Genomic DNA, 135,585 nt, shown 5'->3' on the forward strand with positions numbered 1-135,585 from the left:
CATTTATAACATCTCTGCTCCCTCACAAGGAGACACGGGACTGGAAAAATATCAAATCCTTTCAAATAAGCAGTATCAAATATAACTGGGAACAAAGACATATATGGAAAAATCTACGTCATAGCAACACTGTCACATCCCATAATATCCGTGAAAGCCTTGAGCTTTGATTAGATTGTGCGATGCTGGTGCATGAATCAAATAGGACCTTGAGCCTCCTCTCCCAGAACACAGGGTTCGGGTTGGTTCCCTAAAACCTCATCGAGATGCCCTTTCGGCTGCAACTTCATGCTTCACCAGGAACTTTTATCAGCGCTGGTTCCTGGAGAAATTCCAACACTTTTGAAGTTCAGTTCCTGCATCATTCATGCACCAGGGAAAAAGAGCACACTTTAAAGGGCGCCTGTACAGGTGGAGCAGGCGGACACATTTGCCTAAATGGAACAGATCCCAGCATCCCAGGCTCTCTCCGCCTCTCTTTGTAATTACGCGACATAATGGCGGCGCGGCGGCCTGTTATCTCCTGTTGTAATCAGTCTCGGCTGCCTCCCCTCGCTCCCCGCTGCAGCATCTAATTCAATATAAATGTAAATGACTGGGGGGGGGGGGGGGGGGGGGGTGGGGGGGGGGGGGGGGGGCAGAGCGGTGCGGGGGTGTGGAGCTGCTCCACGCACGGATCTGTGTTTGTGTGTTCGTGGCCGGGACGGACGCCGAACCACCGGGCCGTTGGGCTGCCTAGCACCGGAGGGGGCGGGGCCACGCACGCTGCTGTCTGCTGATTGGTCCACCCAGTCATCCGGTCACTGCGTCACGAACGCTTGTGTTAATTACGTTTAAGTCATTAATGCCAGTGCTCACGCTAAGATTTGGTGTGGTTTTCAGTAGGTCCGTTTTTTTGTGTTGTTGGATGAAAACACAAATGAAATGTGTTAACAAAGCTGAAAATAGTCCAGAAATGTGACGACTGCACTTTTGGTACAAAATCCAGCCAAACAAATAATTTGGTGCGTTATTTTTTTTAAATACATGATGGCGAAAACAAGACTTCGTTTAAAGCCGGAAAACAAGAAAGATTTGACATGAAACTATTTAATAATTACATAGAACCTGTAACGAAGTTAGTCTTGCTGCTAAATGACAAATATTATCTCAACAAATATCCCCCAGATAATTAGTTTACATAATTAATTGAGATAATGTGATTTTAGAATTAAACTCTTCTTCTGTGGTGTGGCTCTTACAGATCACATCACCTTCATATTAAATTCAACTCTCCAGAGATCCCACTGAAAATGACACCCCTCACACCTGCAACGTAACCATGGAAACCACCGATGGCTCCAGTCAGAGGTGAGAAATGACCCAATATGCTACCAAACAATTCATAATTCAAACCCCAGAGTAATTAACTTTCTTCTCTGGAGCCTAAAAGTGACACCAAATTAAAGAGGTGGACACACACACACACACACACACACACACACAGATGTTGTGATGCTGATCCAACGTTCAGGTCGAACTGGGTCCAGACCAGAACGTCTGCGGACGGGAAAAGAGGAAAATGGAAAATGACGGAGACACGGGGAGGAAAAGGGACGAAATGTTCCACTTTTGAACTGGTTCCTGATGGATCAGTCAGAACCACAGAGACCGGTCCGTCCTCAGGCTCAGCAGCGCCCCCCTGAGGTGGTGACGATGAAGATGCTGAGTGTGAATCTGGGCACAGATTAGTGCCACGAAAGAGTAAAGTCCAACTTTAGTGTCTGTCTCCAGCCAGGCTGTGACTGGGAGGCAGTTTCTGCTGCCCTTCCTCCCCCTCCTCCCCCTCCTCCCCTCCTCCTCCTCCCCTTCCTCCCCCTCCTCCCCCTCCTCCTCCTCCCCTTCCTCCCCCTCCCCCCCTCCTCCTCCTCCCCCTCCTCCTCCTCCCTCCTCCCCCTCCTCCTCCTCCTGCTCCCCCTCCTCCCCTCCTCCTCCTCCCCCTCCTCTTCCTCCTCCCCCTCTCCTCCTCCCCCTCCTCCTCCTCCTCCTCCCCCTCCTCCTCCTCCTCCCCCTCCTCCCCTCCTCCTCCTCCTCCTCCTCCCCCTCCTCCCCCTCCTCCTCCCCCTCCTCCCCTCCTCCTCCTCCCCCTCCTCCCCCTCCTCCTCCTCCCCCTCCTCTCCCTCCTCCCCCCTCCTCCCCCCTCCTCCTCCCCCTCCTCTCCTCCCCCTCCTCCTCCTCCTCCCCCTCCTCCTCCTCCTCCTCCCCCTCCTCCCCTCCTCCCCCTCCTCCTCCTCCTCCCCTCCTCCCCCCTCCTCTCCTCCTCCTCCTCCTCCTCCTCCTCCCCCTCCCCCTCCTCCTCCTCATGTTGAATGAAGAATGAGCTGCGTCAGTCTCACCCAGGCAGGTGAGTTAAGCTCCAGCTTCCATTCTTCCATTTAAACCGCGGGAATGAATCTCCTGATAAAACTCCCACCTTTGGCCCCGGGAATTGAAAAGCCCCCGTGTGGCAGCAGAATGAGGCCGTATTAGATTGGGGGGGGGGGGGGGGGCAGACGCCATTACAGCTCATTTAAAGTTAAAGATGGAGCTTTCTCCGTCTTCTCTGCCCTGGAGTGTGAGGAGCTGATATGAGAGCCCCAACAGATAAGAGTCTTTTGTTGTCCTGCAGGGACAAACACAGGGACGGACGTCCCCCTTCATCCTGCTGGAGCCTTCAGACACATGGTCCTGCTCCTGGTTCTGATCCAGGATCAGGGACGGACGTCCCCCTTCATCCTGCTGGAGCCTTCAGACACATGGTCCTGCTCCTGGTCCTGCTCCAGGATCAGGGACGGACGTCCCCCTTCATCCTGCTGGAGCCTTCAGACACATGGTCCTGCTCCTGGTTCTGATCCAGGATCTGAGAGATGTTGCAGGAATTTACCCGAATTTAGGAAGCTGATCGACCTTTAAAATGACCTGAAAAGACTGGTTTAATCCTCTTATTAATTTATCATTATCATATCACCATCCATCATCCATCCATCCATCATCCATCATCCATCCATCCATCCATCATCCATCCATCATCCATCCACCATCCATCCATCCATCCATCCATCCATCCATCCATCAATCATCCATCCATCCATCATCCATCCATCCATCATCCATCCATCCATCCATCCATCATCCATCCATCAATCATCCATCCATCCATCCATCCATCCATCCATCCATCATCCATCCATCCATCCACCCATCCATCCATCCATCCATCCATCCATCCATCCACCCATCCCTCCATCCATCCATCCATCCATCCCTCCATCCATCCATCCATCCATCCATCATCCATCCATCATCCATCATCCATCATCCATCCATCCATCCATCCATCCATCCATCCATCCACCCATCCATCCATCCATCCATCCATCCATCCATCCACCCATCCATGTTAACCAAAAGTGTGAATGCGTTTGTGTGTGTGTGCACACGTGTGTTTGTGTGTGTGTGCACATGTGTGTGTGTGCGTGCACATGTGTGTGTGTGTGTGTCCCCTTCACACTCTCTGACTCGTCCTGTCTCCTGATTGGCTGCTGCACAGACACGCTGCCCCATCATTTTCCCGCCAACAAGAAGGTGACAATTTGTTGCTGTTGCTATGGTCCTGTTGCCATAGGTTACCTGCTGTTGCTAGGAGACATGTGATCCATTATGGATGACTGGATTTCTGGTATTTGAAAGGCTGGTGACTGGAACCTTCCCTGCTGTAGTGGACACGCTTCCATCTGTGGTGTTAATAAATATAAAATACATAATAGAATAATAAATGCAGGGAAAATAAAATAATTAGAGGTTCAAAGTGTCTAAATATTTATTTATGACAAACTGACGATTGACAAGCTCCTGATTGGTTCTCACGGGCTAAAATTAACGATGCACATTTTCTAAAGATAAGCTGTTGCAGGGAAGCATCACCCCCCCCCCCCCCCCACCCACCCCCCACCCCCCCCCCCACCACCCTCAATTAGCTGCAGACTTACTTTTGAAACCTCTCTTGAGATCTTCCACTATGATTACGCTAAATTAGACAGAAAATCCTGGGTGAAGCAGTTTCTCATCAGAGCATGCACACACACACACACACACACACACACACACACACACACACACACACACACACACCCACACCCACACACACACACACACACACACACACACACACCCCCACACACACACACCACACACACACCACACACACACACACACACACCACACACACACACATATATATATATATAATATATATATATATATATATATATATATATATATATATATATATATATATCTATATATATATATATATATATATATATATAACTCTTTACATTTCTTTAAATTAGTTGAGCAGCTCCAAAAGCACTTTCAAAAACTCCTCCTCCTCTTTCTTCCCTCTTTAAATTGCACCTCGTTGGCAGCCTGCAGTTACCTCGACATTACTGGAGGACGGTCCCGTCTCCGCCTGTCTGCTTTGAAGGTGTGTCGCTTTGTTCTGCATCAAAGCTCTCACGGGCTCATCAAAGATTTTTCTGTTGGCTTCCTGACAAAGCCCCCCCCCCCCCCCCCCCCCCACACACACACACAATCTCCACTGTCCCACGTTTGCTCATGTTGGACAACTGTAATGTCCACTAAAATAACCACCCCTGAGATTATGGGATGTTACCGATCGTGCTAGGGTAGGTTTACGATGGCAATTCGCACCGAGCTAACGAGCGATGGCGGTGCTTCCGTGTGAGTACTCTGATCCTGTCCTGTTTGATGGGTAGATCACATGTCCGCGAATGTCTTGGTACCAGTTCAACAATCACAACCGTTTCAAGCGTCGGCTCTTGAGCGCCGAAACACTCGAGTTCGGCGACAGAATTCTGGCAGCGTTTGGTGCCGAGTGGCGTCAGTGGGGGAAACGTTACAAATGCCCTCTGAAGAGCTCTTTCAGCAGATGTAATGAAACAACAGAGCCTCTGGGGTCCAAAGGCACCAACACAAAAAAGCCCTTCAAGATGCCCTTCCAGAGGACGAATGAACTGCACCGCTGAAATAAAGCGCCCCCTTCTGGTGCCTCTCCCAGCCTCAGCAGGTGTCACCATGTGACCCGCCCCCCCCTGGGACGCATTTCCAACAGATACATTGAGATAAACTGTGTTCAACGGCTGCTTCTAGCTACTGAGTGGCCACATTTGAGGCACTTTAGGACAGATGTTAATACCCTCGTACCACAGCTGCGATTCCAGCCTGTAAAACGTGCAGCTGACAGCGTTTTACATTTAGCTGACGCCCGACTTCTGGAGCACTTGAAAGCGTAGGTGGGATGTTACAGACGCACCAAGAAAACTGTTATCTTAATTAGTCCCCAAACCTTGGTTCCATTAATTATAGCCTGATAGGTTTTTGCTGTTTTGTGGAGCTAAATCGCTCTCTTTTACCCCCCCGAGGGCAGATGAACACGTCAGGACGGAGACGATTCCAAGGAGAAAGTTTGGACTGTAGATGTTCAGCGTACCTGCCCAAATCCGCCCCTTCACAAGTGCAACACACACACACACACACACACACCACACACACACACACACACACACACACCACAGGCACCTCTGAGAAGGTAAACAAGCTGCTCATTCTCAGCTCTTATCTTTGAAAAGTCAGACCAATGAAATTACCTGCAGTGTGTGCATGTTGGCATTGTGTGTGTGTGTGTGTGTGTGTGTGTGAGACAGAGAGAGAGATAGTCCTATACAGACACGTAGGAAGTGTGTCTGAACTTGATTGTTTGAGTGGAGACTAAATCAGTGTGTGGATCCCTGTGAGAACAGGAACTCTGTGTGTGTGTGTGTGTGTGAGAGATCCATGACAAGCCAAGTGTGACAGGCTCTAATAGCTCTCAAACACAGCGGAGCACGTCGAGCTCGTCACGTGCGCCTTCCTCCGCTGTCGGTGCGTCTGTTATCGCTGCGAGCCTCCAGCTCGCGCCTCCACCGCCGGCGTCAGCAGAGCGAGACAGATCGAGGAGGAAGTTGGCCGAGACGACTCCGCCTGGCCGTGGATCTTTGGCACGCGCGGCACGTCTGCGTGTCCCGCGCGCCGCGGCGCGTCTGTGGAGCATCACCTGACACCTGAGCAGGTCGCTAACAGCAACCCTCAGCTGTTATCTGGGGGGGGGGGTGCAGCAGGTCACACACCCTCAAAGACCCAACGCACTGTTCAGCCTCCTCCAGGTCTACAGGATACAGGATCAGGGTCCGTGCTGGTGTTCCAGGACCATCTTCTGTATTTTGCTCTGCATCAGGCCTGCTGGCTCCTCCCGTGGGGGCTGATTAGTGCTGCTGAAGACGTTTTACCGGTCGTTCCATTATGGATGTCCCAGCATGTCAGAGCGCTGCTGGAGCTGCTTCAAAGCACCAAATCCAAAGCCAACACTAAATTTCCCATTCGGCACAAAGAGTCCAGCCCGAGTTCTTGTTGCTGCTGCACCCACCGGACACTGAGAGAGGAAAGGCACAACGCCACCCCCCCCCCCCCCCAGGAGAAACGCTCATCAGGATGTGGAATGACTGGCATGCAACCAGACTCTGGAAGTCAGACCTCACTTCATGGATTCAGGAATGTGTGTCAGGGAGGAGCTGCTGGCGTGAAATAAGACGGAGCAGCTTCCGCATCAGGGGTTTGTCAGACCAGAGGTCAGATGAGTGGAAGGACTGGACTCCAGGTTCAAACCCGATATTTTCCCACAGCCACTGAGGTCCTGGGTGGGAATCCCCATTCAGTGAGTTTAAGCTGATCCAGGACCAGTCCCTGCACCAGTGAGGAGCAGGAATATTCCCCATGGGAAGGGATGTGAAAGGTCCCAGACCCCGAAGCTTCCCCGCATGAAACCCAATTTCACATCCGTGATCGTCCTTCATGTCCACCTGATCCCCATCACAGCCCCGTTCTCCTAATTCTCAGCACACGTGTCAGTCTGGTCGGCAGCATCATTTGCAATTATGCAAAAGAGTCTGTCCTCCGTGCGCGGAGGAAAGCAATTTTTTTATGCAAATGGTCGAATTCCCCGCGAGGGCCGCCGCTGACTGGCTGCTTATGAAGCAGCTAACGAAGAGTGACGGCGGCCGGTGACGGGGCGCCGCACGCACGACACCATGGCGGTGATCAACTCAACACCAGCAGCTTCCGCTCAGCTCAGAGGGGATCGACGGGTTGCCAGGAGATGATGGAGGCCAAATCTACCTGCAGTAAAGCCAAGCCGCTCCGGTTCAGACTGGTCACGACCGGCCGAGCGCGTGCACTTCAGGAGCTGCGTGGAAAAACAAGCGTCATGTGGGGAAACGCATGAAAAAGGACGTTTCAGTGGAAGCTGGGAGGCAGGAGCTGCCGCCTGGGACCGGCGAGGTCATGCTAACCCAGGTGGTGCGGAGGTGAACAGGAAGTGGCGCTCGGTGAGAGCGTGCACGTTGAACGTCATCATAGGTGTGTGTGTGTGTGTGTTTCAGAGATGCTGAGTCACAACTGAAGAGATTCTGATCTCCTCTGTTTGCTGCAGGAGTCTCATTGTGGAACCAAACAGATGCCTGAATGGGAATGAGCCTGCCCCCCCATAGACCAGCACCCCCCCCCCATAGACCAGCCCCCCCCCATAGACCAGCACCCCCCCCCCATAGACCAGCCCCCCCCCATAGACCAGCACCCCCCCATAGACCAGCAGCAGACTTTCAGGGAAGCTCATTAGTGATCAGAGAAGCGGAGGCGATATTTCTGATGGCCTCTGTGATATTGGATCTGTGCTCGCCATCCTGTTTACTTTCAAAACGCAGCATTTATTTTCAGCTTTTGTTCAGTGTCACTATGATTTATTTGTCTTTATTTTGGATTCTCTCAGGCTTTAAAGCTTCCACGTACAACGGCGCTCAGCTCAGATCATCGGGTTTAAACCTTTTTCCGTTTTTTCTCCTCCGATGACACCAAAAACTTCTGAAACCTGATATTTTCTGCTGATCATTTCTGACCAGGAAATGACCGGCTCGAGTTCTGGAAACAACCTGAAGGGGGAGCTGTGACACCTGCTCCCAAACTGGATACCAAAAGATTTATGTTCCAATCTCCCTTTGTCAGCTTCTGTGTGGAAAAGCAAGACTTTGAGACGCTGGCACGGCTCATCATGGCAGAGAAGCAGCTCCCTGCATCGATTTTCACACTTCCTGCTGTCCGAGGCGACGCCATCAACGCCCAGAGCCTTTTTTCCTCCTGCGGATCAATACGGAGCTGCAGTTTCACCTGAATGAGCTCTCTGAAAACGCTCTTCATCCACTCGGCTCCCTCCAAAAGACGCAGTTTTAACACCAACGCTCTTCTTCTGCTGTGAAAACGCGCGAATCTCCAGCAGAACAGCCTCAGACAGCACAACCATCACATGAGCTGAACCAACAGGAAGTCCCTGGACCCCATCTTTACGGGGGCTGAGGCCTGACCTCATGCGCACCATGACCTGCATGAGCAGCCACACATCCAACCTCCTCAAGAGAAGAAGAAGATCCTCGGAGGTGAGGGTGAAGAAGAGGCTGCAGACAGTCTGTTGTTGCTCCAGATGCCCCCCCCCCCCCCCCCCACAGAAACAACCGTGTGTGAGATTTATAAACGCAGAATAAAGAGCCCAAGCACACTCGACTGCGTGACAACACAGCATCAACAAGAGAACTTTATTCACAACTTGTTCACAGACCGAACGATCTCATCGTTTATGTACAAAATAATGAGTCTTGGGGGTCTTCACAGGGGAACAGGACTGTTAGCAGGTTTAGTCTAAAAGACGGATGAGTTTAAAGCAAAGAGGAGAGTTCCTGTCTCAACCTGAGAGCTCGTCCAGGCAGACGGAGCCTCCTGCAGCCTGTTGGGGCTCTGCCATGAGAGACGGAGGCTTGCTTTTGCTCTCTTGCTGCAGTGTTACATCAGGCTGGTGTGTCACCAGCTCTGATCTGCACACAAGAGATAATCCTTGATTCTCAGATCCCTGGATCCTTTCTTGGTCCGATCCTCCCGCTGCACAAAGCAAAACACAAATCTGGATCAATGCAAATGAGGAAATGTGCTAAATGTTGCTTCTGGTGAAAACTGCAGCGTCACCTTTAACGGGTGTTCGACGCAACCCAGGTTTAGCTAATGAATGAATCCGGTAATGCTGCAGAATTATGAAGGAAAATAAACTGGGAGAAGCTGATTTTTAATGGACTGGTTCCTGCCGTGTGTTGCTCTCATCAGCCCAACGTTTCTGCTGATTCACAAACTAACTTCTGCACAAGTCCTGCACGTCCTTCAGCTTCTAATCTTTCGTTAAACTGCAGCAGAGCAGAACTTTAATCCACAGGTTAATCCGCTGGAATAAGGCCATTTTACTGCCGCCTCACATCCAGGAAGCCCTCAACACTGCAGCTCCTCGGAGGAGCTTCGCACCAAAGAGAATCAGCACCAAGAATCCAGCTGATCAAGAGAAAATTACAGATGTTTCCTGCAACCGAGAGAAACGTCTGCTCTCAAGGCTTCAGAAATATGACAGGAAATGATGTCACCCCCCTACCACACACACACACACACACACACACACACACACACAAAACAAAGACTAATTAACGGAACACAACGTCACAATGAATAGCAAATATGAAGTTATTTTAAATGATCCATATCTGGTTATTATTTGACTAGCACGCATCATATTTAATAATCTAGGGAACATCATTAAAATCTATAATTCATGACCTGTTATCAGAATCACTCAAACTTAAACAGTGATGATGATGTTTAGGATGAAGCAGGAACATCTATATTGTTCTATAGTGGTTGTAAATATTTATAATTGTCATTAATCTGGCTTATTTATCATCTTCATGGTGATGTCATCTCTGGAGGACAAATAGTATTTATCAAACATGTTCAAAGGTTGCCGCGGAGATCAGCACAGGGAAGCTAGAGGATGGGTTGAGATGAGAGGAGGAGACACAGAGGGAGAGAGGTGAGGAGGGAGGAGGTCCGTCCGCCGCTTCCTACTGGGGAAGAGCTTTCAGGATGGCGTTCACCTCCTCCGCCACGGCCGTCAACGCAAACTCAAACTGGTCCTGCAGCAAGACACAAGAAGAAGAGCAGAAAAAGAGGCGTGTGTGTTTGAGCTGCTGGGATTTAAGAAGAGGTTCTGGTGCCAACACAACAACAACAACAACAACAACAAAGGGGCCTTTCCACTCTTACAGGCCATAAATAGGAGATCTATTCCAGGTCTGGAAAATGTAAGCCTTCCATTTAGATCAGCACTGGTGGCGGCTCGTTTGTGCTGATCCAAAATGTTGAAACAAACACGTATGCGGTGGAGATCAGACACGTCGACAGGATCCTTCTTGGTAACGATGTCAGGCAGGAGAAAAACAAGCCGCAGTCGACGTTTTCATCATTAGGAGGTTCAAACATACAACTTTGACCTTTTAACCTTCCCTTTATTGTGTCGTTCCAGGAAGCTTCAGCGTCTTTCTTCATAAAGCGTGAGTGCACGTGTGTGTGTGTGTGTGTGTGTGTGACACTTGCTTGCCCAGGATTCATGGTTTAATAAAAGCCGAATCGATACCACAAATGTTTCACACTCACTTGTTTTTCTCTCTAATTATGTTCTGAATGAGTCGGTAATTGAAGTTGCCCTGAAAGACGGACTGATGGACGGCGCCTTCGCCGCCAGCTTTGCTTCCGCGGGCTCATTTTGTCGATTTAAAAACATCGTTTCCTTCGGTTGAAGATGGCTTCAGTCAAAGGTCTGCTCCTCTCCCTGTGATTTCATCATTACAGCAGCGCGTGGTGCTCTGATCCCGTTTGGAATTCTGCCGCTCTTCCTCTGTCTGGAGCTGTCGGGAAGAGCTGGCGTGCAGGTGTGAAGGTGACGGAGCTGCCGCAGCTTCAGTTCAAGTGGTTCTGTGGCTGAGGTTTCCATCCAGTTCAGCAAATGATTCTTTTGGACGTCGGAGCCTTCTGAGCTAAAAGCACGAGGATGCTGTTTTGGTTCTGACATATTCTGGACTCATAAATGTGAAGGACGTCTAAAACACTTGTGAGACCAGCGACAACAGGATCCATTTACTGATCCGCTGGGTCGCCACAACCTTTCAAACTTTTTACTCAAATAAATACAGAAAAGATGTATTTTCGCTGTTTTTCAGATATATTAGGCCATTATTCCAGTATATTCTCATCATCATTATCATCACCATCATCAGAGGCCACGCCCACCACATGTTTGGAGCAAAGGCAAACCGCTAGCTAGCAACAGAAATGTTCCTGTTTATATAGTGTCGCTTATATACAGACACATGCCGGCGTGTGTGTGTGTGTGTGTGTGTGTGTGTGGTACCTTCGTCTGAACCATTCCAGGCCTCTGGTCCCTCAGGTGCTCCAAAGTTGCTGCGATATCAATCTCTTTGCCACCTGTCACACACAAATGAAGTGGTGTTGCTGTGTGTTCAGGCTGCCAGAGGGATAATCCAGGGAACATCTGTCAATCTGCTGCTGTATAGCGACTCCCTTCAGAAGGGCCAAAGGCGATTACATTCATCCTCTTTGCACACACAAACACACGCCGACGCTGGTGGTGACGCCTCGCTGTTGGGGTGAGAGCAGGGGAAGGAGCTGCCGCCGAGGATTTGGCGAGGAGACGTCTGAGTCGGGCTTTAGGGGCGCTGCTGCAGCCCAAAGCTCGGCCAGCACGGGACACAATAGCAACACCCCAAAGCCAGAGCTTTGGTGCTCACAAGCGTTCCCTGCTCAACTGGGTGCGTCTTCCTTTTCTGAGCCCGTAATGACCCCCTGTGGCTTCAGAACCATCCCAGAACCAGAAACAAGTGTAAGAAGGAGACGTTGAAAGACATCCAGACACATCGACTGTTTCTCCAATCAAGGGGGACCGAATGACAAAAATGGTTTCTGCCCATTTCTTCTTCCTCCCGCTGCTGCGGCTCTTTTAGAACAAACACAGAAGAAAGAAAAAGCGCCCGAATTCTCTGGGTGTGGAACCTCTTTTTCACGGCTGTGAATGCTGGGAGAGCTGCTCATTCACACCATTTTCTTCTTCTGTTTTACAGTTTCTGTGAGCACAATAGGCCCTCCGCTCGCGAGGGAAGCTGCAGTTTTGTTTTGTTTTTAGAAAGAGAAGAGGACTTAACCGGCTGAGAACCATTGAGGAGATTCTGATAAACCTCAAAATGGATGTCGTTTAAAAAAAGAGCTTTTCTTAAAGCGGGAGAACGTTAGAAACGAGACTCATTTTCAACTTTCCTCCTCTGTGAGACCCCTGCTTTGGGTTAGAGGTCGCACAGTAGGAATGAGGAGGTAGGGAGTGGAGACAAGGAGGAGGAGGAGATGAAGAAGAAAGACAGGACCCTTGAAGGGGCTGCACCAAAAAGGCCCCTGAAAGCCGGAGACGAGGGCCAGGATCAGCAGCTGGACACTGGGGAGAATAAAAAAACCAGAGATGCTGAAAAGCTCTACAGCACTCGACAGGTTTCATTGGATTCTTAAGATGAAGAGGAGGAGGAGGAGGGGTGGGGGTGGGGGGGTGGGGGGGGCAAAACAAAAACGTGAGAACCGGAGCAATATCTCCTCAACCCTGCAACGCTGCTGAAACACTTGGATGGATTTACAATTCATTCGCTGGGAGAGAAAGAAAAGGAGAGGTGGCGGAGGGCGGGTGTGTGTGTGTGGGTGTGTGTGTGTGTGTCGGGGGTGGGGGGGTCTTTGATCAGGACGGGAGGGGGGCACAGCCAAACCTGGAGGCCTCCAGCTTCTCAGAACAGACAAAAAACCTCCAATTTACGGGTGGGCTGAGAGCGAAGCCCGTTCCTCTGAGCTGGACTTTAGTTCTACATAACTGGTTCTGGACTGTGGGACGTGGGGAACCAGCAGAGACCCGAGCAAACAAAGCTGGGACTCAAACCCACAACCTTTCAGTACAAATGCTTGGCATGTTGGTCTTCAAAGCCACAGAAAACAGCTTTGATGTTGAGACGGATCTGCTTCCTTCTGAACCAGCTGTCTGTAAATATTCTGCTCTGGTTGCCATGGCGAAAGTGTCCCGCTGCGGCTGCATCCCATGGAAAACCAGCCTCAGCATCTTTGGAAACTGGAACGTTCTCCGGCTGGACTCAGACGGGCCGCGGACCACAACACCCACCTTTAGCCATCTTGTTGAGGACCATGTCAATCAAGATGTAGGTTCCGGTCCTTCCTGCTCCATCACTGCGATGAAGACATGGACAAAGAGAGAAGAAGAGAGACAAGTGAGACCTGAACCTGTCTCCCTGCTTTTCCTCCTGTCTGCGGCTGTGCTGGTGTGAGACAGGTGAGCTGCCAGACAGGTTACCTGGCGAGGATTAGGAGGCCTTTTTTAAAGGGATAAACCACTTCAAAGGACACAATTATGGAACAAACCAGCTGAGGAAATATTTATAAACACGTAACCAGCAAAGATGATGGATGATTTCTGGCATCCATAAATATTCTCTGATGGAATATTTTGTTCCAGAGTTATTTCCAGAGTTGATGCCTGATCCTCCACCCGTGTGTGTGTAAGTGTGTCGTACAGGTTATTACAAGCTGGTTTAATCTGTCATATTGCTGCCAACATCATTACAAGGTGATGAAGATATGTGTGTGTGTGTGTGTGTGTGTGTGTGTGTGTGTGTGTGTGTGTGTTTTCCTGCACATGCACACAGTGAGGACCAAAATACCCCTTTTACCAGCAAGGTGAGGACATTTCTGGGGACATTTTGTCAGATCCTTCCAACCACACAGGTGTGTCTGAGGGCCCAGAGCTGATTTCAGGTTCAGCTTATTATGGTTTGTTGCATTTATTCAGCGACGTCCAAGACATGGAACCCTGACAGCTGTAGCCCCGCCCACTGCCAATGACCCCAGCCCTGACTCTGAGCCGTTGGTTTCCAATTAAAAGTTCTCCTCTCCTCTACGGACAGTTTGGCAAAGGGAATTACAACTTTTCTTCTGAAGGAGTTTGTCATTTTTTAATGTTTGCCTTCTCCTACTGTGGCTCACATGAGCTGGACACGTCGGCAGGGAGGAGAGAAGAGCCGCCAGCCCAGTTCAGCGTCTGCTCCTTTGAGCAAACAGCAGTGAAACCTTATTAACGTGCTTTTAAGTCTCCTCTCAACTGTGAACAGTCTGGAAGGGAGCGAGCCGGCGCTTCTGTACTCGCCTGCAGTGGACGATGACCGGACACGAGCGTCCTCGGTAGCACTTGTTAACCTTCCTGCAAGAAGCAGAAAAGAGAAACAAGCCCAGCGTTAAATCACAGAATCAGCGGAGGTCGTCATCGTCATCTTCATCTTCCTGCTTTTCCAAACATCCGACAGACCGACGAGCAGAAGGAACCTTCCTGAAGGTAATGATGCAAATGAGGGAAGGTTGCTGTAAGGTCGCACGGGAGGAGGCTGAAGCCGTCGGAGACCTTCCCGAGGAGCTAAAACTGCTCCGACATGCAGCCCAGAGCCTCTGAACTGGACCGCCATCGCCTGGCAACGCTCGGAGGCGACACGATGTGACGGGTACCGAGGAACAAAAGGATTTGTTTTTGGTAATAAACGTGTTATTAAACCCTCCTTCCTGGTAAAGCCGCCTGCGTGCCTCAACTCCCAAAATAAAGTTGCACTTTGTGCGGGGAAAAAAAGGCGGCGAGAGCAACTTTAAAGTGTTGGAAATGGCAGGTGCGCCCCTTTCAAAGACTCCGAGCTCGCGCGTCAAAATGCACAGCAGCCGGAGAATCGGCAGCCACGGAGGCGGTTTGATCTCGGCTGGAGATCATCTCCGATTCCATTTGATGGCGATGACGCCAGCTCACAAATGCTCGGCACAAACGCACAGAGGTCTGATTCTGCGGTCTGACCGCACCCTCGGGCAGCTTTCAGACGGCTGACCTTTGACCCTGAACTTTGGGAGGGCTGCAAGATGCGACATTAGAGATTAGATTAGAACGGACCCCTCTTTGATACATAAACAGGCGACAGAAGCTGGAGAGTTAAAGGAAAAACACACCAATTTTCAGCCCGCAGAACTGAAAAGTCAGAGCTCACCGCAGACAATTGAGCGTTACCATGGAAACAGCAGCAGAGACTCACAAACGGGCAGGGTTGGGAGGGTTGGGGTGGGGGCGTACAGAGAAGCGCGGAGGTTTAGAGACGAGACTCCAGCTTCAGAGACACAGGTACAGAGAGAGAAAAAGGGGCTTTTGAACCGCACGAGTGCTCAATCATCCATTTTAGTTCTTCTCAGTCGGGTTTGGCTGAGTTATTTGATGCCTTCAGAACAGACGCAGCTGAATATTTACGCTACAGTCGCAGTTTTGCAGTCCCTTTTACCCCTATAGAACAGTTGCTACATGCTATCGGTGGGTGGTGATACCCCCCCACGGGGCCGTTGACGTGGTTACCCCCTCTACCCGTCTCGTGTCCTCAAACATGGAGGTTACTCGGCCCTGTGCAGGTGTGGGTGCGGTAAAGGGGCTCAGTGCACATCTCTGCTGAAAGCAGAACTTAAAAAAAACACAAGAAAGACAGCAGGTGGGTGGGTGGGTGGGGGTGGGGGGGGTGCGGGAGGGGGGCGGATAAGGGATAAAAGTGACCAAATGGGAGGAGATCACAGGAAGTCAAGCAAACCATGAGCAAGCAGAAAGGCGAGAGATCATCTCAGGTGACCGGGCACAGCAAGGAGGAGAGGGAGGAAGAGAGAGGAATAAAGGGTGGGGGTGGGGGTGGGGGTGGGGGTGGGGGGGCCCCTGAGGCCCCTTGGTTGCAGAGTCACAGTCTCCAATGATCACTTTTGTGACTATGCAACTTGGCTTATATTACTAGCTGCAACATCACAAAAATGACACTGGCAACCGCTAGTTAGCTGGTAAAACAGGGGGAACGAGGGCGGAGAGATTTGGGAAGCGATGCTGCAGCTCAGCAGTCGGATGTGAGTGGAGTTAAAACAAGGAAACACATGCCAGCAGCAGTATGCAGGGAGGAGAACCAACACCAGAACCAGCGCCAGGCAAATCTCTGCTAATAAAGTGGAAAAAGATGCTCTCTTCAGCGCGTTCTCACCCCGCTGACCTGTGAGCAAAGGCAATATTTCCTAACTGATGGAGGCTGGCGACGCCCCCAGACCCCTTCATAAGCGCCATGACCGCACACTCACTCCTGATACCCCCCCTAATTGATGGTTTCACTGCTCCAGTGACACCAGCCTTATTTATATGGTGGATGTGAAACCGAGTTGGGGCCAACCTGCGGAGAGACTCCCCAGTGATTCAGGCAAACGTGGCCGCGGTGGCTGCTGGCTAATAGCTAATACAGTATATCAGCTTAGAAAAGGTCAAAGGGACGGAGAGAGGGCAGCGGCTATAAAAGTGCCGAAGATAAAGGACCAGTCCGCTGGAGTTACCTCAACACACCCTCAATTAGGCCGTTATCGACTGGAAAAGGCAGACGATTGTTGAGGATGAAGGGATATTACCCTCAGGAGCACCAGAAGAATGAGCGGGCCGAGGGTACTGGGCCATGAGCGACCCAGACCTTCACATTATTCCAGCTCTGCCTCCTACGAGGACGGGGAGCCTTGTCTCCTTCCTCGAGGCCCGACAGCACGTTCAGACACCGACAACTGAGCCAGACGTGATGAGGAGAACCATACCTGCGGAAGTCCAGGAGAGTCCGGCTGGACTCTGGGACGTTCTGGTTCAGCCAGGTCAGGAAGTGGAACTGAGTGACAGTTCGCGTCTCGTTGGTCTGCATGTTCTTCAGGTAGAAGCTTCGGACGAGGAAGTCGTCGCACCAGATGTGTTCGGACACCAGGTTCACCTGCAGGGACACAAACGTGAGCGCCGCGGTCCGAGACGGCCGCCGGACCCGTCTGACCTCCGGGTCTCTGCGGGGCACGTTACCTCGTAGATGTGGTAGAGGTTGGATCCCTCGTCAGGCCAGTAGTGGTAGCACTGCTTCACCCCGCCCTCCGCCAGGGGCGTCAGCATGACGATCACCACGCAGCCGTTCTCCCACACCATCTGCAGAGAGGAGCGGCCTCGCCTCAGCAGCAGCGGGATCAAACGGGGTTTTCAAAAGAGGAAAAAGCTATTTTGTTGCAGGAGATGTAATTAAAGTCAAGGTGGCCTCAGCTCTGATGCAGCTCTCCTGCCGGCCGCCGTGTAAACACACTCTGGAGATCCCGATCAGTAGCGCGGACCCGTAATAGGAGCCATAAAACATTCCCGCTCCCATGAAGCACCGCTAGAAAACCAAGATGGCGGCAGCGGAGGTTTAATCACCGCAGGTCCGTAACGACTTCCTGTCAGAACCTCCTCAGGTTCGGCTCGGCGGACTTCCAACAGAAACGCAGCTCACGGGCTTCAGGGCGAGAACTCCGCCGGAAACATTTGCTCTGCTGCCGCGTGTCTGTGTTGCTAAAAAGCTAATTTAATTACCCGGGAAGAGTTCAGACTATTTTGTGCCGCATGAGGTCACACGCTGTATTTTAACCAGGCGCCCTCGGTTCTTTGCTCAAGAGCACCTCAGCGGAACCCTCAGGAGGATGAGTGTGTAATGTGATAAATGTGGTGTAATAACCTTGGCAGCTCCTGATTAAGGTGCCCTATCAGAGCGTGATGAAGCTGGCTGGGCCGCCGCACGCCACTGACTTTGGTGGCGTTTAAAGCTCGGAGATAAACAAACGCGAGCCGCAGAAACAGAAGGTTCAAACGCCTCCGTCCTCTCGTCCTGGAGGACAATCGGAGAGACAGATGGAGCGAGTGAGGACGACCAAGTCAATGCGTTCTGCTCATCAACCTGAGCCGGCCTCACGCGGCGGCGCTCCTGTGGGCGTGAACATCCCCAGAAGAGCTGCTCTTGAGAGTGTGTGTGTGTGTGTGTGTGTGTGTGTGTGTGTGTGTGGTGTGTGTGTGTGTGTGTGTGTGTGTGTGTGCGCGTTACCTGCCAGAAATCGGCCACGGTGGAGGGCAGAGGGCCTTGGGTGGCGATGTAGGCTGGATTCCTGGGATCATGATCCATCTGGGGGAAGAAAGGTCAGTGGGAAGCTTTGATGTCTGCCTCAGGTTCCTTCTGTTCAGAGTTTCTGAACAAAGACCTCGAAATATCAAACTATTTTAAACATTTGAAATATCTTAAATTCCAAATTATTTTTTTTGTAATGAATATTTAAACATAAGTGACACAAATGTAGTTTTTTTATTCAGAAAACCTTTAAATCAACATTAAATGTTCATAACCTTTAAACATCATTAGCATAAGTCTGTTAGATTTTGGATTTTTTGTGTGTTGAGTTGTGTTGATTTTGACAATAAATTTGTGGTTGTTTTTAACACAATTATAAAGAAAATAAGAGCGGGAGCAGAAAAAACCTGTTTGAATTCCTCCTTTCTTAAAAAATAAAATAAAAATGAAAACAGGGGCACATGAAAGTGGGGAAGCGGCAGAGTTTTCCGTCTTTAACCTGATGGAAATTGCAGGCTGGCGTCGCTGCCGAGGACAGACGGAACGTGAGGTGAATATGTGAGGAAGCGAGTGACGCCCCTGCTGCTTATCATGCAAATTATACCCTAAATGTAATAATTGGAAAGACCAATTTAGCCGGAGGCAATTACAGAGGGAGGGCAGATAATTTCTGGGGCTTTTCTGCACACAAAAATCATCTTAAATGGCTCCGTTCTCCTCCTGAATGGCCAATAATGATGCACCTCTGATGAACTTCAGATGTGGCGAAGAGAGAAAAGGTGACGCTGAAGTTTATTAGAGCTCACTGCTGCGTCGGGAAGAATGCTCCCAAATCTGTCGGCGATGCAAATGCAGCCGAGCGCTCGGCCTCGGCAGCAGCCAGAGTTCCCTTTTAACACGTGCAACGTGAGAAGGGGGCAGAAATCAAAGAATAAGACGTGGGTGAGTGTTTGTCATCCTTATGATTTCCTTATGTCCTTATTAGGAATCATCTCGGAATCTGGACGCAGGAATATTGATGTGCACCCACATAGGAACGCAGCAGAAATGGGAAAACCAAGGAATAAACTTGACATCAAGCATGTCAGTGTCTTAAAACTGAGCTGTGCGGGTGTGTGTGGGGGTGTGTGTGTGTGTGGGGGTGTGAGACCTTCTCGACTGAAGTGTGTGACAAGCGTAATTATCCCGTTTCTTTTTGCTCTTTTCTTGCCTTTCTGCTCTCGTGTGTATGAATTATTTATAGCCGAATCCATTGGGTGTTTTTATGGGATCCTCTAATATCGGGCTTGTCATCAATATTGATTCCCTATCAATTGTTAACAGGGAGGTCCTTTTGTTCCAGCTGCTTTTGTGTTCGCTGTGATCCTTCAGACGGATGACGACCGCAACAGAAGAAATCTGAGCAACCTGGTTGGGATGAAGGCTGACAAAGTTCTTCCTGCTTTGGTGAAATCGCTGCCGCTCATGCATTCATCCATTCATCCATTCATTTGTTCACGGAGCGGCACTGAGGCTCACTGCAGGGTTCTGCTGCATCACGGTCGTGGAAAACGGACAGAAATGACGAGCGGTCTTCATTTTCTGGTGTTTGACTTCATCAGAGGCAGAAAGTCGATGCGGCCGTCAATAAAGGCTGTGAGGCTGGTTTAGCCCCGCGCACGACAGACACTAAAATGGCCGATATCGAGTGATTGATCCTGTCCCCGGAACTGTGTGTGCGTGTGTGTGTGTGTGTGTGTGTGTGAGTGTGTGTGTTTTACTAGCAATGCGAGGATACTTTTGTGAGTTCGAGGACCTATTTTTCTGCTCCTCACAACTTCAAAGGTGTTCAACGGTTCAGGTGAGGTTAAAGTTAAGCTTGAGTTGGTTCTGATGCTCCGGGTGAGTGTGAGCAGCTGGGGAACGGACTGTGTGTATGAGATAGAAACCCACACATACATGTGTGTGTGCACGGGTCTGTGTCGCTGCGGATGTTGTACATCTGTGGCTTTTGACACGGCGGCTGTGTTTGTTGCTGCTTCAGATTAACACACACACACACACACACACACACCACACCCACACACACACACACACACAGTTCTTGGTGTGATGCCCAGGTTTGGAATGCATAGCATTTCTGTTGCTTTTAATGGAATAGCAGTGTATCTGCCTCCAGGGAAGCATAAACCTACTATTCCAACACAGCTTTCCAAATTGATACACTCACTTACTGCTTTCCTCTGCGGCCGTTCCCCGTCCAACAGGCTGTTTTCTGCCTGAAACTTGTACAGCACCAACTAAAGTGTCCAAGCGAGCTGAACGCTAAACGCAAACTGGTGTCAAATTAGCGAAACCCAAGGTCATAAACACTTATTTCCCTGGACGCTGCTGATCAATTCTAAAGGAGGAGCCCGTCAGAGCGCAGCACCAGCGTCCGTTCCCACGCCTTCCCGGGCCGTTTGCAGAACGTACACAGCAGCATAAGCGAGCGTTGCATCAAAATTCCGATTTTACGACGACAGGTTGTGAGGGATTGTGGGAGCTGAGCGTGGCGACGGCGCCAGAATGCTGAGGAGCTACTCACGATGGGGCTGGCGTTGATGTAATCAGAGTTGCTCTGGCTGTTCTCCACCTTCAAGGTGATCCGGGAGTGATCGTCTGAAACACAAAGGGAGACTTGAAACGTGGGCCGTGGATCCGCCGCCTGGTTTGGCTGCTGAGAAGAATCCAAGTGGCAGCCTTGAAAAGGCCGAGTCACTGGCAGCAGGTCAACAGAAATGGGCTCCATAGCAACCGTTCGCTCCAACGTTGGTCTTCTTTACGACACTTATCTGCCTCTATCAGCTGGCCAAATTGTAAATTGTAAAGAGCCGAGATTCCTTTCCGGCTGGGCGAGACGTGTCTCTTCTGGATCAGAACCTCTCTGCTCTCTATTGGTACTGACAAACCACTTCTGATTTCTTCACAGAGAATCCAGGAAAGTGCAATTTACCCCAACAAACCGCCCCCCCTCTCTGGCAACCTGGCTTTGATTAAAGCTCTGGCTGCTGCAGCAACGGGACAACATTCTTTTTTTCTCTTCTAGACGGGCTTTTTCCTCGGAAGCTGAGCTTTTTTAATCATTGATGAGGCCGGAGCAGGACGACTTTAATAGAAAACTAATTTACATCCCTCCTGCTCCTGCATCTGCTGCTGCTGCTGATAATGGGAGACTGGGCTGAGAACCCCCCAGGACTGTTGAGGACAGGTACTGCTGTCTGGGGGGGAGTACCGCTGTCTGGGGGGGAGTACTGCTGTCTGAGGGGGGAGTACTGCTGTCTGAGGGGGGAGTACCGCTGTCTGAGGGGGGGAGTACTGCTGTCTGGGGGGGGGGGGGGGGGGGGGGTACTGCTGTCTGAGGGGGGAGTACTGCTGTCTGAGGGGGGAGTACCGCTGTCTGAGGGGGGAGTACTGCTGTCTGAGGGGGGAGTACCGCTGTCTGGGGGGGGTACTGCTGTCTGAGGGGGGGGGGGGGGGGGTACTGCAGTCTGGGGGGGAGTACTGCAGTCTGGGGGGGAGTACTGCAGTCTGCCCCCCTTTTTGGGTTTTGGGTGCACCCCCCTTCAGCCCCCCCCCTTTCCTCCGAGCTTCTTTCACCACTGGAAGTTTTTATCTGCTTGTTTTTTAACTTTTTGGTATTTTGCCGTCAAAAATGCCGAATAAAGTGATGATTTACTTTCCACTCTAATTGAATTTTAGTTTTGTACAATAGTAATAACAATAAATGAAAAGGATAGAATTTCCCTTTCTTTCCCAAACGAAGGGTGCCCCCCCCCCAGTTCAGGTTGTGCCCCCCCCAGTTCAGGTTCAATGATGTCATCGTTTATAGGAGCTGGTGGTGGTTCTAGAGGGTGCAGCGATGGATCCAGCCAGATGAATCCTCAGTTCAGTGTTCTTGACTTGAGGAATTCCCAATATGTGAAGTGAGGAAGTAGAGGAAAGGAATGACGACTCACAGGCGACGGCAGCGGCGGAGCGGTTCTTCCTGGCGTTGCCGTCCTTCGTGCCGACGGTGCTAGCGTTGGGTTCTGCCTGGTAGGCGCACAGAGCCTCCCACTCCTTCTCCAGGCGGTCTTTGTTCTTCATGTGATCCTCCATGTAGGACTGGAAAAAGAAAAGAACTCATTATCTAACGCGAATCAACTGAATTCTGGGGGTTTTGATCAGAATCCCGTTATTTTTATTTGTCTCGGCACTGGGAACGAAACTGGGTCGGTTTAATCAGAGGAATCTGCTCCGGTTCTGTTCAGCTGCCCTCCGGATCAGGGCGGTCCTTACCGCTCAAACAATGCTCGGGATGAAAGAAGACCCGTGTGGCTTTGATCAACTGCCTGAAAAACCAGTCTGGACCCATCAGAACAACTGTGGTGCTCAGGCTGCAGCTAACATGTTAGCCACCATCTGCTGGTTTCCAGGGTAACCTTGATTGTTGTTCCCGAGGAGCCTGGAAAGTCACCGACCCGTGGACCAGAACATGGACGGCTGGTAATGGATGATCCCCTGAAATGAGCTGGTGCGGGTCTTTAAATGGCTGCGCGGTGATTTATGGTGGCAGTTACAAATGGGCTTGATGTTAATCAGAATTAGCTTTCCCAAAAAAGGGCGCTAATGGCTTTCTGCTAAAATGAGGAAAGTTTGTTGAGGAATGGACGGCGGCGCGGCCGGACGACCCACTTCCTGACGACACGTCGTCATCTGAACGTGGGGGCGCGCTGCCATTGCCATGGAAACACACGTTTGCATCATGGCGACGCTACAGGAAGCAGCAACCCGGGGGCACCTGCCACTTTTCCTCAGCAGGGGGTCCAGGTCTACAGCCTACAGCCCTCCCACACACACACACACACACACACACACACACACACACACACACACACACCTGACAAACACCTAAAGCTGCTCTCAGAGCATCTGAACACCAACTTTGTACAGACATGAATGGAAGAAATACAGATTCCTGTAGAAGACACTCATGAACACACCGTCCACCATCAAATGTCCCAGCCAACACCCTGAACCCCCCCCCCCCCCCCACCCCCCACCCCCCCACTAATGCCAGAGTAATAGGGTTTTGTGGCTGTGTAAAGGGATTACTGCAATCCAATCAGGAGGTGCTGAGATCACCATGTGTCGGCCAAACACTAAATAATCCCCTTACAGTCTGTGTGTGTGTGTGTTGGGGGGAGGGGGGGTGTAAGGTGCTCAATAAAAGCCTCCATGCAATAAGACTCTGACCAAGCCGCCATTGTGCACCTGGAGGGCAGGTGATGACGTCATACCGCCGCTATTTCAGAGGAAAAGCTGAAAACAAATAACCAAAGTAGCAAAGCTGGGAGCTCATTAAGAGTCAGCACAAGGCTTTCCAGAATGCTAACAGACATGCTAACAGACATGCTAACTCTCCGATGTTCTCCTGATGGTGCAGCAGAAGGTTCTACTGAGGCAGATTCTCCTGTCCTAAAAACCGGGACAGGAAGTGGTGCAGCGGTGACTGAAGATGGGTTGGAACGAAAACGCCACGATTGTTCTGCTCTCCTGACGTTATTAGAGCAGACGGCGGGGACATGATGAAATTTGAAACCCATAACGTTTCCAGTAAATTGGATTTTTGAGGAGGTACAACGATGAATTTAAATGTTCTGCGACATTTAATAAATCAACATGTGAAACATTCCTCTCCAGAACATCAATCTGGCAATAACACACAACTGCAACTCCTGTCTGATGCGATTACGCCGTCAGCATTTGTTGCTGGAACCAATTCGGGTGCCTCATGAATTCCTCCATCACGGTGTGATCGATCACTCTGGATCCGTCCATCGCCTCGGATTCTTAGTTACCGGATGATGTCATCGGCACAGCGGTGGAGCTGGGCCTCGCTGGTCCCTCCTCCTCCACTGACCACATTAGGAGCCATCTAAGGGCCACTTGTTGGGGCCCGTTTCTGCTCCAGCTGTCGCCCTAACCCTAACCCAGCGGTGGGTCGGGGGGGGGGCAGGAAGTTAATCTGGGTGGAGGCGCTGGGGTATAATCTATAACACTTACCTGGCCAACAAAAGACAAGATAATGTGCTTTATATAGAGAGTTGGCTAATCCTCTTAAGACACAAGTAAAGAGGATTGTGGGGGGGTGGGGGGGGGGGGGGGGCTCCTGTCAGTTGGGAACTAATAATAGATTAACTTTGATAAGATGGTGAAAACCATTTTCTTCATGTTAAAATCAGTGGGTGGATGATGACACTGAATTGGAGGTTTTACGAGAGGCAATTATTTTTTGGAAGGGGGAAGAATCATCATCATCATCATCATTATCATCATCATTATCATCATCATCTTCATCATCACCCTCATCATCATCATCGCTTTCTCTGTCACCCTGGCTCATCATACAGTTGCTGTGGTGATTGGAATCCTGCTGATGTGATCAGCAGATCAATGCCCATTTAACACACACACACACACACACACACACACACACACACAGTCTGAGGACAGCCTCAGTCATTATGTGAGAAAAGTCGGCAGAAGGATTTTGTGTCAAAGAAAACAGGGACAGAGGTCAGAGGTCAGAGAGGAAGTGTGATGGAAGGCTGACACACTGTGTGTGTGTGTGTGTGTGTGTGTGTGTGTGTGCGCGCGCGTGTGTGTGTGTGCGTGTCTCTGGACCAATCAGAGCTGTCCGTGGTGCTGAAAGTTTTCCACGCGTCAGCCGTCTCCGTGTCTCCTGGACACCTGCAGATCTCTCATTGTGTGTTTTCTACCTTATATATTATTATAATATTTTGGTCTGTTCTCACCAAAACAGTGGAATGATGAGTGTGTTTAGACTCATTCACATTAATCTCTGGTGGATTAAAGGAAGAATAAATTCTCTTCACTGCAAAAATCAGAACATATCAGAGGACATCTGAGTATTCCCTCCCAACATAATCATATTAGCTGATAATGTTTACATCACTTAACCTGACAGCCGGAAGCTAATCTCCGCTGTTCCCGTATTGATCCTAATCACTGATGCAGGTTCAGCTCAAGGTCTCGTGATTCTCACTCGATTTCCAGGAGAAACCACAAAGTAAACATGTAGTTCTGCACCAAGAATCACCACCGTTTTCACTCGGTTACAGTTACTCTCGATCACATGACTATGACGTCATGCAGGGAGACTCCTCCCCCAACCCCGCCCCCTGAAGATACCCAATCAGAGCAGGGTGGTCAGAGACGGGGGGGAGCTCACCCTGGTCTGGTCTGGAGAAGGACCTCTGTGAGGAGGTCATGGGACTGATGTTAACGGACTTTTACAGGTTTCTCAATGACAGGGAGGAATTTGTGTAAAATCTCAATTCTAAAATCTCAAAAAGCTTCAATTCTGCCGATGAATGCAAATCCAGATGATGTTCACCGAGCTTAAATTAAAACAGATTTCCATATCTGAAAGGCTTCGGTATGTGCATGAGTAGAACAGATCTGCTGGAACCCGGAGGTGTATTTCTGGGGGATGGAAGTGGAATTATCCAGATCGAAGGGGAAGTTCATCATCCTGCATTATGGGATGTGCTCTCACACACAGATGCAGCAGATCCATCAGCGCTACATGAAATCGCGTCTAACTGGGAATGTTTGCTCGTGTTCTTCTCACCAGAATCATGTGACCTGTGGAGATGTCCATGTGCGAGTGGGCGGGCTCCTCGCTCCAGGACGAGACGCTGCTCCGGGCCGAGGGGCTGACGGCCGGACCGGCATCGCTGAACTGGGATGACACACTGTTGATCCTGGAGGAGATCGGCTCCGGACGCTCGGTGGGGGGTTTGACCGCCATGCGCTGCCGGCACAGCTCCTGCAGGAGAGAGGGGGGGGTGTCAGAGCTGCCGCTAGCCTTAGCATGTTGCTAACACTGCAAAGACAGTTTTAGCTTTCAAAAACATGAGGCCAAACCTCAGGTGAAGAGATCTAATGGCTCTACTGACGGAGGGGAAGGTTCTCTCACAGAAGTTGGACCCAGTTTCAACGTTATTTAGCGGTGATCGTCCTCGTTATCCACGGTGTGTTTTCTGTGTCAACTGGACTGTTTTTCTTCTCCTTTGAAGACGTTCCAGAAGGCGAAACGTCTTCAGAAAACGTACCTTGGATGACTACGACCTGGATTATTGCGAATCTGCCCAAACATCGATCATCATCCTCGGCGTTTCCACTGTTTTTCTGCCCTCTGGAGTCAAATGTTTGCTTCATGAGCAATTGGGTGGATTCAGGCTTCAATCCGTTTTGACCTTCACGCTTTAAACTGGCATCACAACCTCACAAAAATGTCGTCTAAACTAAGGGAACGGCTGAACATCCTGACACGTGCTTTTAAACAACCACATTGAATAAAAGTGCTTTTGTTTTGGAGACGCAGACAATAAAGTAATTATAGCTAACCTGATGACACGAGGCTCCGCAGCAGCGCGATCAGCTACAGGGCTTCATCTCCGTGGGTATCTGTGCTCCTTAATGGGAGCGATGCTGCTGATTAACTAATGGCCTGTTTGATTGACGGTGGAGGTAATGCGAGCAGGCCTTCATTAGGCCGTATCTGATCTGCCTGATATTCTCATAGGTCGGCGCGCTGACACTGATCTATGAGACGCAGACTCATAAATGTGTGCAGATTATTAAAGCTGAGGCTGAGGCGCACCCACTAAATACCGGCGTTGGCTTCTGCAGGACGTTTATCGGGCCACGCCGAACGGTTCCGCAAGAGGCTTTTGGAAGAAAACGTTGAACAGAAAAGCATTTTCTCCCTCCAGCAACAACAATTCGGAGACTCTGCTGAAGCCGCCGTTTCCGTGGCGCCCGGCTCTGATCACATTATGTTAAAATGTGTTTCTCAATTAAATAACGCGTGGCCCTCAGCCGCCTGACTGCTGACACAGAGCCGCTGGTGGCCACTATCAAACAACACTTTTGATGCAATCTAATTCTGTCAGATTCATTGTTGATAGTTAGAAGCTAAATAGATTCATTGTTTTTGGTGATTTCATTCATTTCCAGGTTCCAGGCAGGTTGACCCTCTCGTAACTGAGCAAGTTTGGCTCAAATTCATTGTGAAATCACTTCTTTAACTTGCTTTAAAACCTGTTGGGTGATTAAATAATGACGCTTATGAATTAGCACGTTCATGAAGGTGGTCTGAGAGCTTCACCAAAGCAGCAGCTGGGAGCAGGAGACCCAGCAGGAAGTCCCCAGTAAGGAAAACACACACCTGATTGATTTGGTTTTCAAATTACGGCTCAAATAATTCTTGTTTTTTACCGTTTGGTACTAAAACTTTAAAGCCTCAAATACCATTAAAGGATTTTGCTGGAGCATCACTTGCAGAATCTTCCAGCCAGCGTTTTTATTTTAAATGATTACACGTTTCAGCGCTACTATAAAGAAGCCATGAATCGGTTTAATCAGCCCTGCTGCTAAAATACACTCCTTCGTCTGTGTTCTTGTCATTCTTGTCAGCGTAATTCTCTCTGGAGCCGTATGAGCTGCTGCGCTCAGGTTGTTTTGTCTGGGAAGGAAGCTCAGGATCAACAACGTTCATATTTCAGCGAGCCGTGAACTTCTGCCGCTGCAGCAATTTCCTTTATGATGTAATTAAACCCAATCCAAAATGGCTCCGGCCCCCTGAGAGCCAATTAGAGGACAAAAGGCAAAAGTTTGAAGGGAGCAAATGGTTTTAAAGTCAAAAGTGTTTAAATTTACAGCACCGCTGAACGCCCAGCCTCGGCGCCGCTGTATCTTTATTTACAGTCGATTGACTTTCACCAGACACACGTTTGAGGGCGGCGGATTGGTCACTGATTTATGGTCTGTGCATGTTTACCAGCTCTCAACCTTCCTCTTTAGCAACGAGTCTAGGAGACAAACTGGTTAATAATGTGAAATTAGAGGGTTTATTAGAGGTCGTGACAGCAGCTCGACTGAGCAGACTGACAAAATCGGTTCAGGAACGACAATAAAAGGACAAACGAATGTAACCTCTTCCTATAACTTTACTGTCTCACATTGTGTCTTCAATGATGACCGACTGTTTTAGGAAATTTAATCTTCTGTGTTCTGGTTTAAGATGGAAATCAGAGGCAGCTGATTCCTCCAAGACTTAATAATAAATATGAAGGGATTCATCTGATGGATTTATCATGCTGGGAGTGTCGTAACGCTGATGCAAAGCAAGTGAAACCACTCAGTCTGGGAGATCTTGGCGCTTTATTACAGCGCGTGTGCACATCGGCCGTCCCTCCTGTAGAAGACTGAACCAACCCTGGTAGCCCCCCATCAATGGCGGCATGCCAGGAAATCCACATGACCGTGTTGAATCAAACCCGGGCAACGGTGGGCGCGTGCCACCCTAAACACCCCTCTACATAAAGCCTTGTTTTGGGGTTGGGTGTGTCGCCCTCGGGGGCGCCTCCGTTTACACGCCCTCCACACCAAAACAAATGGGCCAAATGGCCTCGTGGCGAAGGGCAAAAATGATACAATATGGTGGAGCCGAGGGAGGCGGGGCCTCGAGACGCGCCGCAGGAAGTACTAAAAGCAGGTCACATGAGGCACACAGGTCAGACTGGAGCCGTGCACGTGCTCCATCCAGGCTTTTGCACGTATACAGAGGGAGGAGAGCAAAATGGAGGCCGACTAAAGAATTAAGGAATGAGGAACAGTTATTGTCGGCTTTTTTCCTCTCAATTTGAGGCGCACCGCGAAATGTGCTTGACGTTTCTTATTTGGCAGCGAAATGGAGATCGTATCACGACTGGAGGTTCCTCCAAATGTTTCTGGAGGAGAGCGAAAAGTGTTCGTGGCCAATCGCGTGAAGCCGTGGCTAAAAACTGGAGAAATGTCTCGTGGAGATATCTCGAGTTTGTTTTACGGGATTTCACGGCGGAGATCCAGACACGATACGGAGGGAACGGATCTGACCGAGCCGCAGTGTACTTCTCTCCACAAAACAAAGACGTGCAGATTAAACTTTGAATCTGATGGGAAGATAAACTGAAGGCGGTGACGTCGTCGCCCGTATCAGCGGCGCAGGAACCCAGGGAGCCGCTGACAAGCATCATCCGCCATCTCCCTACACACAACTCTGTCACGGTGCACGCACCCCTCTGTCGACGCCTGTCAATCAAATCCTCCTTTGTTGTTGTCGGCCAATCCCAAGTCTCGGTTTGGGGACCGCTTGATTGACAAGCTGCGGGAGTGGAGAGCTGAAGGTGGGGAGTTAATGGCACGGCGACGGGCACGGGAACGGCAGAACCAAAGAGTGTGCGAACGTGTGTGTAGCGAGGCCTGAAACAAACGCGCCAAGGGCAAAAATCATTAACATGCAGTGGCTGCCGTGTGTGCACGCGTGCATGCGCATGTGTGTGTGCGTCTGTGTGTGTATGAACGCCTGCGTGAATGTGTGTTTGACAGCCAGCGTGAAGGAGCTGCAGCAGTAAGTCCATCAGGCAGCCTGCCGCTTCCTGCCTGCTTTAATTGCATGTAGCCCTGGAGACTACACACACACACACACACACACACACACACACACACACACACACAGGGAACCCCTCTACACACCAGCTCTGACAAAAGAACGAGGCTTACACAGCTAAGATGGGGGCTGAACACTGAAGTCTTTCAGAGAGGAGACTCGATAGAGACGACAGAAGAAAGAAAACCAACTGGAAGAGCTTTGGGAGTGAAGCAGGACTGAGTAACCCTCTGAAGAATGGGCAACATGGATGTTTTTGTTCTCTATTAATCTGATAAATAATGCATGGCCACGGTGCCATGTTGGAATTTTAATTAGGAGCTAATCTTGTAGGAGGGTCACATTAAAGATTGGCTTCCTTCACCGAGGTGAAATGTCACTTTTAACCACCAAACTCTTCATTTCGGCAATTACTGCAAGAAAGCTCGTCAGAGAGCGAATCCGTGATAAAGCTAAAATATGCTGTCCCAGGAGTGGAGGTGAAGCTAAAGCGCTGCTGCACGATCCATCTCTGGAGTTTCAAATCCCAGGAGAATAAAGCAAATATAAGCACTTAGAGGAGGGCTCATTATAAAAGCAACGCGCACTCATTCAAAAACAGGGCGGAAAAGGTCAGACAGACAGAGATGGGAAATAATTCTCAATCTAATTCTTTGCTCAAAAAGCCACTTAATATTGGATTGTGTAAATTAAATTTCACACTGTTCTGGCCAAAGGATAATTACAGCAAGCAGAGGGGGGGAGGGGGGTGACTCGAGGGGGAGAAACCTGTTGGGCCGCTGACACGGACTCGTTCTCAACAGCAAATTAAAGGTGAGGACGGGTCAGTGTGAAAATGTATAAAAAGAAAGAGGGAGTGAGGACAAATGAAAGGAACAGTGGCGGAAGAAAAGCTAAATCAGCTCCTATAGATTCTAGATTTACATCTAGGAATGCAAAAATATATGAGCAATGCTAATTTTGGGGGCGCGTAATTCTGTTAAGGTTTGATCTGGTCACGGCCGACATAATTCCCGCCCCCCAGTGTATAGACACGGGCTTTCAGCCTCTCGTGCAGTAGCACCTCCTACCTGATAGGTGGCGGTAGCATCGCTGGACGTGTCCGTTCCCAGGTTGGTGAGCTTCTCCTTCAGCTTGTGGTGTGAGCGGTGGCGGAGGCAGTACACCACAGTGGACGCCAGCAGCACGGCGACGATGCACAGGAGGGAGACGACGGTGAGGACCAGATACTTGGTGGACTCGGCCCGGCTGTACTTGGACAGGATCTGGTTGAGCTGGTTCCCCTGCAGGAGAAGCGGGAGATGGGATTAGAACCCTGTAAGACTGGCCCCTTTCATCCACCACACCTGATCCCAAACCTTCTTATCTTCTGATTACTTATGTCCTTAACGACGTTCTTCATCAAAAGTGTAAATCAGCACATTTTCCCCTCCTGTTCTGTTCACAAAGACATAAATATGCATACGTCTGTACACGGTGAAGAGCATAATCACAGCATTTGTTCCACCATCTGCGCCCAGGAGTGTACAGAATGCATAAATTCCCGTTTCGCGGTGCGTTCCGAGGGCGCCGCGACAGCCCGCCGCTGTGATAATCTCCTGCCCGCGTGGACGGAGGCAGCAGACGAGGCCTCTCCCGTGTCCGACCCCGGCGTCACCTTAATGGCAGCGCGGGAGGACGGGATCTGTGCGCCCACAACTGCAGATGAAAGATCTCTCTCCGAGATTAGACAGCGGCGACTCTCCTCGTACGATCCGCCTCTTGAGCGGCGGTGGGAAGCGAGTGTGGGAGAACCGGACCGGCTCCGACAGCTGCTCGCTCCCAGACAGAAGGGAGCGCCACATAATGGGCCAGTTGCTTTTTAACGGAGGAGCCGGAGTTAACAATGGGCCGCATGATTCCCCGTTATTACGCGCTATGGAATGATTCTGACAACAAAGACGGCACAGCTACAAATTGCACAGTCGGCGGCGAGATCGACAGTTCCTGCCGACAAGGGACGGTCGCAAGAAATCGATAGAGAGAAAAAGGCGGGAAAAGAAAGTTGTCGCTTCTTGGATTCGATTCTTTCGGACTTCCTGTTGCAGAAAAACAAGCACGTCGTCTTTTCATGACAGCGAGGGTGGGTCGGGGGGGGGGCAAGGAACCCGGTGCCAGAGGTCACGGGGATTAGCAGAGGTGCAGCGTGGTGAGTTAATGGAGGGGAGACTTTGAAGGACAGGATGGGGGGGTCCTGTCCGGCTGAGCACCTCTGAATCCCTGAGCAGTGGGATAAAACAGAGAGCTCCGGAATCTGGAATCCTTGTGAGGTTTCGGAGAGCACCCCCCCCCACCCCGACAGAACCACTCTCCCCTGTTGATGATGACCACCCCCGCCTCCACGCTGCCCCCACCCCCATGATTTCATTCATGGCCTCTGCTGTTGCATTCAGCACCTGATAAAGAGTGGCCGCAGAAAGGACCCACGGTGGGGGGGCAACAGTTGTGCCGTGCTTTGTGGGGTGTCCAATTTGCTCGGGGAGCCCTGAGCCGTACTGTAAAAGCTGGCTGCATAGTAATGTGACGGCGCTGAAAGGGAGCGGTGGGCGTCGCTGACGGGGGCCACGCAAAGAAGGACGGAGCGAGAGACGGGGGGCGATTCATGGAGCGGCGCGAGCAGCCCCCCCACCGAGGCCGTCCCTCAATCCCCGCTGGACCAAACCAGGGCCATCGGGCCCCTTCCACCGCTTTAGAAACGGCCCGTTTCCTTCATCTCTGGATATTAAACGCAAAAGTAGCCGAGCTGCGGCGGCCGTGGGCTCGCCGACGCCATAAATAATTCATTAGTGCTGATTCGACATGATTCCGCTGCTATCAGCTTTAGAAAATGTCACCCCCCCACCCCCCCCCCCTTTACTCCACGCATCAAATAACGTCATCTGTTATTTCACTCCTCCATTTGTCTCATTGTTTTGTCTAATTAAGTTTCATGGAGAGGGGTTGCATCTCGCTCGGGTGGTAATGGCCCATAATTCAACACTCTAACTGTAACAGCTCAGTCATGTTTCACGGCACAGATGCTGTGCTTCCACAGCCCCCAACACACACACACACACACACACAACACACACACACACACACACACACACACACACACACACACACACACACACACACACACTCGGTCTCTTACTCACGGTAGCTTTGAATGCCTGGCCATCGATTCAAACCGATGCAGCCTGACCCCGCCTGCTTAATCAGGTCAGGTCACCGTTATTAGCGGCGGCGAGGAGGCGGGCGAGTGTCGTGATGAGGCGGATAATTCCAGGGAGTTTCATTCGAACGGGAGATGGAAGCTTCATGTGCGGGGACTCCGACGGCCGGATCTGCATAGCAACTCTCGCTCCCTCTCCTACGCTCCAACGGAGGTTATCGGCCTGCTTGGCGGCGCCGAGGCCCGACTCCCCCGCCTCAACACTCCCCAACGCTGGTTCTACCTGATTCAGTGGCTAAAAGAACGTAAAAACTGCACAATCGGGACAGGAAGCTGAAGGAGGTGTCTCCTCAGGCAGAAGGTGAAGGGAGCTCCTCCATTGTCCATCTGCGCTGCCACGGAACAATCGGAGCAGATTTCTCATCCCACCAGGAACATCTGACAGACAGTGTTCCTCCACACTGAGCATGAAAAGCATTGAGACGGCCTGTCAGGGCCGCTGGCGGCCTGTGCTCGCCACCGGCTTCAGCCCTTTTCACAAAATATCGGACACACTTTCAACAGGGAGACAGGTGGGGGGGGGGGGGGGGCAGAATAAAACTCAAAGAAAGGGAGGAGAAAGCAGATTTGAGGCAGGTCACGGGACTCTTCTCCTCACCGGCAGCATTCACACGCGCTCTAATAATCGGCCGCCCGGGCCGCAAATGTAACGTTACCTCGTAGACGGCGTCGCCAGCCTGTGGCTCGGATGGAAGCGTGACTTCAGATGGGAGCTGTGTGGCAGTGGAGGAGGTTACGTTCTCCTGGTGTGTGTGTGTGCCAAGTGTTGGGGGGGGGGGAGCGGCTGGATTAGCCGGGCTTCCGTAGACAAAAGGCAGATGGATTTGCACGGCCCTGGTTTATTCAGAGTGGCTGAATAAAGGTCAGAGGGAGAGCGGCGGCGGGCTATTGTCTTCCTCAGCCACCACCGCTGCAGGAAACAAAGATCCACCCCTCACCTCCGATCCATTCTGGGCCTTTCAAAAAGTTTAGAGTCTGAACAAAACCCCACAGCTGCACACGCACGCAAGTGCACGCATGGACATGGACGACACACACGCGGAGGTGTAGGAGAGGCGATGCACTCCCGTCCTCCAACACACACACACACACACACACCACACACACACACACACAACACACACACACACACACACACACACACCACACACACACACCACACACACACACACACACACACAACACACACACACACTCGGTCTCTTACTCACGGTAGCTTTGAATGCCTGGCCATCGATTCAAACCGATGCAGCCTGACCCCGCCTGCTTAATCAGGTCAGGTCACCGTTATTAGCGGCGGCGAGGAGGCGGGCGAGTGTCGTGATGAGGCGGATAATTCCAGGGAGTTTCATTCGAACGGGAGATGGAAGCTTCATGTGCGGGGACTCCGACGGCCGGATCTGCATAGCAACTCTCGCTCCCTCTCCTACGCTCCAACGGAGGTTATCGGCCTGCTTGGCGGCGCCGAGGCCCGACTCCCCCGCCTCAACACTCCCCAACGCTGGTTCTACCTCAGCCGGTGATTCAGTGGCTAAAAGAACGTAAAAACTACACAATCGGGACAGGAAGCTGAAGGAGGTGTCTCCTCAGGCAGAAGGTGAAGGGAGCTCCTCCATTGTCCATCTGCGCTGCCACGGAACAATCGGAGCAGATTTCTCATCCCACCAGGAACATCTGACAGACAGTGTTCCTCCACACTGAGCATGAAAAGCATTGAGACGGCCTGTCAGGGCCGCTGGCGGCCTGTGCTCGCCACCGGCTTCAGCCCTTTTCACAAAATATCGGACACACTTTCAACAGGGAGACAGGTGGGGGGGGGGGGGGGCAGAATAAAACTCAAAGAAAGGGAGGAGAAAGCAGATTTGAGGCAGGTCACGGGACTCTTCTCCTCACCGGCAGCATTCACACGCGCTCTAATAATCGGCCGCCCGGGCCGCAAATGTAACGTTACCTCGTAGACGGCGTCGCCAGCCTGTGGCTCGGATGGAAGCGTGACTTCAGATGGGAGCTGTGTGGCGGTGGAGGAGGTTACGTTCTCCTGGTGTGTGTGTGTGCCAAGTGTTGGGGGGGGGGGAGCGGCTGGATTAGCCGGGCTTCCGTAGACAAAAGGCAGATGGATTTGCACGGCCCTGGTTTATTCAGAGTGGCTGAATAAAGGTCAGAGGGAGAGCGGCGGCGGGCTATTGTCTTCCTCAGCCACCACCGCTGCAGGAAACAAAGATCCACCCCTCACCTCCGATCCATTCTGGGCCTTTCAAAAAGTTTAGAGTCTGAACAAAACCCCACAGCTGCACACGCACGCAAGTGCACGCATGGACATGGACGACACACACGCGGATGTGTAGGAGAGGCGACGCACTCCCGTCCTCCAACACACACACACACACGCACACACACACACACACACACACAAACACACACACACACACACGCAAGTCAAAAATCCCCATTTCCTGCTCCTGCCACCACTCGCTGCATCTCTACCGACGCTCCTCCAACTTCACCCTCCCAGAAGGTCTGGAACAGGTGATGGAACGTTCTGCGCTTCGCTCGTGCACGCGGAGCGGAGCAGCGAACAGCGGCGCATCCCGTCAAAAGAAATGTTATTGCAGCGTATCGCTGAGGTGCAGCTGCGACGGGGCGCGCCACCGCGCAGCGTCGGAACTCTGGAGCCGCCAACGCTGGCGCTTCGCTCATTTACGGAGGCAATTTCTAAACACAATAGTCCCAAAAGCAACTTAAATATTGAAGAAACTATTTAGGAAAGGGAGAGCGGAGCGGCAGGATGGAACCCCTTTAACATGCAGAACAACAGTTTAATCCTACCGAACATCCGCGGCGAGGCGGCGGAACAGAAGCCTCCGCCTGCGTCTAGTTCCCATTCCAGTCTGGATGCAGCCGAGCAGGAGGACGAGGATGGAGAGAGCAAGTGGGAAAAGGAGGGATTTTCACCTCCCAACATGCTCGCCCACTCCTTTGAGAAAAAAGTTTCCAGCGTCCTCTCCTCTTCCACCTCCTTCCTTCCGTCATTCCCACCTCATCCACTGGAAAAACTGGGAAAAACCTACGTAGGAGTGATGCAGCTCGGCAGAGGAGAAGAGGAGGAGACGGGAGGAGCAGCGGCATCGAGGCGGAGGAACGAGATGCTGTTCTGTCCTCCTGAGTGGGAGTGAGCGACTACAAAGTGCACGGTGGGGCTCCTCCTTATATTCCTCCCATCCCTCCCTCCCATCGCACTGCCTGTCTACAGCACATGTCACCTCCCATCGTTGCCATGGCAACGCCTCCACATGTTGCCGACAGGATGAGGGAGAAGAGAGGAAGAGGAGGTGAGAACACCACAGAGGGGAAAGGCAGGGTGGGTGAGGAGGAGATGGAGGAATAGAAGAAGAGTGTGGAGGCAAGAGGAGGAAGATGGAAGAGAAAACGAGGGGAAAACAACATTTAAGCGTCTCCTGACTCACACTGAGCCGGCAAATCCAACGTTTCTCCTTTGGTAAAATAAGCTGCAGGCCGCCGGAAACTTGGGCAACTTACTCCCTACACCCCCCCCCCCCCCACACACACACACACACACACACAGTGGGTCCCTAATCAACAAATTACTTTACTTATTAGTTCTGAAATCTGAGAAGTGAAGGAGCTGCTGCGATGGAGCGACAACAGCTGCAACAAACACGGGAAAATTAGGACAGGGGGGTGTGGGTGTGCATGTGTGTGCGCACGTGTGTGTGTGTATGTGTGCATGCGTGTGTGTGTGATGCGCTGCCTAATGCAGATGACAAGGTTCTTCCTAAGCAGTGCCTGTGAGTGTGTATATGTGTTAGATGTGCGTGTGGTGTGTGTGTGTAGGGGGGGGGGGGGCTCTTCAGTTTATCTTTCTATTCAAAATTCCCTCCCTCCAACTACTTCAGACACCCCCACACCTCCTTTTGTTCCCTTTGGCGACAGCTGGAGGTGGCAGCCAGCAAGGATCCCGCTCCGCACGGACAGCATGGTGCATTGGAGGGGGGGGGTGAGGGGGTGAGGGGGGTGGGGGGGAGGTGGGGGTGAAGACTGTGAAGTAGGGGGGTGTCCAACCCTTTTTGGTTTCTCCACTTCATGCTTCTGGAAACCTCCACCGTCCTGCATGGACGTCCTCCAAACACCAGCCAACGCGGACGATTCAGCTGCACCCTCGGAGCGCCTCGTCCTTTCCACTTCCTTTTATTCTCTCTTCACACACGTGCACACGCACGCTCGCGTGCGCGCGCACGGTCCCGTCTCTGGTTCTGATTCTTCTTATTTCCCTGATTTCTTAATGGAATTTCACGGCAGTTGTTGCGCTAAAGGTTCCACCCGCGCCGACTCGGGGGAGATGATGGGATGTTGCATCATCAGCGCGCACGTCGGGCTGCATCCATGCGTCGCACTAGCAAACGTGCACATCCTCCCCTTTAGCGGGTGGATCTCACACCTCAGAACGAGCATTTGTTTACTGGAAACTTCACATTTGTGACATTTGTATTTGTGTGTTTTCAGCTCTGCTGTTTTGACCGTATTGATTCTCCTCGTTAAAAGTGTCCTTGAGAGCTGTGAAAGGCGCTTTTAACTAAAACCTTTAATCACGACGACGGACGGCCGCCGAAACTCACCGCCGATGAATGAAGCTACAGGTTGATTAAAAAACCAGGAATCTGCAACTCTCGCCGCTGGAATACGAGCGTAGAACCCAATAAAGGCGGTTCACAGAGACTGTAAGTTCGTTATTTATCCGTCAAAAATCTATTCAATTAAGGGAGCCTTGAAACCCAAGTCCACAGCCTCAAGCGCCTCTCGGTATTTGTTGGAGGTAATTGTGAGTCTGTGACCCAGAGCGCGTTACTGCCGAAGAGCGTCAGCGGACGCCGTCGTGCCTCCGTCTTTATGCTGCTGCGCACATTGAGCAGGGCGACGAAGGCCGTCGTCCTCGGGCCTGAAACACTTCGCAGTCCTTCAAACTGCGTTTCACTTTTCAGAAGCTGGAGGCTGGAGAAAACGAGAGGCGCAGCTTTGTCAGCTGAGGCTCGTGTGGAGACGCGCGCCGTCGGAGGAGTTCTCGGAGTTCCAGGAGCTGCACATGCAACACTGGGAATTCTTTTATTCCCAAAAAACACAGCAATCCTTAATCTTCCCGACCAGAACGGGACGGTAAAACGGTGCTAAGTCACATTGACACACCTGAGGTGCTTCAGCCTCTAACGATGCAGGTCAACGAGGAAGAGATGGAAACATCTGAGTGGGTCTACGCTGCTACACAACACACAGATGTGTTTCTACCCCAGAACCTGGATTCAGTCCACTGGTGCTGGCTGAACCAGGATTCATGCGTTCGGGCCTTGACGTGTTAAGATCTTCATGCTCTTCTGTTGGAGGAAAAGCCGCAGAACTCCCAGAGAGACGGAGGATCTCCCCTCATTAACGCTGACGGACAGACGACTTTAGAGCCTCATAATGAGCTTGGAAAGCATCAGTCATCTCACAACCTTAAAAGTGGACGCGTCTCCTTTGTCTGGCGCCTTCAGAGCGACTCCAGCGCCGCCGCCAGCCTTGTCAGATGGAAACGACATCAGAGGCCACGGTTGGCCATCGCCTGGATACCCGCAAACAGCTTGTGTGATTTTCAAACGGTCATCGGAGGAGACGAGACCAACGGGCCGCTCTTGTGTTCCACCGACGTGACGGCTCATTCAGCGCCGGACCACCAAACTGATGGCCTTTGTGTCGCCCACAATGTTTCAGATTCCTGTGACCCATCATCCTGCTCCCGCTTGCCTTGTCTTCTGGGATGGCACCCAAGACAAAAGAGCCATCATTCCCATGATATGGTAGCCCCTCTGGCCTGACGCCCCCCGGGACATAAATCTCCCACATACAGTGGGCCAGCAGCCGGACTGACTGACACGCTGTGACCACGGAGAGAACGCAGAACTAACGGGGCTGTTGAAGCCTGAGAACCTTCCTTCGATTCCTACTGTCAAACACAGCAACAGATCCAGGGTTTAACAGGGTTTATGCAGTAAAATGGAGCTCCAGTGTATAAAATAAAGCTGATAACGAGCATCCAGGCTACAGAAAACTGTCTCCTCACTGCTGCATCTTTACAGCACTGAAGGAACACGAGAAGCTAACGGGATATAAAAATGTAATGCTGCGGTTTTCGTGATGAAATGATCAGAAATCAACCCACAGAAATCACCCCGTCTGTCTCTGTCCTGCTGGAGGACTGAGCCTGAACCCTGGAGGCTCCAGCAGCAGCTCCATCAGCATCAGCTGCAGTCCTGTGGTCCATCACAGCCCGGGAGGGGCACCGGGGGCCGACTGCTGCCCCCCGCTGGGAGACGACACCCACCAGGGAGACCGAAGCCGCTCCTTTTTTAAAAACACGAGGCGGCTCGGGGACAGCTGACCTCTGGGGGCTTCAGCAGAGCTGGTTTCTACAGCGTAGATGGTTAAATGGTTCATCAACTGCACAAAGACTTTGATGACCTTTACCATGACATAGGCAACACCAGGCCAACCTGCTGCGTTCACACACACAACCTTTGCTAAGAGAAGGGATCAAACTGTGTGTGCAGCGGTTACACGTAAAGGCGCAGGAGCCTGAGAATAAAGGTCAAACAAAGCTAAGCTAACCCAAGCTAAGCTAGGCTAAACTAACCTAACCCTGGTGAGGGTCAGGTGACACACTGGGGTTGTATCCAGTTACCAGGAACTGGTCCTTCCTGTAGCAACGGGGGGAACCCTTCATCACCTTTATCAGCCTCCATCGTGAGGAGCACCTCTCAATGCAATCAAGGCGGTGGCCATTAACCAGGTAAACTACCGCCCGCCTCGTGGCGCGGGAGCAGGAGAGGCTGAAACCACCGCACAGGTCAGACGGACGAGACATAAACTCCATAAACACGCGCAGCAACGTGTTGACTTTGCCCGGATTAGCTCGTTAAAAGAGAGCAAAAGCGTTAGCATGTGACACGCTTCAGAGCAGAGAAAAGCTGTTGATCAAGGTGAATGCTACGCTTGTCGCCTTGCCTCTCACTCACATTCAACCTCCAACACGTCTGCCTGCGTGTGTGTGTGTGTGTGTGTGGTGTGTGTGGTGTGTGTGTCTTGAAAGAACCCGCTTGTCTGCCTTCCATTTGCATACATGTGTGTTTTCATGCACAGAATTTTCTTTTCAACATTCAGCTCAGTTTAACTCTCCAAAAAGAGACGGGGAAACGGGAAGAGAGCAGCGAGGCCGGCGCTGATGAAAGGGGAGGAGTTCAGAAGTTCTTTCAGGAAGCTTTCTGAGGGATCGGGGCATCAGAAGTGAAAGGAAGCAAAACCTTGAGGTTAAATTAGCAGGAAAGGAGACAGCTGCTGGTAACATCATGGCGGTTTGAGAGGAGCAGGATGCTCCGTTTGAGTCCTGTTTTAGCTCAAATCTTAACCAAACGATCTAACTAACAGATCCTATTTATTAAATGTAGCAATATGGGTCCGATTTCCCTGGTGTTGGAGTGACATTTTCAATGTTGTGCATCTTTCATAGATTCTGACACTATAGTGACTTTATGGCTGATTATAAAGCATCACATGTAAACTCAGTAACCCGTTTAGCCGCCGGGTGCTAGCTCGCGTCAGTAACCTGGTGGCGTGAGGGTTTACTTTAACCACAACCTCACCGCTACAGCTCAGGCTGGGCTCAGCCTTTAATGCACTTGGCAAGGCTGAGGAATATTAAACACAGATAACCCAGGGAGCACAAATTACAAAATGGCTGCAACCCTGCCCGAGGGGAGCGCGTTTCCACGGCGAACGCGCTCCTTTAGGGCGCCGTTTAGCCGCCATTCATCAAAGTCATTTCTTGTTTTTCCAAACACCACAAAATCAGAGGCGAGGTCACAATTCCCACAGCAGGAGGGGGTCAACAATATAAGGAAAACTTGCATAATTATTCATCATTAGCTGCACCCCATCAGACAAGTGTCATTGTCATGGCAACCCCCCCTCCCCTCCCGGGCCTGAACTGGCTTAGACCTCCCCCCCTTTTTACCTTCGACAATATCCCACCCGCTCCCCCAACATCAGTCCTGCTTCTCCTCCTCACCTGGACCGAGGCCCAGCAGAGTGGCCTCCGTCGGCCGTGTCGGTGGAACACGGTGGAACACGGTGGATCACGGTGGAACACGGTGGTGGAACACGGTGGATCACGGTGGAACACGGTGGAACACGGTGGAACACTAAACAGGGTAAACACTGCGTTTGTTGTCCATCTCCCCACTCGTCTACAGCTTCTGTCTCGCTGTCCCACTTTAAAGTGGACACAAAATGACCGCGTGGAAAAGAGAAAAGCGACGCACACACAAAATGCAGTCAAGTCAACACTATATATTTGTTCAACGCAAACACTCGCTGGGGAAGAGAGAAAAGGTGGTTGCACAGACATTTCATCATGGAGGGAAAGTTGGACTGGAAGGCAACATTTCCTGGGAAACCTGATGATGTCATAAGCAAAAACCAATTAATTAGGGCCAGATGTTCATAGATGACCCTCCTGGTGGACGTGATATTGGAAGTTAGGAGAGTTTGGGTGGATCCCAGAGAACAGAGGAGAGGAGAGGAGAGGAGAGGAGAGGAGAGGAGAGGAGAGGAGAGGAGAGGAGAGGAGAGGAGAGGAGGGGAGAGGAGAGGAGGGGAGGGGAGAGGAGAGGAGGGGAGGGGAGAGGAGAGGAGAGGAGAGGAGAGGAGAGGAGGAGAGGAGAGGAGAGGAGAGGAGAGGAGAGGAGAGGAGAGGAGAGCTCCTCTGGTTTGAAACATTGGCTGATGATGTGGTGATTGCGTATGACGCTAAACTTCCCCTGGCAGGAGACACGCTGACCACAGAGCCCGGGAACCCCTGTTTCACTGCTTCCAGAGAGGATGACCGATGGCAGCGCGCCAGGAAGCCCCTCCCACCATCATCCTCCCTGTGTCCAGTCCAAAGGTAACAGCTCTAATTTCACACTTTAATTACGGCTAATCTGTGGAAACGGAGCCAATGCTAATGAGGTGGCGCTGGCGCTGGCAGCCAGGACGCTCTGGGTAGGGTGATGAGGAAGGTGGGGCGATCTGTTGGGGGGGGGGGCAGGGAAGACGGCGAGGAAGGATTGACAGTAGTGATGGACAGTAGGCCCGCTACACTGGCTGCCATCGCCTGGAACACACCATGAGGTGACCCCACCAAAGAGAGCTTTTCTCTCTTCCGATGGAACAGATGAAATTTCATCAACATTCACATCCCCCCCCCCCCCCCGGGGGGACGGCCCAAAAGATCAATTTGCTGAAATCTACAATCAGGCCTCTTTCTCTTCCACTTTGACTGGGAGAGGATGGCAGCTTCGGGAGCTGCGTCTGAAAGGAGGCGGCGTTGTCCTGACAAACAGGGCAATCTCTTCAACGTATTCATCAGCTGATAGAAGCTGCCAAGGTCAGACCTACGGGAGGGAGATCGCTAGATTGAAAACATTATCTGTGCAGATGCTTTTTCGGCTCAGCGGCACTTTATAAAGAAGCAGCTCTGCTCATGAACAACCCTGGTTATTGTTAAAGTGTGAGGACGCCTGTTAGACTTGAGCTTCTTTCACTGTTCACCATAAAATCACATATTTATCAACGATTTTCCTGACTATTGTATTCACTCTGAACTCTTCTCCTGAAGGTTCTTGATTTCCATTTAATTAAACCTCCATCAGTGCTGAATGACGCTCCAGAACACAGCGTAGCTGTAAACTAGCGCGCTAACTATGCTGCACAAATGCACGTTCCATCACAGGGGTCTATAGGTTCAAATAAAGATGACGTTCACATTTGCAGACACATCCTGTCGTTGTTAGCTCCGACAGCTCGGGGTAGCCCCCCCCCACCCCTTCCCCACCAGCATTCTGACGGTGGATCAAATCTAAAAATCAAAGCCGCCGCGGTGACTCGCTGTCATCATCAGCATAGAAATGTTTTCCTACTGTTTGTGATCAGCACAGAAAACAGAGGTGGTGTGATAATGGAGGACATAATTCCTGCTAATTGCCAACCACATGGTTCATGCTGTGACTGAGGGCGGCTACATTAGCCAACAGGAAGGAGACAAACAGCATTACCGAGCCCATCACATACACGCGGAACAAGCTAACGCTACCCAGCGAATCAGAACGGAGGTCAGAGGCTGTCGCCACGTAGCCAGCGGAGCAGAGAGAGTGGCTTCTGATGCTTCTACCACCCTTTCTTTATGCTTTATTGTTTCTGTCGACGATGGCGATGGTGCACTCCCCCCCCCCCCCACGGCCACCACTGCTGAGATGGGCAACATGAACTTTTGGCATCACTGATGATTCAAGCAGGGTTCAACGGCAGCATGTGGGAGACTTTTACTGGGCCCTGCTGCTATGTGAGTGCCCGTGAGCTGCTTGGTAACATGGAGGATTAGGTAATGGCATTCTGTACACACACACACACACACACCACACACACACACACACACACACACACACACACACCACAGCTGTACAAACAGATCAGCAACCGTCACACATTCCCTCTGTCATCTGCAGGACTGCAGTGGGCATCAGCCAGATGCATCCTGACGCATCCAGATCACCTCACGGAGGGAGGGGGGCGTTCTCACACCGGCTGGTGGTGCACCAGGGGGTAATTATGGCCGAGGCTCCGGGCCCCGGCAGTGCCCTCTGCACCCACCTGGAGAGTGCGGTGCCTGGGCAGCAGCCTGTCAGAGGCTGCCTGTCAGTGTCTCCCAGCTAACAGAAACCTTTGGCTGCAGATGTCACCCAGTGTGGTGCTGCTGCTTCCATCGCCGCGAGGAGACGCAGCAGCACACCAACACCCCCCCCCCCAAAAAAAAAGCTGCATAAATTCCTCTATTCCATGATAATTGACAACGTGACAGCAGCTTGTCTCGGCGGAGCTTCAAACTTCCATCATATCCGTTTTCTTCATTAGCTCTGACAAAAGAGCCATCAGTTATGGAAAATGTGACAGTATTGATCTATTTACTGTCCGTGGGTGAATCATTTAACAGAGACGCCGTGCAGACGCCACTGAATGTGACCAATTTCTAACATCATCAAATTAGCAGATAGTTTGATTTTCACAGGAACGATTGTGGTGGATAACTGGGCCCTAATTGAATTGCTAAATGTCTTAAAACTACCGATGAGGGAGGGCAGACAAACGCTAAGTGGTGCTCACGAGCAGCGCGGAGACACCCAGAAGATCCGAACCGTCCAAATCAACCAGTCGAGCAGAAGACATTAAACAGAGATGAAGCAACATGTAGTCGTGGAAACGGCTGTGATTTGTGGGCGCGCGCTGCAGTCGTTTTGATAGAGGGAGCCGTTTGCTCTAAATTACAGCTCAGCAGCCAGGACGTTGACGCCGGTCCGCAGGTACGAGTGATGGATGAGCGGAACCTCACGTTGTCTCCGAATGTGATGGACCGAGACGTCCAGGCCTCCGTTCTCCAGCCTGGACCTCCCAACATACCAGACTGGTGCCGTCCTGACGCGGGAGGGCCCCAGGATGAGTGGGAGGAGCCAGGAAAAGGCGCTCCATACGTAACTATAATGCACCTAGGTAGACCACACACTGGCAACAGCACCTGGGACACATCCCAGCATCCATCTGTCTCTCAGGGTCCCCACAGCGAGCCCTCATTACCATATCAAAGACGATTCGGGCGCCGCGCCTGGACCACAGAGAGAAAGAAGAGCCAGCACTTCAGCAGCCTCTTGATTCAATTTTTCACATGGAGCGATTTGAATATCTATGGCAGGAGATGCAGATAAGTGCACACACACACACACACACACACACACACACACACACACACACAGACGGCCTTACACACTCAGGTGCATCACACACACCACTTACTGTACCCACACGTGTATACAAGCTCCCACGTGCTTTTTGTTCTCATCTCCCGTGATTTATTTTCCTCTTTGTGATGAAAATTAACAGCAGAACAGGGCGAAGACAAAACCTTGATCCAGTGTGTGTGTGCACGTGCGCGCGTGTGTGCACGTGTGCTTCGTTAATATTCTCTTTCAAATAAAGCTCTTTCCACGCAGGCACCTGGGCAGACAGCACGCACCGACAATAGCGGGTGTCATTACCAGCGATGCTATCGCTCCTCTCTCCTCCAAATGGAAACCGCTGTGGGCGCCATTAGCGGCGGCGGTCACGGCGGCTCGGCGGGCGGAGCGAGGCGACACGCAGCCCAGGGAGAGGAGCTCTGTCACGCAACACCTCCAGCAGCACGGCCAAATGAGCACTGTTGACGTGGCGAGAAGATCAGCGGACAGTTTGGATTCAGAGTTCTGGTTTCAGTCCAGTTTGAGATGTTGCTGTTCCAGATTTCGGAACATCTGTAGAAGGTTCCCCCGGGAATACAAGGATTTCTTGTGATTCCAACAAGAATCACTTCAATGATCAACGTTGTGATGTTGAGGGGGGGAAGAACCAAATCATGGGTCCTGGGCTCTGGTCCTGGAGAAGGGACAGAACTGAGGCCAGGTTCCAACCACTACAGGGACAGAACCACAGGGACCAGGTGGGACATCAGACGGCCAGATGGTTGTTGCTTCCAGCCCCGGCAAGATGGATGAAGACACCAGGCCCAACCAATGGCTCCATCCATCCATCCATCATCCATCCATCCATCATCCAGCATCCATTCATCCATCCAGCCATCCATCCATCCACCATCATCCATCCATCATCATCCTCCTCCATCCATCCATCCATCCATCATCCATCCTCCATCCATCCATCCAGCCATCCATCATCCATCCAGCCATCCACCCACCCACCCATCCACCAACCCACCCACCCATCCATCCATCCACCCACCCCCCCATCCACCATCCATCCATCCATCCATCCATCCATCCATCCCACACCCACCCACCCATCCACCCATCCTCAATCATCCACCCACCCACCCATCACCACCCACCCATCCATCCATCCATCCACCCACCACCCACCATCCATCCATCATCCATCCATCCATCCATCCACCCACCCATCATCATCCATCCACCATCCATCCATCCATCCATCCATTAATGTGAACATCTCTCCATCAAACCTCATCAGACTGAAAGCAGCCAGCTTTCCCGGTGGCAGCCATTGTTGGGCCTGGACAGAGGATCTTCTAGAGCTCCTCTGTCTCTCTCTCTCTTTCATTAGCTCGTCTCTCCCAGCGTCCTCTTTGTGAAATCGCTCTCCCAGACAAATATGGAGGCGCCTTGATTCGCTGTGAACAAACGAGCTGGCAGGATTGGAGGAGGATTAGTGCCACTCCAGGACAATCATAATCTGGTTGCTGCCACGGCAACCTTATCTTCTACCTCCCTCGCAACAAACACATTCTCTTAATTGGACCCGAGTCTGAGTGTGTAATAAAACAGGACAGAGATCTCGGGGCCTCGACTGGGCGTCGGTGGATTGTGGAAATGGTCAGACTGGCCAAACAGCAGCAGGGGGCCTGGAACCACTTCGCTGAGGATGTTTGAACTTTTGATGGAGGTTTTTAATCCGTCTGAGCTGCTGAGAAGCTGTTTGACAACAGAAAAGCAGCTCAGAACGTCCTGCTCCTCTGCAGCGACGCATCAGGCTCCACAAGGTCCTGAGTTCGCTGCTCAGGTGACCTGTTGCACCTGTAACGTCACGCTAAACGGCTGATCTGCTCCATCCCTGAAGTCCACCAGTGTTGCGCCCACTTGGCGAGCTCGCAGGGTTTATTTGTAGCTGTGCTTCAGAGCGCCACCAGTCTTCCTGGGTCCACATTTAAAGAGGAGGAAGCTGCATCCGGCCTCTGAGCGAACGCACCAGCCTCGTGTTGCCTGTCTGGGTGGGCTTGAGCTGATCCTATTGGTATAATGGAGGGGTGGAATTTGATATTTTCCATACTGGAAGCTATAACGTGGCTTGGCCATTGCAGACAGGCGTGCATGTTGAAACAAGGCGTGCACGTGCTGTGCAGCAGCTGCAGTTCAAAGGTGGTGGAGTAGCTGTTGCAGAGAGGAGACCACCTGAACACTGACCCTCGTTGATGTGTTTCACCCCAAGAGCTTGTTGCTACAGAGACATCTCCCAGGGCCAACTCTTACTCACCCCACCGAGTTCTAACACGTGCACGTTTGTCCAACGTGGACGTCCTCCTGTCTGACCTTCTGCAGACAACACTTGGTTTGACTTTGGACACTTGCTACTGCGACTACATCACGGTCGCTACAGGCTGGCTCTGATTGGGCGTTAAAATATGTTGAAAAGTTTCTCTTCATTGGTTTTTCTCAATCAATCTAAAGACAACAATGATTGTTTGGCGTGTGGAGTGTGAATCTGTTTCAGCCATGCATTAACCATCAGCGGCTCATTCTCCGGCTGACTGGCTGCCAGCTAACTGCTAACGCTCAATCATGCTCGTTTGGGCTTTCATAGCACCCTTTATTACCGACACTCCTCGCGACGGGTTGTGTTGCTGTTGGCCCGACAAGTATTGCTCATAGGGGGATTTGTTCTCCAGGAAAATTGCCGCTCATAATTTTTGAGAGCTTCATTAAGCAGCAGAGCCGTTCTCTCTTAAACTGTGTGTGAATATTGGAGATATATGGCGGCTTCCTTTGTGTATGTGCATCTGTCTGCAGCAGCCAATAGACAGACAGCTTTTCTGTCCTTGTCTTTATACCATGATGAGCCCTGGAAGACATAATTGGATATAAATTCCTAGTTAAGCTGTATTTTAGAACCATTATTATTATTTAGTCTTGTGTTAAATGTTGCTTTTTTCAAATCGTGGTCGTGGGGAGTGCTGGAGCTGCCTCTCCAGAGGGAACACACCAGGGGCCGGACCTGTAATGGTCCTCCTAATGGGCTGCAGGACGACCCTGGACAACCCGGAGAAAACCCTAGAAACAATCCTGAGCCTCCCGGCTGTGGGACGACAGCGCTAACAAAACAAGGACGGCCGGCTAAAAACATCAATCCCAGCAAACAGAAACACGGAAGCGAATTCCATTTAAATTGCATTTCATATGCTGGATCATCAGGCACTTGAACACGTGCATGGACACAATCATTTATGTTGCTTTACTGCGCTGGTGTTTTGCTTTTATTGGTTTTCTTCCTTCCATTTGCTTTGCTGCAGCAACAAGCTAATTTCCCCACAGGGATCAATACACTTCCATGTTCTCTTGATGTCAAATATAAACAGGCGTCAGTGAGAAAATGAGAATTCATTTCTCTGCATGCAAAAATAAAACACCTGCAAACCTGCTGGCAGCATAAATGTACTTACAGAGGAGAAAATAGTTTCTTTTTTCATTCAGGGAACTTCTTTTATGGTATTTCTAAAGCTGCTGGCTGTAATGCAGTCTGCTAATATTCTATTTTTACAGTGTATGATAAAGGATAATCCAGGCTGATGATGGATGTTGCTCTGCCAGTTGCAGCTCCAAGACTTTTTCCTCTGTTATTCCTCTCAGGCAGCCGGTGATGGAGAGATTTTCTCTCCCTCTCTCTCTTTTATGGGGGGGATTCGATTGGCCATAATTGGCTGCTGTTTGAAACTAGGTATTGATCACCTCGACGGGCCCTTCACTCCGTCCTCCCCCACCGTCTCCCGTTCTCCTTATGTCCAATCTCCCCCACGCGCCCCACTCTGCCGTCGCTCTCTGGATCTGGCGGGTGCCACGTTTGATAAGCATGCTGGATGGTTTGCTGTCATTGGTGCAGACTAACTCTTGAATCAATACGCCTTGCAGATGCTCAGCAGTCTATTTCCTGCACAGATGGTGCAGAATAGCAATGATATGAGATGAAACCCACGAGCGAGCGAGGCTGAGACGGGGCAGAGGCAGCAGGCAGCACAAATGATATTCTGATGCTGTTGTTCCAAAACTTATTTTGGATCTGTTGCTTTGGAGTTTCTGGAAGTGTGGCTGTGAATGCGGGATGGGAGGAAAGGAATGGAGAAGTGAGCCTGAGTGAATCTCGGTCAGCGAATTAATGAGAACCTAATTGACCTTTTTTACTTCTTGACAGCCTTTTCATCGATCCAGCAAAAGAGCACGCCAGTTCTTCAAACATCTCCATGAGGGGACGGAACAGCAGAGGTGGTCGACGGCCCTCAGGACACCTCCCAGGAGGTCCAAAAACCACCGGCAAGTGTTGCTCATTTTGTTTCCCAGAGCAAAAAGACTGAACACACGCCAGAGAAGTGACCTCCACGCAGCTCTGAGCACAGCAGCAGCCAGCATTCTGCTGAGGGAACCAACGCAGATGCTGATGTCTGACAGACCCGTGCACACATTTACCTCCTCTGAGGCCCAGGAGACAGCAGAGTCCAGTCTTCATGATAAAAAAGGAAGGTGAAAGGGGAAAAAAAGATGTGCTTACGTCAGCGAATCCGGCCTCCAGGATGATGAGCTTGGATTCTTTCTCCAAAGCTGCTTTCTTCTGAACTGCCGAAAGACAAACACAAACCCCATAAATCTCATGAAACCGTACGTAGGAGTGCAGAAACAAACAGTGGTGTCGCGGCCGCTCGAGTGGTGTTTGGGTCGTTTACGTCGCTCGTCCTGAAGTCCTCACTAATTAACGTGGACATCTGGTGTCAGAAGGTGGAGCAAAAAGTGAAGAAACGCTGACCAAACCTTCTTAATGAGCTCTGCTGTTCCACAACCAAACGAGCTATTACAAGAGAATTTATGAAAAATGCTGCACGACGATGACGATTATGGAGCGCACGGCTCTTCTTGCTGCCCCAAAGAGAAACAAATGAGGGGCGGCAACTGAGACGAATCAGAGAACCAATTAAAGCCTGAACAAAATGTTTTAACAGCGGAAAGAGAGGACGCATAATTGCATTGGCTTTACTTTGCATGTGAAGGAGACACAGAGCGACTCTTTGTTGACACACCTGGCAGATGAAGAACATGCAGATAGCTTTGACTCTGTTATTCGTCCTCCATATTCACCCACAGCTTTTAGAATCGCTCTTTTAAATCTGCCAGAGCAATTCCCAAGTGTTCCCAAGTGTTGTGTAACTACACGCCTCAACCTTAAACAGCTGAGTGGCCCTTCACACTCTGCAGGACCACATCCGTCGCCCATGAGGCCGCAGAAATCCTCCGGTGATGAAGAGGGTCGACGTCTGATGCTGCTTAAAATATACATTTCGAGTGCAGCCGTTAAGTGAGTCCACTTCCTGGTGCGGGCGGGACCCGGCGGTCGGAAAAGTTCAGAAAACACACTCAGCCAAGTTTTGTATTGTGCTGCGAAGCCTCGGACGCGGTGGGATGGTGGAGCTGAGCAGAGCAGCTCTGAAGGCTGCTGCCACCTTCCTGCAGGGCCACAAGCACCCAAACAGTTGCACGGGTGGATTTCAGCTTGAATTCCCTCGCCGCTGCCGCTCGTTGGGCACTGGAGCTTGCCTCCCATGTCAGGGGCTTGATTTGACTCCAGTCCAGAACTCCGACACCTCCTAACTGTGACCAGTCGGAACCAGGCACGGATCTCCAAAACGCTGCACTGTCTTTCTTATTGCTTTGTGACCCAGCGATGTTATCGGGTGTCAGATATCGCAGCTCAGTAATCAGAGTTTCATTTCCGAGGTGATAAGCAGGAAAATGTCAGCACCGGTTTGTTTACAGGTATGTTTTGCAGCCTCGGGAGCCAAAATGTTCCGACCTCTACGGTACAGCAGATATTAGCGCAGCTCCAACACGTCCGATGACATCTTTCTCTCCTGCCGTCTGCTGCCATCAGCCGCTTATTCTGGGCTGCATTGATGTGTCCAAATGGTTTTTAAAGGATTAAGAGGGTTCAGATGGAACAGAGGTGGAGACAGAGTGGAGAGAGCATTTCCTAAAGTGTGTCTGGTAATTGGTTAGGCAAAACCTATTTGACTTGCATCTGCTGGGAAGCCTAATTGGCATCCACGGGAGCGCCTCCACACACACACACACACACACACCACACACACACACACACACAACACACACACACACACACACACATTTAATCCCCTACGCAAAATCAGAGTAAAACAAGTCAGATATATGCAAATACAATCAAACATGAAAGCTCTCAACGTGATGTGCGTTGGGTGGTGATCACAAGCGCCCGCTGGCACCCCCGCGGAGTCTCGCCACGTGGCCAGGAAGCATGACAACATCACAGCTCGCGTCTGTGGACCTCCCGACGCCGTTGGTACGTTCCTCCTCTGCACTGCCCGAGTGGAGGGGCTTCATTTGGAGCCCAGCGAGCTTTCGCTCCAAAACCCAGATTGGAATCATTTTTAAGGAGCTGCAATGGGTCGGTTTGTCGTGCTCAGACTGACTGGCGCATTTTCTTTTAGCCTGGCAGGCAGGCGGTGTGAAAATAAGCCATAATGTGACAAAATGGGGGCCAAGCACAAATGGACAGAGAGGACGCTGATGGAAAATGATTTACACTCGGATTATTCTCTTTTTTCCATTTCGACAATATTCCATCTTTCTTCGTAGCTCTGAGATACATTTGGATTGCAAAGAAACAAGAAATAGGCCTGAAGGAAGCAAGGAGGAGCAGATCTCATTTTGACAAAAGGGGCCCCTCTATTTTCCCTCCCAAACACATGCGGGCCCTTCATCTGTCACCCGGGATGCCCCCTGTCCTGAATTCTGCTTTATGTTAAGTTAACGTAGCTGAGGCGCCCAGAGGGGAACACAGCGAGCGCCACGGATTCAGAAATGCTTCATTTTTCACTGCTGACAAAAGGGAAAGGCCCGAGCCGGCTCCACGGTCCCGGAGCCACAGAATAGATGGTCTCCCACCACCGAGATGGTTGTTTCAGCCATTAGCCAACCCCCCACCGGCCCGACCACCACACCTCTCACTCACTCTCTTGGGTCCATTTCAGGATGTGTATAATGAGAAGAAAACAACAGCCATCGCTCAAAAGCAGGGGCAGGAAGAGGAGTGGGGCCTGTCGCTGCAGCCCCGGAACAGGGCCCTAATCACATTACAGGATCGCGAGGGCCACCATTCCTGGGCTAATTAAAATATATCGCCCCCCATTTTTCCCCCTTTGTGCCTGGGGAAGCTCTGGTAAAGTCTGGTAAAGACAGGACTAGATGTCTTTGAGGGAGAAAACCCACAGGAGGAATGTGGTTAATATCTGAACTAGAAGAAGGGAACATAGGAGGTGGTCAGGTGAAGGCCGAAAGCCATCAGAGGAGCTCGGTGCTGAGAGAAAATGTCTCTGATCCTAAATAAATACACTATTCACTTATGATTACAAGGTAGAACAAGGTGGAGTTCTTCCACCTTGATTAAATGTGACCACCTCATGGTCCACCTGCTGGGTGTGATTATTCTGGTCTGACCCAGACCGGAACGCTGTTGGACCAACAATGAGATGGTCAGTAGTGCCCAACGAAAGGGTACGCTAATGGACAAAAGCAAATGTGCTTCTAAAACCAAGTGTGTCAATTGACCAACTCTTCAGAAGGCGCGAGTCACTGGAACATCTGCCAGAACAGATTATTCTGATTCAAAATCATCTTGGAGGTTACGGTTTCCCCCTCACTTCCATAATTTAATTCCTGATATTAACTTTTCAGTCATCAATCTGCTCCTGTTTACCCCATCGCAGCACCTCCGCTGTGTGTGTGTGTGTGTGTGTGTGTGTGTGTGTGTGTGTGTGAGAGAGAGAGATGAAGACAAAGCTATGTGTAATTAAATTCTAGAGCAGGGGGCCAAAATGCCATCTAAGGCCACCTGGGGGTTGAGAGACCATTAAGGAAGCAGAGAGAGAGAGAGAGAGAGAGAGAGAGAGAGAGGGGAGACAAGAAAAGAAAAGAGTGTGATGGACAGATGGAGAGACTAAATGAGAAGTGAGAAACTGAATAAAGGGATGTGAGAAGGATTTCTTGAAGTGCAATAAACAGTGTTGAGACGCAGTTAATGTGAAACCAGGTCAACAGTTTTCGATTCAGCGGCATTAAAACAACGTCTACGCTCTTGTTCTTTACGTTGGCAGGATGGGATGAGATGAAGCAGCGTTCCTGTACGCGTGTAATGATGCAGCTGTTTGCAGAACTGAGCTTTAGCTTCTCATTATGAGGCAGAACTACAGTATATTACACAATCTAAGAAAAACCAGCAGAGAGAGGGTTTATTCTCTTTGATCTTCAGCATGTAGCTCATTTCTCCGCAAGCCTTTGTGGAAAATGAGGGTTTGATTTAAGACATCAGTCACCGCGGAGCTGAAGAAGGAAGCAGCTTCTTTGCTTATTAAGCAGCGTTAACAGGCAGAATAAAGGTGAAACTAAAAAACAATTAGCCCTGAGGTTCATTCTCCCCAAGGAAAAAGTAATCAGGTACTCTGGAACAGAGGATTCTGCTTCCTGTGGAGCGGCTTGAAAGATGCGTTTTGTCTCTCACCCAAACAATAGTTGGTCATGGAAACTGGGCTCTGGCTCATTTATGGAAATAATGGAATCATTGAAAAATGACCATCCAGCTGTGTCTGTGCACCCTAATGACTCGCATTTTAATTTCTACTCATTTTTAATTAAATTTGCTGGTATTCCCTCTGGTTTCTGAGTCCTAACGTCTGGAAGCTCTGGTGGATGACAGCAGTTATCCCTCCTGAGGGGCAGGGGGCGCTCTCAGCTGCAGTTACTGCCACGAATGTATAAAATGAATTAATTCTTTCTGAGTTTAAAGGCCAAAGGGATCAAAAATAGCCACAGACTTGTGTATGGAAGACCTCTCTTCCATCAAGCTGATGTCCCACCGGGGACCTGGGCGGGTAAACGCCCCACCGCCCACGACAGGTAACGACCTACAGGTAACTACCGCGCATCAGCCGCCGCCTCGCTGGAGCCGCTGGCCATACAGGAAGTAATGCTGGATTGACGGCGTTCACACGTACGGCTGCTCTCCGTCTGGAGCTGTCGGGAAGGGTGTAAAACTGGCTTCATTTCATGGGGAATCGTCATAAAAGCTAATATTACCCAAGTGGGGGCGACCTTTGAGGGAGGGGCGCTTGAGTCATAAAGTCCAATACTTCACAAATGGAGCTGACCTTAACTCTTTGATGTGAAACGAGATGAAAGCATCTCCCAGCGACCACAATGTGACCATAACCTGGGTTTCTGCGCATTTTGCCTCGAGTCTCCGGTGAAGTTGCTCTTTCAATCACACTTCAAGAGTCAAGAGATGAAGCATTCAGTTCCAAAGGGCGGATGGTGGACGACGCAAACAAACAAACAAACAAACAAACAAACAAACGCCAACTATGCATTTGAGGACAACTCATCCACACCCCTTCTACTGGAGCCAGCTGTCATGAAATGAACCTTCTCTCCTTCATTTGACCCTCTGACTGCCTCCTCCTCCTCTTTATTCACCTCCTCCTTCCTTCCTGCCGTTCCTTCCTCTGGGTGCGAGTTCCCTCGCTCTGCTGGGTGTGTGGGCGGTGGCGTTTCGAGGGCTGATAAGTGGCAGATGACGATCAGCTGGCAGGGCCGGAGATAAGGCTGCCAACGTTGGGGAGGAGCCCGGCATCACCCAGCCGAGCAGCAGCCGGGGGGGGGGGGGGGGGGCAGATAATGTTAAAATACCAACTTCATCTTCAGCCATCAACTCTATGTCGCAACAGACTCCTCCCCCTGTAGGCTCCTCCCCTTTTACCATAGATGTTTGATGGTTTGAGGACAAAGTGGAGACAGGAACCAAGAGAAGAACACATTTATGAAAGGGTTTGGTTGGCAGCTACTTCTCTAGATTTCTGACTCAACGTCATCATCAAACCTCATCATTTTAAAACGTTCCTCATTAAACGGACGCAGGAAGCGACGTTTGTACCGCGCACAGGTGAGCTGTGTGCGGACTAAATGAAAAAGCTGTTCATCTGTTGAGCGATGATGTCTGGACTCAGACCGTCCTGCTGTCAGAGGTGAGTATCAGTAGAAGAAGAAAGCCCCACTTAGAGCTCCTGACAGCAGCACTGACGTGGAAAGCCAACACTTAACGCCTCCCTCCTCCATCACTCTCCCTCCCTCCCTCAGCGACTCTGATGGACGACCTTTGCAGCGCACATGACTCATCTTCTTGGTTGGAGAGTGAGAGAAAGCCTCCGGCCCTCCTCCCCCGGTCTGATCAGCAGCTGCTGCAGGACGCGTCGGCTCCGGTAGTAAAGCGCTCAATTCCAAACTGAGCACAAGAGCAAACGAGCGTCAATCCTGGACCTGCGTCCATCGTTTCCAGCTTCTCGTCCGTTAGTGTCCAACCACGACGGCGACACAGACGGAGACTTTCAGACCTTCTTTCAGGAACACAAATCCATTCAAATCAAAGCGGGACATCAGGAAAACCTGATTTTAGAGTCTCCAACAACTGGCAACAAATCAGCACAAAGCATCGATTGGCTGTTTGTTTTGGACGCGGTTTTATCGGGCGTTTAGAAACCTCACTAGCATGAAACGCTGCGCTTTATCCGCCGGCTGAACGCCGCCGCCCGGCCTCGGCAGCAGCCTCTCACTGGGGGAACGGCGCAGGCTTCTCCTACACAACTAATCTACTTTGGGGAAATATTCTCCACCATCACTGGGGGGAGGACAAACAGTCCAACAGCTGCAGGAGAAATCCTTGAGCCTTCAATGGTTCTGGCCGCCCACGCGCTCCGCCAGCACAACTCTGCAAGACGCTCGAGGTTGGCTTGTTCATAACGTGGCCGTGTTTCAGAGATCTGTATTGACATCAAAAGCACGTAGGAAATATTAATAAAACCCGCAGCAAAACCGTCCTTGACACACGAAGGTCAACACAAGAAAACAAGGAGCCTCTCTAAAGTTACTGAGAAGACTTTCTTACACCACCTGATCGGTGACGCCATTATCCGTCGCAAAAGCGCAGAAAGCTAACATGCTAACAACGCACGTCTCCCGTTCAGCCCTGCTCAGTCCCAATGAGGGTCTGGAGGGTCTGGAGGCTGGTGGGGAGTATACCCTCTATGGGGGTCCCTTTGGGAGCCAAAGAACCATCAAGGCGCCCAGGATCAGGTGCTGAGAGGTGGCCCAAGTCATTAGAACACAGGTTGTAGCTTTAAAAAGGCTGCAAAGCAACTAAACGAGACCAGTGTGGTTTAAAGCCTGAGAGGTTAAACACATGGAACGTCTAACGAGTTCCTGTCAGTGTGGAAGCTCTTTCATTCAAAGTGACACCTGCCTGTTGGAGCGTGTGGGCAGCGTTCCAGCACGACCCTGGAGAGAAGAGCCTGACCTCAACCAGCTACTGAAAAGCATGTTGGACACGTATTAGCGATCACTTCACTTGGCTTCACATGGACGAGCAGAAGGGTGGTGCCGCCTCATCGTTCCTGAACACGCACTGTTTCTGACTCTGTGTAGATGGAAACACTAAAGATGCCGCTCTCCAGCCGCGGCCTCGCTGCAGAGCGGCATTCTGAGGACAGAGCAGCCTGGTGGGGAGATCTGTGATAAGAGAAGCTTTCACATGAAGATGGTATCCTGCCAGACCAGCCACCTTCTCCCACAGCTCCATTAATCAACCTTTCAATGACACAGGAGGGAAGATTTAAAGACATTTTCAGATAAAACAGCTGTGAAATGACATAATTACCTAAAAGCAAAAACAGCCATTGCAAACGTATTACTCGAATTAACCTTTCACTGATCCTCTGTGACCTTTTATTGATGATTTGTAACCTGATTAGGTTTAATTAGGTTTTTCTTCAGTCCCACCTTGACAAAATATAATGACCCGGTTATCAGCAGGAAGTCATCGTGGTGAGTTTGTATGTTGGAAGGAGGGAGGGAGGGAGGAAGGGAGGGAGGGAGGGAGGGAAGAAGGGAGGGGGAGGGAGGGAGGGGAGGAAGGGAGGAGGGAGGGAGGGAGGGAGGGAAGAAGGGGGGAGGGAAGAAGGGAGGGAGGGGGAGGAGGGAGGGAGGGAGGGAGGAGGGAGGGAGGGAGGGAGGGAGGGGGGGGGGGGGGGAGGGAGGGAGGGGAGGGAGGGAGGAGGAAGGGAGGGAGGTGTGGGAGGAAGGGAGGGAGGGAGGTGTGGGAGGAAGGGAGGGAGGGAGGAGGGAGGAGGGCTCCCTTCCTTGGAAGGTCTTCCTTTACTTTCTCCAGGAACTATTCTTTCTTGGAGGTCTGGAAGGGCCCTAGGGTGCCCGGAAGGAAGGAAGGAAGGAGGACCTTCCGTCCTTGAGTGTTCGGGAAGTGAGGTTCGGGGGTGAGGGGGAGGGGGGGGGCTTTCGGAGGAGTAGGGGGAAGGGAGGAGTGGTGGGAGCAGTGGCCCCTCTCAGGAGTCCATCTAGGTGTAAACAAAGGGAGGCCTCGGGCTGAAGGATAAATAAATAAATAAAAAGGTGCCAAAGCCGGAGCTGCGCTCCAGCAGCCAGAGACGGGGCTGCTGGGTAAACTGGTGTTCAGCTGCCAGGACCTGTTCACAGCCTCACACCTGCGAGCTGATTCCCCAGGATAAGTGGGGGATCCTGCTCCTCTCTGGGGGCGCGGCTGTACCCGGGGCCCTTCCCCCGCAGGGCCACAGTTCCTGAGCTCCAGCAACGCACCAGGATGGAAAAGGTTGAGCTCTTCAGGTGGAAAAGGAAGCCAGTGAAGGCTGATCCAGACATGAGATGGTCAGTTAGCACCAGAGGAGAAGCCACACACACACACACACACACACACACACACACACAGATGCTCGATTGCGTTGTTTCCTCTGATCAGAAGTGCCTTGAACGCCACACGACCACCGTTGGAGCCAAACCAAACAGCAGAAATATAAAATCCACGTAAAATTCAGGGGACGATAAAAAAAAAACAACTTCTTGACACTTTTCAAACACAAACTCTTTGCTCATCGGGTCAGAAATGGAAACCTGCAAAGAACATTTTCAACTTTCAACAGACTTGATGCTGCTATAAAGAATAAATCTTCCTCAGGTGGGAAGATGCTGCATCTCAACATCTCATTTTTCCCTCTAAAATCTTGTGCGCACACACACACACACCTGTTTGTATGTGTGTGTGTGTGTGTGTGTGTGCGCGTGGCCCAGAGGTTGGCCTTGAAAGTCCGACACAGACCTGCAGCCCAAGGTGACCTCATTACCGACATTTGTTCCGCTTGTCACTGCAAATCACACGCCGTGTCCATCAAGATGGTGGAACGGCGAGCAGCCTGGTCAGCCGCCAACCCGCCCGTCCCCAACGTGAGGAGAAAACAGAGATGAGGCTTCCAGATCTGTGACCCCGCAGAACCTCAGTAAGATGGACGGAGATGTGCAGATGTGACCCCGGGGCAGAGCTCATCTAACAGCGCCGGTCTGCAGGTATTAAAGAACTTTATGTAGCAGGTAGGCGGTGCTCCTTGACCTGCTGACCTCTAAAACGTCTGCCGGGCAGAATTTAGACGCAGGTTTCCATTTCTGACCCGATGAGCGCCGAGGATAACCTGGTGGTTACACCTCCTGGCCACCACCAGAACTTCCAGGAGGCATCAGGACTCTTGGAAGCTGTCGTCAGGACAATTCTGGCCTGGATGAGTCCTCCCAAGTTCCCAGGGAAAAGCTTCATTCTGGCCATTTTTGCTGTATTTCTTCAGATTCGACTGAACATAAAAAACATGAAGGTAAAATATGCAAATTCTGAATGGAAGTTAAAAAAAAAAGGCAAAAAGCCAAAAAAACGATGTTTATACCGTACATCTGTGACCTGATGCCTCGGCGGAGGATCCCGACTGATGAAAGACTCACCAGAGAGGTGTTTTTATGGTCTGGACAACCTCAACAGATCTTTATTGTGCCTTTCCAGGGAGCTCCGCAGACTGACACGTTAGGTCCAAGAACCAATTGCTCAGTAAGAGTGTGTGTGTGTGTGTGTGTGTGTGTGCGTGTGTGTGTGTGTGTGTGTGTGTGACAGTGGAGGCAGCTGGTATCAAGCCAGTTATCAGGCGAACACATCAGCCTCTGCACAGCCGTTACGAGGGAGTCTGGTCCCCTGCCAGCATGTGGTGGGACAAGAGTGTGTGTGTGTGTGTGTGTGTGTGTGTGTGTGTGTGTGTGTGTGTGTGTGTGTGTGTGTGTGTGTGTGTGTGTGTGTGTGTGACGGACACTTGGATCTACACCTGAAGCCACATTCCTTCAGATGTTTGGCTGACCATTGTATCCATGACTACCAGCTGCTCCCTCGGTCACTCGTTGTGGTGTCATATTTTTAGAGCAGGAAAGAAACCATCAAGGCTGCTAGTTGAAATCCCACCAGGCCACAAACACGCCGTGTGTCTGCTTCTCTCCATCTTCGTGGTGAGTGCGTTCATGCGCCTGAGCCCGTCATGTGACGATGACAGTGTGGCTTTAACCCTCCTGAGTCTGACACGTTTGAAACCTTTTAAATCGGGTTCTTTCTGCTGTCTGTGCTGCTCCGTTAGCTTCTGCTCCGTTAGCTTCTGCTCCGTTAGCTTCTGCTCCGTCCAGCCTCCGTCCGTTGTTAGATGCGGTTGTTGATTCGAGTCCAGTTTGTGGTGGAACCACCTTTGTTATCATGGCAATATAAAGAATTTTGTATTTAACTTGACAAGATTTGCCTGTAAAAGCCTATGTGAGCAGGATGGGACTGGAAACGGTCCTCCTGACAGGAGAATCGAAGCTGAATCCAACACAAACTCACCGTTCAACCCAACAGCCCAGAAACAAGGCGCAAACATCAAACGAAGCCGCTTATCTTTTTAATTAGGCCGCAGGTTGAGAGGCAGCGATATGGCAGCCTGAGCTGATGTATATGTAATGTGGAAGCGTATTGATCGCGGGGGAGACGGCGAGGAGGGGGCGCGTTCAAGGTCCCAGCTCCTGTTCAAAATGGGCGCTAATAAATAATATCAAAGGCAAAAGCTGGTAAAAGGTGGACGAGATGAAATCTCTCTCTAATGGGGAAGCAGGAGGAGCCAGCAAGATATTTCTGTTAGCAGGCGGCCGTGGCGACAGGATATTGCAGCTGAAGAAACAAATAAGCCGTCTTTCATCAACAGCAGATTAAAACAGAAACACCAAGAGGGGCTGAAAAAAGCTTCCTAATTATATTCTCCAGAGGCGCTGCGCTTTTTCCTTTTGCTGTTTGACACAGTTAATATATGAATCTTCCCTCCACACACACACTCACACACACTCTCTCACACACACACACACTCTCACACACACACCAGCAGCAGCAGCAGCAGCCTCCACCTCAGCAGGTGATCCAGGTTTAATAGGCAACATAAGAAGCTATTTACACTTCAGGCCGCTAATGCGACACTTTCCTCCATCGTATTACCGTCGTACTGATTATTGCCGGCCCAGTGTCAACACGCAGAATCAGAGCGTCGGGGGGGTTCTACCAAACCCAAACCCCCCTCACACCACCTTCCAACCACATCTGGGCAGGAAAGCAGATGTTTGGTGAGCTCAGACAAACCAGTTCAGCATACTGGATCTGCGACTGGAGGTGGCTGATGAGGAGCACGGACGGAGAACAAAGAAGCCCCCCCCCCCCCCCATCCCCTCTGGACACAGGTGAGGGAGAACAAGGCAGAGGTGGAAACACAGGTGAAGGATAAAAAGAGGGATAAATGAAGCATTAAAGCAGCGAAACTGGAAGTTGGCAGATAAAACTGGCTGGTCTGTTGCCTGTAGACCTTCTATTTCCTGTATATTTGCTTCTGCAGGCTGGTAACCTGGGCCCCCCAGAGGCCCTCGCTCGCGGTCCTGAACCTCCTGGATGTGTCGGGACTCGATGGTGAAACGCTCCTGATGTTTGCGTTCAACTAATCACACGTGAGAGATTCAGTCTGAGATCATCCGGCTTCTCTCGTTAGATGGTGGATGATTAGCGCGGATCAAATATCAAATCTAACACCAGGATACAGATTTCAACCCCATCATGCCAAGAAAACAAAACAAACGTCTCAGTTTTCCCGACATGTCGATCTTTGATCTTTCCAGCAGCGGGAAAATAAATAGACAAACAACATTTGGCATAAAATGAGCCAAGAAAGGTTGTGTTTGGCACAGAGCTAAAGAGCTAAAAGGGCTTAATTGTTACTCATTGTTTGTCACCATGAGGGGGGGGGGTGTCACTGGGGGTCGGTATAGGATCTAACCTGCGAACGTTGGTGTCAACTGTCCGTTTGTGGGTTCAGAGCTGCTACCAGCTCAGCAGCAACAGTTTCCTCAGCTGCAGGTTGAAGTCCTTGTAATGAAAATGGAACATTAAGACCCAACCTCTTAATCTGCAGTTCTCATCCAGCCCCTGAAAGTAGGCAGCAGAGAACGGAGGAAAGGGAAGGATCCAGTTGGAAGTGCTGCATTAATTATAGACAAAAAGAACTACAAAAGAGGTCCTGGGCTTTGAAGATACTGAGTGCTAAATGTCACCCGCAGCCTTTGAAGCTGTCGACTGCTTTTGTCTCTCGCGCCTCCTCGACATGAAACGCGGAGCGGTGGAAAGACATTTCAACTCGGGGGTGGACACCTTCATCAGAGGGGGACCATGTGATATGAAGCTACAACCGACTGCGATCGGACGCCATGCGAACGTTATCCCGCCGACTGTCCGCCGGGGTGTTTAACCAGCCCAGCGCTTGAGCCACGCTGACAGAAAAATCTATTTTTTTTATTTAGGAATAAATAAATGTGCGGATAGTGTTTAAACAGAAATGATTTATACTGTCCTTATCATTTGTCCTACCCGCACAACGTTAACAACAGCGTTATCTGAATACCGCAGATTTATATAGAGTTCAATCCTATTTAGATTCTGATCTTTGTTTTTGAGTTGCAAATACAAAAATGCTGTAGTTTTACAGCGCAGGCAGCAGGGTAAAAACTGACATCCTTCAAACTAATCAGCAACATTCCCGTTTTCTTTACCTGTTAATTAAGAAACTTACTGTTGATCAGCGGTTTAGCCGTCTGCTGTTAGCTGGCTAGCTTTAGCGACGCCAACAGCTACAAGCACGTGAGCTGAGCTGGCAGCAGTGGGATGAACAGACTGTTGCTTTGGAAATGGAGACTGTGTGAACCGTCATGAGGATCCTGTGTCTCATCTGAAGAACCCACATGAGACAAGACGGCAGATCCCAAGGAAGACGAATTTAACCGTTTTCCCTTGAGGATTAAGGCTCTCTGAGGAACAAGATGGAGGTGTTTTTAAAGACATCAGCCAGCCAGCAACAAGAGCAACACATCCCAGATTTAGGGAGGGATGGAACCAAGCTCAGAAATCCTCCTGGGGGTTCCTCAGGTTCCTCTCTTTGTGCAGCTTCTACAAAACTGGATTTTTAAAGCGGTTAAAAAAAGGAGCCAGTCTGCTGTGGAGCCACTGGTGTCACGACTGTAGATGTTCTCAGTGAGACGTTTCCAGACCGGCATCGCTGATGAGATCCCTCCGATCAGATCAGCACAAACACAAGAAGCAGTAAACTACAAAACCAGTTCTCAACAGTGGTTACACAGGAAGCGGCAACACGAGCCATTAAAGATCTATTAATTCTATTTGTGCTGTCAAAAATCCCCGATTTGTGCGGCAGAAATATGCAGAGCCTGAATAATCTGTTTAACCGCTGACAGCAGCTTTTTATAGGCAGAAGAACCTTCGTGACAGGCAGGTTACACGTTCCCAAATATCAATCACAAAGCCAGCCGTGGCCGATTCGCTAAACTACCAGCGTTATCCCGGCTTAGTTCCTAAAATATTGATCTAATTCGCTGGTGACGACGCATGATCCCGAATTCATCTGGAAGCGCTCCTCAATGCTCGCCAGCGCCGGCGGAGGAGCGCGCAAATCTCAAGCCGTCACTCCGCTCTTTTCTGTTCTCCGCTTTCACCCTTGTTCTCTGCACGAGAAGAAGAAATCACAGGGACGGAGGCTGAGGCAGACTGGGAGAAATCAAGGCTGAGGGGGCGAACTGGAGTGCAGTTCTAATCAAGGCCTGCATCTTCAAGGGGGGCCAATCAATGCGGCGGTGTCTCTACATCTCATCAGCCTTCGCCGCGTCCAGGCGGCCTCCTCACGCCGCCGAGAGCGAGCGAGCGAGCGAGCGAGCGAGCGAGCGAGCAACAGGCGGCTTCACTCAGGAGTGCGTAATAACCGTGGCGGGGGGACACGACCCATCCGGACAGCCAGAGAAGCAGCGGAGAGTTGTCATGGCGATGGAGGCGTAAAAACAACAGTGGGAGCAGGAGTGCAGGTCAGCAGCATCAGGAGCCTCCATCCGTGCTCCCTGCTGATGGACCCAGCCCCCGATGGGCCGGTCCCACTCTCCCTGCTGGGCCGGAGCAAACGTGCTCGGAATTCTTGGGTGGACGTCCACAAAAACAGCCACACCAAGCGGTTTTTCCCGACAGCGAGTTTGTCGTTAGTCTGTCTTCATTAAGCCGAAGCAGGTCTGTGGTGGAGATGAAGCCGCCTCTCTAAAGGAACGTCTTTGTCCCCAGCTTGTGTTTGAGCTGATACCCTCCTGTCAACAGACAGAGATCCCTCTCCTTTAATACATTAGTCCTTTTATAATATTGCGATATTATACGTCATATTCCAGGGCAGAAAGGAAGCATAAAGAATGTGGAAACCTGGTAATTAGTGGCAACCATCAGAAGGACACCATTATTAAATGTGAGGATATTAAGAAAATTCAATAAGATCCTTTTCCTCTCCTCCAATGCAGTTTAAAAAAATGTATATTAAATTATTTAAACTCTGTGCTAACAAGTTTTGTGAGAGGTCAAAGTCTGTTCTTCCCTTCACTGGGATTACAAAGTTAGTGGGACATAAATTATAGGTACTGCAGTAGAATTTAAATTAGATTATCAATAAAATATGAAGCCAGGAGACACCTCGACACTGCCCCGTGGTTTCAGCTGTGACAGTGCTAATATGGCCACACAACCACGTATAACTTACACATAAATTTGTGTCTGATTTCTGTTTAGTTTTATGCAGCAGTGGGACAAAATATTGGGAAAATGACATCATTAAATGACATTTGAAACGGAAACAAGTCAATCTAATGATTGGATGAAGTCAGAATTCTGCCTGGTTACTGGTGCGGTGTTAATGGGTTTCACAAGCTTAATGGAGGCGAGGCGCGAAGCTCTGGTGCCGCCTCCAACCCTGGTCCTGCAGGTGCCACCAACCCTGGTCCTGCAGGTGCCACCAACCCTGGTCCTCCAGGTGCCACCAACCCTGGTCCTCCAGGTGCCACCAACCCTGGTCCTGCAGGTGCCACCAACCCTGGTCCTCCAGGTACCACCAACCCTGGTCCTGCAGGTGCCACCAACCCTGGTCCTCCAGGTACCACCAACCCTGGTCCTGCAGGTGCCACCAACACTGGTCCTGCAGGTGCCACCAACCTGGTCCTGCAGGTGCCACCAACACTGGTCCTCCAGGTGCCACCAACCCTGGTCCTCCAGGTGCCACCAACCCTGGTCCTGCAGGTGCCACCAACACTGGTCCTGCAGGTGCCACCAACCCTGGTCCTGCAGGTGCCACCAACCCTGGTCCTCCAGGTGCCACCAACCCTGGTCCTCCAGGTGCCACCAACCCTGGTCCTGCAGGTGCCACCAACACTGGTCCTCCAGGTGCCACCAACCTGGTCCTCCAGGTGCCACCAACCCTGGTCCTCCAGGTGCCACCAACCCTGGTCCTCCAGGTGCCACCAACCCTGGTCCTCCAGGTGCCCTGGTCCTCCAGGTGCCCTGGTCCTCCAGGTGCCACCAACCCTGGTCCTCCAGGTGCCACCAACCCTGGTCCTCCAGGTGCCACCAACCCTGGTCCTGCAGGTGCCACCAACCCTGGTCCTCCAGGTGCCACCAACCCTGGTCCTCCAGGTGCCACCAACCTTGGTCCTCCTGGGCCACCAACCCTGGTCCTCCAGGTGCCACCAACCCTGGTCCTCCAGGTGCCACCAACCCTGGTCCTCCAGGTGCCACCAACAGCTCGTGCTTGACGTCACCGGCAAGGCTGAGAACTCCTTGATTTCATGGAAACAGCAGACGAGCGGGCCCGATGAGCTGCGGGTGACCGTCGGACCCTGGAATGTTGCCATCTGTGGGGGGTCTGCGACCCCACGGCGACCATCAGGAGCTCTGGCAGGCTCCTGCCAGCTGTGGGAGAGGGCGGCAGGGGTTGGCAACGGTGGCGAGCCCACGTCACCGCCGGGGAAATCAGGCCGGCTGAGTGGCTGGCGAGGTTGGCTGAAGGATCACATGACGCCACTCTGCATACGCGAGCTCAGCGCGCACCACCTGCGCCCTCCCCACCCTCACAACCCTCCTCCACACCTGACGGCAGGACTCACAGATGCTCGCGAGGCTCCTGAGACCAGGGCGCAGCTTCTGGTTCTCTGATGTCAGACCAAAATAACCACAGGTGATCCTGCATCAGTGGGGGGGGGGGGGGCTCAGATGAGGCATCTTGTAATTTACAGAAATGCCTCCAGTTCTGCTCCGACGCTGTTTTTAATGACAGGTGAGGAGATAAACACACTCCCGCACTTGTGGGTCTCACCCTGTGTTGATTCTTCTCTTTAGCAACGGATGAGAGAAACTTCAAATTGATTAGCCTTCAGAGTGAGATTACAACTGATTAGCGGAGCGACTGGAACGAACTGGAATGGATCTGCCGAGTGCTGGTGGCAGGACGAGGCAGCGGGACGGAACCCGGCACAAGCGCAGCTTCCGCTGCAATCAGAGGGAACAGTTGCTGTTGTTCCACGCAGCGACGGCGATGATGGAATCAGCTGGTGGCGTCACTGGCCGCAGAACCCGATGGAGACGCTGATGGAGGAGACAATGAGTCGGCGAGAAAGTCAGGAGACGGCAATCTGACGGACGCTTCCGGAAAACAGAGGCATCGGGGAGCAAGGAAACATGACGCAATCAAGAAAAGCCAACGACGCCGTCATCTGGAGCGTCCCAGCTCCTGCTGGGAGAAATCACTCGACTGTCCTCCCTGGACACGCCTGATAAGACAGTCGGCCCAAGGCCGCCACTCCTGCCCACCAAGTCAGGATCCGGGAGAATTTAGTCCTGCATTTGCTTCTATAGGAACCCTAAGCAGAGGTAAATTCCCCCCCTAAAAGATAGTAAACGACAAGACAACATAACAGTGATTGCAATTTCCAGACATGCAATTTAGGAGCAAATGGTGATGGCGGTGTAATGACGACAGCTTCTGAAAGGCGGTGTCGGGAAGGCACTCTGCAGCTCGGAGAGAGAACTTTAAATTGTCCGTAATCACAGGATCTGAGCGGGTGCGAGCCGCCAAAGTCACAAGAAGACGCGCGGCACGCTCCCGGATTGCAGCATTACTTAGGCATAATTATGTATACATTCCCTGGCTTTGTCATGACACGCAAACACACGCGGAGAGAAGAGAACGAAGAAGGACTCGGCTCCGTCTGAGGTCCGTGGCCTTGCACATCAATAACCGGGCGAAGCGAGGTGGATGAAAGACATTACTTTGACCTAAAGAGCTCAGTAATTACATTTGGCATTTTGACAAGTGTTTAGCTGCAGTGAAGGTCAGTCCTGTCAGCGCACGAGATCTATGCTAATCCGCTCACACGCAAAATGAGGAGATGGAGATCAGGGAAGGAAAAGCAAAGGCCTCCGTGCCTTTGTAAAAGTATCCAAGAGCCTTCCTCCACGGAGGCACCGGGAATGTTTGAAGGCTCCACAGCACGCAGGTATCAGCTGTCAGAAATGAGCCAAGCTTCCTGTAAAGGAGCTAAACCGGACATCACGCCAATAGAACGTAGTCTGCCAGAGGACCACACCACCACGTAACGAGCAACTAATGGAAAAGTAGGACTCCGCAGCACTCTTCAGGCCACGCCCCTTTTCCGTTTCTCAGGTCAGTTACAAATTGAAATAACATTTCCTCCAGCAAAATATCAAATCATACTGATTGTTTAGGGTGAATTAAAGACACCTTCCAGAGCTTTTCATGGATTTTCCATTAGCTAGGATGTTAATTAAGGATTCACTGTTTAACTGATCGCGACCAGGAAATTAGCGACACGCCAACAGTCCAATCGGACGCACCATCGGCTCCCTGCGCCGCCAGCCTCTGTCCGCCACCGTCGGGGAGAGGCGGCAGCAGCAGGGAAGACTGTCCCACCCTCCCAAAGATCCCCAGAGTGGACATGTGAGGCCAGATTAGCATGTATGCAAAAGCAAGCTGCTGGGTCAGATGAAGAGACCGTGTGTGGAGGCTAGCTCAGCTGCCCCCTTCCTGCTTTAAGTGCTAATTGAGCTGCCCGCTGTCCTGACCCTGACCCTCGGCCTATTCACAGGGTCCCGTTCTCACGGCCGTGACGCACCGCTGGAAGCAGCCTCTGGGTCCTCCGCCCACCCTCGTCCGAACAATAAGGGTCAGCACCTTCCTGCCTACCATCTTGACATCCACCCCCAGATTTGACAATGGCCCCCCCGGTGGCACGGAGCTACTCATAATGGTTGGACGTGGGTGACAGAAGTGGTGGCGTGGAATCTGGCTGGCCTGGCTGCATGAAGCGGACCTTCCGGCACCAGGGCCAGGTCACAAGAGGGGAAGCGTGCATGTACTCAAGATTAATTTATGTAGCCCAGACTTGAAATGTAGCTTTTATGTTCGAAAACATGGCGGCTGCCGAGAGTTGAACAGCAACGTTTGTCCTTTCCTTCCACCCGTTTACTCACAAGACCCACACAGAGGACCAAAATAAATCCAATCATTTCATCTAGTCACTTTTTCAGGAGCATTTAACCAAAACCCACCAGTTGAGGCGAACGTCTGAGCCCTGAGCAGCAATAAACGATGATCAAATGATGTCATTACGACCGACACGTAAAGGTTAACGTTTCGGGAAAAACGCTATAAACCTCGACTGGGGGGAGAGATGATGGTGCTGGAGACTCTGGGATGGATTGATCGTCTAGTTAATATGACAAACGACACTTAGAAGATGGACTCCCGACGCTGGTGCACTTTAGCTGAGAGGAGATCTCTCATTTAGAACATATTCTATCAAAGGTTTGCTTTAATAACAAGTGAGGATTCCTTCAAAACAACTGAAAAGCCTGGGCACCATCTATGCTGTGTGTGTGTGTGTGTGTGTGTGTGTGTGTGTGTGTGTCAGAGTCACTAGTCAATGTGTTTATTTGGGGGGAATAAATATTTCAGCCCTGGACTGTCAGCCCAGAGAGAACTTTCCTGATATTGACTGGGCCAGAACCCACACACACACACACACACACACACACACAGACACACACACACACACACACACACACACACACACCTGAGGATGAACCCCATTTAATCACATCACAGCCATTCTGCTGGGTTTCTTCATGTATGGAGCCAAAATTAACTCAAAATTGAATAAAGAAGTTCATAAAAATTAAATTGATTAAGTTCATTATGATGAAATATGTCCCGTTATCAAATATAACAGCGTGAAAGACGTAAATGTGTAAAGACGAACATGCAGTATTCATGCGGGACATTTTAATTCATATTTTACTTAATACACTAATTAGAACTGTCAACATTAATATGTTAATGAGGGTGATTCATGTTTGGCATTAATTTCTTCGAACAGAATTAATGCACGTGTGATCCAAAGCTCCGACGTTGCAGCGAACAGCGTGAGCGGAGGGGGCGGAGCCATATCAAATATAATAAAACAACACGCTGCTGGATGGGGGTGAATACAGGAAGAGGTCAGCAGTGATCAGGTGCTCTCACACGTGCATCAAACTAAAGTAGCAGAACCTAAAGGCTCAAGGGTGGGTTCTGGGAAGTCCACGGAGGACGTGGGGTCAGTTTAGCAGCCCCCTCAGGTGCAGGAACTGGGCCCTAATGGCTCCGCTTTCTCCGTCACGATCAACAGGCCACCTACCTGCCACGTTGGCCACATCTGCGGTGCTGACGTTCTGAGGGTTCGGCCTCACGCTGAAGGTCACGGCTGGGCCCTTCACCCTGCACACACACACACACACACACACACTTCAGGGAAGGCTTCAGACAGGAGAAGCTGGGTTGGTTTTCAGCTCTGCTTGTTAAAGCTTCGCCTTTCGAGGCGGCTGAAAACCCCCCGACGCTGCTGAAATCCCCCTCGAAACAGCGGGACGACCTCTTGAATTCCAATACCACGACGTTTAATCACACTGGCGAATGCAGAGAGAGGGAGGAGACGTCAGCAGGAGGATCCTCAGGAGGGATATGATACGTTTCCGTGCTGAGGGTGATTGTGACTCCCGCTGAAGAATCGAGGCTGACAGAAGTCGGGGCCGCGAGGACGTGAAGAGAAAGGTCGGACAGGACGTTTGTCTACGTGTTTTAGGAGGAGCTTTGTCACCGAGGGAGCTGGGAGAGAAACTGGGTGGTCAGAGGAGGAGTCGTTAATGTGATTAACCTTTTGTTTTTCCTGCTCTAATTCAGACTAAAGCTGAGCAGGAAGATACACGACAGAGTTCCCCTCTGGGAAGGATTGTGCAGGAAGTGACGGCTACCGTAACACGACCAGAAAATATGGCGCCGTCACTAATGGAGATCGTGCTCGTGTGAACCAACTTGAAAACGAGGTTTTCTGGGATTTGTGCATTTTACTGGCAGGTTTTCTGTTGGGTGTGATGTGTGTGATGTGTGTGTTGGGCCATGAGGGCGGTGTTAGCAGGCTAATGGCAGCCGCAGTGGTATCGCTACATTTAGCCACATTCTCTTCCAGTATTCCACAAAAACATGTCCGGCGCCAAAATGACCACAATCAACGCTACACTGACGGCTGAATCAGTGATATTCTCCCCTCCGGATGAAGGGCGTTCTCATCATTAATCAGCTGTTTGGAAGAACACGCCACGGCTTAGCAGAAGCCTTTATTCAAACCTTTGGGTTAGCTTTTGTTCTGTGGGATTTTAATTGGGTTTGTTCTGTCCCCGGGTCAGCATATCGAAGAAAAACAAGACCGGCTCCCAACCTACAGCACTGAACCTCTAACATTTACTGCAATAACAAAATAATTAGATGGGTCAAATAAATCATCTCCGGGGGAAATTCAGCGAAGCCGAGCGAGTAAAAATACTAACGACTGCTCGTTTACAAGCTGCATCCGCACATTGCAAACAGCCACAATGACAAAAGCAGCACGTCTCCCTCCAGCTCCTGCGCTCCTGCCCATTATTCTCCTGCCACGACGGAGGCCGATAGATTTGTCACATCTGTGAAGTGATTCATCAGCCGGTGATGGAGAAGTCGGTGTGCGACGGAGAGGGAGAAATCGCTCACGTCGAGTCGATCACACGTCCGTCTGCCGGGCGACTCCTTCACTTAAACCTCGTCTGAGAACCTCGTGACACAGTCTGTGACTTTATCAGATTTACCATCAGAAAACACGAGCACTAAATGGAATTTGTTTCAGAGCAAGAGCAGAACCTCAGGTGCAAATTACAGCGGGAATTAGTTTGCACATAATTGTGTTAAAAACCTTCATAAGCACCTCACAGGTATGCTACCAAACTGTTTACTGACGTTCCATCTTTGCTCTTGGAGTTGTAGTTTTTCCTGTTCCCTTATATTTCCATGCATTACGGATGAACGGAGGGAATAAGGCTTGGCTCTAAATGGTTTACTCTAAAACTAAAAACTACTACAAACACAATTTTCCCCAATAAATTGTGGTCGAGGAAAGACTGTTGAAGCTTCTATCAAGTAGCTGACTTTTAATAACTGGGTCTTTTTTCATGTAAAGATGGGCCTGAATAAAAACAGGGCTTTTATGTTCCGTCCATCCCATCATACATCCAATCCAGGCTCGTGTTCTCCCCCTAGTGGCCGCACCTTGATATGACCCCTCACCACAGACAGACATTACATCACCTTCATGCTCCTGATTCAAATGAAGAAAAAAAACACAGTCTACCCTCGGTGACGGTTACAAAACAGCCATCATTATTCGCCGGCCCACTACACTCAAGGGCTTGACGAAGACGCCCACAGCAGCGCTTCCCTCCCACCCCCGCCATCGCCCCCAAACGCCGCTGGCCCACAGCAGCGGGCTACCAACATTCCCAGGGCCATTTTATTGAAAGCTCATGTCAGTATTATCTAATCAGTATTGAATTGTTCCAAAGGAAATGTGAGTCACACTCAAGTCTGTGTGTGTGTGTGTGTGTGTGTGTGTGTGTGTGTGTGTGTGTGTGTGTGTGAGCCAACATTTATGATTCATTTCTCCCATTATGGAAGTTTAGGTTCTCGCTGGCTCGCTCAGGTGGAGCTGCTGTCAGATAAGGGAACATCTGTGTTTATCTCCAGTGGCTCAGATTCGCTCCAGTTGTGAAATTCTTTGTTGGTTTTCGTATCAGTGCTGTGCTGGTTGTGTTGCTACAGCTCACAGCAGGAGGCCGAGATGGAGTCACGAAACAATCCTCAACCATAAACTGGCCACAGCGATGCTGGAATAGAGGCGATTATTTTAGTTATTCATTGACTTTCCTGATTAGAGGCTGCATAATGGTGCATTTTCAAATGTTTTAAATAGGCGAACTATTATTAGCGGAAAGAAAATGTATAGCGTTAGCAAGAGGGAAGCTTTCTTAAAAAGCATTTTAAGGATATTTTATCAAACACATCAGTAGACATTTATGTTCTTCGGCTTTAAATTTCATCGCACTGTCGCTGAAGTAGCATCATTTCGAAGGAGAGAAAAAGAAAAGAAGGAAGACAGTAGCCAGCTGTTTGAGGGGCAGTAAAACCCAGAGGCATGCTGGGTAAATCAGAACAGTCACTGTGTCGCTGTGAAGCTTTTGTCTCTGGGTTGATTTAATCTGGTGGAGCTCGCTGCAGCCACCTCGGTGCTGAGGAGCCGCGGCGCCCTGCGAAAGTAGCGTGGCGCTCCTGACAAATTGTCTAGGCGGCTCCCCCTGCTGGGCTTTCACTGCGCTCGCAACAAAAGAAAGCCCTGCTCTTCTCCTTCTGTGTTTGTCTGACACTCCTCAGCTCTCTCAGCCTCCGAACCATCACTCTCCCAGCGGAGAACCCTCCGCTTTCATTCCCCGGATCCAGCGAACAAAAACAAAAGGTGCATTAGACCAGAGCAGACCACCCAGGAACCGGCGAGAACAACAGAGCTGGATGAACCCTCCACTTCAGAAGCATTTTTTGTGTGACAGCCAAAGAAAAAGCAGCCCGCCACCAAGAGCGTAGTTCCAGAGATGCAACGGCTGAAGAAGACGAAAGTGATGATGATGTTTTGAAGCTAAAACCTGAAAACAGTTGGCAGGAAAGGAGTCATCAATCTTCTCCTTCATTATCCGAATTTGAGCTGAGTTCATTAGCGGCCGTCATCTGCAATCCCTCCACACACAGAGGAAACATGAACATCTGCACCAGCAGAGGAGCAAATTAAGAGCTGTGCGCCAGTGAAAATCTTGAAGTGCGACACACTTTAAGGGAATTTGACCATGTGCACAGTAATGACAGTTCTACTGTTACAGTAAACTGTTCACATACAGACAATACACCTAAATTTAACTTATCTAACACAAAGAGTCTGTTTAAAGGCAGTGTTTGGCCTGTTTGATCCGACATGTTTAAAAAAATAAACGGCAGAGAAGCTCGAGCGGCTCCCGAACAGCTTCAGCGAGCACAGGGCGCCCACTCGAGCCTACGAGCAGAAGATAGCTTTAAAAGCAGACGGTGAGTCATTTACAGATCGGGACGAGCTTGTCTCTCCGATAGGTGATAGGTCCACATGCCCACAGTCATTTTCCCAGCGCAAAACAACCACCGTTTCACAAGGCGCGTCTAAAAAACACACTCGTTCTTGTTTATGGCAAGCTGTGTGGACCATATCCGAAAGCCTACTTTATGGGGACTCATCTGTGGCTCAAGAGCATTATCGTAAAACCCACATATCAAGGTCAAAGGGCAGTTTGGTTATATGGTTTGAGGATATATATCTGTGTGTGTGTGTGTGTGTGTGTGTGTGTTTATGTGTAATGGTGCTCCATCACACAGGTGGACGAATTCACTGTTTGCATGGAAAACCTACAGTAGGAAATTCAATTCAAATAGAAAAGGAAAGATGAGGGAGAAAAAGCTGGATTACAAACCAGAGCTCAGCAAAGTCGGTCATTTGGATTTTAGCCATGCGAGCCAGAATCTCCATCATGTGAAGACCTTCATCCGTCTGGAGCCCACTGGTGACGAGGAGGCGGAAAAAGAGAGTGAGAAGGTTTGAGGAAAAACAGGAATGAGAGACAATTGAAATAGCAGCAGGTTCTCCTGGCATTCGAGCTTCCCAAGTTTCTTTCTTTACAGGTGTAAGATTAACAGAAGCATCACCGTTCCTACAAGGTTCCCCGGTAACAGGAAGGGACTGGTTAGTCTCCTTCAACCTAACAGGAAGAGCTAGGAAACAGAAAAAAACTCCATCATCAGAAAACAGTTGCTTAATGATTTAAACTGATTTCTGCTTGTTTCGGGGGTGACTGATAAACTCTATTGAATTCAGATGTGGAAACTGGACTGAAAGCCATATTTCAGTTCAAGGATTTAAAAATGCGCTGAAAAATCTCCAAAGCGGAGTTAATGGAGCAGAAACATCTATTTGCTGCTGCCCTTCAATCAAAAACAAATTTCACCAGCTTCTGAAGTCCAGCCAGCTGACAGAAATGTCAAGAGACACTCCGAAAAGCCCTTGAAGAGCTTTCAGGACAACCTTCAGGTGCCAAAAAGGGAGTCGGGGGCCCTTTCCACCTGTGATTACAGCTCTGACGCGCACGTCGGGCCCCTCGTAGGGTGTAAACAGTAACTTTTGATTCTCACTTTGGATCATCGTGTTGGTGTAGTAGGAACATGGAAACGACTGAGTCTTTACTGCGGAGCACACAGGTGAAGATTGTAAAGATTTTACTTAAATTCTACCAAAGTGTTGACGGAAGAAGGGTGACGGCGCCATCGCTGGTCCTGAGACCGGCGGCGCCTTGCTCGGACTCACTCGGTGTCTGTGATGACGTAACCAAAGATGTCGTCCTCGGCCTTCTTCCCGCTGGCTTTGATGTCCAGCTGAAGTTCCGGAACGTGCATGGTCTTCTTGTGCGGCTCCTCGTACATGAGCGAGGCAGGTGGGGGCGCCACTTCCTTGATCCACCCCTCCACCTCCGACACCTCCTCGACTGATTTGGTGGCGTCCTTCTTCTGCACCGCCACTGCGGCCTCGTGGGTGTGACTCTGAACATATTCCAGCCCCACAGGACGACCTCGGTCCGTTTCCTGGGTCACGTCCTTGGGAGTTCTGGGAGACGGAGCGGCGTTGCCGGAGGTCTTATCCAGGTAGGCGAGAAGTTTGCTGAAGAGGGCTCCACTGTCTGCAGTTATCTGAAAGGAAACTTTTTTTTTAGCTTACAGCATATTGCTAGCAAATTTTACAGTTGACAGTGGTGATAAATCAGTTGGAAAAAAGGTGTCGTTAATGAGTTGGGAATTAGAGGTGATTGAAATTCATAAATCCCAGTGAAATGAATCCCCCGTGAAATTAATGAAACTGGTCCATCTTCTGTTCTGTAGAACTCCTCTATTACAAACATTAGCCAAAGTGAGTTATGTCGTTATTCCTCTGTTAGCCTCACAGTCGTGCTAGCTTATACAAATGAAGAATCCGTCAGAGCTCAGGTAGAAACAGCGAAGAGATAAACACAACAAGCACAAAGCTGAAACGTTAAAAGTCTCTCTGGCTTTTCGAAGGAATCTTTGCTGTTCCAACAAGATGTTTGTTTCCTATTACAGAGACATTTTGGGATTTTGTCCTTTTGATCAGGTTTAGATGCAAAAACCAAACCAAGAACCCAACGCTGGTGAAAACGGCGTTCACCACCAACGTTACTGGTGTGTGAACGATGTTTGACCTTCTCGTCCCTCCACCTTCACTCGTGTTCTTCCAAACATCAACCTGCTCTTTGACTGTGTCTGCGTGTGAACGCTCACCCTCACGTCTTGGTCCTCCATCTTCCGTTCTGTCGGGACAAACAGAGACGCGTCAGTCACACACTCTAAAAAAGACCAATAAATGTCTCCATGGCGACGAGCTCCTCTCTGAGCTCCGATAACGTAACTGTGTATAAAGGAAATCACCTTGGCGGTCCGCCGGAGTGACGGGAGGGTTCTCCTGCAATCTCTCCTCTTCCTCATCCTCATCATCTGTCAGCTGACCCCCCAAGTCTCTGGGGCCGGGCCTGACCCGCGCCAGGCCCCGGTTCTGTCCCTGGTCCTGGTCGACCACCTGCAGAGCGTCTACAATCAGGCGGGACAGCTGGTCCAGATCGTGGGGCGTCAGGTTGTCCACGCTCACATGCTGCCTGTCAACGTTGTGCAGAACCTTCTGGATGAACCTCTCTGGAAAAGAGGTGAGCAGAACACCAGCAGCAGCTGGATTCAGTCCCTTATGATGGATCCGGTTCCTGAAAAACTGCACATTTGGGTCCATTTCTCCGACACTCGAGCTACTTTCTAAGGAATTTCACTATTTCAGCAGGATGAAAATTAAAGAAGAAACTCTCATCTTCCTCAGAAGATTTTAACTATAATTAACTTCATGACAGGAAGCTGAAACTTAACGTCCCAGTCTGGTCACAAAAACCAGAACCAGAATGTGGACCAAGGACTGTGAACCCACCGTCCACAGACGTCAGCGGGTCCTTGATGGACCCAACTTGAGCCTTTGCTGTCAGGACTGGTCTGGACTTTGAGCTCTCCTCTCTGGGCCCGGATGTTTCCATCCTGTTGTTGAACAGGGGCCTGAGGTGCGACGGGGGCTCCTGCTGCTCCCCCATGGAGAGGTAGCGCCTCAGAGCGGCCAGAAGAAGTTGGCCGTCGGCCTGCATGGCGTGAAGCTGGTGGGACACGGGGCTCTGCTTCTGAAGTGGAGGGAAGGACGGAAGGGCGGAAAAGCTGGAGGGCGTCTGAGTCCTGGAGCGGCGAGAGTCGAAGAGATCGGTCTGGAACGAAAGGAACGCGTGAATGAAGGTGTTCTGGAACAACAGACCTCAGAGATCTCGACGCGTTAATGAGCCAAGAGGAAGAAGCGCGATAAACGTGGAGCTTCTGACGGGGCTTTGGATGCGTGCTCATGTAGGAGCTGCAGCTCCCATCAGGAGGACGGTGCTGGGAGGCCTCAGAGGCTTCTGCTCCCGTTCAGATATCACAGACACGCTTTTAAAAGCCGCAGCGAAAATTCCGCTTCAAGTCACAGAGATTTCTGCTTCGGCCTTTTAATGGAACATCTAAACAAAACACTTGATGCACGTTAACGGCTTTTAATGCATTTATGTAATCATATTAACGGATCCACCGACTTGACTGAGGGGTCCATTAGCGCCCACGCTGGAGCACAGGAAGAGTGGAATTATCATAACAACGCCTCCATCCTCCAGCCCTGCTGCCCCACACCGCCCCGCACCCCCAGAAGCTGCCTCTGACCCCCCACGGCTGACGGGGAGGGTGATTAATCAGAGGTGTGAACTCCTGAACCCTCTGCTGGTTTTATCTGTCCCATAATGGTCCTGCTGGGAGACGCCATCCGTTAGCGGCTGCAGAGGATGACAGCGACCACCCGCCGTGAAGGTGTGTGCGTCCGCACACTAACACACCTCCTTTTGTTATTTGGCAGAGGCAGGTGGGGCCGTAGTGGGCGGGGCTACATTCAGACACACAAGCTCAACGGTTCACCTGTTCAGCCTTCCAGAAAGCTGCTTTCAAACCGACCCTGAAGGAACTCCAGATCTTTCACAAAAACTATAAATCTTTCCAGTGAAAGGGGAGTACCCTCGCCTTGCCTCTAGGTGGCGGTACAGACAACAGACGCTGCAATAAAAAGTAGAAAGCTCAGACATTAAACTATATTTGAAAGTTTGTTTCAGAAAGAATAATACTGCTGTGTGACCCTTTGACCCTGTGACCCTGTGACCCTCCCGTTATCTCGGCCTAAACATGTATTCAGACTTTTGTTCTACGTTGGGGAACGAGCTACCTTTCCTGGAGCGCTCAGGCCGAAGGCTGGCGACTTCTTGGGGAGGAGCCCGAGTCTCTGCAGGTACATCTGCAGGTTTCTGCCGAGCTCCACCTCCACCGGCTTCACCCGCTGGTCCACTGGGTCCATCGCCCCACCCACCGCCCTGGCGAGGAAGGAAATCCTGCGATTTCAACATCTAAATGCACTCAAATGTGAAAATCTAGCAAATCTGATGGGTGAACTGGAATCCAACCTGCCGTCCGTGTCGTAGACGTGTCCGGGTCCGTTCTGCAGCGTTCTGATGGGCGTCCGCCTCAGTTTGGACATCTCACTGGACAGAACCTTCTGGGTGGCTTCATCATCCCAGGTCAAACCTGCAGACAGGGACAATATTTCGTCCCATATCAGAGCAGAATTAGAGCTTTATGCTGAAGTCCTGGAAATCAGGGCGAGAAAATCAAATCACAGATCAAAAATAAAGGAATCGACATAAAGGGTGTTATTTTAACGCAAAGTATCACTATTTAGACTTGGAAAACAACGAATTTGAAGGAATTTCCATTAGAAACAAACAAAAGCAACAACTTTTTTTGTTTTAATCAGCAGGCCCACAAAACGGCAAATATGGGCTCGGACCCTCACGTCTGTCTGACGTGCTTCGCTTTCCTCCTAATATGGATTCTTGGCACCCCAACGTGGACCCGGCGCCAGCGCCAGATGGGATAGCGGAGCTAAACGTTAGCGTGAAAAAGGCCGCGGCGCAAACGACAACGCGAGCCGACGGCTTTGGCAGATAGAGGAACGCTCCAGGCTGCAGCTCCACCTCACGACGAGGCCGCTGACAGCTGCTAATCACCTGTGTGGTGTTTTCAGAGGGACGTCTCTGATAATGAACGTTACATCTGTCGATTAAGGTTCCCAGCAGCTGTGCGACGTGTCGGTCTAGCAGCGTCAGGATGGATCCGAGGCCGGAACTGGGATTCCTGCCAGGATATTTCAAACCACACAGACAGGAAGCTGCCGGGCCGGTAAAAGAGCCGTTCAGGGGGTTCTTATACATCTGAGGGAACAAGTCATGACACCATTCAATGAGCTGCAGGCTGAATTTCATCCTTTGATAAGGGGCAGCAACATCTTCGTGTTCTGATTTTATTTGACAGCTTTTGGCGCAGTTCACATTTTGACTAAATTATTATTAACAATCCAAATTCATGCCAAAGCATTGCAGAGTTGCTTTTTGGGTTTTTTAAAGATTCCAGATGAGACCACGTGAAGTGGTCTTCGCAGGTGAGCCTTGCATCGGTCTCTGGCTCCACCTGGTGGCCGGATGCAGCAACAGCAGATTTAAAAGGTGAAAGCTCAGATTCCCTCAACACTCGCCGAGTTGAGCTGATTAAAAGGAAGTTCTGGCTGCTGCATCGATGTTTGATGAGCTTTAAAACTAGAGGTTTGTGAATGCGAAATGTGACTGCAATAACGGCACATTTTACGTTTTCACAAACTTATATTTTCAGATTTAAATTTCCATTCTTCAAAAGAGATTCAATATTAGCAAACAAAAAGTGCGAAAGGGCCTTAAAAATGCTGTTTCTGGTCCACTTCAGCTCATCGTCAGCAAAGTCCGTGGGAGCAAAGTGAAGACCACGTCCTCATTAAGCAGTTTCATCCACGTGCTAAAAGCCCAGAATTCCTGACTTGGGATCCAGGGAAACTCCCACTTTGAAGGATGGTTTGGCTGGACTGATAGTGCATCCAAATACAGACTCACTCTCTGACCTGCTGATGTGCTTGTGTGGCACCACCACCGCCAGAACTCCTCCATGATCCCCTTCAGCCACTGTTTGGAGAATCTTTGGCCACCTCGACTTCCTCACAGTACGTTAGCGAGCGATGCTGATGGGGTGTCAGTCAGTAGAGCCCTCACTGAGAGCTTCCTCACTGAGAGCTTCCTCACTGAGAGCTTCCTCACTGAGAGCTTCCTCACTGAGAGCTTCCACACTGAGAGCTTCCTCACTGAGAGCTTCCTCACTGAGAGCTTCCACACTGAGAGCTTCCTCAGATAATCCTCCTCTTCTCCAGCTCTGTGATCTCCTGTTTCAGCCCTCTGGCTCGGCTCACTGCTGTGATCCTTCTGCATACATCCTTCAGAACATCTCCGCCACCTCCTCCTGCCGACAGCAGATGTTCTCCTGGTTCTGGCAGGGCGCCGCGGCTCGTGTGTCCTGAGCTGAGCCACATCCTCACGCCGCTGGATTTGTTTGTCACAGTGAGAGAGCGCGCACTTCCTGTCTCCAGTCGCTACATTACTGCCACCTACTGGACTGGATCAGTCTTGCTTCCAGATCACTAAACAGCCATGGGGCCATCCCATAAACACACATTTAATATCGCTAATTTGGATTCCATAAAGCCTTCGCACATGTTTGCAAAAATATGGAGCCACTAAATGTATCAATGTGTGAGACTCGCAGAGCTCGACCTAAGAGAAACATCAAGTGCCACCACGTGTGACGTCAGTTACCCAGAATTCCCCTCGTCCCCCCTCCCCTAGTGTTCGAGGAGGGGAGACGGCTAAACGCCCCCTCTGGTAGCTTGTGCTAGCGTGTGTGTGTGTGTGTACCTCTGTTGGAGAGCTTCTCCAGAAGGATCCTGAAGCGCTGCACTACAGCCGGGGAGACATCGTAGGTGTAAACCTCCGTCAGCGGGTCAGAGTGACACCTCCCAAACATCCCATCTGCCAGCACACAAATATGACATTTAGAGGCAAAACGTCACTTCTGCGTCCCGGCCTGGACGCCGTGTCCTCCTCACAGCGCTCGGTGCGGGTGCTGAGAGATGCTGACGATGCAGCCTGGGGATTTTAGAACCTCGTTGAGATGGACCCGGATGGAGCCGCAGCTCCAACTGAGCACCACCTAAACAGGGCTGGTCCCAGACTAACCCACATCCCAGACAGGAACTTCCTGCACAAACCCAACGATGTCACCGTCCGAGAGATCTGATCCTTCTTACGCGGCTTCAAACGTCTCCCGTCCGATTGATAGTCGGCTCTTCTGCTCATGTTTGGTTCCAAAGGCAGAAACGTGCTTCTCCTCAACAACCTGCCAGATCCTCGACACCATCGCTCACCATCGCGTCCATACGGGACGTGGTGGACGTCCCGTATGGACGCTGGTCTGATACCGAGCAGTCTTTTCTCTTTGGCATCAATCAGAACAAAAAAGATGAAAGCAGCTCCATCAGCCATCCCCAAAGCAACTTCTATATTTCCGTGGTTCCATCCTTTCGATATTTTCGATCCAGACATTAAGACATCAGAATTATTCATATTATTATTAATGCAGAAAGATCATCGGTCACGTAAAAATAGAGACGGGCAGAGAGAGAAAGTGGCACCTAAGACATGTGAGAATGTTCAGGTTCCTCACCAGAGGGAATAAAAACACCATTTAGGCACCAAACTGCAGGAGGGCTGAAAGAATTATGGGATGCAAACACACACGTCTTTGTCGATTTGTCAGGGGAAAAGCACATCTGCACTGGACATCTCTGGAGTTTCCACAAGAGCCTCCACACAATCCAAAACAGCTCTTTTCACTCCCAGAATTAAGGGACGCTGCTTGGAGGCTCCTTAACACAGGACTTCAGTTTTACCGGAGCGTGACCTTTGACCCTGAGAGCTGCCAACACATAAAGGTCAAACAAGGTCACAACAGGAAGCTAAAAACCAGACTGGTGTTTTCTCAACAGGCCACAGTGGGACCGATCCCAGCCCAAGAACACAGGAACCTGCCAGCTCCACCACCTGAACCTCCACACGGTCCAAATGTTCCGTTATCTCTGTTGCTGCTTTCACTCAAAGCTAAAAGTGGCTCCGGAGCGTCTGCCAGCATTCAAACACTCTGAAATGATTCTCTGCCAGGACTTTTGCAGCAGGAAGTGTGTGTGGAAACATCACAGCATCTTCAGCTCACACACACAGACGTCTGATGATCAACCTTCATCACCTTTGTCCAAGAAACAATCTGCAATAATTCAACAAATTTACAAATCATTCGACAATGTTAATGTGTTAATGTGTTAGTGTGTGTGTGTGTGTGTGTTAGTGTGTTTGTGTGTGTGTGTGAGTGGTCAGAGATCTTACCATTGACACAGATCTCATGTGGAGAGCACAGCTCGGTCTCAAACAGGCAACCTGTTCACACAGAAACACAAACACTTAGCACAGTTAGCAGGTAGCAGGTAGCGATAGTAGCATGAAGCTGGGGGCGGCTGACGGTGGGGAGGAAAAGACTAAAATCTTACATCGGAATAGTTGCCATGACCACGAGGTCGCTCTGATTAGGTGTAAAGTGCTGAAACGTGAACAGAACCAGCGATGGAGGGAGACACAGATCAGGTGCAGCATCTCTTCTCATCTTCATATTTCTATCTCAGTGAGGACCAGACCCAAACACACCTTTGACTACACTATGTAAGAACACACACACACACACACACACACACACACACACAACAGAAACTCTCCAGAGAGCAACAGGGTTCCAGGGCATCATCTCAAACTGGTGGAACACTGGGATAGCTGTAGCCATGGCAACATCTGCTCATCACAGAGTGCCTTCCGGGGATCAGAGAGCGACAGTCATCTCCTCCCTCATCTCTCATCCACTGTATTTGGACTCCATCGGCTCCTTCTGTGGCCTGGCTTCGGCCATCGGGGGAGGGGTTTGACGAATCCGCAGGCGTTGTGTTCAGTAACACCCGAGGCCGGGCAACAATGTCCAAATGTCCAAATGTCCAGCACCAGAGAAATGGAATCTCAGCAGAAGAGACAGAGGCTCCTTCACATCTGCTACCTCTCCATGACAAGACAGAGCTTCTCCAGCTTCGCCCAAAGCTGCTCGCAATGACATCAAACAAGCTCTGAGGGAGGAACTCCAGCAAACACGTGGGAAGAACGCAGCCAAACGCAACGTCAGCAGAATGGAGAAGCAGCACGGCGGTGTGCCAGACCTGGCCGAGCCAAACCAGGACAGGCGGCGTTAAGGCAGGCGCGTGAGGACAACGTGGCGTTTCTAACGAGGACTGTTGTCACGTTTGACATCAACACTATTTAAATGTGCGCAATGGGTAGAAGAAGTGATCATATGAATGAGCGCAAAAAGCTAAACGGGCTAAACTGGAATGAACCCAGTAAGATGGCGGCTGAACGGGCCGCTTCAGCGCGCCGGCCAAGTGTGAAATAGGCTGGAGCGTTGCGCCGTGGTCCGACACGGAGGAGCAGAATTCCAATCAGCCTCGTCCTGTGGAGCTAAAAGCTAAACGCAGCCTCCTGGCCGCTGACCTAAAGGCCACTACGTTTCCCAGGATGCCGCGTGTCAGCGCCACCTGCTGGAGCAGCGTCGATTGATCGGCAACACCAAACCGACCCGCTCGCCACGCAGCAGCTGGTAGGAGCAGAGCTTTTCCGGGCTCCGGAGAGATTCTCACCTCCTCGGAGGCAAATTCCCAGCAGATCAGAGAGGGTTTCCTGTCTCGGCGCGTCTGCCCAGCGTGGGCGGCAGCTCTGAGGGGAGCCATCAATCCCGACAACAGGGGGGAAGTGATCGTTCCCAGGGAGTGGCAGCAGAGCGGAGGAGACGGCCACCTGATCGGCTTCTCCCTCATCCTCTTTTCTCTCCTCATCCCTCTCTCCCTTCAGCCTGTTGCAGTCACTCAACCATCTGTTCACACGACGCAGTCCTGATTTCTTCAGCCTCTTCCTTCTTCAGAAGCAGAGAGTGGCCTTTTGCTGCTCAGGGAGCCTCCCCGCACACAGGGAACCCTGAGGTGTTCTGGGAAATGCATACATTCCGTGTGATATACGGCGACTCGCCACAGAGACACTCGTGATACTGGAAACGCAGCCCAGAGCATCTGGGTTTCAGACCTGAGGCCAAATCCAGCAAATCTGAAAGCTCAGTTTAACAAGTCACTGAAACTCAGTCAGAGTTGCTCCGACTGTTCCGAATCCGACACGTGCCTCAGCCAGCGGGAGGTCCGGCGTGGACTCCACAGGTTCTCCGTGTATCTTTCCATTGTGTAGATTAAACATTGACTTCAAACATTTCATAAATCTACAAGAACAAAAGATTTACCAGAAAGTTCAAATGTACGGAGAAAAATGGGATTCAAAGGAGTCGCTAAAATTGGTTAAAGATCTTATGCTGTGAAAACCTCCCCAGCAACTCTCCTGCACCCACCAATCAGCACAGATAATGGGTGTTGCCGTGGTTACGGACACGCCAGGCCGCCCAGCAGTGACCTTCTAAGCCCAGGTTAATGATCCGCAGAGCAGATCCGAGCGCTGGGCTGGCGGATCAAAGATCAAAGCAAATGAAAGACAAAACTGACCAATCAAAAAAAGCCGAGTCAGTAAGACATTAAACTAGTGACAGTGTTGATGAAGTGATTTCTGATATAAACCTAATCACAATATGATCAATGGGGCTAAAAACTGTTCACTGAGTAAACATCAAGTTTGGTCCTTCAGTGGTCAGACTGGGAGAACTGGGAAGGTCTTTCACTGAATGCTAAATGCAGCAAAACGATAGCATGTAGCAACTATGAAAATGGCAATAACGTGAAATAAACAACTGATTCTTAATGATACGGATTTTAGTCCACTCTCATTTCAGAGCTGCAAAGGGAACGATCCAGGAAAACGTATTTATTGGAGAGCGGGACTCGAGGGCAGAGGTGGAGGACGGGGCGGTAGCATACTTGGTTAACCAATTTAGTTTAACTAATCTGCATCAAGAAGCCACACTGGTACCAGTGGTGGAGACAGGAGAGCATCTGGAAGCTGCACCGTGTGAAACGAAGGGACGCAAACACCCCAGGAGATGAAGAACACACATTTGGGGATTTGTGCAGATGTAGCTGATTAAAAATTGGGTCCAGAAACACAAAACGCTGCTGCTGTTTTCCCACTGCTCATCTCCTCTGCTACTGTTTCCTGTGGGTGCTACATTCTCTGTGAGGATTATGTAATCTACAAAAGAGTGTGTGTGTGTGGGGGGGGGGGGGTCCACAGACACACCTCCCTCCTTCTCAGCTCAAGCGGCCTCCTCCTCTTCCTCCTCTTCCTCCTTTCACCGTCTCACACAGCAGATTTCTACATGCATCATCCTCCAGACGGCCATGACGACGGCGGCCTATTCCACCATATCAACCAGCAGGTATCGCAACAGTCTCCTATGACCACTACTACGTTCTGCCAGCAGGTGGAGCTAAAACCAGCACTGAGTTGTGTAAAACCTAAAAACTGATTGTTTTAGACTAACACACAGAACTGGAGATGTTGCATCTTGGGAAAATCCAAAGATTTATTTCAGCAAATGACGAAATGGCAAATTATGAAATTGTGTTATTTACAGATTAACACACACTACTATGCCCCTTAATAGTCACAGATGCTAGTCGAATGCTACCTAAGATGCCTTTTCAAATTGGGAACATCTGGCCGCTAGGGGGCGCAAGACTCAGACGTTTGTTTGAGTTTATCTCAGTCTCGCTTTAATTAGGACAGAGGTGTCACAAACCAAACTGGAAGAAGTGCCAGCTTCCAGTTTGACTCCCAACACCACATTTCTTTATTTATAAATATATTAATAATAATAATAATAATAATAATAATAATAATAATAATAATAATAATAATAAAACCGACTATGGTAGACAGAGAGAGAGAGAGAGAAAGAGAGAGAGAGACAATCTGAGATGTGCACATCTGTTTTCTCTGTTTCAAACCAGCAGCTCTGCTCCCACAACATTGGCATTTGACATAGAAGGACAGAGAAGAAATAGTTCCTCTGCTCATCTCCAGCTGCGAAACGGTTCGGATTCGGTGTCACCAGAGAGGAACCGGAGCCCACTCACCGATTCTCCTGTCGGCGGAAACGGGGAAGCAGCTGAGGGAAGCCAGGAGGAAGAGCAGCGGGAGTTGAAGAAGAGAAGAAGCTTCCATTTCTCTTTAGCGTTTATCCTCGAATGTTAAAAGGCCATTTTTGATGATTATTCTTATTTTGTTGCGTCGTTCTCCTCTCCGCTACTGGAGCAGCAGAAGCGGCTCCTGGACGGATGTCGGAGAGGATACAGGGCGTTTCTGCTGCCGCATCCCCCCGCGAGCTGCAAGCGCTACATCCGGTCCTTGTTTTCAAAGTAAAAGTCTGTTTCAATAACTCCGTAAACATGTAAACACACTTACATCGTGCTGAAAATTACTTGAGTAAAATATGTCGAAACTGAGTGGGTAAGATTTTTTCCCGTTGTCCGGTTAAATAAGACAATAATTATTTGACCCCCTTTTAATTATTCATTTCAGTTTTTACAGCACGATAAGATAGAGAGAAGAGAAAGGCTATTTTGGTTCATCTGTACGTTCAAAACATGGAGTGAATTGGTGAATTAACAATAAAGTATCTATCTATCCTTTGCCATTAAAAAAAAAAAAAAAAAAAAAAAAGGATTTCTCGAAATTTTGACTGGGGTCCACCTCTGTGGGTTCTGGAAGGTTGTTCTGCTGTGTTACACAGTAGCCAAAACAGAAAAATACCCAACAAAACAAACATTTCTAATAATTACATCAACTAAGATATAATAAGCTTTATTTGGTCTTAAGATGGGAAAATTACAATTCAAGCAGCTTCTCTTTGTCCGTCTGGGTGGTTCCATACTGTCCTCTTTGCAAGTACAATTAATACTAATTTTCCTATCTCTGCCAAGGAAGGCAGTTATTAATAATAATAACAACTTGTTTTTAAAGATTTGAAGAAATGTTTGTTGTTGATTATTCGCAAAGTTACAGGTGACTGAATTCTGATGATCCAGAATTCAGAGGGACTTTGACAATTGATCTATCAAAGAGGAACAAAAGCATTTCAGAACAAAAGCATTTTCTTCCTTTTCACATCATATTGCCTCTTTTTGGGAGACTCATGAGCAAGTATACCTCAATGGTCTTGCATGTCAGTATAGTAGAGAACTTTGCTGAAGAGGAATTTTTTACATTTTAATTGTCTTTTTATACATTTTAGGAAAGTAAATATCAGGACTGTGGTGCCAAGGTACAATTGACCTCACTCTGAATGGTTCTGGCCAAGGTGTCAGAATGACACAGCAACAGCATCTTCAAAACTTTTCAAGAAAAAAAGCCTTTTGGGGGGGAATTTGTTTAAAGTGGAAACTTTTCATCTTCAAAAGAATCAATGTAATCAATAAATGTATTGTTTTAATTCATCTTCAAAAGTTCATCATACTGTATTTTCACGACTATAAGGCACACCTAAAACACTGAGATTTTCTAAAAAATCGGCGGTGCACCTTATAATATGGAGCGCCTAGTGTGTGGACTGAGTTCCAAAATCTGCTGTGCGCCTTTGGTGGGTGCACTACGGTAAACGCTCCGCCAATCGATTAGCGGCACACCTACGCAAATCCCCTAAAATGGCGCCGGTCAAGCGAGACGCGTATGAATGAGGCTTACTTTAAACTGCAGGCCATCGAATATGCGGCTGAAAATGGCAATCGATCAATCTTAGTGTTTTCGCTTTATGAGGAGGCGGCATCTCTCCATACGCGCGAGGACAACTGTTGTGCAGCGGCTGCCCGTGGATTACCAGGAGAGGGCGGCCATCTTCCCTAACCCTAACCCTAACCAGGAGAGGGTGGCCATCTTCTCTAACCCTAACCAGGAGAGGGTGGCCATCTTCTCTAACCCTAACCAGGAGAGGGTGGCCATCTTCCCTAACCTAACCCTAACCAGGAGAGGGCGGCCATCTTCTCTAACCCTAACCAGGAGAGGGTGGCCATCTTCCCTAACCCTAACCCTAACCAGGAGAGGGCGGCCATCTTCTCTAACCCTAACCAGGAGAGGGCGGCCATCTTCCGCACCTACTGCCGCGACAAGATAATCGCGCCCAGCCACGTCACCAACATGGATGAGATCCCTCTGACTTTTGACATCCCTTTGACCCAAAAAGTGGAGACAAAAGGACCAGCACGGTGGCGATACGCACAACGGGTCACGAGAAGTCGTCGTTCACCGTGGTTCTCGGCTGCCACGGAAACAAATAGAGCGCTGGATGACGGAAGGCGAGCACTCCTTCACAAAGACTATGAGGCAGCGGCGTGCAAGTTATGCCACCATATGCGGGTGGATTGTAGACACATGGGCTATGATACCGTTTTCATGTATTGGAAGAGCTTTCACAAAATCAACGCTGAACCGGAACCGGTCGGTGAGTCCGACTTTGATGATTAGGAAGAGGAATGTTGGGACATTAAAATAGTGCAGCTGTTTAATTCAGATACAGAAGATGAAAACTTTGATGGTTTTGTGGTGGAAGAATGAATATTTTGTTCAATAAATGTGTCGAAACTCACTCTTTTACTTCCGTTGTCATTTTTTACTGTATGTTTCAGCATGCGCCTAATAATACGGTGCGCCTTGTGTATGTTTTAAATACAGAAATAGCACCCATAACTGAGACTGCACCTTTTAATACAGTGCGCCTTATGGTCGTGAAAATACGGTACGTAAGTTAAAAATTGTAACTCTGAATTGTAACTCAAATTTGCTATATTTTACAGACCAACTCAGTTTAGCATTTACACAAACAAGGAATTTCTTTACCTGCAATGATTTTATAACTACTGCAGGGGTCACTATTGGGTGACCAACACAGTATCAATACAGTGCTGACACAGTTTGTGTAGTGTGTCAATAAACTCCTTGAGGCATCATCGTCCCATCACTACCGCACAGCAATCCGGTGAGAAAAACCGGGTGAACTGTGGCGGGGCACCCGAAAGCTCGACAACAAAAAGGGAGCCCCCAGCGCAGCATAGCCTCCTTTTAAGGATAACGCCACAGCTGTATCTGCCACAGCAATTAAGGTGGGCATGGCATGAACTCCATGCTGCACACAGGCATAAACTCAAAACTGAATTTGTAATGTTTCAGCCTGTCAGACCACCTCAGCAGTTTCTTCGGTCTGTCCACCAAGGTTTTGAGAGTTGTCAATATTTGACGTTTTATTTGTGATGTAATTAAAGGGAAAATTATGTTTAAAAAAAAAAGTGATCAGACTTGCAGGTTAACAATAGTTTCAACTTTATTTCGACGAGGTATCAAGAAAAATGTTTATACCAACTCCCTCAAGAAAAACCTGTTATTCTAAATTTGTATCAGAAAAAGACCATTACCGCATTTTATTCTTCCAGACTGTTTCGGCTGGCACCTTCAGCCCTGTTCACACTACATGATTTTAGCCCACTCATAGGGTCGTTGACTGGATTTTGTTCTCTTCCCCCAAATTGGGGTGAGACAGTCGCTCAGCAACAGCGGGATGGTTAAGTGTGAACACCTCAACACAAGAGTCGATTGTGAGTCACACACAGAAACTGGATATCTCGGGTGGTTGATGGGTCGTTGGGTTGCAACAATTCAAAACGTGCAACAGCCGATGCGAGCAGACGCAGGGGCTGGTGCAAAAGGGGGACGTGGCCAGAGCAACAACAAAGAGGTCATCGTCTTTCTTTCTTTTTCTTTTTTGAGGACATAGTAATGCACAACCAAGCTAGAGGGCTCTTTTCTGGTCCACAGCCGTGTTTACAGTGAAAAACTTGATTCTTGCATCACTCTGCGTGAGTTTTCAATACAAAACCTTGTTTGGAGACCAATTAAAGCAGTCAGCCACGCCTACTGATGGACAGACATGTAGTGTGAACGCTCCCACGACTTCAAGGCTCATGTTGGTTTTACAAGGCTTTCGCAGTTTCAGTTTAACTGTTTGACTTCGTTACAAAGTGTGAAAAGGAGCTGGTGGCCCAATCACTGGCTCAAAAGCAAAAAGACAATAAAGAAGAAGAAAGTTCAGAATCAAATCTTTTCTACCCTCTGATACACAGAAATAAATCCAACACATGAGTCTTCATAAGTCTTCATCAGATTCACGTGGGTGAAAATGTTCTCCTGGATGTTTCAGCCTCTCAGCATGACAGACAACATCAAGGCACTGAGGGTCAACAGGGCTGCCAGAGACCAGAGAGAAAGGACTTTGATCAGAAAGGTCAAAGGTCAGTTTTGACCCCTGTAAAATCAGGTCAATCAACAATAGTTTAAACACATCTTGGTCACCTTACAAACATCTGATTTTGTTCAGACTTTTACTGTAAATATGGTCTCTGGGCTTTATGTCTGCATTAATGGATGACGATCGTGGTCGTGACTCTAGGAGTCTGTTACTGCTCACGTCTCCACTTCAAACTTTAGTTTAGTACTCGGAAACTGTAATGAACGGACAACGTGCACGTCACACAGCAGAGCACAGAACCTTCTCCCTGTCTGGTGACTGTGCCCAACACTGAGCCGCCAAGATAAGTACTGACCCTTGAACCCTCCCAGTCTTTCAGCCAGTTTTTATTCCAACAGCAGCACATGTATTGTTACCCTGCAGCTGAATAGATGGTTACTGGATTTAGATGTCATGGAGGCTAATTTCTCCTCCTGGATTAGAGCATCTAATTGAGATTAAAGCACAAATAGGTGAAGGTGAAGTTCTTACCATGAATTTGATTAGGCCCCCTGGCTGCTGCTGTAGGAACCATGCTGGTGTTGGTGGAAACCATGCTGGTTGGAGCAGTTGTAGTGGGGATATTGGCTCGTGGGTTTGAGAGATCCAGGAGACCCGTGGTGAGATCAATGCTGAAGGAACTAAAATTTGCTGTTAGTGCGAGAGATTAGGGAACAAGATGCATAAATACCTGAACACTTGCTAATTGCTCCACAGATATTAATATTAATCACTTTTCAAAATGTTTAAACAAAAGTCACATTTTCTTTAGAATTCATTGTGGTGGTTTGACTCAATTGTGTTTTCAGGCAATGCAGTTAGCTGTTGCTCAAAGACAAATTCATTCCATGTGACAATGAATAAAGACTTGAATCACATCAATCATCACAGTTCCTGTCAAAAGGCCCTGATGAACAATATTAGTGTGAACCAACATGGTTATTCTGTATACGCACGGCTTGCTCCTTTTCCCAGGATTACGACGAAATCAAGGTCATTGTTCCCCCTGGTTGAGGAGCTGTTTAGACCTGACCATGAGAACTGACATTTCATGATATTTCCAACAACTTCGTGCTGAGTGGATGTAAAGTTCTGTTAATGAAACATTAAGATATAAAATAGAAGGAAACTACAGAAATGAGAAATCAACATGTATAGATACACATCATAGAAAAGATGTTGAAAATTGGTTTTGTTGGCCCTTAAAAAGAACATATTTTGGGCCAGATTCTGTTTTCACATTTATTTCCAACAGTTTAGGGTGCTGATCATTGATACTAATTCTTTTTCAGAAGCAGATGATGAGCTCATTATTATGAGCTCAAGCATCATTATCCTTTAAACTTCAACTCAAAGTCTCCCGTACCTGGTCTTTTTTCATGGAAATAATTAAAGAAACAGCCTTGAGCGATATTAGCTGACTGATCATTGTTATAAATCTTTATTAAAGCAGAATCAACCTTGCGAAGGTTTATCTGTAGCAAATCGTAGCTCAAAGTGTTAATTGTATTATCTCCTTCTGTCTTTAGTCATTTTGCTTCAACAATATAAAAAAAAACAATCATGAATTACAGTAAATGAATCTTAACTATTCCACATGTATAAAGACATTTTACCTTAGAAACATCAGCTTTAGTTGAGTTGTCGGTGTTGTTTCTTATCATATATAGAAATTTGGTCACGTGGGTGCCGCTACCCACGTCCAATGAATTGGCTACACATGCAACGAATTCGGTCTCACCCTTAGGAAGTAATGCACGGAGACAAAGACATGATTAAAAAGTAATATAACCATAGTGAACATAAACATTAGTATCACTGACTTCATTAAATACATCAATAATTATGATTCAGTCAGTGGTGGAAAAGAGATGGAAAGTTTGATCTGGCTTCTTTGTTATTTGACCATAATCTTAGTTTTGTTGTTAAAGACAAAGCTAAAAGCCCCTTAAGTCATCCAGACCACCAACCAGATACCTGTTGGAAACGTCATCACAAGAAGCGACGTCCAGCAATTATAGAATTTCTGAATAAACTCCGACCCTACAACTTGAATCATTAGGGCCCACCTACTCAGTGCTGTGGTAAACTGTATAGCACACTCTAAACTCTGATTCACTCCTGAAATCTCAAAATATTGAAATACAACTATTTTCATTTCCACCTAAATAAAACATTTGATGATATTTGACTTACCTGTGAAGGATTTTGGGTCAGTCCCACTGTTATGAAGAAGTAACGGCTATCTCCCTTGAGTCTAAAGATCACTTTACTCACATTTGGAGGGGCTGGAGGAACAAATTCAAAAGATACAAACATACAGCTGTCGTTTCCAGCAGGATCACAATTATCTGGTGATGCCAAACACAGCTTGGTAGTTCCACAACCATCTCTGGTGATCTTCAACTGAGAAAAACACAATTATACACCAAATCACAAAAATGTTGAGAGAAAATATATTGTATTGTCAATTATTCCTGGGTTGTCATGTCTGATTTTTAATCACAAACATATCAAAACCATTTTTGGTGATGTTTCATGACATATTACCGTCATTGTCGGACTATAAGACGCAGCTTTTTTCACACATTTGGAATCCTGCAGCCCATACAATGGTATGGCTAATTTAACGTTCACACCATTCCAGGAGACCTCAACACCATGTGAGCCAGCAGACAAAGGGGAGACACACCAACTGAGACTAGGTGAACGACCCTACCAACGACCCTGCCAATGACTCTCTGGTGACCACCAAGTTCATTAGCATGCTAATGGTCTACAAGGGCTATATTTTCAAGCTCTGTCCCCAGGAAGTTCAGAACTGAAGAAGCCTTCTGGATCGAAGGAGAAACATCTTTGAGAAGAAAAACAGTCCAATTGACACAGAAAACTTACCTTGGGTATCTATGCCCTGGATGATTGAGAATCTTCACAGACATATGGCTAATTTATATATTTTACTGGCTAACAGCCAGTGGGGGCCACTCTCTAGCAGTAAACGCAAAAGTGAGACAGACATGCGGGAAAAGATTATGCAAGACAATACTCATTTTGCATATGATGGAGCTTTTAAATGAAAGACAATCGATCTGACCGTCAACGGAGGTACTAGAGCTACTGCCCGTAATCTTGGCATCAATGGTGCAACGTTGGAGGCGGCAGCGGAAAAACTAAGTCAATGTAAAAAGACGACTAAAACTTTCAGAGGACATTGAAAAGTATGGTAATAATTCAATATTGATAATTGGTGCAATGCTAGAACACATTTAGGAAAGTTGAGAATGGTCAGCAACAGTCTAGTAGAATATTACCAACATACTGAGTAATAAAAAGTCTCAGTCTGAAAACAACATTTATAAATGAATAAACCAACCGTCGAACAGGTTGTGTAGATCATCAGTGCTGCAAACAGCAGGACACGTCCTCGTTCCATTCTTACAGACTGAAAATAACAAATGAAATGATCAATCATCTGATTATACTCCAACAAATATTATCTCATTCAATAGAAGCACTGAACCCTAAAGAAAATCAACTCAATAGACTTTTGTCAAAAAAATTGTTGATTATTAAAAATAACACATTCAGACGGGATGATTCATTTGCAGACCTAAGAATTACCTTTAAAATAGTTGATGTGAGAGTTCACAGGATCCATTTACAGTTAACATTACCTGGACTGAACATTATTCTGACTGGTTCTGAATCTGAACAAGCATTCATGGAATAGTCTTACTTGGGCTCTTACAGTTGATCTTTCAGCTCTGACACTCGTTCTTCCTGTAGAAGTTTTTGCTTCTCTGAGGGCAGATGAGTCTTACAGCGATGCTTAAAATCAGGAATGGGTGGGTCTGTGCATCAAGACAGAAAGAAAATTTCAGAGGTACCTGCCCGCCTACCTGGAAGGTGTCTAAATCAGGAAGTAGTTGTTAGGGGATGAAAAGAATGATCAAAGCTTAAAGATTAAACTACATGGAATCTTCATACATAAATCACATTTGGCTCTGCAAGAAGACTTTAGTGCAACAAAGGAACAGAACCATTATTGGTCAAATTATCTCCATAAGTTAAAAAGCTTTGCCATAGCATCTGATACAATATGAATCAGAAAAAGAAATGGAATCAAATTGCAGGAGATTACACAAGTATGTAGCAATAATTAAAGTAATAAGCGGCATTAAATATGTTCTTGAATGGTTTTGTCCATATTTTTTAAGTGTGCATTCAGATGTGGCATTTATGACCTTCAACGTAATGAACATTCCTGGTGTGTTGGAACAATAGGACCCTAAATTTTAAACTTAATTGAAGCCGTTTGACAGCTGTCAGTGTATCTGATGTCATAAGTCAGACAGCCGTCTGAGGGAATGTTAATGAGAGTTTTGAAGGCATGCTGTCACAGTTGCTATTGTGTGTTCTTGTTAGTCTTTTAATTTCTCTTTATTAACAAAGGTAAGATTTTTTAAGAAATCTTAAAAAACAATGGGAGGAATCAGGTGATGAGGTGGTGGGATGAGAAGTGTAGTGGGAAACAGAAACCAGACACAAGTTATAAGAACACACACTTTCCAACAATTGATTCAGCTCAAGAAGACCCAGGCAGTACTGAGAAGGACAAGACACTCAAAAAGAAAGTACTGGAGACAATACTGTGACTCAGTTGGAAAGGTAACAAACATAGGGGAGGTCTGAGGATGGTTAAAGAGGGCTGGAGACAGAAGAGAGCGGAGCAATCCTGTTTTGACGCACGAGGCAATCACAGCAGTGATCGACAAAGAAAAGCTGATGGCAAATACCTGCGTTGAAGTGCATAGTTCCAATTATTTGTCAGAGAAGGGAAAGAAGGGCAGGGACAGAACTAAAGCAGAGTACAGAGAAGTGATATGTAGAAAATACAATTTTAGTAGAGCTGAAAAGGAAGATAGTCTTAAGAAGGTGTTAGACAAGACTGGTCACACTGCAACAGGAAAGGATGAAATCTGTAATCTTACATTTGGATGAAAGAAGTCTTGACAGGCTGCCAATTCTATGTAATAAAGTGGGGAAGAAGGGAAAATGTCAAAGAGCTGAAAAGAAGCATAAATTATAATTTCAAGGAAACCCTGAAAAGCTGCATGTTAAGCAGGTTAACATATTTATTAGAAAGTAAATGCATGATTGCCCCGCGATGGTTAGAAAAGCTCAAGTCAATAAAGAGATGGTTGGTATCAGTATTCTTTGATGTGCAAAAAGCATTAGCCATGTTGTGGAAGAAGGGGCTGCTGATAAAACTGGATTTATTAGAGATAACTCAGAATATGTTTAGCTGGGTAATGGAGTTTTTAATTGAAAGAACGCTTCTGGTAGGAGCAGAATTATCAAGGCAATACAGCGATCAAAATGGTACACCACAGGGGGGTGTAGTTAGCCCTGTCCTTTTCTCAATAATGATATATTCACAAATATTCCAGGTCATATGCAGTCCTGGTTTCTCCCACCATCTTACCTGCACAGCTGCATGCTGCTCATCGATTTTGCCCCATGTTTGGCCCCAGTTTGTTGAGTAACATGAGTGGTATCGGCTCGGCTCCATCTCATGTTTGATCAGCAGGTCACTGGTTGCTGTTTTCTGATGATGCAGCCCTTTGAAAAAGAGCCTGAAACGTCCAGTACATTCCTAAGAGGATGCAGGAGGGAATGCATAAAGTTGAAAGATGGGGACTCAAAAGGGGTTTTAAGTTGTCATCTGCAACAACAAAGGTTATGTTCCTTACAGGAAACAGGATTGAGATTGAACACTATGCAGTGTTGGGAAACATCCCATTGGTTTATGAAAGCATTGTCACCAACCAGAAACAAAAGAACACTTGCTGTTGGTATGAAGACAAGAAAGGGAATTGATGAAGGATGGACTGAGGAAACTGGGAATGGTGGGCAGATTGAGGTAGGTGGAGAGTTCAGGTGGGAAAAAAAGAGTTTTGAAATTTTTGATTAAATGATGAATAAGTGAGAAAGAGGAGCTGGAGGCGGCAGTGATGAAAAAACACATATACCAAATGCAGTTGAAACCCAAAGATGAAGTATCTAGCAAAATGGCTCCCCTGTGTTCAATTTGCTTTTGCCTCCTGTGTGCGACCCGGTTGCTCCTTGATTCTGGATTTCTGCCTGCTTCTTGTCCGTTTGGTTGCTGTATGTGCATGTTACTTCATGTATGACCTCCTGCCTGGACCAAAGATTTGTGTGTTCTGGATTCTGTAGCTCAACCTTGCTTTGTCATTTGCTCCCGGGTCCACATTTACCATGCCTTTACCATGCCTTTCCACTCTTGGTCTGCCTTCTTCCCAATTAGCGACGTCTTTGCCTCAAGTCGCTCTGTCAACTCCAATCAAGGCTGCCTGCCCTCTCAGAGATGACAGATTATCCAGCTCGCTGACCCCAGGCTGAGAGGCCTCAAAAGAAAGATCCAGAGGAGAAGCTTGCAGAGAAATGAAGATCCCGTTGTTCAAAAATAGAAAATTCATAATTTCACACTGAAGGACTACAGCATCATTAAACATCCCAAGTTAATCCGTGGTGTTCTCAGTGCACTCGCAAAGCTAAAATACAACCAGCATCAACAACTTTTATTTTAATTGCAACCCACAAACAGAAAAACAGAATTACATTCAAAAGTGACGGTAGTTCCCCTCGTCTGTATGATGTTCAGACGTCTGCTCACTCAACCGACAGGAAATCCAAACAGCACAGACAGTTTATGGCACCATCACATTTCTCACCTTTTTTTAAGGCTCAGTGTAAAGGAATCATACTTGGTATCATACTTGATGGCGTTTTCATTCATACTCAATTGTTCAAATTTAGAGTTTTCCGTAGATGAATATAAGATTGTGCTTGTTCTAGTCAACTATGCAGTGCTAAAGAAACAAAATTGATGCGGAAAAAGACTTCACTGCATCCAAATTCACAACCCAATTCAAATTTGGAGAAGAAAAGCAGGCAGACTGCCTCATAAATGTTAGATTAAAAAGAGTGTTTTATGTGTTGGGAAGATTAACAGTGTGAACATTCAGTGAAAATCTTTGTTCTGTCTGCCTCAATCATGTAAAAATCTCTTCCTCGATCTCCTGGGCAGTGCCTCCTTTCAGACTTGGGTCCTCTGCAGTGTGTGTGTGTGTGTGTGTGTATATATATATATATATATATCCCTAACCCTACACACACACACACACAACCAAGCAAATGTTATGACCTCAATAAAAATACTGAACATTTTATTTACTGACATTAGAAAGGCCAAAACACATGAATTCACTCACTCAGTTCACAAAGAAAACATTCCCAATAATGATACTTTTTTGTTCCATTTCATCTTTGCGTGCACTCAACTTCTTCCTTTTGCTTCAAGCTCACCGTCACCTCAGCCAGTGCTCAGAAAGAGTCGAATCTGTGGCTCTCAGGGGAGACCAAACAAACTAAATGGAAAATTCTGAAACAAATAGATCTGAAATTTGGCATTTTGTTCCATGCATGCATCAAGTCAAAATAGAGAAAAGGTTCAGAGCAGAGAAAAAAATAAAATTCTAGGTTCAAACTAACCTGTTTAACCTGCAGCCCAGGATGTTATGGCTCATGTCCTCAGGTGGAGCAGCTCACTGTTCATCATCATGACTTGATCGACATCTATTTGAAACATTCCCATTAAAATGAGGTCTTCTAGAGGTCAGTGGTACTTTTTGGAGTTCCTCAAATAGTTGGGTTAATTGCAAAATGCCGCTCGGTACAAGTGAGTGAGTGTTGCATCACGTGGTGCTGGGTGTATTCTGCCTGTTGCCATGTGACTACTAGGACAGAATGCAGCAGCACCCATCCACAACTCATGAAGGACTAGATGGATCTCCCAGCATTCCTTCAGCACCACAATGATGATTCGGGGATAATCGGACAAAATCCCAGTTTCCCTCAGACTTCCAGAGGAGGTATTTCTTGATGGGATTCACTTTCGGGAATGAGCTCAGCCGCAGGCTTGTCTACATTGACTGCTCATAAAAAGGTCCTCAGAGGACAATCAACATCACATCTGGAAAGCCTGGGCACCAGATCATCCCAATAGAATGCTTCCCTCTCAGAGCGGCTGGCCTTTGCTCTCAAGCCCCATGCAGTGGAAGCAGCTCCCAGCAAGATGAGGCGGCTTTAAAATAATGAAAATCTTCCTAGAAAAGCACATTTTTATTCTTTCAACTTATCTTCTTATTCTCCATATGACCCGGGTCCTTCTCAAGGTTTCTTCTTATTCTGGAATGTCTCCTGACACCTTTGTTCGCTTTGCCCGTAGAACCAATTTTTAATGTAACATGAAAAGAAACTGTTCTAATCAGGATATTATTAAGTCAAAGTAGAAGAGGCTTCAAGTAGGATTAAAATAGTTTAATTGTGTCCCTGAAAGACAAAAAAAAATTAAAGGGGGTCCTTGAGTAGTCCATTAAGGTGACAAGAGGAACCAGACCCAGTTCGTTTGCCTTTGACCTGAACACATGGACCACGCAGACCTGGATACACAGCAAGAACACATACAGCAAAGCCAAAGGCTGCAATTTAAAAGACTGTACAGGATCCAGTCATGTACCATAGCTGGGCCCTCGAGAACCTACGGAACGGTTCACCACTGCTTCTCGTGGGTTTTTACAGGACTGTGGTCTCAGACTGCATGATGGACTGAGCGCGGGAGTTCCGGTGAGACTGCGCCATGAGCTCCGAACCACTTCTGAAGGTAGAATTTGAGTGATGTCCGCTCAAGTGGGCGTTGAGACACATAATGCGCCAAATTCTCTTTAATTCAACCTGAAGCTGTTAAATCAGAAGAAATATTGTACAACTTATTGAATCATTGACAGAATTTTCCACTATTAAATATACATAGATTTGGAACCGTTGGAGCGCGATCCCTAAAGGTCAATTACGGTACTGCACGTTAATGAATTGACAGGAAATAAAACATACCGGTACATGCGACAACTTTTGAAATATAGCAGTACAATTGTGAAGATTGTCAGTATTTTGCCTTTAAGTAGAAATACTGAACAGGAACTACTGAAACATAACTGTCACTCTGGTGACTAATGTTTACCTCACTGTTTAGAAAGCAGTAGAGAATGGCCACCACCAGACCCTGAGGAGGGCAAAACACACACGAAGCGTGAAGATTACAGTCACCATACAGGAAATGTGCCAGACAGCCCTGTTAAACCTTACCTGAAATGATCCGAGGGCCAGGTCAAAGAATATTTTATAGTCTTCTGCGATCGACTCTCCAAGCGTGACAAAGATCACGTAGTGGATCCCAAAGAGAGGAATCAGCAGCAGAGTGGATTTCGCCAACCTCCTGAGAGAAAATATCACATCCCGACAGTGATGATTCCGCTCTGGGCTCATAAATACAAAAGATAAAAAGTCAGATAAAGAAACGAATAAAAATTAAAGTCACTCCTCACGCAAACATGAAAAAGGAGACATTCAGATTAGCTGAGCGTCTGTTTCAAGCGGAGGGGTTTCTGTGCACGTGCGTGTTTTCGCTGGGTAATTTTTCTGCCTCAGTAAGAACTAAATGTGTGCTCAGTACCTGTACTGTGATTGATCATTGCCTCCCACATCAGGACACCTCAGCTTTTGGACCAAAATCCGGATGATGCTGACGAACAGGAGAAAGTTCACCTTGGAGAAATGACAGAAAAGGTTTTATCTCCTTTGAAAAGGTTCCCAAACTAAAATAAATCAACCTCAATACACACTGATGGGGAAGGTAACAGGTAATGCTGAGTCTTCTGTTTAGACAGCCGTGATATTGGAATAATTAAGTTTTACAATGTTTTAGAACTCAATTTTTAAACTATCTTCTAGTTTAGCCTAGCCGCTGCTGGGACCAAAAAACTCACCATTATGGAGAATCCGATCGGTCCATTGATCACCCAGTTGGGTATGGGGTTGTCGTTTGTCTCCCAACACCTGAAAAGACCACAAATAACCATAATTTGACTAAATGTTGTAAAGATATAAAACATCATCTTTTCAAAGTTATATTTAAAGTTATATCGAAAGTTAGGAGGTGACTCCAAACTTAACTAAGTTAGGATAATGACTCCTCCATGAATTATTCACTATAAAGCCTCTACATGTGGAATATCGGTCTCATTGCTAGAAAACTGAATTATCTGCAGGATTATGTTCCAATTAAATTAACTCCTGTGAATATTAATCCTTTGGGTTGCAAAACTAATTAAACATGACCAATAAGGCTTCTTAAGGCATGAGGAGGATCCTGTCATGGATCAGATCATTTTCAGGTTTCCGTGCTAATGTTCCACTTACCCAGTGTCCTCCAGGTAAATCCTCATCATCACCCACACAAACACAAACACAGCAGGAATTCCTGGAAAATATAATTAATACTACATATTGATCTATCAGAGGGTTAGAGATCCCTGTGGCTGTCACACAATACATAGATTTTTTTCTATTTGTCTGTCCTGGGTGGGCGAAACATGACCCAGACCAACGCGGGCCCCCATCCGTCATCAGTTATAAAAATAAGTTAGTAGTGCGTAACAAATCTTGCACATTTGACCTTTCTCATTCAGACTAAGATGGTGGGTGAATTTTATTTAAGCCTCAAAAATGTTTTGCTTTATTAGAAAAAATAAATGAGCTGCTTCAGATAAACAGTAACCCATCCATTCATCATTTAGTGACCTTTTAAATGAACATTAATGCCAGAAAATAAGGAGTCGAAACTGTATAATAATTTGTAACAACCAAAGGACATTCTGACTTAAGCCAACAGTCACTTGCGCTTCTTTTGGCTGACTGGTCTGCAGGCCAACACAGTGAGTGTAGCTCCACCACAGTTAATAAGAGTGGCGGGTTGATGGGCTGCTGTGGGAGTGCTGTGGGAATGTGTGTGTGTGGCTGCTGCCACTCCCACCCCGTCAGCTCAACTCCACTCACCTGCAGCACAGCTGCAGCTTATTCCCAACCAGCCCTGCTATCAGCCTCCCCTGCACTCTGTCTTTGCCAGATTGTTCTTCTGCTTTGATGCGAGACTTTCCAGCGTGGTTTCCCTGCCGGATTCCCCGTTATCGACCCTGCCTGTCTCCGTTCTGCCTGCCTCGCCTGTTCCCCGGACAACCTACCTGCTTTCTGCCCCTGACTACGACTTCTGCCTCAGCGTTTCTGGTTCCTGTAGGGGTGGGCAAGTGAAGCCTCATGAAGCACTGAGGCTTTCCGAACAATTGTGTCGAAAAAGATTCAAAGCTTCGAGACTTCAGTGACGGTGACATCTGGTGGACAGCTGAAGCCATAGCAACGTCCAAAGAGCATGACTACTATAAACCTAATCACAATATGATCAATGGGGCTAAAAACTGTTCACTGAGTAAACATCAAGTTTGGTCCTTCAGTGGTCAGACTGGGAGAACTGGGAAGGTCTTTCACTGAATGCTAAATGCAGGAAAACGATAGCATGTAGCAACTATGAAAATGGCAATAACGTGAAATAAACAACTGATTCTTAATGATACGGATTTTAGTCCACTCTCATTTCAGAGCTGCAAAGGGAACGATCCAGGAAAACGTATTTATTGGAGAGCGGGACTCGAGGGCAGAGGTGGAGGACGGGGCGGTAGCATACTTGGTTAACCAATTTAGTTTAACTAATCTGCATCAAGAAGCCACAGGTATCACAACAGTCTCCTATGACCACTACTACGTTCTGCCCCCTCCCTGGGCTGCCACCTTATCGTGGTGGAGGGGTTTGCGCGTCCCAATGATCCCAGGAGCTCCGTTGTCTGGGGCTATATGCCCCTGGTAGGGCCACCCATGGCAAACAGGTCCTAGGTGAGGGACCAGACAAAGCGTAGCCCAGGACCCCCTAATGATGCTGAACAACATTGGTGCCAAGTTTCCCTTGCCCGGATGCGGGTCACCGGGGCCCCCTCCTGGAGCCAGGCCTGGGGGTGGGGCACGTTGGCGAGCGCCTGGTGGCCGGACCTCTGCCCATGGAGTCCGGCCGGGCGCAGCCCGAAGAGGCAACATGGAACCCCCTTCCCGTGGGCTCACCACCTGCAGGAGGGGCCAAGGGGGTCGGGTGCATTGTGTTTTGGGTAGCAGCCGGAGGCAGGGACCTTGGCGGTCTGATTCCCGGCTGCACAAACTGGCTCTAGGGACATGGAATGTCACCTCTCTGGTGGGAAAGGAGCCTGAGTTGGTGCGCGAGGTTGAGAAGTTCCGACTAGATATAGTTGGCCTCACCTCGACGCACGGCAAGGGCTCTGGAACCAGTCTTCTTGAGAGGGGTTGGACTCTCTACCACTCTGGAGTTGCCGATGGCGAGAGGCGACGGGCAGGGGTGGCAATTCTGGTTGCTCCCCAGCTCAGTGCCTGTGTATTGGAGTTTACCCCGGTGGATGAGAGGGTAGCCTCCCTTCGCCTTCGGGTGGGGGGACGGATCCTGACTGTTGTTTGTGCCTATGGTCCAAACAGCAGTTCAGCGTATCCACCCTTTTTGGAGTCCTTAGAGGGAGTGCTGGAGAGTGCCCCTTCTGGGGGCTCCCTCGTCCTCCTGGGTGACTTCAATGCTCACGTTGGCAATGACAGTGTGACCTGGAGAGGTGTGATTGGGAAGAACGGCCCCCCTGATCTGAACCCGAGTGGTGTTTTGTTATTGGACTTCTGTGCTCGTCTCAGATTGTCCATAACGAACACCTTGTTCAGACATAAAGGCGTCCACATGTGCACTTGGCACCAGGACGCCTTAGGCCGCAGATCGATGATCGACTTTGTGGTTGTGTCATCGGATTTGCGGCCGCATGTACTGGACACTCGGGTGAAGAGAGGGGCGGAGCTGTCAACTGATCACCACCTGGTGGTGAGTTGGCTCCGATGGTGGGGAAGGATGCCGGACAGACCTGGCAGGCCCAAACGTGTTGTGAGGGTCTGCTGGGAACGCCTGGCAGAGTCCCCTGTCAGAAGAAGCTTCAACTCACGCCTCCGGGAGAGCTTTGACCATGTCCCGGGGGAGGCGGGGGACATTGAGTCCGAGTGGACCGTGTTCCGTGCCTCCATTGTTGAGGCAGCTGACCGGTGCTGTGGCCGCAAGGTGGTTGGTGCCTGTCGTGGCGGCAATGCCCGAACCCGCTGGTGGACACCAGCGGTGAGGGATGCCGTCAAGCTGAAGAAGGAGTCGTATCGGGCCTTACTGGCCTGTGGGACTCCTGAGGCAGCAGATGGGTACCGGCGTGCCAAGCGGAGTGCAGCTACGGCGGTTGCCGAGGCAAAAACTCGGGCATGGGAAGAGTTCGGTGAGGCCATGGAGAACGACTTTCGGACGGCCTCGAAAAGGTTCTGGACCACCATCCGGCGTCTGAGGAGGGGAAAGCAGTGCACTGTCAACACTGTGTATAGTGGTGATGGTGTGCTGCTGACCTCAACTCGGGATGTTGTGGATCGGTGGAAGGAATACTTCGAGGACCTCCTCAATCCCACCAACACGCCTTCCAGTGAGGAAGTAGGGCCTGGGGACCTGGAGATGGGCTCTTGTATCTCCGGGGCTGAAGTTGCCGAGGTAGTTAAAAAACTCCTCGGTGGCAAGGCCCCGGGGGTGGATGAGATCCGCCCAGAGTCCCTTAAGGCTCTGGATGTTGTAGGGCTGTCGTGGTTGACTCTGCAACATCGCGTGGACATCGGGGGCAGTGCCGCTGGATTGGCAGACCGGGGTGGTAGTCCCTCTTTTTAAGAAGGGGGACCGGAGGGTGTGTTCCAACTATAGGGGGATCACACTCCTCAGCCTCCCTGGTAAGGTCTATTCAGGGGTACTGGAGAGGAGGGTCCGCCGGATAGTCGAACCTCGGATTCAGGAGGAGCAATGTGGTTTTCGTCCTGGGCGTGGAACAGTGGACCAGCTCTACACCCTCAGCAGGGTCTTCGAGGGTGCATGGGAGTTTGCCCAACCAGTCCACATGTGTTTTGTGGACTTGGAGAAGGCATTCGACCGTGTCCCTCGGGGGGTCCTGTGGGGGGTCCTCCGAGAGTATGGGGTGTCGGGCCCGCTGATACGGGCTGTCCGCTCCCTGTACGATCGGTGCCAGAGTTTGGTCCGAATTGCTGGCAGTAAGTCGAACTCGTTTCCGGTGAGGGTTGGCCTCCGCCAGGGCTGCCCTTTGTCACCGATTCTGTTCATAATTTTTATGGACAGAATTTCTAGGTGCAGTCATGGTGTTGAGGGGATCTGGTTTGGTGACCTCAGGATCGCGTCTCTGCTTTTTGCGGATGATGTGGTCCTGTTGGCTCCATCGGCCCGTGACCTCCAACTATCACTGGATCGGTTCGCCGCCGCCTGTGAAGCGGCTGGGATGAGAATCAGCACCTCCAAATCCGAGGCCATGGTTCTCGACCGGAAAAAGGTGGAGTGCCTTCTCCGGGTAAAGGAGGAGATCCTGCCCCAAGTGGAGGAGTTTAAGTACCTCGGGGTCTTGTTCACGAGTGGGGGAAGAATGGAGCGGGAGATCGACAGGCGGATCGGTGTGGCGTCCACAGTAATGCGGACTCTGCACCGGTCCGTTGTGGTGAAGAGAGAGCTGAGCCGAAAGGCGAAGCTCTCGATTTACCGGTCGATCTTCGTTCCTACCCTCACCTATGGTCATGAGCTTTGGGTCATGACCGAAAGAACAAGATCACGGGTACAAGCGGCTGAAATGAGCTTCCTCCGTAGGGTGGCTGGGCTCTCCCTTAGAGATAGGGTGAGAAGCTCTGCCATCCGGGAGGAGCTCGGAGTAGAGTCACTGCTCCTCCGTGTTGAGAGGAGCCAGATGGGGTGGCTTGGGCATCTAGTCAGGATGCCCCCTGGACGCCTCCCTGGTGAGGTGTTCAGGGCATGTCCCTCCGGTAGGAGACCCCGGGGAGACCCAGGACACGTTGGAGAGACTATGTCTCTCGACTGGCCTGGGAACGCCTGGGGATCCCTCCGGATGAGCTGGAGGAGGTGGCTGGGGCTGGGGAGAAGTCTGGGCTTCTCTCCTTAGGCTGCTACCCCCGCGACCCGACCCGGATAAGCGGTAGAGAATGGATGGATGGATGGACATTTGGGGATTTGTGCAGATGTAGCCGATTAAAAATTGGGTCCAGAAACACAAAACGCTGCTGCTGTTTTCCCACTGCTCATCTCCTCTGCTACTGTTTCCTGTGGGTGCTACATTCTCTGTGAGGATTATGTAATCTACAAAAGAGTGTGTGTGTGGGGGGGGGGGTCCACAGACACACCTCCCTCCTTCTCAGCTCAAGCGGCCTCCTCCTCTTCCTCCTCTTCCTCCTTTCACCGTCTCACACAGCAGATTTCTACATGCATCATCCTCCAGACGGCCATGACGACGGCGGCCTATTCCACCATATCAACCAGCAGGTATCACAACAGTCTCCTATGACCACTACTACGTTCTGCCAGCAGGTGGAGCTAAAACCAGCACTGAGTTGTGTAAAACCTAAAAACTGATTGTTTTAGACTAACACACAGAACTGGAGATGTTGCATCTTGGGAAAATCCAAAGATTTATTTCAGCAAATGACGAAATGGCAAATTATGAAATTGTGTTATTTACAGATTAACACACACTACTATGCCCCTTAATAGTCACAGATGCTAGTCGAATGCTACCTACTAAGATGCCTTTTCAAATTGGGAACATCTGGCCGCTAGGGGGCGCAAGACTCAGACGTTTGTTTGAGTTTATCTCAGTCTCGCTTTAATTAGGACAGAGGTGTCACAAACCAAACTGGAAGAAGTGCCAGCTTCCAGTTTGACTCCCAACACCACATTTCTTTATTTATAAATAATAATAATAATAATAATAATAATAATAATAATAATAATAATAAAACCGACTATGGTAGACAGAGAGAGAGAGAGAGAAAGAGAGAGAGAGACAATCTGAGATGTGCACATCTGTTTTCTCTGTTTCAAACCAGCAGCTCTGCTCCCACAACATTGGCATTTGACATAGAAGGACAGAGAAGAAATAGTTCCTCTGCTCATCTCCAGCTGCGAAACGGTTCGGATTCGGTGTCACCAGAGAGGAACCGGAGCCCACTCACCGATTCTCCTGTCGGCGGAAACGGGGAAGCAGCTGAGGGAAGCCAGGAGGAAGAGCAGCGGGAGTTGGGAGAAGAAAGAAGCTTCCATTTCTCTTTAGCGTTTATCCTCGAATGTTAAAAGGCCATTTTTGATGATTATTCTTATTTTGTTGCTTCGTTCTCCTCTCCGCTACTGGAGCAGCAGAAGCGGCTCCTGGACGGATGTCGGAGAGGATACAGGGCGTTTCTGCTGCCGCATCCCCCCGCGAGCTGCAAGCGCTACATCCGGTCCTTGTTTTCAAAGTAAAAGTCTGTTTCAATAACTCCGTAAACATGTAAACACACTTACATCGTGCTGAAAATTACTTGAGTAAAATATGTCGAAACTTTGTGAGATGAGTGGGTAAGATTTTTTCCCGTTGTCCGGTTAAATAAGACAATAATTATTTGACCCCCTTTTAATTATTCATTTCAGTTTTTACAGCACGATAAGATAGAGAGAAGAGAAAGGCTATTTTGGTTCATCTGTACGTTCAAAACATGGAGTGAATTGGTGAATTAACAATAAAGTATCTATCTATCCTTTGCCATTTAAAAAAAAAAAAAAAAAGGATTTCTCGAAATTTTGACTGGGGTCCACCTCTGTGGGTTCTGGAAGGTTGTTCTGCTGTGTTACACAGTAGCCAAAACAGAAAAATACCCAACAAAACAAACATTTCTAATAATTACATCAACTAAGATATAATAAGCTTTATTTGGTCTTAAGATGGGAAAATTACAATTCAAGCAGCTTCTCTTTGTCCGTCTGGGTGGTTCCATACTGTCCTCTTTGCAAGTACAATTAATACTAATTTTCCTATCTCTGCCAAGGAAGGCAGTTATTTAATAATAATAACTTGTTTTTAAAGATTTGAAGAAATGTTTGTTGTTGATTATTCGCAAAGTTACAGGTGAGTGAATTCTGATGATCCAGAATTCAGAGGGACTTTGACAATTGATCTATCAAAGAGGAACAAAAGCATTTCAGAACAAAAGCATTTTCTTCCTTTTCACATCATATTGCCTCTTTTTGGGAGACTCATGAGCAAGTATACCTCAATGGTCTTGCATGTCAGTATAGTAGAGAACTTTGCTGAAGAGGAATTTTTTTAAATTTTAATTGTCTTTTTATACATTTTAGGAAAGTAAATATCAGGACTGCGGTGCCAAGGTACAATTGACCTCACTCTGAATGGTTCTGGCCAAGGTGTCAGAATGACACAGCAACAGCATCTTCAAAACTTTTCAAGAAAAAAAGCCTTTTGGGGGGGAATTTGTTTAAAGTGGAAACTTTTCATCTTCAAAAGAATCAATGTAATCAATAAATGTATTGTTTTAATTTATCTTCAAAAGTTCATCATACTGTATTTTCACGACTATAAGGCGCACCTAAAACACTGAGATTTTCTAAAAAATCGGCGGTGCACCTTATAATATGGAGCGCCTAGTGTGTGGACTGAGTTCCAAAATCTGCTGTGCGCCTTTGGTGGGTGCACTACGGTAAACGCTCCGCCAATCGATTAGCGGCACACCTACGCAAATCCCCTAAAATGGCGCCAGTCAAGCGAGACGCGTATGAATGAGGCTTACTTTAAACTGCAGGCCATCGAATATGCGGCTGAAAATGGCAATCGATCAATCTTAGTGTTTTCGCTTTATGAGGAGGCGGCATCTCTCCATACGCGCGAGGACAACTGTTGTGCAGCGGCTGCCCGTGGATTACCAGGAGAGGGTGGCCATCTTCCCTAACCCTAACCCTAACCAGGAGAGGTTGGCCATCTTCTCTAACCCTAACCAGGAGAGGGTGGCCATCTTCTCTAACCCTAACCAGGAGAGGGTGGCCATCTTCTCTAACCCTAACCAGGAGAGGGTGGCCATCTTCTCTAACCCTAACCAGGAGAGGGTGGCCATCTTCCCTAACCCTAACCCTAACCAGGAGAGGGCGGCCATCTTCTCTAACCCTAACCAGGAGAGGGTGGCCATCTTCCCTAACCCTAACCCTAACCAGGAGAGGGCGGCCATCTTCTCTAACCCTAACCAGGAGAGGGCGGCCATCTTCCCTAACCCTAACCCTAACCAGGAGAGGGCGGCCATCTTCTCTAACCCTAACCAGGAGAGGGTGGCCTTCTTCCGCACCTACTGCCGCGACAAGATAATCGCGCCCAGCCACGTCACCAACATGGATGAGATCCCTCTGACTTTTGACATCCCTTTGACCCAAAAAGTGGAGACAAAAGGACCAGCACGGTGGCGATACGCACAACGGGTCACGAGAAGTCGTCGTTCACCGTGGTTCTCGGCTGCCACGGAAACAAATAGAGCGCTGGATGACGGAAGGCGAGCACTCCTTCACAAAGACTATGAGGCAGCGGCGTGCAAGTTATGCCACCATATGCGGGTGGATTGTAGACACATGGGCTATGATACCGTTTTCATGTATTGGAAGAGCTTTCACAAAATCAACGCTGAAACAGAACCGGTCGGTGAATCCGATTCAGATGATTAAGAAGAGGAATGTTGGGACATTAAAATAGTGCAGCTGTTTAATTCAGATACAGAAGATGAAAACTTTGATGGTTTTGTGGCGGAAGAATGAATATTTTGTTCAATAAATGTGTCGAAACTCACTCTTTTACTTCCGTTGTCATTTTTTACTGTATGTTTCAGCATGCGCCTAATAATACGGTGCGCCTTGTGTATGTTTTAAATACAGAAATAGCACCCATAACTGAGACTGCACCTTTTAATACAGTGCGCCTTATGGTCGTGAAAATACGGTACGTAAGTTAAAAATTGTAACTCTGAATTGTAACTCAAATTTGCTATATTTTACAGACCAACTCAGTTTAGCATTTACACAAACAAGGAATTTCTTTACCTGCAATGATTTTATAACTACTGCAGGGGTCACTATTGGGTGACCAACACAGTATCAATACAGTGCTGACACAGTTTGTGTAGTGTGTCAATAAACTCCTTGAGGCATCATCGTCCCATCACTACCGCACAGCAATCCGGTGAGAAAAACCGGGTGAACTGTGGCGGGGCACCCGAAAGCTCGACAACAAAAAGGGAGCCCCCAGCGCAGCATAGCCTCCTTTTAAGGATAACGCCACAGCTGTATCTGCCACAGCAATTAAGGTGGGCATGGCATGAACTCCATGCTGCCACACAGGCATAAACTCAAAACTGAATTTGTAATGTTTCAGCCTGTCAGACCACCTCAGCAGTCTCTTCGGTCTGTCCACCAAGGTTTTGAGAGTTGTCAATATTTGACGTTTTATTTGTGATGTAATTAAAGGGAAAATGATGTAAAAAAAAAAAAAAAGTGATCAGACTTGCAGGTTAACAATAGTTTCAACTTTATTTCGACGAGGTATCAAGAAAAATGTTTAAACCAACTCCCTCAAGAAAAACCTGTTATTCTAAATTTGTATCAGAAAAAGACCATTACCACATTTTATTCTTCCAGACTGTTTCGGCTGGCACCTTCAGCCCTGTTCACACTACATGATTTTAGCCCACTCAGAGTTGACTGGATTTTGTTCTCTTCCCCCAAATTGGGGTGAGACAGTCGCTCAGCAACAGCGGGATGGTTAAGTGTGAACACCTCAAACACAAGAGTCGATTGTGAGTCACACTCAAAACTGGATATCTCGGGTGGTTGATGGGTCGTTGGGTTGCAACAATTCAAAACGTGCAACAGCCGATGCGAGCAGACGCAGGGGCTGGTGCAAAAGGGGGACGTGACCAGAGCAACAACAAAGAGGTCATCGTCTTTCTTTCTTTTTCTTTTTTGAGGACATAGTAATGCACAACCAAGCTAGAGGGCTCTTTTCTGGTCCACAGCCGTGTTTACAGTGAAAAACTTGATTCTTGCATCACTCTGCGTGAGTTTTCAATACAAAACCTTGTTTGGAGACCAATTAAAGCAGTCAGCCACGCCTACTGATGGACAGACATGTAGTGTGAACGCTCCCACGACTTCAAGGCTCATGTTGGTTTTACAAGGCTTTCGCAGTTTCAGTTTAACTGTTTGACTTCGTTACAAAGTGTGAAAAGGAGCTGGTGGCCCAATCACGGGCTCAAAAGCAAAAAGACAATAAAGAAGAAGAAAGTTCAGAATCAAATCTTTTCTACCCTCTGATACACAGAAATAAATCCAACACATGAGTCTTCATAAGTCTTCATCAGATTCACGTGGGTGAAAATGTTCTCCTGGATGTTTCAGCCTCTCAGCATGACAGACAACATCAGGGCACTGAGGGTCAACAGGGCTGCCAGAGACCAGAGAGAAAGGACTTTGATCAGAAAGGTCAAAGGTCAGTTTTGACCCCTGTAAAATCAGGTCAATCAACAATAGTTTAAACACATCTTGGTCACCTTACAAACATCTGATTTTGTTCAGACTTTTACTGTAAATATGGTCTCTGGGCTTTATGTCTGCATTAATGGATGACGATCGTGGTCGTGACTCTAGGAGTCTGTTACTGCTCACATCTCCACTTCAAACTTTAGTTTAGTACTCGAAAACTGTAATGAACGGACAAAGTGCACGTCACACAGCAGAGCACAGAACCTTCTCCCTGTCTGGTGACTGTGCCCAACACTGAGCCGCCAAGATAAGTACTGACCCTTGAACCCTCCCAGTCTTTCAGCCAGTTTTTATTCCAACAGCAGCACATGTATTGTTACCCTGCAGCTGAATAGATGGTTACTGGACTTAGATGTCATGGAGGCAAATTTCTCCTCCTGGATTAGAGCATCTAATTGAGATTAAAGCACAAATAGGTGAAGGTGAAGTTCTTACCATGAATTTGATTAGGCCCCCTGGCTGCTGCTGTAGGAACCATGCTGGTGTTGGTGGAAACCATGCTGGTTGGAGCAGTTGTAGTGGGGATATTGGCTCGTGGGTTTGAGAGATCCAGGAGACCCGTGGTGAGATCAATTGTGAGGGAATCAATCATTGGGACTAGTGCGAGAGATTAGGGAACAAGATGCATAAATACCTGAACACTTGCTAATTGCTCCACAGATATTAATATTAATCACTTTTCAAAATGTTTAAACAAAAGTCACATTTTCTTTAGAATTCATTGTGGTGGTTTGACTCAATTGTGTTTTCAGGCAATGCAGTTAGCTGTTGCTCAAAGACAAATTCATTCCATGTGACAATGAATAAAGACTTGAATCACATCAATCATCACAGTTCCTGTCAAAAGGCCCTGATGAACAATATTAGTGTGAACCAACATGGTTATTCTGTATACGCACAGCCTTCTCCTTTTCCCAGGATTACGACGAAATCAAGGTCATTGTTCCCCCTGGTTGAGGAGCTGTTTAGACCTGACCATGAGAACTGACATTTCAAGATATTTCCAACAACTTCGCGCTGAGTGGCTGTAAAGGTCTGTTAATGAAACATTAAGATATAAAATAGAAGGAAACTACAGAAATGAGAAATCAACATGTTATAGATACACATCATAGAAAAGATGTTGAAAATTGGTTTTGTTGGCCTTTAAAAAGAACATATTTTTGGCCAGATTCTGTTTTCACATTTATTTCCAACAGTTTAGGGTGCTGATCATTGATACTAATTCTTTTTCAGAAGCAGATGATGAGCTCATTATTATGAGCTCAAGCATCATTATCCTTTAAACTTCAACTCAAAGTCTCCCGTACCTGGTCTTTTTTCATGGAAATAATTAAAGAAACAGCCTTGAGCGATATTAGCTGACTGATCATTGTTATAAATCTTTATTAAAGCAGAATCAACCTTGCGAAGGTTTATCTGTAGCAAATCGTAGCTCAAAGTGTGAATTGTATTATCTCCTTCTGTCTTTAGTCATTTTGCTTCAACAATATAAAAAAAAACAATCATGAATTACAGTAAATGAATCTTAATTATTCCACATGTATAAAGACATTTTACCTTAGAAACATCAAGTTTAGTTGAGTTGTCGGTGTTGTTTCTTTTCACATACAGAACTTCTCTCACGTAGTTGACGCCACCCACCATCAATGAATTGGCTAAACATGTTACGAATTCGGTGTCACCCTTAGGAATTAATGCACGGAGACAAAGACATGATTAAAAAGTAATATAACCATAGTGAACATAAACATTAGTATCACTGACTTCATTAAATACATCAATAAATATGATTCAGTCAGTGGTAGAAAAGAGATGGAAAGTTTGATCTGGCTTCTTTGTTATTTGACCATAATCTCAGTTTTGTTGTTAAAGACGAAGCTAAAAGCCCCTTAAGTCATCCAGACCACCAACCAGATACCTGTTGGAAACGTCATCACAAGAAGCGACGTCCAGCAATTATAGAATTTCTGAATAAACTCCGACCCTACAACTTGAATCATTAAGGCCCACCTACTCAGTGCTGTGGTAAACTGTATAGCACACTCTAAACTCTGATTCACTCCTGAAAACTCAAAATATTGAAATACAACTATTTTCATTTCCACCTAAATAAAACATTTGATGATATTTGACTTACCTGTGAAGGATTTTGGGTCAGTCCCACTGTTGTGAAGAAACGGCTATCTCCCCTGAGTCTAAAGATCACTTTACTCACATTTGGAGGGGCTGGAGGAACAAATTCAAAAGATACAAACATACAGCTGTCGTTTCCAGCAGGATCACAATTATCTGGTGATGCCAAACACAGCTCGGTAGTTCCACAACCATCTCTGGTGATGTTCAACTGAGAAAAACACAATTATACACCAAATCACAAAAATGTTGAGAGAAAATATATTGTATTGTCAATTATTCCTGGGTTGTCATGTCTGATTTTTAATCACAAACATATCAAAACCATTTTTGGTGATGTTTCATGACATATTACCGTCATTGTCGGACTATAAGACGCAGCTTTTTTCACACATTTGGAATCCTGCAGCCCATACAATGGTATGGCTAATTTAACGTTCACACCATTCCAGGAGACCTCACCACCATGTGAGCCAGCAGACAAAGGGGAGAAACACCAACTGAGACTAGGTGAACGACCCTACCAACGACCCTGCCAATGACTCTCTGGTGACCACCAAGTTCATTAGCATGCTAATGGTCTACAAGGGCTATATTTTCAAGCTCTGTCCCCAGGAAGTTCAGAACTGAAGAAGCCTTCTGGATCGAAGGAGAAACATCTTTGAGAAGAAAAACAGTCCAACTGACACAGAAAACTTACCTTGGGTATCTATGCCCTGGATGATTGAGAATCTTCACAGACATATGGCTAATTTATATATTTTACTGGCTAACAGCCAGGGGGGGCCACTCTCTAGCAGTAAACGCAAAAGTGAGACAGACATGCGGGAAAAGATTATGCAAGACAATACTCATTTTGCATATGATGGAGCTTTTAAATGAAAGACAATCGATCTGACCGTCAACGGAGGTACTAGAGCTACTGCCCGTAATCTTGGCATCAATGGTGCAACGTTGGAGGCGGCAGCGGAAAAACTAAGTCAATGTAAAAAGACGACTAAAACTTTCAGAGGACATTGAAAAGTATGGTAATAATTCAATATCGATAATCGGTGCAATGCTAGAACACATTTAGGAAAGTTGAGAATGGTCAGCAACAGTCTAGTAGAATATTACCAACATACTGAGTAATAAAAAGTCTCAGTCTGAAAACAACATTTATAAATGAATAAACCAACCGTCGAACAGGTTGTGTAGATCATCAGTGCTGCAAACAGCAGGACACGTCCTCGTTCCATTCTTACAGACTGAAAATAACTGAAATGAAATGATCAATCATCTGATTATACTCCAACAAATATTATCTCATTCAATAGAAGCATTGAACCCTAAAGAAAATCAACTCAATAGACTTTTGTCAAAAAAAATGGTTGATTATTAAAAATAACACATTCAGACGGGATGATTCATTTGCAGACCTAAGAATTAACTTTTAAAATAGTTGATGTGAGAGTTCACAGGATCCATTGACAGTTAACATTACCTGGACTGAACATTATTCTGACTGGTTCTGAATCTGAACAAGCATTCATGGAATAGTCTTACTTGGGCTCTTACAGTTGATCTTTCAGCTCTGACACTCGTTCTTCCTGTAGAAGTTTTTGCTTCTCTGAGGGCAGATGAGTCTTACAGCGATGCTTAAAATCAGGAATGGGTGGGTCTGTGCATCAAGACAGAAAGAAAATTTCAGAGGTACCTGCCCACCTACCTGGAAGGTGTCTAAATCAGGAAGTAGTTGTTAGGGGATGAAAAGAATGATCAAAGCTTAAAGATTAAACTACATGGAATCTTCATACATAAATCACATTTGGCTCTGCAAGAAGACTTTAGTGCAACAAAGGAACAGAACCATTATTGGTCAAATTATCTCCATAAGTTAAAAAGCTTTGCCATAGCATCTGATACAATATGAATCAGAAAAAGAAATGGAATCAAATTGCAGGAGATTACACAAGTATGTAGCAATAATTAAAGTAATAAGCGGCATTAAATATGTTCTTGAATGGTTTTGTCCATATTTTTTAAGTGTGCATTCAGATGTGGCATTTATGACCTTCAACGTAATGAACATTCCTGGTGTGTTGGAACAATAGGACCCTAAATTTTAAACTTAATTGAAGCCGTTTGACAGCTGTCAGTGTATCTGATGTCATAAGTCAGACAGCCGTCTGAGGGAATATTAATGAGAGTTTTGAAGGCATGCTATCACAGTTGCTATTGTGTGTTCTTGTTAGTCTTTTAATTTTCCTCTATTATATTTCTCTTGGTTAACTATGACCTGGATGATTGAGAATCCACACAGACATTTTATGTCTATTTTCTTGAAAAACAGAACAAAAACATTTTAAAGAAAGTTTTTCAGGGTAATTTAATGTACCTACTTGACCCCGATACCCCTTGTGGAACAGTCTCCATCTGAAGTGATCCTTTCCTCCGGCTACTCAGGAAGTTCAACCTGGCTCAACAACTGCTTATACTTCTATACTACAACGTTCCCTCTGTTTTCTGCACGTCCATCACTGTCTCCCTTTGAAGGCCTTCCCTGGCAGATGCTGTCTGTTGGTTACTGACAGCCAGTCAGATCCTCAGGCTCAGTGGTATGGAATTTCTTTGTGTCTATTGGCCAACTTTTTGTTTAATAAGCCTCAGGAGCCTTTAAGAAATTGGAAACAACTGGTTTACTGCACGAGGCCTTGCTTATGCACAATCTGACCACATCCAAAAAGACAACTTTTAATGCTTTTGCAGTCACAGCAATGTGACTATCTGACAGAAATGACATGATCCAGATTTTTGCTTGGATTCTCTTTTTTAAAGGATGTGGTCTTAAAGTCTTGATCAGCCACAAAACGCTTGAGTTTGGTTGAGTGAGGACCTGCATGACATGGCGCCATATATAGTGTTAATATAACTGTTTTTAAGGTGTAAGAGATCCCAGGTGGCAGGTGGTGGGTTCATCGCCTTTATGAGGGAAGGAAGGTATGTGGTGGTAAAAGGAGAGAACTGGTGATCACGAATTATTATAATCCTTGTAAAATTGAAGAACATATGGATGAGACCAATCTAGTCTGTTGAAGGGATGGCAGGTGCACAATGCTGATGTGGATACAGTGGGACCTCTATTTACGAAATTAATTCGTTCCAGAAGTTGTTTCGTAACCTGAAAACTACGTAAGTAGAGACGCGTTTTCCATGTAAATGGCCAAATCCGTTCCAAGCCCCCAAAAATTTGGACATATTTTTTTATAAATCATAAAAATGCATCAAAACATGTAATAAATACATGTTACAATTAGATTACCGCACAATAAATGTAGGAATTCAGTGCAAGGCTTCTCCAGGAACAAAATGAACTTTATTACAGGCTAATCTCACATTAGCCGTCATTACGAGCAATGAACGTTAACACTTGTGGTAACAACGCTATCTAATGGACAAACATTCGAACACCCACAATAAATAAAAGTTAAACGAAGACGACGCTGGGATACACACTGTTGAGAATTGTCTTTATCTTGTTATGTGTTTCACCATATGTTTCTGTCTTCTCTTAGAAGTTAGGCAAGGTAGACTCATTAGCAAATGAAATAAAGAACAGAGACATTTGCAGGATTGTTGTTTGTTCTACTGTTATCTTAGGAGCCAGTCAGGCAGGAGCCAGTCAGGCAGGGGGTGTCAAACACTCATTGTAAACAGGATATCAGGGGGGTTGATGATGATCACATTTGCATGAAGAATGGGATCTGGCCACCTGGGAAAGCAATGGAAAAGAAGGACTGTATCAACACCAAAGGAGGCTGGAAGAAGAGGACGAGGTCATCCCAGCAGAGGAACTGGATTGGATTGCATGGACATTGTGAATTTGCATGTGTGTGACTATAAAGGACTGGGCCAAGGGATAGTTAGGTTGTCAGACTTCGTGCCCTGACAATTAACTCTGTTGTTGCTAGGGTTATGAACTGGCCCGGAGCTCTGTAATATTTGTGTCTGGAATTGGTTCTATTGTTAAATACATTTTGAAATTGATACTTTACTTCTCGAAGTCTTCATTCAAAGAACACGCGGATTGGCAGCTACACTTGAAAGGTATCGCGATCCAACAACACAAACCTGTACATATTGACGTCCCTCCTAGCCAGTGGGATGACAGGAAGATGCTAGGCGATAGCCAATGGCAGAGCAGCTACAAGCAAGTTTGTGTTCGCTAAACTCCGCGAGCTGCAAGTAGCAGCGGTCGCGTATTTCTGACTTTGTAACCTGAAATTTCCTTCGTAACAAGAGGAAATATTTTCCCGTTGAGACACTTTGTAACCTGAAAGATTTGCATGTAGAGACGTTCGTAAGTAGAGGTCCCGCTGTACTTGAAAAGAGTCTGTGCTGGACTTGACACTGGTGTTGCCTCTCAGGACAGCTTTGGAGCCAAATGGATCATTGAAAAAGCAAACATTTATGAATGAACGTGATTGACAGTTAAATCGGAGGACTTAAGTGGAGAGATGCTTGATTATAAAATAAAGCAAGCCATCTTCACAACTTCAACAAAAGCTGCTCCAAACACTGAAAATAATGGGAGGAATCAGGTGATGAGGTGGTGGGATGAGAAGTGTAGTGGGAAACAGAAACCAGACACAAGTTATAAGAACACACACTTTACAACAATTGATTCGGCTCAAGAGGACCCAGGCAGTACTGAGAAGGACAAGACACGCAAAAAGAAAGTACTGGAGACAATACTGTGACTCAGTTGGAAAGGTAACAAACATAGGGGAGGTCTGAGGATGGTTAAAGAGGGCTGGAGACAGAAGAGAGCGGAGCAATCCTGTTTTGACGCACGAGGCAATCACAGCAGTGATCGACAAAGAAAAGCTGATGGCAAATACCTGCGTTGAAGTGCATAGTTCCAATTATTTGTCAGAGAAGGGAAAGAAGGGCAGGGACAGAAGATTATCTTGCATATTTTATTTTCATACATTAGACTTCATCTCACCTTTTTGTTGTAATACTAATTAAAAAAAACAGGAAATGTATGGTAGTAGACTTTTAAGTACGAGAAATTCCATTTTATACATGTTTTTATGTATGTGCTGAATATCTTATGAGATCAATAATTACTCATACTCAAAGAGCACAGGTTCGATTTTTATTTGTAATTTGTCATTAAATTGATTTGTCCTGCATTCATGATTGACTCTGATGTTCTACTGAAACATTCAAGATGCACTAAAGAAAAGTAAAAAGTGCACTGCTCCATTAGTTATGTTCACATTCCTCATTAATTAAAAAAAACAACTTTGGTTCATCAAAGCACTGACAGCAGAACAGGGTTGGCAGTTCTACACAAACCACAGGAATGAGAGGTGGTTTCACCTATGTTAGCTGACATCAGAGAACAGAACACAGTTCAGAGGACTGTATCAAGACTTCCAGGTAAAACCTGATTTTGGTCCACACCCTGTTGGCCCATCTACTCTCCTCTGCCACAAAGCTCAAAAACATCTGTACCTTGTTGTTGGATCAGAGTATCACCTTGCTGGTAGCCTTTACTATTTATCTTGTAAAAATAGGAAACACACAGCGGTTTTTGGCTCTTGAAACCCGTTGCTTTCGTGACTCCAATAGGTGCATAAACATGAACCGACATTGTCATAATAGTACCTACTCGGGTACCGACTGCTGAGCAAGTAGGTACACAAAATGTACCTACTTGACCCTGATTGTGACGGGTGCGATTAGGACCCAAAAGCAGCACTTTGGAAAACTGGGCCGTGGTAATGACTTTTATTAGCACACGGGCAAACAGGAACTCAGGTAGACAAGGAAACACAGGAAATAGTCCGTTCTTCAGGCTCAGGGCCCGCACAAAGTCTATGGGTTGCAGGCTCGGGGAGTGGGTCGAGCAGAGCCAGAATGCGGAACCAAGGGGGAAGGACGTAAATCCTCGGAACCGTGCAGTTCCGCTGACATTGGGCAGGAGTGACAGAAAGGGTCTTACAGGAGAGGAGGCTGACGAAGTCGGGGCCAGGCGGAGAAGTCAAAACCAGCTGAGCAGACAGGAACCAGAAACGCTGAGGCAGAAGTCGTAGTCAGGGGCAGAAAGCAGGTAGGTTGTCCAGGGAACAGGCGAGGCAGGCAGAACGAAGACAGGCAGGGTCGGTATCGGGGAATCCGGCAGGGAAAAAGCGCTGGAAAGTCTCGCATCAAAGCAGAAGAACAATCTGGCAAAGACAGAGTGCAGGGGAGGCTGATAGCAGGGCTGGTTGGGAATAAGCTGCAGCTGTGCTGCAGGTGAGTGGAGTTGAGCTGACGGGGTGGGAGTGGCTGGCAGGTAGAGTGGAGCAGAGGCAGGGAGAGTGGAAAATTACTGGGACAGGAGGGAACTGGGGAAATGGGGCTGTGGCAACAATGACTTGACAGACATCATGAGGGCCTCATCAGCAGCTGAGCTCTACTGCAGCACTGCCTGGGTGACTACTGAACTGAGGAACCCGTGCAGGATGGACCCAGTCTTTGCTGCTTTCTGTGCCTGCTATCATCCAACACGTCTCCTTCATTACACAGCTCTTGACAGGAGGTCAACCGCCCTGTTAGCCTCCCAGGCATAAACTCTTTGAGAGTTGTCAATATTTGACGTTTCATTTGTGATGTAATTAAAGGGAAAATGATGTTTAAAAAAGTGATCAGACTTGCAGGTTAACAATAGTTTCAACTTTATTTCGACGAGGTATCAAGAAAAATGTTTATACCAACTCCCTCAAGAAAAACCTGTTATTCTAAATTTGTATCAGAAAAAGACCATTACCGCATTTTATTCTTCCAGACTGTTTCGGCTGGCACCTTCAGCCCTGTTCACACTACATGATTTTAGCCCACTCAGAGTTGACTGGATTTTGTTCTCTTCCCCCAAATTGGGGTGAGACAGTCGCTCAGCAGCAGCGGGATGGTTAAGTGTGAACACCTCAAACACAAGAGTCGATTGTGAGTCACACACAGAAACTGGATATCTCGGGTGTTTGATGGGTCGTTGGGTTGCAACAATTCAAAAAGTGCAACAGCCAATGCGAGCAGACGCAGGGGCTGGTGCAAAAGGGGGACGTGACCAGAGCAACAACAAAGAGGTCATCGTCTTTCTTTCTTTTTCTTTTTTGAGGACATAGTAATGCACAACCAAGCTAGAGGGCTCTTTTCTGGTCCACAGCCGTGTTTACAGTGAAAAACTTGATTCTTGCATCACTCTGTGTGAGTTTTCAATACAAAACCTTGTTTGGAGACCAATTAAAGCAGTCAGCCACGCCTACTGATGGACAGACATGTAGTGTGAACGCTCCCACGACTTCAAGACTCATGTTGGTTTTACAAGGCTTTCGCAGTTTCAGTTTAACTGTTTGACTTCGTTACAAAGTGTGAAAAGGAGCTGGTGGCCCAATCACTGGCTCAAAAGCAAAAAGACAATAAAGAAGAAGAAAGTTCAGAATCAAATCTTTTCTACCCTCTGATACACAGAAATAAATCCAACACATGAGTCTTCATAAGTCTTCATCAGATTCACGTGGGTGAAAATGTTCTCCTGGATGTTTCAGCCTCTCAGCATGACAGACAACATCAGGGCACTGAGGGTCAACAGGGCTGCCAGAGACCAGAGAGAAAGGACTTTGATCAGAAAGGTCAAAGGTCAGTTTTGACCCCTGTAAAATCAGGTCAATCAACAATAGTTTAAACACATCTTGGTCACCTTACAAACATCTGATTTTGTTCAGACTTTTACTGTAAATATGGTCTCTGGGCTTTATGTCTGCATTAATGGATGACGATCGTGGTCGTGACTCTAGGAGTCTGTTACTGCTCACGTCTCCACTTCAAACTTTAGTTTAGTACTCGAAAATTGTAATGAACGGACAAAGTGCACGTCACACAGCAGAGCACAGAACCTTCTCCCTGTCTGGTGACTGTGCCCAACACTGAGCCGCCAAGATAAGTACTGACCCTTGAACCCTCCCAGTCTTTCAGCCAGTTTTTATTCCAACAGCAGCACATGTATTGTTACCCTGCAGCTGAATAGATGGTTACTGGACTTAGATGTCATGGAGGCAAATTTCTCCTCCTGGATTAGAGCATCTAATTGAGATTAAAGCACAAATAGGTGAAGGTGAAGTTCTTACCATGAATTTGATTAGGCCCCCTGGCTGCTGCTGTAGGAACCATGCTGGTGTTGGTGGAAACCATGCTGGTGTTGGTGGAAACCATGCTGGTTGGAGCAGTTGTAGTGGGGATATTGGCTCGTGGGTTTGAGAGATCCAGGAGACCCGTGGTGAGATCAATGCCGAGGGAATCAATCTGTGGGACTAGTGCGAGAGATTAGGGAACAAGATGCATAAATACCTGAACACTTGCTAATTGCTCCACAGATATTAATATTAATCACTTTTCAAAATGTTTAAACAAAAGTCACATTTTCTTTAGAATTCATTGTGGTGGTTTGACTCAATTGTGTTTTCAGGCAATGCAGTTAGCTGTTGCTCAAAGACAAATTCATTCCATGTAACAATGAATAAAGACTTGAATCACATCAATCATCACAGTTCCTGTCAAAAGGCCCTGATGAACAATATTAGTGTGAACCAACATGGTTATTCTGTATACGCACCGCTTGCTCCTTTTCCCAGGATTATGACGAAATCAAGGTCATTGTTCCCCCTGGTTGAGGAGCTGTTTAGACCTGACAGTGAGAACTGACATTTCACGATATTTCCAACAACTTCGTGCTGAGTGGATTCAAAGGTCTGTTAATGAAACATTAAGATATAAAATAGAAGGAAACTACAGAAATGAGAAATCAACATGTTATAGATACACATCATAGAAAAGATGTTGAAAATTGGTTTTGTTGGCCTTAAAAAGAACATATTTTGGCCAGATTCTGTTTTCACATTTATTTCCAACAGTTTAGGGTGCTGATGATCATGATACTAATTCTTTTTCAGAAGCAGATGATGAGCTCATTATTATGAGTTCAAGCATCATTATCCTTTAAACTTCAACTCAAAGTCTCCCGTACCTGGTCTTTTTTCATGGAAATAATTAAAGAAACAGCCTTGAGCGATATTAGCTGACTGATCATTGTTATAAATCTTTATTAAAGCAGAATCAACCTTGCGAAGGTTTATCTGTAGCAAATCGTAGCTCAAAGTGTTAATTGTATTATCTCCTTCTGTCTTTAGTCATTTTGCTTCAACAATATAAAAAAAAACAATCATGAATTACAGTAAATGAATCTTAATTATTCCACATGTATAAAGACATTTTACCTTAGAAATATCAGGTTTAGTTGAGTTGTCGGTGTTGTTTCTAATCATATATAGAAATCCTCTCGTGGAGATGACGCCACCCACGTCCAATGCAGTGCCTATACATGCAAAGAATTCGGTCTCACCCTTAGGAAGTAATGCACGGAGACAAAGACATGATTAAAAAGTAATAGAACCATAGTGAACATCAACATTAGTATCACTGACTTCATTAAATACATCAATAAATATGATTCAGTCAGTGGTGGAAAAGAGATGGAAAGTTTGATCTGGCTTCTTTGTTATTTGACCATAATCTTAGTTTTGTTGTTAAAGACAAAGCTAAAAGCCCCTTAAGTCATCCAGACCACCAACCAGATACCTGTTGGAAACGTCATCACAAGAAGCGACGTCCAGCAATTATAGAATTTCTGAATAAACTCCGACCCTACAACTTGAATCATTAGGGCCCACCTACTCAGTGCTGTGGTAAACTGTATAGCACACTCTAAACTCTGATTCACTCCTGAAATCTCAAAATATTGAAATACAACTATTTTCATTTCCACCTAAATAAAACATTTGATGATATTTGACTTACCTGTGAAAAATTTTGGGTCAGTCCCACCGTTATGAAGAAACTGCTATCTCCCCTGAGTCTAAAGATCACTTCACTCACATTTGGAGGGGCTGGAGGAACAAATTCAAAAGATACAAACATACAGCTGCTGCTTCCAGCAGGATCACAATTATTTGGTGATGACAAACACAGCTCGGTAGTTCCACAACCATCTCTGGTGATCTTCAACTGAGAAAAACACAATTATACACCAAATCACAAAAATGTTGAGAGAAAATATATTGTATTGTCAATTATTCCTGGGTTGTCATGTCTGATTTTTAATCACAAACATATCAAAACCATTTTTGGTGATGTTTCATGACATATTACCGTCATTGTAGGACTATAAGACGCAGCTTTTTTCACACATTTGGAATCCTGCAGCCCATACAATGGTATGGCTAATTTAACGTTCACACCATTCCAGGAGACCTCACCACCATGTGAGCCAGCAGACAAAGGGGAGACACACCAACTGAGACTAGGTGAACGACCCTACCAACGACCCTGCCAATGACTCTCTGGTGACCACCAAGTTCATTAGCATGCTAATGGTCTACAAGGGCTATATTTTCAAGCTCTGTCCCCAGCAAGGTCAGAACTGAAGAAGCCTTCTGGATCGAAGGAGAAACATCTTTGAGAAGAAAAACAGTCCAACTGACACAGAAAACTTACCTTGGGTATCTATGCCCTGGATGATTGAGAATCTTCACAGACATATGGCTAATTTATATATTTTACTGGCTAACAGCCAGTGGGGGCCACTCTCTAGCAGTAAACGCAAAAGTGAGACAGACATGCGGGAAAAGATTATGCAAGACAATACTCATTTTGCATATGATGGAGCTTTTAAATGAAAGACAATCGATCTGACCGTCAACGGAGGTACTAGAGCTACTGCCCGTAATCTTGGCATCAATGGTGCAACGTTGGAGGCGGCAGCGGAAAAACTAAGTCAATGTAAAAAGACGACTAAAACTTTCAGAGGACATTGAAAAGTATGGTAATAATTCAATATTGATAATCGGTGCAATGCTAGAACACATTTAGGAAAGTTGAGAATGGTCAACAACAGTCTAGTAGAATATTACCAACATACTGAGAAATAAAAAGTCTCAGTCTGAAAACTACATTTATAAATGAATAAACCAACCGTCGAACAGGTTGTGTAGATCATCAGTGCTGCAAACAGCAGGACACGTCCTCGTTCCATTCTTACAGACTGAAAATAACTGAAATGAAATGATCAATCATCTGATTATACTCCAACAAATATTATCTCATTCAATAGAAGCACTGAACCCTAAAGAAAATCAACTCAATAGACTTTTGTCAAAAAAAATGGTTGATTATTAAAAATAACACATTCAGACGGGATGATTCATTTGCAGACCTAAGAATTAACTTTTAAAATAGCTGATGTGAGAGTTCACAGGATCCATTGACAGTTAACATTACCTGGACTGAACATTATTCTGACTGGTTCTGAATCTGAACAAGCATTCATGGAATAGTCTTACTTGGGCTCTTACAGTTGATCTTTCAGCTCTGACACTCGTTCTTCCTGTAGAAGTTTTTGCTTCTCTGAGGGCAGATGAGTCTTACAGCGATGCTTAAAATCAGGAATGGGTGGGTCTGTGCATCAAGACAGAAAGAAAATTTCAGAGGTACCTGCCCGCCTACCTGGAAGGTGTCTAAATCAGGAAGTAGTTGTTAGGGGATGAAAAGAATGATCAAAGCTTAAAGATTAAACTACATGGAATCTTCATACTGTTGAGAATTGTCTTTATTGTTGTTATGGGTTTCACCATATGTTCCTGTCTTCTCTTAGAAGTTAGGCAAGGTAGACTCATTAGCAAATGTAATAAAGAACAGAGACATTCCATTTACAGGATTGTTGTTTGTTCTACTGTAATCTCAGGACCAGTCAGGCAGGGGTGTTAAACAATCATTGTAAACAGGGCATCAGGCTGGGGTTGACGATCTTATTTGCATGAAGAATGGGATCTTTGATCTGGCCACCTGGGAAAATAATGGAAAAGAAGGACTCTACCAACACCAAATGGGACTGGAGGAAGAGGACGAGGTCATCCCAGCAGGGGATCTGGATTGGATTGTATGAACATTGTGAATTTGTATGTGTGTTACTATAAAAGACTGGGTCAAGGGATAGTTAGGTTGTCAGACTTCGTGCCCTGGCAATTGACTCTGTTGTTGCTAGGGTTATGAACTGGCCCGGAGCTCTGTAATATTTGTATCTCGAATTGGTTCTATTAAAATACATTTTGAAATTGGTATTTTTCTTCTTTAAGTCTTCATTCAAAGAACACGCGGATTAGCAGCTACACACAAAGGTATTGCGATCCAACAATACATAAATCACATTTGGCTCTGCAAGAAGACTTTAGTGCAACAAAGGAACAGAACCATTATTGGTCAAATTATCTCCATAAGTTAAAAAGCTTTGCCATAGCATCTGATACAATATGAATCAGAAAAAGAAATGGAATCAAATTGCACGAGATTACACAAGTATGTAGCAATAATTAAAGTAATAAGCGGCATTAAATATGTTCTTGAATGGTTTTGACATATTTTTTAAGTGTGCATTCAGATGTGGCATTTATGACCTTCAACGTAATGAACATTCCTGGTGTGTTGGAACTGATGTCATAAGTCAGACAGCCATCTGAGGGAATGTTAATGAGAGTTTTGAAGGCATGCTATCACAGTTGCTATTGTGTGTTCTTGTTAGTCTTTTAATTTCTCTTTATTAACTATGACCTGGATGATTGAGAATCCACACAGACATTTTATTATGTCTATTTTCTTGAAAAACAGAACAAAAACATTTTAAAGAAAGTTTTTCAAGGTAATTCAAGATGATCTTGCATATTTTATTTTCATACATTAGACTTCATCTCACTTTTTTGTTGTAATACTAATAAAAAAACAGGAAATGTATGGTAGTAGACTTTTAAGTACTCGAGAAATTCCATTTTATACATGTTTTTATGTATGTGCTGAATATCTTATGAGATCAATAATTACTCATACTCAAAGAGCACAGGTTCGGTTTTTATTTGTCATTCAATTAATTTGTCCTGCATTCATGATTGACTCTGATGTTCTACTGAAACATTCAAGATGCACTAAAGAAAAGTAAAAAGTGCACTGCTCCATTAGTTATGTTCACATTCCTCATTAATTAAAAAAAAACAACTTTGGTTCATCAAAGCACTGACAGCAGAACAGGGTTGGCAGTTCTACACAAACCACAGGAATGAGAGGTGGTTTCACCTATGTTAGCTGACATCAGAGAACAGAACACAGTTCAGAGGACTGTATCAAGACTTCCAGGTAAAACCTGATTTTGGTCCACACCCTGTTGGCCCATCTACTCTCCTCTGCCACAAAGCTCAAAAACATCTGTACCTTGTTGTTGGATCAGAGTATCACCTTGCTGGTAGCCTTTACTATTTATCTTGTAAAAATAGGAAACACACAGCGGTTTTTGGCTCTTGAAACCCGTTGCTTTCGTGACTCCAATAGGTGCATAAACATGAACTGACATTGTCATAATAGTACCTACTCGGGTGCCGACTGCTGAGCAAGTAGGTACACAAAATGTACCTACTTGACCCTGATTGTGACGGGTGCGATTAGGACCCAAAAGCAGCACTTTGGAAAACTGGGCCGTGGTAATGACTTTTATTAGCACACGGGCAAACAGGAACTCAGGCAGACAAGGAAACACAGGAAATAGTCCGTTCTTCAGGCTCAGGGCCCGCACAAAGTCTATGGGTTGCAGGCTCGGGGAGTGGGTCGAGCAGAGCCAGAATGCGGAACCAAGGGGGAAGGACGTAAATCCTCGGAACCGTGCAGTTCCGCTGACATTGGGCAGGAGTGACAGAAAGGGTCTTACAGGAGAGGAGGCTGACGATGGAGCGGAGCAGACTGGGGACGAGCAGCAGCGAAGTCGGGGCCAGGCGGAGAAGTCAAAACCAGCTGAGCAGACAGGAACCTAGTGATGGCAAATGAGACCGAGGCTTCGGAGCTTGTGTCACTCTTCCCGAAGCGGAGTGATTCGAAACACCAGTGTCACGCGACCGATGACGTTCCGTCATCGCTGTTTCGCTTCGCGCTTCATTGCTTCAAAATGTTTCAAAGCCTTTCATTGGCTCAGCCTTTCAGTGTGTGTCATTGGCTCATGGCGTTTCAATGCATTCTGAGACAGATTTGAGTGGTTTGATGGCATATCAGCTATATAAGATGCATTAATATGCTCCGAAATTGTTGGGTTGTGAGGAGATAGAGATTTGGAGAGTGAGAGTTAGAGTATTTTGGCAAGTTTCATGGCGAGTACCACCAATAATCGACGTTCTAGAGTTTGTGAGGACAAATAACTTTTCTGCTTCTGTGAAAAATCATTCCAAATCAAACATAGGACAAATGACAAACCATTATCTTTAAAGGTTTTCCTTCAAAACACTTCACACACACAAAAATAATGTTTCTGAATTCAAACACCATGATCATTTGCAAAGTAGGAAGGATCTCTAATCCTGTTAGGGACTTTTAGTAGTTTTTAAATAAATCTCAAAGTGTTCAATGAACCCTTAACCAACACTGAACCCTCAATATAATTTGCATTTATTCTTTGGGTTAATCTTGAATGTGTTTTAGAGTAAGGGGGAGAGCATCTGCATATTTTATTGTAAAGACGCTATAATCATTATTTGGTATGAATGAACAAAACCCCTGGACGAGCACACAATTAACTTTTATTAGTGTCGTGGGATTGAAACGGTGCCAGTGCTTCAGTCATGCTCTTTGGACGTTGCTATGGCTTCAGCTGTCCACCAGATGTCACCGTCACTGAAGTCTCGAAGCTTTGAATCTTTTTCGACACAATTGTTCGGAAAGCCTCAGTGCTTCATGAGGCTTCACTTGCCCACCCCTACAGGAACCAGAAACGCTGAGGCAGAAGTCGTAGTCAGGGGCAGAAAGCAGGTAGGTTGTCCGGGGAACAGGCGAGGCAGGCAGAACGGAGACAGGCAGGGTCGATAACGGGGAATCCGGCAGGGAAACCACGCTGGAAAGTCTCGCATCAAAGCAGAAGAACAATCTGGCAAAGACAGAGTGCAGGGGAGGCTGATAGCAGGGCTGGTTGGGAATAAGCTGCAGCTGTGCTGCAGGTGAGTGGAGTTGAGCTGACGGGGTGGGAGTGGCGGCAGGTAGAGTGGAGCAGAGGCAGGGAGAGTGGGAAATTACTGGGGCAGAGGGACAGGAGGGAACTGGGGAAATGGGGCTGTGGCAACAATGACTTGACAGACATCATGAGGGCCTCATCAGCAGCTGAGCTCTACTGCAGCACTGCCTGGGTGACTCCTGAACTGAGGAACCCGTGCAGGATGGACCCAGTCTTTGCTGCTTTCTGTGCCTGCTATCATCCAACACGTCTCCTTCATTACACAGCTCTTGACAGGAGGTCAACCGCCCTGTTAGCCTCCCAGGCATAAACTCTTTGAGAGTTGTCAATATTTGACGTTTCATTTGTGATGTAATTAAAGGGAAAATGATGTTAAAAAAAGGGATCAGACTTGCAGGTTAACAATAGTTTCAACTTTATTTCGACGAGGTATCAAGAAAAATGTTTATACCAACTCCCTCAAGAAAAACCTGTTATTCTAAATTTGTATCAGAAAAAGACCATTACCACATTTTATTCTTCCAGACTGTTTCGGCTGGCACCTTCAGCCCTGTTCACACTACATGATTTTAGCCCACTCAGAGTTGACTGGATTTTGTTCTCTTCCCCCAAATTGGGGTGAGACAGTCGCTCAGCAACAGCGGGATGGTTAAGTGTGAACACCTCAAACACAAGAGTCGATTGTGAGTCACACAAAAACTGGATATCTCGGGTGGTTGATGGGTCGTTGGGTTGCAACAATTCAAAACGTGCAACAGCCGATGCGAGCAGACGCAGGGGCTGGTGCAAAAGGGGGACGTGACCAGAGCAACAACAAAGAGGTCATCGTCTTTCTTTCTTTTTTGAGGACATAGTAATGCACAACCAAGCTAGAGGGCTCTTTTCTGGTCCACAGCCGTGTTTACAGTGAAAAACTTGATTCTTGCATCACTCTGTGTGAGTTTTCAATACAAAACCTTGTTTGGAGACCAATTAAAGCAGTCAGCCACGCCTACTGATGGACAGACATGTAGTGTGAATGCTCCCACGACTTCAAGACTCATGTTGGTTTTACAAGGCTTTCGCAGTTTCAGTTTAACTGTTTGACTTCGTTACAAAGTGTGAAAAGGAGCTGGTGGCCCAATCACTGGCTCAAAAGCAAAAAGACAATAAAGAAGAAGAAAGTTCAGAATCAAATCTTTTCTACCCTCTGATACACAGAAATAAATCCAACACATGAGTCTTCATAAGTCTTCATCAGATTCACGTGGGTGAAAATGTTCTCCTGGATGTTTCAGCCTCTCAGCATGACAGACAACATCAGGGCACTGAGGGTCAACAGGGCTGCCAGAGACCAGAGAGAAAGGACTTTGATCAGAAAGGTCAAAGGTCAGTTTTGACCCCTGTAAAATCAGGTCAATCGACAATAGTTTAAACACATCTTGGTCACCTTACAAACATCTGATTTTGTTCAGACTTTTACTGTAAATATGGTCTCTGGGCTTTATGTCTGCATTAATGGATGACGATCGTGGTCGTGACTCTAGGAGTCTGTTACTGCTCACGTCTCCACTTCAAACTTTAGTTTAGTACTCGAAAACTGTAATGAACGGACAAAGTGCACGTCACACAGCAGAGCACAGAACCTTCTCCCTGTCTGGTGACTGTGCCCAACACTGAGCCGCCAAGATAAGTACTGACCCTTGAACCCTCCCAGTCTTTCAGCCAGTTTTTATTCCAACAGCAGCACATGTATTGTTACCCTGCAGCTGAATAGATGGTTACTGGACTTAGATGTCATGGAGGCAAATTTCTCCTCCTGGATTAGAGCATCTAATTGAGATTAAAGCACAAATAGGTGAAGGTGAAGTTCTTACCATGAATTTGATTAGGCCCCCTGGCTGCTGCTGTAGGAACCATGCTGGTGTTGGTGGAAACCATGCTGGTGTTGGTGGAAACCATGCTGGTTGGAGCAGTTGTAGTGGGGATATTGGCTCGTGGGTTTGAGAGATCCAGGAGACCCGTGGTGAGATCAATGCCGAGGGAACTAAAACTTGCTGTTAGTGCGAGAGATTAGGGAACAAGATGCATAAATACCTGAACACTTGCTACCGGTAATTGCTCCACAGATATTAATATTAATCACTTTTCAAAATGTTTAAACAAAAGTCACATTTTCTTTAGAATTCATTGTGGTGGTTTGACTCAATTGTGTTTTCAGGCAATGCAGTTAGCTGTTGCTCAAAGACAAATTCATTCCATGTGACAATGAATAAAGACTTGAATCACATCAATCATCACAGTTCCTGTCAAAAGGCCCTGATGAACAATATTAGTGTGAACCAACATGGTTATTCTGTATACGCACAGTTTGCTCCTTTTCCCAGCATTACGACGAAATCAAGGTCATTGTTCCCCCTGGTTGAGGAGCTGTTTAGACCTGACCATGAGAACTGACATTTCAAGATATTTCGATCAGCTTCGTGCTGAGTGGCTGTAAAGGTCTGTTAATGAAACATTAAGATATAAAATAGAAGGAAACTACAGAAATGAGAAATCAACATGTTATAGATACACATCATAGAAAAGATGTTGAAAATTGGTTTTGTTGGCCCTTAAAAAGAACATATTTTTGGCCAGATTCTGTTTTCACATTTATTTCCAACAGTTTAGGGTGCTGATCATTGATACTAATTCTTTTTCAGAAGCAGATGATGAGCTCATTATTATGAGCTCAAGCATCATTATCCTTTAAACTTCAACTCAAAGTCTCCCGTACCTGGTCTTTTTTCATGGAAATAATTAAAGAAACAGCCTTGAGCGATATTAGCTGACTGATCATTGTTATAAATCTTTATTAAAGCAGAATCAACCTTGCGAAGGTTTATCTGTAGCAAATCGTAGCTCAAAGTGTTAATTGTATTATCTCCTTCTGTCTTTAGTCATTTTGCTTCAACAATATAAAAAAAAACAATCATGAATTACAGTAAATGAATCTTAACTATTCCACATGTATAAAGACATTTTACCTTAGAACCATCAGGTTTAGCTGAGTTGTCGGTGTTTTTTGTTATCACATATAGAAATTCTTTCACGTATCTGACGCCATCCACGATCAATGTAGTGGCCATACATGCAAAGAATTCGGTCTCACCCTTAGGAAGTAATGCACGGAGACAAAGACATGATTTAAAAGTAATATAACCATAGTGAACATCAACATTAGTATCACTGACTTCATTAAATATATCAATAAATATGATTCAGTCAGTGGTAGAAAAGAGATGGAAAGTTTGATCTGGCTTCTTTGTTATTTGACCATAATCTTAGTTTTGTTGTTAAAGACAAAGCTAAAAGCCCCTTAAGTCATCCAGACCACCAACCAGATACCTGTTGGAAACGTCATCACAAGAAGCGACGTCCAGCAATTATAGAATTTCTGAATAAACTCCGACCCTACAACTTGAATCATTAGGGCCCACCTACTCAGTGCTGTGGTAAACTGTATAGCACACTCTAAACTCTGATTCACTCCTGAAATCTCAAAATATTGAAATACAACTATTTTCATTTCCACCTAAATAAAACATTTGATATTTGACTTACCTGTGAAGGATTTTGGGTCAGTCCCACTGTTATGAAGGAACGGCTATCTCCCTTGAGTCTAAAGATCACTTTACTCACAGTTGGAGGGACTGGAGGAACAAATTCAAAAGATACAAACAAACAGCTGTCGTTTCCAGCAGGATCACAATTATCTGGTGATGCCAAACACAGCTTGGTAGTTCCACAACCATCTCTGGTGATCTTCAACTGAGAAAAACACAATTATACACCAAATCACAAAAATGTTGAGAAAATATATTGTATTGTCAATTATTCCTGGGTTGTCATGTCTGATTTTTAATCACAAACATATCAAAACCATTTTTGGTGATGTTTCATGACATTACCGTCATTGTAGGACTATAAGACGCAGCTTTTTTCACACATTTGGAATCCTGCAGCCCATACAATGGTATGGCTAATTCAACGTTCACACCATTCCAGGAGACCTCACCACCAGCAGACAAAGGGGAGACACACCAACTGAGACTAGGTGAACGACCCTACCAACGACCCTGCCAATGACTCTCTGGTGACCACCAAGTTCATTAGCATGCTAATGGTCTACAAGGGCTATATTTTCAAGCTCTGTCCCCAGGAAGTTCAGAACTGAAGAAGCCTTCTGGATCGAAGGAGAAACATCTTTGAGAAGAAAAACAGTCCAATTGACACAGAAAACTTACCTTGGGTATCTATGCCCTGGATGATTGAGAATCTTCACAGACATATTGTTAAGCTCGAGAGGACTGGCGGTCAAGTGTGGCGGAACCCCAAAGAAGGCAGACAGACACGGGAATTAAAAGTAAACTCAGAAGGTTTAATGAAGCAAAAAAACAGGAGGGAAGAAACTAAATGATGAGAGAGGCCGAGACAAACTATAGGTGCGTGATGCGGCAGACGAACCAAGTCCGAGATCCAGGGGCGAGAGTCCGTGGGGGAGTCCAAGTGTCCAGAGGCCAGGGGAAATCCGTCCGAGGAAGGGGAAGAGGAAGAGGTCAGAGGAAGAGGGGCTAGGAAGGTTGCAGAGGAGCCGGGGGAGACGCTGGAGAACGCTGGGAGTCGCAGGAAGACGCAGGGAGGCGCTGGGGGTCGCGGGGAGCCTGGAGAGATGCTGGGTCGACGGGAAGTGTTGCCAAAAACATCAGTAAGATCAAGCACTGGCCTGACTGCATAGGGGCCTTTTATGGGTGCAGAGTCGTTTGGGCGGATTGGGTGCAGCTGAAGGAGAGGGCCCAGGTGGTGGTGGTTGAGCTGATTGCCCAGGAGGAGGTGGGGCCAGAGTAGGAGTCACAACAGTACCCCCCCCCCCCCCTTACAGGAGGCACCGGACGACCGCCCAGGAGCATCTGGGTGGTCTCGGTAGAAGTCTTCGAGGAGGGAGGGGTCAGCGAGATAGGATGGGGGCACCCAGCTCCGGTCTTCGGGGCCGTAACCCACCCAATCCACCAGGTACTGGAAGCCCCTTCCCCGTCGGCGGACCGCCAGCAGCTTGTTAACGCTCCACACCGGCTCTCCGTCCGACAGGACCTGTGGGGGAGGTGGAGTCGGAGCAGGAGGGGACAGGGGGCTGGTGGAGAAGGGTTTAATGAGCGAGACGTGGAAGACCGGGTGAACCTTGAGGGCGGCAGGGAGATCCAAACGGACTGCAGAGGGGTTGATGATGCTGCAGATGGTGTAGGGACCGATGTAGCGGGGGTTCAGTTTTCTGGAGGAAGTCTGCGAGGTCTGGAGGGGGAGGTCCCGGGCCAACAGCCAGACCTTCTGGCCAGGTCGGTAAGCAGGGGCCGGCCTCCTTCGCCGGTTGGCCGAACGCCGGGACTGCTCAGTGGCCCGCAAGATGGCTTTGCGGGCAGTCTTCCAGATGCGCCGACATCGGCGGAGATGGGCCCTGGTAGACGGCACTGCGATCTCCAGCTCCTGCTGGGGGAACAGAGGGGGTTGGTAGCCCAGGAAACATTGAAAGGGGGACATACCAGTAGCAGAGCTCTCCATGGCGTTGAGGGAGTATTCCACCCACGGCAGGAACTTGGACCAAGAGGCAGGATTGCTGGTGGTCACGCAGCGCAGGGCCGCCTCCAAAGCCTGGTTGGCCCGTTCGGCTTGTCCGTTGGACTGGGGGTGGTACCCAGAGGACAGGCTGACCGTGGCCCCAATCCCCTTGCAGAAGGCCTGCCACACCCTAGAAGTGAATTGGGGGCCACGGTCAGAGACCACGTCAAGGGGGATCCCGTGGAGACGTACGACGTGGGAGACCAGGAGTTCAGCAGTTTCTGCAGCAGAAGGGAGTTTGGGGAGAGCGACAAAGTGGACCCCCTTGGAGAAGCGGTCCACAATGGTCAGGATGGTGTCGTTCCCCTGCGAGACGGGGAGGCCCGTCACAAAATCCAGGGCTATGTGAGACCAGGGTCGACTGGGGACGGGAAGGGGGTGCAGAAGGCCTGCTGGCGAGCGATGGGAGGCCTTGCTGCGGGCACAGACCGTGCAGGCGCCCACAAACTCCCGAACATCCTCTTGGAGGTTGGGCCACCAGAAGCGCCGCTGCACAAACTCCGCCGTCCGACGCACGCCAGGATGGCAGGCGAAACAACTGGAGTGGCCCCACTCTAGCACCTGCGGCCGGACGGAGGAAGGCACGAACATTCGGTCCTGAGGCCCGTTCCCAGGATCTGGCTCGTCTCTCTGGGCTTGCTCGACGGCCGTCTCGATCGGCCAGGAGATGACCCCTATGACCCGGGCCGGGGGAACGATGGTGTCAGGGTCCCTGGGGGCGCCGGGGAATTCCTCCGGAAACTGGCGGGAGAGGGCATCAGCCCGGATATTCTTGGAACCTGGACGGAAAGTGAGGGTGAAGTCAAACCGACTGAAGAAGAGAGCCCAGTGGCCCTGTCTGGGATTGAGTCTCTTGGCCGTTCTCACATAGGTCAAGTTCTTATGGTCCGACCACACAAGGAACGGGTGTCTTGCTCCCTCCAGCCGGTGTCTCCACTCCACCAAGGCTCCATAGACCGCCAGAAGTTCCCTGTTGCCCACATCGTAATTTCGTTCAGCCGGATCAAAACGGCGGGAAAAGTAGGCACATGGGTGAATCTTCTGGTCTGCCTCGGACCGCTGGGAGAGGACTGCCCCGATGCCCGCATCCGAAGCATCGACCTCGACGATGAACTGCCGAGCGGGGTCTGGATGGGCGAGCACCGGAGCCGTCGTGAACCTGTCCTTGAGGGCCGAGAAGGCGGTCTCAGCCTCCGGTGTCCAGGTGAAAGGGCGCGAGGTGGAGGTGAGAGCGGAGAGAGGGGCAGCCACTTGGCTGAACCCTTTGATGAACCGCCGGATGAACCCGGCGAACCCAAGGAACCGGCGAAGCTGAGTGCGGTCGGTGGGGCGTGGCCACTCCACCACAGCCTGGATCTTGGCCGGATTTGCGCGCACCTGCCCCTCCTCCACGATGTAGCCGAGGTACCCCACTGAGGCGGAGTGGAAGACGCACTTCTCGGCTTTGATGAAGAGTCGGTTCTCCAAAAGCCGTTGGAGGACCAGGCGAACATGCTGGTGGTGCTCCTCCATGGTGCGGGAGAAGATCAAGATGTCGTCCAAGTAGACTACCACAAAGACGTTGATCATGTCTCGGAGCACATCGTTGACCAACTCCTGGAAGACGGCGGGGGCGTTGGAGAGGCCGAAGGGCATGACCAGGTATTCGAAGTGCCCGAGGTGAGTGTTGAAGGCGGTCTTCCATTCGTCCCCTTTCCTGATCCACACCAAGTGGTAAGCGTTGCGGAGGTCTAACTTGGTGAACACCCGGGCATGAGTGAGAGGCTCGAACGTGGAACTCATAAGGGGAAGAGGGTACTTATTCTTAACGGTGATGTTGTTAAGTTTGTGGAAGTCGATGCAGGGCCTCAGGCCGCCATCCTTCTTGGCTACAAAGAAGAAACCTGCTGCTAAGGGGGATGAAGATGGTCTTATGATACCAGAGGCAAGGGATTCTGTGATGTAATTGCGCATCACCTCCTTCTCTGGGACGGAGAGATTGTAAAGTCGACCCGTGGGGTAGGGAGCCCCGGGGAGGAGGTCGATGGGGCAATCATAGGGCCGGTGAGGGGGAAGGGACAGAGCATTGTCCTTACTGAACACTGGGGCTAAATCATGGTAGATAGGGGGAACACCAGTGAAATCCGGGGGAGTGAGCGCGGGCCTGGGATTACTGGATGGAGAGGGGGTGGAGCGAAGGCAGTTGGCGTGACAGGCCACGCTCCACCCCAGGATCCGACCCGAAGCCCATGAGATGTGGGGGTCGTGCCTTTCCAACCACGGTCTTCCTAACACGAGTGGAGCGGTGGGGGCGTGCAAAACCAGGAAACGTGTACTCTCTATGTGATTACCCGAGAGTGTTAGGGTGAGTGGGATGGTGCGATGCGTGATGTTACCCAGAGAGCGGCCATCGATCGCCTGGGGGGACAGGGAGTGATCGAGAGGAACCAGCGGAATGCCAGCTTGACGCGCGAGAGAAAAGTCCATCAGGGACTCATCAGCCCCAGAGTCAATGAGAACACTCACCGGAATAGACTCCTTATCCCAGGAGAGGGTTGCGGGGAAGAGGCGGTTGTGTTGCTCGGTGGGTTGGGGAATCACAGCTCGGCTCACCAGTACTCCCCCTACTGGTGAGCAGGCCCTTTTGGTTGGACGGGGCAGGCTTGGATGAAGTGGCCGTTGTTTCCGCAGTACAGGCACAACTGGTCTCGGAGTCTTTGCTCCCGCTCCTGCCGTGAGAGACGGGACCGGCCGATCTGCATGGGTTCCTCTCCGGCTCTGGGGGAGGAGTGAGCTGGGGATTGCAAGGGGATGTGAGGAGGCGGGGCGGCAGTGCTGGTAGGGGAGAAGTCAGGGGCAGAGGAAGTGCGGTGGGAGAGTTGGCGGGTAGAACCGCCCGCACGTTGGGCGCGCTCCTGGCGGCGCTCCCGTAGTCGTTCATCCATCTGGAGCGAGAGGGTGATCAGCTCGTTGAGTGACGAGGGGCGGTCCCTCACAATCAGGTCCTTGATTGCCTCACTCAGGCCCCGTCGATAGGCGCTACGGAGCGCGGTCTCGCCCCAGCGGCTCTCTGCAGCCAGGATGCGGAACTCAAGGGTGTACTCCGCAACTGACCGTGACCCCTGCTGGAGAGCGAGCAGACGACTCGCGGCGTCTTCACCGTAGGTGGGGTGCTCGAA

At 48.2% G+C, this 135,585-nt stretch overlaps 3 protein-coding genes and 5 long non-coding RNA genes across 14 annotated transcripts; 1 reads left to right on the forward strand and 7 right to left on the reverse strand.

Moving 5' to 3' along the window:
• Positions 1–8,686: 8,686 nt before the first annotated feature.
• On the reverse strand, positions 8,687–85,081 carry LOC130539480 (receptor-type tyrosine-protein phosphatase N2-like). 3 transcript variants are annotated; one of them, XM_057057847.1, is made up of 23 exons: positions 84,841–85,081; positions 81,065–81,115; positions 79,541–79,654; positions 77,174–77,294; positions 76,939–77,083; positions 75,586–75,907; positions 75,045–75,305; positions 74,898–74,962; positions 73,912–74,291; positions 73,025–73,111; positions 68,815–68,894; positions 49,277–49,341; positions 30,639–30,851; positions 25,705–25,902; positions 22,025–22,172; positions 20,614–20,687; positions 18,027–18,104; positions 16,985–17,104; positions 16,735–16,901; positions 14,258–14,311; positions 13,220–13,284; positions 11,405–11,478; positions 8,687–10,130 (listed from the first exon to the last, which is right to left on the reverse strand). In XM_057057847.1, exons 1-23 carry the CDS (start codon positions 84,926–84,928, stop codon positions 10,059–10,061), a joined length of 3,042 nt encoding a protein of 1,013 aa, XP_056913827.1. In that variant the 5' UTR covers positions 84,929–85,081; the 3' UTR covers positions 8,687–10,058. The 3 variants fall into 3 exon arrangements, with proteins under 3 accessions (XP_056913827.1, XP_056913826.1, XP_056913825.1); XM_057057846.1 differs by lacking the exon at positions 84,841–85,081 and adding an exon at positions 81,226–81,343; XM_057057845.1 differs by lacking the exon at positions 84,841–85,081 and adding an exon at positions 81,226–81,343 and having other exon boundaries at positions 76,939–77,101.
• LOC130539494 (uncharacterized) lies at positions 47,892–49,229 on the reverse strand. The gene is made up of 2 exons (XR_008954152.1): positions 48,904–49,229; positions 47,892–48,819 (listed from the first exon to the last, which is right to left on the reverse strand). It is a non-coding gene; the product is annotated as an uncharacterized LOC130539494 (long non-coding RNA).
• Positions 85,082–88,051: 2,970 nt separating the features above from the next.
• Positions 88,052–91,686, reverse strand: LOC130539491 (uncharacterized). Its single transcript, XR_008954149.1, has 4 exons — positions 90,653–91,686; positions 89,993–90,128; positions 89,529–89,687; positions 88,052–88,995 (listed from the first exon to the last, which is right to left on the reverse strand). It is a non-coding gene; the product is annotated as an uncharacterized LOC130539491 (long non-coding RNA).
• A 5,738-nt stretch (positions 91,687–97,424) lies between these two features.
• LOC130539484 (vasoactive intestinal polypeptide receptor 2-like) lies at positions 97,425–105,369 on the reverse strand. 3 transcript variants are annotated; one of them, XR_008954141.1, is made up of 7 exons: positions 99,378–100,299; positions 98,945–99,014; positions 98,632–98,723; positions 98,265–98,394; positions 98,140–98,181; positions 97,639–97,859; positions 97,425–97,561 (listed from the first exon to the last, which is right to left on the reverse strand). XR_008954141.1 is itself a non-coding variant. In XM_057057856.1 (6 exons), the coding sequence occupies exons 2-6, from the start codon at positions 98,945–98,947 to the stop codon at positions 97,695–97,697; spliced, it is 432 nt and encodes a 143-aa protein (XP_056913836.1). In that variant the 5' UTR covers positions 98,948–99,014; positions 105,150–105,369; the 3' UTR covers positions 97,425–97,694. The 3 variants fall into 3 exon arrangements, 2 of the variants coding, with proteins under 2 accessions (XP_056913836.1, XP_056913835.1); XM_057057856.1 differs by lacking the exon at positions 99,378–100,299 and adding an exon at positions 105,150–105,369 and having other exon boundaries at positions 97,425–97,859; XM_057057855.1 differs by having other exon boundaries at positions 97,425–97,859; positions 99,378–100,298.
• On the forward strand, positions 104,010–108,097 carry LOC130539488 (uncharacterized). The gene is made up of 3 exons (XR_008954147.1): positions 104,010–104,460; positions 105,024–106,937; positions 107,070–108,097. It is a non-coding gene; the product is annotated as an uncharacterized LOC130539488 (long non-coding RNA).
• Positions 108,098–108,505: 408 nt separating this feature from the next.
• LOC130539486 (uncharacterized) lies at positions 108,506–119,998 on the reverse strand. 3 transcript variants are annotated; one of them, XR_008954144.1, is made up of 7 exons: positions 119,835–119,998; positions 117,383–119,301; positions 113,236–113,338; positions 112,857–112,925; positions 111,103–111,889; positions 109,978–110,577; positions 108,506–109,444 (listed from the first exon to the last, which is right to left on the reverse strand). It is a non-coding gene; the product is annotated as an uncharacterized LOC130539486 (long non-coding RNA). The 3 variants fall into 3 exon arrangements; XR_008954142.1 differs by having other exon boundaries at positions 112,857–112,935; XR_008954143.1 differs by having other exon boundaries at positions 112,857–112,935; positions 113,224–113,338.
• A 37-nt stretch (positions 119,999–120,035) lies between these two features.
• LOC130539485 (putative ferric-chelate reductase 1) lies at positions 120,036–125,543 on the reverse strand. The gene is made up of 6 exons (XM_057057857.1): positions 125,507–125,543; positions 123,114–123,216; positions 122,735–122,813; positions 121,561–121,767; positions 120,981–121,106; positions 120,036–120,455 (listed from the first exon to the last, which is right to left on the reverse strand). Exons 3-6 carry the CDS (start codon positions 122,792–122,794, stop codon positions 120,303–120,305), a joined length of 546 nt encoding a protein of 181 aa, XP_056913837.1. The 5' UTR covers positions 122,795–122,813; positions 123,114–123,216; positions 125,507–125,543; the 3' UTR covers positions 120,036–120,302.
• A 1,641-nt stretch (positions 125,544–127,184) lies between these two features.
• On the reverse strand, positions 127,185–131,471 carry LOC130539490 (uncharacterized). Its single transcript, XR_008954148.1, has 5 exons — positions 131,062–131,471; positions 130,379–130,585; positions 129,141–129,927; positions 128,650–128,829; positions 127,185–128,116 (listed from the first exon to the last, which is right to left on the reverse strand). It is a non-coding gene; the product is annotated as an uncharacterized LOC130539490 (long non-coding RNA).
• Positions 131,472–135,585: the final 4,114 nt, after the last annotated feature.

The sequence above is a fragment of the Takifugu flavidus genome, chromosome 15 (genome assembly GCF_003711565.1).
Source record: "Takifugu flavidus isolate HTHZ2018 chromosome 15, ASM371156v2, whole genome shotgun sequence".
Lineage (NCBI taxonomy): Eukaryota > Metazoa > Chordata > Actinopteri > Tetraodontiformes > Tetraodontidae > Takifugu > Takifugu flavidus.

Bases quoted from the DNA above. Each gene is read 5' to 3' on its own strand.
- LOC130539480 (XM_057057845.1), bottom strand. From the start codon at position 81,328: ATGCTGCACCTGATCTGTGTCTCCCTCCATCGCTGGTTCTGTTCACGT. The intron at 25,903-30,638 runs GTAGGAGGTGCT...TCTCTCCTGCAG, and splicing joins ATGCTACCGCCACCTATCAG to GAGCTGTGCCGGCAGCGCAT. The intron at 18,105-20,613 runs GTGAGTAGCTCC...TTCTTCCCCCAG, and splicing joins ACATCAACGCCAGCCCCATC to ATGGATCATGATCCCAGGAA.
- LOC130539484 (XM_057057855.1), bottom strand. From the start codon at position 99,406: ATGATGAGGATTTACCTGGAGGACACTGG. The intron at 98,724-98,944 runs GTGAGTTTTTTG...CATTTCTCCAAG, and splicing joins CGATCGGATTCTCCATAATG to GTGAACTTTCTCCTGTTCGT. The intron at 98,395-98,631 runs GTACTGAGCACA...ATTTTCTCTCAG, and splicing joins AATGATCAATCACAGTACAG to GAGGTTGGCGAAATCCACTC.
- LOC130539485 (XM_057057857.1), bottom strand. From the start codon at position 122,794: ATGGAACGAGGACGTGTCCTGCTGTTTGCAGCACTGATGATCTACACA. The intron at 121,768-122,734 runs GTTGGTTTATTC...TGTTTTTCTCAG, and splicing joins TCTACACAACCTGTTCGACG to TTGAAGATCACCAGAGATGG. The intron at 121,107-121,560 runs GTAAGTCAAATA...TTACTTCCTAAG, and splicing joins TGACCCAAAATTTTTCACAG to GGTGAGACCGAATTCTTTGC.